General features: G+C 45.0%; 1 protein-coding gene across 1 annotated transcript; it reads left to right on the plus strand.

Annotated features, from left to right (window-relative positions):
• The first annotated feature begins 19,614 nt into the window (after positions 1–19,614).
• Positions 19,615–78,347, plus strand: LOC138488382 (TLC domain-containing protein 1-like). Its single transcript, XM_069615318.1, has 4 exons — positions 19,615–20,190; positions 22,235–22,317; positions 46,797–46,879; positions 77,649–78,347. The coding sequence occupies exons 1-4, from the start codon at positions 20,000–20,002 to the stop codon at positions 78,069–78,071; spliced, it is 780 nt and encodes a 259-aa protein (XP_069471419.1). The 5' UTR covers positions 19,615–19,999; the 3' UTR covers positions 78,072–78,347.
• Positions 78,348–144,179: the final 65,832 nt, after the last annotated feature.

Genomic DNA, 144,179 nt, shown 5'->3' on the forward strand with positions numbered 1-144,179 from the left:
TGCCGCCAGCATTATTAAAGGTGGCATTGGAGCAGCTTCACTACCCAGCACACACAGCAAGAGAGAGTCTTACTGCCTTGATCGCAGACAACTTGTTTGCACCAAATGTATTCAAACATGTGGCACAGTTTTTGTAAACTACATTGTATGCAAGAAGTTCACAGCAGGATACACTTTACGAGCAGTGAGAACAATCCCAAGGCCTGATGGTCCATTTCAGCATCTACATATAGATTTTGTGGATATGATGCAGGTATGCAATAGCTATAGGTACATGTAATGCAGGAGTTTTTCGCTTTTCCTGATTGATTGAGGCAGGTCCATCTGCGCACCCCAATGCCACATGCACTGCCAAGTTTCTCGTGGGTGAGGTATTTCCATGATGGAGTGTGTGCGAAGTCCTGCGGTTCGACAATGAACCGCATTTCGTAAATGAGTTATTCGAACAGATAATTCTCCTATTACGTATAAAACACACATTTTTGTCTGCTTATCATCCACAGGACAATGGTGTCTTTGAGAGATCAAACAGACTTCTCAAAGAAAGGATGGCAAAACTAAAGATGACTCTGAAGAAGGGGTGGCTACATTGTCTGCCCCATGCTTTTTTGCACTGAGAAATAAGTCTGGTTCAAATCACCACCTGACTCACCATGAGTAGGTGACTGAACATCGTATGAGAATACCCCTTGTTCTTCCCATTAGAACAGAAACTGATACCCATAGAGTAGCGAAGGCTTTAGGTGATGAGATGCATTATTACTTAATAGATATGACCACTGGTGTTTCTTTTATTTCTCAACTGATCAAACATCAGAGAGAAATGTTGAAGAAGATTGAAGACAGCCAAACCAACGATCCAAGTGAACTATTGAAAAAGCCTAGTTGGACGCAGGGTCCAGCTGCTAGCACAACGTTTTATGCACACCTGGAATAAGCCCTGCTTCAAAGGACCCTACCTAGGAGAGGAGGTCACACCCACAGCAGTAAAATTAAAAGGTAGAAGAGCATGTCTGCATCTGAATGACGTGAAGCTCTACAAAGGAGAGACCGATATCCGGCCAGCAGCCGATGACAGAGAAGCAAGAGAAGACGTTGCACACATGCAGACCAGATCGGCTACCAAGGCCAAGGATAAAGAATCCATGGATTTGAAATATTCTGGAACCAACTGACATTTCCTAGAGTTCAAAAGTAAGTGAATGGACTTGTTGCAGCTCCAGAGACTTTTTCAGCTGAACTAAAAACAAAATTACACATTAAAAAGAAGAGACAAAGATTGTGTAAATATATTGTCTTCTGCCTGAATCATTATAAGCTATTTGATAGTAAATATGCCAGAAACTGAACACTAATGTGTATATAAATATTACTTCATGAAACCCAAAATTGTAATGTTGTGCACATTTCTGACTGCTCTTTTTACTAATATTCTCCAGTCCTACCCAGCTTTAGTAAGACAAGACGTGGATGCTTTCATATTTTTTGGGGGATCCTAAAAAGGGTCCTATCATTCTTAGGATTTCTATTGCAATCATTCTGCAATATTTGTTGTAAAAAATTGAACATTTTATAAAAGCGATTTAAGCACATATTGAAAAAAGAGAAGAAAATGAGAATATATCAAACTACAGGAGGCACTATGCCTGTGAGAAGAAGATCGATATGTTCATTTGTGTTTATCATTGTATTATCATTCTGTACTATGATTTGTCTTTTCTTTCTTGTTATTGTGGCATTTAGGAGAATAATCGTAATAATGCTGATTAAATGATAGGTAATGATACTTCCAGGATAATTCCTAGAAGAGGTACAAATAATTGGTTCCCTAATATTTCTAAACAAACATTCGAGCAAAGAAAGATGCTGCAGAAAATAATGAGGATATAAACTCATATCTTGTTAATTCTGCCCAATTAAAGAATATCATGTGAGAAAGTTGGGGAAGAGAACGTCAGAGGAAAGCTGTTACGTGTGTTTTCTCATCCCTTATGCCTTATGCCATGAACGTAGCTAGAACATTTATTGCAAGAGAAATTTCTGCAGATGATGCAAAATTTCAGGGGGCGCTGTTGAGCAGCGCGAGCATGCACACCTAATCCTCGGTGCTCTGCAGGGGCCGATTCAAAATCCTGATAAAACATCCTGAAATCGGCTGATTCCGACCCAATAAAACATATGCTGGACAATCGGAAGATCTCCTCAACAGAATGTTCACTCCTGCGGTGAGAAAAGGCAATGGATTAAGGAAGGATTGAATACGGCGCACAGACCAAACAACGCCGAGTGCCATCTTGCAAGAAACGTAAAGTAGAACTAGAAGCACACCCTGGTGTAGGATTCATCTGCCGGAGACATTGGGGAACCATGATGATGAGTCTTGCTAACGAAGTGGCTGTAAACCCATGGAATCTTTGCACTCCAATGCAACACCGGATCCGGTTGAGAAAGTAACGTAGCAACGGCTGGCAACAGCAGACTCCCCCTTGCCGTACCATACTGTGGACCGAACTCGGGTGCTTTAACACACAGTATCGGACTGAGTATCCCACGGACAGACGAGCAAAGGATGACGTGGACCAGCACAAAGAAGTGGCGCCGGAACCGCATCACCACCAAGAACCAGAGAGTTGAATTATACTTTGGACCACAATAGGAACTGTTCTCCCCATATCTGATATAGACAGCTACTGTAACCGAGCCAGAGGAGCGCCCTAACCATAACTAAAGGTTGGTCCACTGCCCGCGCTCCCAAGCGTTCGATTTGCTGCCCCCGCTGCCGATGCCATAAAGCTACACCAAAAACTCGATCCGAACACTAGACCAGAGAGAGGATGGAACACTAGGCTCCAGAGAATGCAGTGCACACAGCGGGAGTATTTACTACGCGCAGGACAGATATAAGCGCATGACACATAGGGTCCTGTTGTCTTGTAACAAGGAGATCAACAAGAATCCACAACAGGACAACCTCAGGGAGGGAAAGTAACCAACCAACAGCTGTAAACGGCCAGGAAACTGAGATATAGGGAAGTGCTAACCTAGGATCCCTTGAGGTAATAACCTGCACCAGGTGGAACACTAACCTGAATATAAGACACCACAAAAGTTCCTCAGAACTACACAATAAGTGCATACCCTACCATTTGAGAAACTGCAGTGCACTTAGAGCACATCTCGCCGCAGAAAGGGGGAAGAGTAAACCAGCACTACTAATTAGGTGAAGCTACGCACAGTAGCCAAGGAGATACTTCAGCTACCCGGGACGAATCCATCAACTTTCAATGCATCTACAAAGTGAAGAAGCAGGGTGTGAATATAGAGTCCCAGAACAAAAAATGAACTAAAAGAAAACAAACAGAGTGGAGGTATCTGTTGTAACCACCGGCAGGACCACTCATAAAATTGTGAAAGGCCAACAGAAAATGGAGACTTATGTCAGAGCCAAATTCAAAACAGCTAAACAGGTCTCTGACCAGCCAGAAAATGACCCATGGGCACCGACAGCATCAAGGGGAGTAACACTAGAGAACCTTGTGGCAGCAATTCAGGACACACAGAAGGTGCTGGATACCAGGATCCAAGAAGTGGTGGTAGATGTCTCATTAGTGTGAGCAGACCTGGGGAAGGTGAATGAGAGAGTGGCAACAGCTGAACAATGAATAAGCTACCTGGAAAACATTGTGGAGACTATGCGTAACAAAATGCAGGGCCTCGTGGGGGCCACAAAGGCTCTCGAGAGTAGAGCAGAGGACGCCGAAGGACATTCTAGGTGGTGTAATATCCGATTGGTGGGGGCTCCGGAACGAATGGAGGGAGACAGCACAGAACTCTTTGTTGAGAAAATTATATTCGATACGCTACGACCCTGTGGCCTCTTCAAATTATTCACAGTGGAGAGAGCGCATAGGGTACCAGGTTGCCCACACCTCCAGGAGTGCCCCCACAGGCTATCATAGCCAAGCTCCTTAACTTTAGAGACTGTGATGTGATCCTGCAAGAAGCAGGGAAACATCCCAATGGAAGGAGTGCATATCCTGATATTCCCGGACTTCACTCAGGAGGTACAGAGACAAAGACGGGCCTTTGAATCAGTAAAAATTAAACTTCGGGAACATGGCTTGAAATACATGATGTTCTTTGCGGCCAAATTGAAAGTATTGGTAGATAACAAGTCGCATGTCTTCCACACACCGACTGACGCATGAGGCTGACTGGAATACAAATATGGCTAACCCACCAGCTCAAACGAATGGAACACAAAACGAGATAAGAAATGATAACGGAATGCAGAGCCAGACCATAATGGACATGCAGTATGACCAATACCCGATGGAACTGTGAAGGACAGAGAAAGGTAGCAGCAGAACGTACAGCCGACGTTGAGGCCAACCCCTGACTGCGTCCCCACCGATCTCGCCTACACAAGCGAGACCAAAGGACTAAGCAGTCCCACTTGTATTTTTTTTTCTTATAAATGTTTGTTGACGGAGTCCCGTCACAGTTCAAGGCAGGAGTCCACTCCTGCGCCTCAAAAGTTTGGGGGATGCAATCAGTTAAGGGGGAGGGGGAAGAGGGAGAAAGGGGGGATACAAAGAAAAAGAGCAGCAGACACAGCACAAACACAATACAGAAGGCAGACCACATTCAGAATGGTAACATACACCAGACTCAGTATGGGCAAAGGGGGGCGAGTAACCTAAATAAGGGGATAGCTACACTCAGTGACAAAACAACACAACCGGGAACACGGCCAGCTCTGACAGAGGAAACAGCTAGAAGGACCAATACGCAACCACAGAGTGAATGTCATGTAAGAAAGGAACTTGGAATGTAAGGGGCCTGGGCAGAATATCTAAACGCTCGCAAGTCAAACAGTTCTTACACAGACATAATATCCAAGTCACACTGTTACAGGAGACACATATGACCGAAAACCATCTCAAGGTACTGCGAAGGAATTGCGGAGGTACATTGGTAGGTACTTCATACTCATCATATTCCTGGGGGGGTTCTCATTTGGGTAGCGCCCTCGATACCATTACAGATACAACCCACAATGGGAGATGAGGAAGGACGTATGTTCCTGATAAGAGGCACAATAGAGGGACACACTATATGCATCAGGAACTCATACACGCCTAATTCAGACAACGAAGACTACTTCCAAAAAGTAGGAGAGCTATTAGAGGTAAACACAGACCAGACATTCTCATTTGGGGGGGGGCTTCAATTGTTTTTTGAACCCAGACATAGATCAAACAGGAACGGGAACCTATCACCGACCCCGGTCATCGCAATCCCTAAACAGAATAAAACAGATACTAGTCTTACAGGATTTATGGAGGGGGGTCACACGGAAATGATAGGGAGTACTCTTATTACTCGCCTGTGCAAGGGTCACACTCTCGTCTGGATTACCTCTTCACAGGCACTGAGGGCGCAGATAGATTCTGCCAGGCAGAATATTTGGGCAAAATAATTGCTGACCATGCCCCACTGGTTACGGTATCGCAGATGGGTCGATGCCAGCTGCCAATACCAACCTGGAGGCTAGGAACGGAACAACTCGAAGATAGAGCCTTTAACGAACCGATAAGGGAAGAAATAATCTCCTTCCTGGGCAATCAGTGGAGAAGGTAGGAGTTCTCTGGGAAGCCCTGAAGGTGACAATTCGAGGTGTGTGCATATCAAAAACAGTGGGGATAAGGAAGACTCTCTCCTGGAAGCTGAAGCAATCAGAAGGCAAGATTAGGAATCTGGAAATTGAGCTGGGAAGAGGGAAGAAGGTGGGGAAGGAATTAGCAGAGGGAATTACGACTCAGGCTTCGCATCAAGAAGCCCTACTCAACCTTTACAGGGACCGCTATACCAAACGAGTCCATGGGGAGGGGGACAAAATGGGTCGGCTGCTGGCGTGGCTGATTCGTAAGGTACATCCAAGAGGCACAATCACACAGATCACAGACACTGAGGGTACCAGGGTAAACACACAGCAGCAAATCAATTAGACCTTTTGAGAATACTACAGTGCACTGTACACTAGTGAGGGGACGTACTCGGAAGAGGACGCCTCAGACCTGCTAGAAATCTCACAAATCCCCCAACTGATGGCACTCCAAAGAGAAACACTAGAATCCCCCATAGAGGTTGAAGAAATTGAATGTGCACTAAAGACGATGCAGACAGGAAAGACCCCGGGTACAGATGGCCTACCGGTCGGATACTACCTGGACTACCTGCAATATGCCGAAATACTACTCCCGGTTCTGCAGAGGGTCTACAAGGAGGCTTTCTCCAAGGGGGGTCTCCCCAAATCCATGAGCGAAGCACTAATCACAGTTATCCTGAAACTCTGTAAAGAGTCGCTGCTTTGCAAGTCATACATACCTATATCATGCTTAAAACATAGACGCAAAACTACTAGGGAAGATAATAGCATTAAGACTGGAAAAGGTTGCTATTTTCATTGTACACCCAGACCACTGCGGTTTCATAGGAAGACGAAACACCTATATGAATATCAGGAGGTTACATTTTATAGTGGAACACACTCACCAATCAGAGGAGGAATTAGCATTGATAGCACTGTACACAACCAAGGTCTTCGTTTCAGTCGAGTGGAAGTGGTTATTTAAGGTTCTGGGAAGTATTGGAATGGGCCCAATAATGCAGCACTGGATCTGACTACTGTACATGGACCCTCAATCAAGAGTAAAAATGGGTGAGTGGCTCTCAGAGAAGTGGACACTAGAGAGGGGTACCCGACAGGAATGCCCGGCATCCTCGATACTATTTGCTCTGGCACTAGAACCCCAGCAGGATACTTCAAGCACTATATAAATGAGTCGGGATTAGAATCTGTGGCATAATGCACAACATATCACTATATGCGGATGACACACTGATATACATAAGCAGCCCCACGGCCAACATTCCAGTGATGTTAGAGGTACTGCATAATTTCAGTAAACTGTCGGGCTACAGTGTCATTGAGGAAAAATCCTTGCTGTTCCCCCTGGGTGCCATGAGTACACGATCATCAGACTCACTCCACCAAGGAGTTATCCATTGGGAACCACAGTCATTTCGTTACCTGGGAATCACTATCTTTCACAACCTCGAGGAGACATTCAAGTTCAATACAGGAAGCTCACTGGCGGGCATAGGGGAAATCAATATAATTCTGGAAAACTCTCCCGATCTAATTGATGGGGAGAATAGCCCTATGTAAAATGGTAGTACTACCTAGGTTATTGTATTACTTTATTAACATCCCATAATAAATTAAGAAGATATTTTTCAAGATGATCAATGCCTACATTGGGGAATTGCTCTGGGGATCCAATAGACCTCGGGTGGCACTGACAACCTGATGAAAACACTGGAGGGAGATTTACAACGCCTAATAAGGGATTTCCCCAGACACAGGGAAGGGATAGAACTATTGTGGGATCCATCAGTAATTAAAGAACAGAGCGCAATCTACACAGTACCAAGGGAGGTCTGGACACAAATATTGAGGACCTCTCGAGGCCCACAACCATATAGCCCGAATCCACCATTACGTTTTGACCCAGAATTCAGAAACATACTGGCTAATCTGGACAGGGCTAGACTAAGGAGCAGAAGGTGCACAAGGGTGGGCAACCTCTACGATTGGGGGTAAACTATTACCATTCCAGGAATGGTGCCAACGATACGGCATGCCTGAAGGAGCCTTTTTAAGTTATGCCCGATTAATCAAAAGATTGGCTGCCCTGCGGGAAGACACCCCGGATGAGCCGGAAAAGGCCCCTCTAATGCACCAAATGCTATATATCACCAATAGTCGAGGACTGATATCATGCCTTTATCAAAAGATAAAAGGTAGGAGAAAACTTCCAGAGTTAGCAGTGAAGGCAAAGTGGGAGCGGGACATAGGAAAAGAGATACCAGGCGAGCAATGGGTAACAATATGGGAACAGACCCGTAAGGTGTCAAGAAACGCCAGGTTCAGACTCATAACTTTATTCACAGGGTATACATAACTCCATCCAGACTTCACATGATAAATCCACAGCGATCACACAACATTCCTAGATGCAAGGGAGCCATGGCAGGGTTTTGGCATATGACCTGGGAATGTCCGGTATTCCAGGTATTTTGGGAGGAAGTTATGGATAAGACTAATACTTGGACTGGTAGTACATACCTAAGCACACCTGAATCTTGACTATGGGGCATACTACCAGGGAGGAAGCATACGAAACCCAGGAGAAAAAAGGTGGCCTTTCTTCTTATACCAAATGCAGAATTGTGATCTCTTGGAAACACCAAAAAGGCCCAGCGATACAACAATGAAAGATGTATACCGCTGGGGGAAAGCGGAGATGGAACTGCTTGGAGACCAAACTATGACAGACACTGGGGTGGACAATAGTATGGACTGGGGACAAATGTTGAATGATATGATGGCCTCCGCTAATCTGCGTCCTCCATGAAGGGAGAGGTACCAGGATAGAAATGATGAGACACAAACTGTTCTCTACTGAGACCCGTACTGAATGCAGAGGCGATTATCTGTGTCATGGGTATGAGGGTTAGTCAGGCGAGTACAAAGGCAGTGAATATGGCAAGGGAAATGTGCACTAAATCACACAGTGAATAGCCTTGAATTAAACTACGTGCACACAGGAACCAAGACTCATGTATGCTAAAACCCAGAAGTGCAAATAGAGTGTGACAACAAAACCAATATATGAAAAGGGATGTGGGGTACGCACCTGACCGCGAGGAAAGTCGGCAAGTGCCTTACCCCCAATTGCTGTTACAGGTACTGACAGCGCTAAACCCACGTAGAGGGCAAGCAATGACAGGATCTGTGAACTAACACTCTTTATGGTATTAAATAAGGGCACTAAAAATACAGTACTCACGAGGACGAGAAAAACCTCTTGAATGTCAGCAAGCCCACGAACCCTGTTGATCAGACTGGGACCCAGAAAGACTATAACAGCAATGGGAGGATAACTAAATACCTAAGTTGGAATAGTGATTACAGAATAGTGAGGAAAACAACAGGAGCTAGCTACAACAGCACACCACCCCTAATAATCAAATGGGAAATAAATGTAGAGTGTAATGGAAAACATGGAATGGATCCCAATAGAAAGTAAGGATCAGGAACAGGGAAAATGATATCACAAAAGGAAACCTTTCCCACCCATCCAAGGAGAAAAGGCAAGAAGCTAAATCTAAAAAAGGAAAGACTAATGCATCAAGTTTTTCAGTAGCAAAGGATAGCATCAAAGAAACAGAAAACACAGGCAAATTGGGCTGCATCAAAGGGTAAAGCACAGAGAAAGGCTGCCTGCAGACAGAGGAAGACAGAAATGGAAATCCAAAAAGTAGAAATCAATTAAGCACAGGAATTCGAAATCCAGGGCGGAGGAACAAGAAACAGGAACTAGGAACTAGGCACAAAAGCTAGGAACAAGGAACAAGGGACTAGTCACAACAGGAACACTGCAACGATGACCAGCGCTGGACTGAAGTAAACTGAGGCTTTTAAAGCTGCTTAACGAGCACACCCCTCAGGTGTGCCGCCTGCTGCACCTGCAGCCACAGGTGTTGCCTATCCTCCACCCAACTGTGTCCTGCAAGGGAGAAGGTGAAGCAGTGAGCCAGGCATTCTGGGAAGCATAGTCATTTGATCAAAGTAGCATGCTCGCTGCCAAAAACCTGGAATGGATCCGGAACGGAAGTAACTTGAAAAATAAGGTTTTAGCGCTCCCAATTCATCACAGCACTGTAGCATTAGGTTCGGAGGAAATGTCCAGTAGGGAATAAACCCCAAAACATGCCCCCAAGTGGCGGGAACGGGAGCGAAGGGAGCGAATCGTGACAGTATGCCCCCTCCCATGGCCATCTCCAGGCGACCGTCACCCGCACAAAACCTCTTCCTTCTATGATAGGAGCGCTTTGTCTTTGGAGGTGGCACTGATGGAAACGGTGGCTTCTGGTGAGGAAGAGACTCATGGTTCGAAGAAAGGCATGAAGGACTTGCAGGACCTGAAGCAGAGTTGGAAGGTACAGGAAGCTCAGTCACTGGGAGTGGACAATTATAAGTCTTTGAGGAGGGAGGCAGGCTGGTGCAACATGCCTTAGACAATGGTAGAAGCCCTGTTAGCCTTTCTGCCGAGAGTGGACATGCGGGAGGTGAGGAAATTGCTGGCTTCAGGAAATGTTTATGTTCAGCCATTAGAGAGGGTGGCGGCTGAGGTAGAGGTTCGGATTTTCTTCTGTCATCCATCTGGGAAAAGGCTTGTGGTTGAAAGTGACTAAGGTTTGACTGCACATGTTCTACGCCTTGGAGGCCTGGAAGTCCAATGGGTTGTACAAGGCTGGTACTCCTGGTGACAGTCATATAGCCACTTTGTTGCACGTGGGACACAACAGCAGGGACGTTTGGCATACTGATAGGAGTGATAGACGCAGTACTTGGTATTTCAGGCACACTCGCAGAAGGAGCAATAACAGACACATCTTGAACTGCAGCAGTCATTCCCTTCCTTTGGCTACTAGCACCCAACTGGTGCTTCTTGGCGAATTCTGTTGCACAAGCCTGTAGGTAATACGCCGGTCTGCACCACCCCCTGTGCACACCCAGGTGAGTGGTTCTGACCCGTCACTTGGTCCAGCTTGATGACACTGAAGCGGGAGTTGGCAAAAGTCTCAAACTCTGATGCTGCATATTTAGGAGGCTCTGATGCTAAAGTGAAGCAGTTGGGAGAATCGTCTTGTGTAAAAGGCAGGCATTCTGATGATCCCCCTGAAGCATAAGAAAGGCAGGCTAGACGTTCATCGGCAGTAAATGGTTGGGATTCAGGAGGAATCGCTGGAGCAGAAGAAAATACAGCAGGATCTGATGGTGTAGACAGGTATACCTCTGATATTGGCAGCGAGGCTAAGCAGGATACAGGCGTCTCATGAACTGAAGGCAAATAATCAGTATACTCCGGGACTGAAGACATGCACTTATGATGGACTACCGGAGGCTCTATGGCTGAAGGATGATCCGCAGGATGAGTCACTGTAGCTGAAGACAGGCAGGCCAGAGGAAACCTTGAGGCTGAAGGCATGCAAGCTGGAGCAATCTCAGTTGCTGGATACAAACATTTCCAGGTCTTTGGGACTGCTCTTGAGTAAATGGCAGACATGGCAGCGGTTCATTGGTTGAAGACACGTGTGCCAAAGATGACTGCAGGGCTGTGGATTGGATCATAGAAGAGTCAATGGTTGTAGGAGGACAGACAGAAGTCTCAGAAGTTGACAGACACATTGGTGGCTCAGGAATGGAGGGCACCTTTAGGGCAGTAGACTCCTTGGCACCAGTAACCAAAGACTGAGCTGTACCCTTGCAGTCCCTTTCTTTAGTGGGTGACACAGAGTCTCTTTCTTTGTAGAAGTCAAATTCAACCAGTGGAATCACCATAGTAAAGTCTCTGTTAATCAGGATTTCGTCAATTGTCCATTCCTCTGTCTTAGCTTCTGAAAGAGGCAGATTAGCAATCAACAGTTCAGGAATCGCCTGCCGGTTTTTTGGTTCTGTATACTGTGGAATGAGTCCATCAGAACATGAAATCTGTACTGTTTCTGACTGTTCGTATTGATCAGAATTGGCAGAAGGAAGAGTGAACCCAGAGGTAACATCGTTTTCCACATCAGCTTGAACATCTACTTCAGTCTCAGCAGCTGTATCAAGAGCAGGGCCTAAGCCTACGGTAGTGACTGAATCTGTGTATGCCACCATTGTGGATTGTGTTTGGAAATCAGAAGCTTGCATGTGTGCTAGCTCAGAATTATGACAAACTGTTACACAGGAAATTTTAGGTAAAGGAGTGGCTTGCAAATATTCAGCTAACTGCAATCCCTGACAAACAGCAGAACAATTGTTAGAAACTGTGCCCAGATTAAGCGCTGTGCTAGACGAAAGACCTTCACTCCCAATAGATCTAACATATTGACAAATATCATGGTTTACCAAAGTCTCTGCACTCAGGGGCTGAACAGTGTTCACTTCATCAACATCAACGGATAAAGTCTGAGGTGTATTCAGTAAAGAGTGCAAGGTCTTATTCCCCTCTGGTAAAGAAATGAATTCTTGACTTAACTCCTCAAGCTTAGCTCTTAGCATGCCCTGCATTAACTGTACATCACTATCAGTAGGCACAGGGGGAGGCATAGTGGCATCAGGGCTGGATCCTGCACTAGCAATCTGGATGTGCACCGATTGTACATTGTCCTCTACTGCTTGCAGGTTCTGTGATTTATACTTTCTCTTACCAACTTGGTCTGTGTTTCCCTTAAGCAAACTATTGACATTAGACCTCTTGGCATTAGGGACTACAGTATGTACCTGTGCAAAGGAGTATGCTTTAGACTGAGGGTAGAAAACAGAAGTTATGCAAGGAACCCCTCCATTCTTTATGTTTGTACCATGAAACTGTTCAATCTGAGGTGAAGCACAACTGGAATCATGGGGTTCAACAACAGAGGTACTCTTGTATAATAAGTCTAACAGTGTGTTGTTTTCTGCGGCTAATGCTTGCGCTGACATAGAATCTGGATCTAAATAAAAGACAGAACTAGGATCAGGCAATGTAGGATGTGCCATCCTGTGGGAAAAATACTTTGCACGTAAATGCCCATTCGTGACAAGGAGTTCATTTAAGTCAGGACTAGTGATTTGATTGTCACAGGTAAATGTAGGGGAAGCTTTCTGTACAAACTTGTTAGAGGCCTTGCTGCCTTTCTTTCTTAAACTTGCCATATTCAATGGGAATTTTTGGCTGGTCATTCTATCAGGGTTAGTCAGGCGAGTACAAAGGCAGCGAATATGGCAAGGGAAATGTGCACTAAATCACACAGTGAATAGCCTTGAATTAAACTACGTGCACACAGGAACCAAGACTCATGTATGCTAAAACCCAGAAGTGCAAATAGAGTGTGACAACAAAACCAATATATGAAAAGGGATGTGGGGTAAGCACCTGACCGCGAGGAAAGTCGGCAAGTGCCTTACCCCCAATTGCTGTTACAGGTACTGACAGCGCTAAACCCACATAGAGAGCAAGCAATGACAGGATTTGTTAACTAACACTCTTGATGGTATTAAATAAGGGAACTAAAAATACAGTACTCACGAGGACGAGAAAAACCTCTTGAATGTCAGCAAGCCCACGAACCCTGTTGATCAGACTGGGACCCAGAAAGGCTATAACAGCAATGGGAGGATAACTAAATACCTAAGTTGGAATAGTGATTACAGAATAGTGAGGAAAACAACAGGAGCTAGCTACAACAGCACACTACCCCTAATAATCAAATGGGAAATAAATGCAGAGTGTAATGGAAAACATGGAATGGATCCCAATAGAAAGTAAGGATCAGGAACAGGGAAAATGATATCACAAAAGGAAACCTTTCCCACCCATCCAAGGAGAAAAGGCAGGAAGCTAAATCTAAAAAAGGAAAGGCTAATGCATCAAGTTTTTCAGTAGCAAAGGATAGCATCAAAGAAACAGAAAACACAGGCAAATTGGGCTGCATCAAAGGGTACAGCACAGAGAAAGGCTGCCTGCAGACAGAGGAAGACAGAAATGGAAATCCAAAAAGCAGAAATCAATTAAGCACATGAATCCGAAATCCAGGGCGGAGGAACAAGAAACAGGAACTAGGAACTAGGCACAAAAGCTAGGAACAAGGAACAAGGGACTAGCCACAACAGGAACACTGCAACGATGACCAGCGCTGGAATGAAGTAAACTGAGGCTTTTAAAGCTGCTTAACGAGCACACCCCTCAGGTGTGCCGCCTGCTGCACCTGCAGCCACAGGTGTTGCCTATCCTCCACCCAACCGTGTCCTGCAAGGGAGAAGGTGAAGCAGTGAGCTAGGCATTCTGGGAAGCATAGTCATTTGATCAAAGTAGCATGCTGGCTGCCAAAAACCTGGAATGGATCCGGAACGGAAGTAACTTGAAAAATAAGGTTTTAGCGCTCCCAATTCATCACAGCACTGTAGCATTAGGTTCGGAGGAAATGTCCAGTAGGGAATAAACCCCAAAACATGCCCCCAAGTGGCGGGAACTGGAGCGAAGGGAGCGAATCGTGACAATAGGTGTCTTGAGGGAGGACCACACCTGTGCGGCACACAGGTGGTAGAACTACCGACCCTCCATTTCAAACAATCAAGGCTAGAACACCTGCATCACGCTTAATGCATGGTCTACCTGTAAAGTATATATTTGGTATTATCTGCTTGTTTCTTAACCTACACAAAAATTGTTGACATGTTGATACGAGAAAAGATCCTTGATGACACCTAGAAATAACAACAATGTATGAACACTACGAAAATGTGCAATATTAAAGGAAGTGTCCATTCATCAATGAATATTTAAATTTAAAAAGAATTATGCAAAATGTCTCAGTCATCTAGCAGTGTGCACCACCAGAGGACAATTTGAAGGAAATCGGCAACCCTACAATGCCGATCAAGGAGAGCCTTCCCGTATGAAGATGCTTATGTGAAAACACAAAAGATGGAAAAAGAAATAGGTTCGGCGAGCAAGAATCTTGTATATTCACCCTTGATTTGGGAACAACTAAAGGTTGTTGAAATGAGGAGAATGGAATGTTCACACATGTTTTGATTTTGAAAATGTCTTACGCGCACCAAGCAGACTTAACTGCATTTGGGCGCAGATGATAACTATCCACCAGAGATGGAATGTATAGGTCTTGCATGTGATCTAAGACTTGACTATTTTATTTAAATAGAAAGGTTTTTAGCATTATTCTAAAAGCTTCCATAGTCTGACATGCTCGGATTTCTAGAGGTAGCTGATTCCACAATTTTGTATCAAATAGCACAAACCTCCTGTCCCCCCTGGAGATCTGTTTAGTAGGCGGTATACACATCAGCAATTTTCCTCCTGAGCGCAAATCTCTTGTTGGAAGATAACTGCACACCATTGCAGTAAGGTATTCGGATGCAAGTCCGTCGATGCATCTATACATTGGACTGGCCACTTTAAACCTGATTCGATCTTCCACTTTTAATAAAGAAATAGAAATACAAAAATGGATGTTACTGAATCTGCATATGAAAATGATAGAAGAATCGGATGAAACGACGGGAGATTATTGGTTCTCGTCCCTGTTTTCATGGATTCTGACCTGGATGGAAAATGCTTTCAAGCTGATGGGAGCAATACTGGTGTTGGTCATGCTGGGATTCTGTGTTGTGAGAATCATCATTGGACAATGTCAGAAGACAGCAAAGAAAGTTGTTGGGATGAATATAATGATTGACATAAATGCTGAAACTGGTGAAAATAAAATACAAAATGAGAGCACGACCCATGAACATATAAAAAGAAGTCTCCCAGCACACCCATGAATGAAGTTCTACTATCTAAATGACCGTAAGACGTATGTAGGATGTTGCATATTCTGTCAACCATCTGGGCAGTGTTGCCACATGACTTGGAGTGTGGATGAGCATATCAAGAATGCATGTCACCTGAGGGGGGTGACAAAGATATCTATCCCAAATAAACCACGGTGTGAAATAAAAGTGAAGAAGAATGAGGAGGTGGTTGAAAACTCGACCAGAGGGGGGAATTTAGAGGAGCAGGTGATATCATCCCTAGTGTCTGCCCCCTCACCTCCGTCTTACTGGGCGAACACCAGTAGAAGAGATTTATGTGTGACACCATGCATTGTTCCAGTACTGCAAAGTGTATGAGAGATGTTATGCACTCAGTTTGCCATACCAAATGTACCCTCATACTGAAGTGGTGGAAGGATGTCGACATATACCACTGAACATAGAAGAGCTGTAAGTGCAAATGGACATTAGTAAAGTGACATCATAAAGGGAAGATACAATGATTCACAGAAACAATATTAGAATACTTAAAGAATGAAGGCGTAACCCAACTAATGAAGTAATCAAGTATAAAGAGATGATGAAATCATCTATGCTGAGAAGAGAAGTGAGATGAAGCCCAACAAATGTATATATGCAGAAAAGCAAGGTAGATGAGTTACATAGAAGCAACTGTAACATGAGTAAAGCAGCCATGATGGAAAGATGGATGTCAGAACATGTTGAAACTACCTGAGAGGCAAACCAGGACCAAAGATCAGAAAGGCTGCAGAAAACAGCTTCCTGTAAGAAAAAAAGAATATCTGTTTTGCTAAAACTGAGGATGACGGAGCAAGGCATAGTTGGAAAGTACAACTGGAGTAACCAGGATACACTATAAATGAAGAGCACGTTTATCTTAGATTAAACAGAAGTGAAAACATCGCTAGTGCCAACTATTGGACAATCAAGGATGAAAAAGCATATGTAAGATGGAATGACCAAGTCTCCGGGGTCAAGAAGAGTAATAGCACTCAGCAAAATGAAATCAAATAGCAGTAAATAGAAGGTTGAAATGGACAAATGTGTGGTCTACTTAGACCTGATCCAGAACTTAAAAACAAGTCCTATTCATTAAGCCTCAGACAAAGATAGTGGTGTACCCTGATTCCCTTAAAAGTTCCAGAGAAGAAAACAGTCAACAAAGTCAACTATAAAGGAGAAGCCTTGGCTTGTGGCCTAACTGATGAGAGATGGTAGGCTAATTTACCAAAGTGGGCAGTATTCTGACGTCGTTCTCTGCACCTGGATTTCGTTTTGTTCACGTGCTGCTGGTGAGCCGAATGTCCAGGTTTGGGAGAGTACGCCAAGAAATCATGAGTGGCTATGAAGCTGCATGCTATACAATGTTGTAGAAGCCAATCTGCTGTTAGTATTTTGCTATAATCAGTATTATAAGTATTTTAGAGGTAGTTTGAGGCGCACCCACCAGATAAGGCGTAGCCAATGGTGTTTTTAACACTTACACACACTGTCGGTATATATGTTCCTCTAACCAATCCCTCCCCTCAATAGGTTTTCTTGTTTGCCACGTGGGGATGACATCATTACTGAAGTACATCGAGGTATAAAGTCTTTTGTGTAATAAAAATGCTTTGAGAGTGTGTAAGGTGTGACTTGTTATGCTTGCCAGATATCCCTAATTCATACAAGCTGACAATAAAGTAGTACTTTGCCATATTCTTTGAGTCTGTTCGGTTATTTGGGTCTGAGGTCATTTATTATGATAATTCCATTCTGCGCATGAGATACGCTTCAAGGTGCTACTGCATAATTCTTTAACCAAAGTTGTACAATGTTGCACTGTAGAATATTTGTACACTCCTCTCTTCTCCTGAGAGTTCTCCTTGACAGCTCAAACCTAGCTATCAGGGTGAACCAAGGAAATCTCAAGGCAAGGCTCCAGAGATTTTGGACTATGACTCCCATGAGTCCTCACCATTGACAGTTCCAGCCATGGGTGATGGGAGTTGAAGTCTGAAATATCTGGGGAGCCATGCTTGCAGAACCCCGTCTTCAGGCAATTCCTTGCCTTAGACACAGGGCATGGAGAATCCCACTCATCATCCTACGACGAGGGTCTCATATCTGTCAAAATTCGTAAGCTTAGAAACAATATGGTTCCATGCATCCTAGATTATGTAAAACCTTGAGAAAATCATGGGAGGTCCCTTAAAGAACTGCATTAGAACAAATATAAACGTGTACATTATCCCCAAAAATGAACCCTCGAATTTACTCCTGTGGAGAGCCATTTTAGAATGAATCTTTGCCACTCTGCAGCAACTTTTACAAAGTACCAAACATAGATGAAGGACTGGAAAGCCTGACATGGCTGAGCTGAGGGTACATCACGTCTAAAAGCAAACACAAGGTCACATGGTTTCACTGCATTTCTCCAGTCATCAATCTACTTTTGTTACTTTGTCAAAGTTGCTGCAGAGCAAAATAGATCATTCTAAAACGGCTGTCCACAGGAACCCATTTGAATATGCGTGTTGGGCTTGAATTTTCATATTTGCATGTAGTCTAGACCCATTCCTGATGGTGCCAACAAATATGAATATGATGCATGATACCGCTCCTTTAACTATGAATGCAGCGCACTGCTTAAGTGCAGCGTGCCGCGGAACCGCCCTAGAATCCATCGCCTCCTATGAAGTTTATTGGCAGGTATCACTTATGATGGGGCACTGGAAGCGTAGGGGATGCTGGCAAGGCCTCAGGACGAGGAACTACAATTTCACCAAAGGAGAAAGATCTAGAAGCATTAAGTCTAGAGAGCTTAATAGCAAGTTATTGAAACTGCTGCAGGGTGGCGGCAGGGCTAGGCTTACCCTCAGGAAAGCCTTAAACAAGGTACTGCCTAGCACTGGGAAATGGGCGAATGCCTTTTCCTGAGTAGTGCTGCAAACTGGATGACCTCCCTGTCTTTGTCCCTCTGTTATGAGGTGGCTTAGTCCACAGAACACACAGAGCCTCACGTAGAAAATGAATCTTCTTTAATGGTTACAGCATAAATGGGATCAGTCCACAGGCAGGGTAGGACTCGGCCATAAAATTGTCCCATGCACCAGTGAAAAAGTGGCCCACAGTTGCAAATGGCTATTCATTCCTTCTGTGGCATAGTTTGAATAGTACCCAAAGGGGGAGTGTTTTTTTTTAATCAAATGTGATGCAAATTGTGCATTTTAAAGAATATTTATTCAGCAACACTGGTCAAAACTACTAGCCCCATCAAACTGGCCCACATTTTGTGTTTTTGGTTCGGCCATGGGCCTATTGCCCTATAGGTCAGTGCGAGCCTGCCCACAGGTTACAGGACACAGGTACATTGAGGTACAGACTCGGAGTGGCCATCCACTAGCCAGGCTCGGAGTGGCCTATAGGGCAGTGCAATGCCCGAACCAAAAACATAAAATTGCTCATGTGGGCCAGTTTGATAAGTTACTTCACCATGAGGCAAGTAGTTTTGACCAGTGTTTCTGAATAAATAGTATTTACAATGCACCATTTTCATCACATTTCATCAAAAACCTCCCCATTGGGTGCTACTCAGTCACAAAAGAAATGGATTGCCATTTGCAACTGTGGGCCACTGTTTCATTGGTGCCCGAGACAATTGTATGCCCCAGTCCGACCCTGCCACTAGTCACCCTCTCTCTGACCAGCCTAGTTCATGTTCCTACCTCCCCTGTGTCATCTCTGGTCTTACATCCACATCCCCTCACCCACTGTTAAGCACTCTGGGCCGCCACTCTGTAAACCAATGTTAAAAAGTTGCATACGCATTTTCGTTCCAAAAATGTATCGTCTACCCTGTAATTTTCATTAAATAAATAAATGAATAAAAAATAAATAAATAAACCTCCGGGCTCCTCCGGGATGGCATCTGTGGTGGGCCTGGTTGTTGAATGATTCAATGACATGGAAGGCCCAGCGAGCTAGCGTTTTACTTTACTGCTGAGGTAATTGGGGGCTTTTCCGTGAATCAACTGTGGTGGCTGGCAAGGTCCTGCCTGGCGCGGCCCTTTGCTCAGCTGGAGGAAGGAAGCGCTTTCTCGACATCTAACATATGATGAATACCAGAAGGGGGCGGGCCGAGAGCACGGAAATAGGAACTCAGGTTCGTGCCAAAAAAAGAAGAGAGCGGACGAGTAACTGAGCTGGGGACATGAGCCGGAGCTGCCCGTGAGCTCCCAAGCCGAGGCCGGATCGAGAGTCAGGCGAGGGTGTGGCTGAGGGCGCGACCCTAACGGCCCGGTGCAGGGAGGGCCCGACAAGGGACGGCTAGTGGGAGGGAGGCAGAGGGCCGGGTGAGGTGAGAGCAGCGCGGGGGTCCAGGCGCAGAGTAACGGGACCCTGAGAGAAAGGACAGGGGGGCCGGGGCTGCTGAGAACTGTCCACCCCCTGTGCATCCAAAAGCAGGATCGGGGGAGGGAGGGGCAGAACGCAAGGCGGAGAGGAGGCGGGAGCAGGGTGGGGGCCTGAGTGAGGGGCCTGGAGAAGCGTGGGCACGGCAGCATGGTGCTCTCCCCGTCCCCCACTCTGCTGGTGGTGGTCTTCGCAGTAGCTTTCCGGTTCCTCAGCAGGCTCCTGCATGCCCTGCCGGTGCCGAAGTTGGTGGTTAGAGACTGGACCAGGACCTGGCGATGGAGGAACCTCAGCGTGTCCATGGTGCACTCGCTGCTGACCGGCCCCGGGGCCGTGCTCTGGTAAGTGTCCCAGGGCGCGAGCGGCAGGGGTTCGGGTTTGTACTCTGGTCAGTACAGAGAGATCTTAGGTCTGGATGCTGCGGTGACCACCACATTTTTTAGAAAAGTGTCACTGGTGGTGACGGGTGAGCCGGGCGTTGAGCACTGGCTTGTGGCGTACGTTCACCTTGAGTTCACACGACGCTTTGGCAGTTGGACGGTGCTGATTGCACTGGGCAAAGCGGTGAAACACCTGGAGCGGTGCAGTGGGGATTGTACATGAAGTGTACGCTCTGAGGTGGGTACAGTAGGGCTGTGCTGTAGAAAGTATACTGCAGCCCACTAACATCTGTCACAGTGTGTGCTGCACACATTGAGCTGCGGTGAGTGTTTTTGAAGGTGTGGATGGGAGCTGTGCTGCAGAGAACCCCCGGCGCAGCGGTGACTGTTATATTGGTAGATTAGGAGCTTTCAGTGGAGAGTGCAATGGGCTGGGCTTGTGTAAACATAGAACAGTGTGTTCACTTTAATCCACTGAAGCTACGCCGTGGCGATTACACAGGGACGCCGGGACCTTCCTGGGGTAGGCACTACCTGGCACTTTGCAAACCGTGGTGAGTGCATTTGGAGCTGCACTGAGTGGACTGGGTGCTGGGTAGGGGGAGCGCACGCAGCTCCAGCAGCTGTAGTGTGGGGCTACACTGGTAGTTCGGGCGTTTGCTTAGTTGGCTACACTTGAGGGGTTGGGTGCTTAGCCGCAGAGAGTACACTTTACCATTGTACCCCACTGCAGCTCAGCCGGTGGAGGCCATCCTGTAGCGCCTTCACTGGCTGTTCAAAAGTAGCGCTGGTGCATACTTTTGAAGTTCTGATGGCTGTGCGGTAGTGACTTCCTGTGGAGGCGTGCTGTTGACAGTTACGTTTTGGTGGCTGTGTGGTGGTGTTTACCTGTTGCACCTGCTTGTTGACATTTAAGTTCTGGTGGCTGTATGGTGGTGATTAAACTGTGAGCCTTGCTGTTGACATTTTAGTTCTGTTGGTTGTGCGGTGGTGACTACATTGTGAGACTTGTGGACATTTAAGTGCTGGTCACTGTACAATGGTGATTACCCGTTGAGCCTTGCTGTTGGCATTTAGGTTTTGGTGGCTGTGCGATGGTGGTTACCCGTTGAGGCTTGGTGTTGACATTTAAGGTCTGGTGGCTGTGCAGTGGTCATTACCCATTGAGCCGTGCTTTTGACATTTACATTTTGGTGGTTGTGCGGTGGTAATGACACTGTGAGCTTTGCTGTTAACATTGTGCAGTGGTAATTACTGTGCGGTGGTGATTACCTGTTGCACCTTCTTGTTGACATTCAAGTTCTGGTGGCTGCGGGATGGTGGTTACCTGTATAGCCTTGCTTTTGACACTTGTAATCCGGTGGCTTGGCGGTGGTGGTAATGCGTAGAGACTTGCTTTTGACATTTGCGTTCCGGTGGCTGGGCGGTGGTGGTAATGCGCAGAGCCTTGCTTTTGACATTTGCGTTCCAGTGGCTGGGCGGTGGTGGTAATGCGTAGAGCCTTGCTTTTGACATTTGCGTTCCAGTGGCTGGGCGGTGGTGGTAATGCGCAGAGCCTTGCTTTTGACATTTGTGTTCCAGTGGCTGGGCGATGGTGGTAATGCGTAGATCCTTGCTTTTGACAATAGCGTTCCTGTGGCTGGGTGGGGGTGGTAATGCGTAGATCCTTGCTTTTGACATTTGCGTTCCGGTGGCTGGGCAGTGGTGGTAATGCGTAGAGCCTTGCTTTTGACATTTGCGTTCCGGTGGCTGGGTGGTGGTGGTAATGCGTGCGATGGTGGTAATGCGTAGTAGAGCCTTGCTTTTGACCTTTGCGTTCTGCGTTCTGGTGGTGGCTGTGCGGTGGTAATCACCCATTGATCCTTGCTGTTCACAACCAGGAGCATGCTGTGCTAAAAGAGTGAGGGGTGCATGGAATGTTCTAGAATGGCAAGATGCGAATGCGAGATTTTGCAGAAGTTTCCAATTAGTCACTTTGTGTCCTTGTTACCTTTTGCCCCTACAGCGTGCTGCAGGTGCCCGAGTTATTGACCAACATCTCAGAGGGCTACTCCACTCCGGCCCATCTACTGACCTGCATCTCTTCGGGTAAGGCTTTCTGCTGCCCCCGCAGGGGGCATAATAGAATCTGCCCAGCATTCTGCACATGGCCATCGTGTATTCCCCCCCCCCTGCCCGTTTTGGAAGTGAAGCTGCAGACTGTTAGGAATAGCTGCTGTCTAAAATAAGCTTTGACAGAGCCAACTGGTTAGACTTTGTTATGGTTAAAAGTTTCTCTGCGTTCACACATCAGAGACACGGTATGTAGAGGGGGAGGAGTGCAGGCAGAGGCAGGGAGGAGGGGGCTGCATGTGGGATGACTGAATGGGCATCTGAGCATGAATGGGTGGATGCGAGGGGGTGGGTGAATGAGAACATGGTGTTGGGAGAGATTACACATTTTAAGATGGATGAACAGGGTCTGAAATTGCTGGGAGCTATTCAGGTCCTGCTTGGAGCCTAGGGGAGCCTGGGTAGCTTGACCACTAAGAGCTACTTTGGAGCCTAGCAGAGCCTGGCTAGCTTGACTACCAAGAGCTACCTTATAGCCTAGGGGAGCCTGGGTAGCTTGACCACTAAGAGCTACTTTGGAGCCTAGGGGAGCCTGGCTAGCTTGACCACTAAGAACTACTTTTGAGCCTAGGAGAGCCTAGGTGGGTTGATCGCCAAGAGCTAATTTGGAGCCTAGGAGAACCTGCGTAGATTGACTGCCAAGAGCTACCCTATAGCCTAGGGGAGCCTGCTTAGCTTGACTACCAAGAGCTACCTTATAGCCTAGGGGAGCCTGGCTAGCTTGACCACTAAGAACTACTTTGGAGCCTAGGTTGGTTGATCGGCAAGAGCTACTTTGGAGCCTAGGAGAACCTGCGTAGCTTGACTGCCAAGAGCTACCTTATAGCCTTGGGGAGCCTGGCTAGCTTGACCACCAAGAGATACCTATTTGCCTAGGGGAACCTGGGTAGCTTGACTAGCGAGAGCTATTTTGGAGCCTAGGAGAGCCTGGCTAGCTTGACCACCAAGAGCTCCCTTGCATCCTAGGAGAGGCTGGCTAGCTTGACCACTAAAATCTAAGTTGGAACCTATGAGAGCCTAGGTAGCTTGACCACCAAGAGATACTTTGGAGCCTAGGGGAAACTGGGTAGCTTGAACACCAAGCCCAGGGATCATATCTCTCCAGAACTGGAATCTCTGCATTGGCTACCAGTGGCTGCAATTATTAAATTCAAGACCCTCTGCATTGTCCACAAGGCCTTCTGGGGTCTGGGCCCTCAATATACCTCCAACTCTCTCTTTGCAAATACCTTCCTACTCAAGCTCTTCGCTCCTCCACCTCCAACTTCCTCAGGGTCAGTCGCTTCTCCAAGCAACAAGTTGGTGGTGGATCTCTTTCTTCTGCTGGGGCCTCCCTCTGGAACAGCCTACCTGAAACTTGAGGAGAACCATCTCCGGTTCCGGAAGCACCTCAAGACCTTCCTCTTTGCTTCTGGCTTCTCTCTTACTCTCCCCAGCTGATTTCCTGTCTGATACTGCACTAGTCACCTGGCTACCCTCTGATTCGGGCCCAGGTCCCTGCCCGCCCAGTTGCACACCCGCACTGCCTCTCGGCAACCATTGCACTTGGGTCTGTATCTGTAACCCTACAGTCCCCCCTACCTGCACTTTTGGACACCTGCTGTCTGCACTTCCCTTGTACCTGCCACCTGCACTTCTTGTTATTGTTTTGATCCCATATACAGCACTGCCCACTCCCCTTTCCCCTGGCACTTTTCCCCTCCCACCTCCCCAGCACTTGCGCTATCTCAATGTCACTAGTAAGATCATTGTCTCTGTCCTCCCTCTGTTCCCCCTTCCTTGCCTCGTCGCGCCTTGAAACAGTTGTGTATAGCCGTGTTACAAATGCCATATCATATCATATGAAGAGCTACTTTGCATCCTAGGAGAGCCTGGCTAGCTTGACCACTAAAAGCTACTTTACAGCCTATGAGAGCATAGGTAGCTTGAACACCAAGAGCTATATTGGAACCTAGCAGAGCCTGGGTATCTTGGATGTATACGATCTGCCCGCAAACGTTTTATTTGCGGGCAGACGGAATATTACAAAAATGTCGCCCCGAAAATTGCCTTTGCACAGTAATAAAATGCTGACCCCTACTACACTGATTAATGGGAGCGGGGGTTGCGGGGTTGTCCCTGCTCCCCTTTGTTGCTGTAGTAGGGGTAGGAGGTTGCGGGAGACAATAAAGAAAAAAAAAGTAAAAAGAAAAAAGGATGCTACGACGCCAGCTCAGACATACGTTAGTGGGTGAGAACGGACACTGCAGGGTCAGAGGAGAGACGGCGGCACATGTCACGGTGTGCTGCCGTAAAGGTAAGTGGGTAGGGCAAAGGCGGTTGCGGGGATGCAGGGAATAGTGATCTATGTGATCACTGCGCCGCGCCATAATGAGTCGGCAATTTAATTGTCGACATTATGGGCGGCACAGTGATCACATAGATTCCTGGCAGACTGCCCGCAGTAAAACTGCCCAGGCCCCTGTTTTGACCGTTCATTGAAAACGGGGGCCAGAGCAATTTTTGTCCCCCGCCTCCACTGTTAAGGAAGCAGGGGATGCCCCCCAGCCCCCGAGGCCGCAGATACCTTAACATGAGGAGCAAGGGACACCCCTGCAATCCTTGTTCCTCATGGTCAGGTAAGTAGGTCAAAATGGAAAAAGGCAAAAAGGTACACCTATAGTTGGGTCCGAAAGACCTAACGGACAAAAGTAAACGATCAAATTGGGTAATTCTGGTAGCTTGACTATCAAGAGCTACATTATGTCCCCACTCCAACTAGTGCCATACACACATGTGTCATTAACTCGGTATGTTTAGGAATGTGTACTAAGGAGAATAAAGGACACATCTACAGGGTATTGAAAGCAGGACTGAACATGGAAAATGGACACAAATTTCGAGTTTGCATCTAATGCGCAAGTTAGATTTGTGGCGCACCGCATCCCCAGACCTAACTCTTTCCTTGCGGGAGATGCCTGGGGCTCAGGAGCTGTTTTATGCTCCAGCTCATCAAATTCTAGTTTTGATCTCTGTATGAAAAATTAAGTGAGTTAGGAGATGGTGAGGATGGGTTGAGGAATTGTTTAATGAGTGTGTTGGGATGGAGCTGAGTTGCGAGATAAATGAGTGTTTGGAAGGTCAGCTGAGTTATTGAGTGTGACGAGGGAGGAATGAATGGGAATGCGATGTGAGAGGAGGAATGGATAAACAGGAGTGTAGACGGATATGTGGACATATGCGAGTGAGTGTGAGGATGACTGAGAGCGGGAGGCAGAATGGGAGTGCAAGGAGGAATGGGATTTCCATACCGATAACACACCACCTAATGATGCCCCCCCCACACACCCACCCCTCAGCTCTCTCTAAGCTATAAAGGGCTGGATGAACGTCACTAGCCTCAGTCTCAACAGGAAACACTCTGAAATCCTCATCCCGGGACCCTCAAACTCCCTCTGCAGCTGTCTCAGGGCTATACAGGGCTGGATGAATTTCAAAAGCCTCACTCTCAACAGGGACCACTCTGAAATCCTCATCCCTGGACCCCAGGCCATTTGTCTCGCTCCTGACTTTCTGAATTAATGGCTTCTTCCTTCTGCTTCTAACTCCGTTCATAACTTAGATTTCTTCTGTGACATGAAAATCAATTCCAGAACCTGATACCTGGCATCACCAAATCCTACTTTCTCCAGATGACATTCGTTTGTGGCATCGCACTCCCTAAGAGCCTTCATCCTTGCCAGACACGACTATGCCAACTTCGTCTACTCAGGCCTTCCCTAAGTACTCTTAGAAATTTCCGACCAACCAGAACTTAGCCGTGAGCGATTGATGCCCATTTACTTCTCCCAAAATATAAAAATATATGCCTGAAACGCAAACTCCATTAAAACCAAAAAAAGATTTTGGATAGAAATCTGGGGGCAAAAAGAGGGGTGTGGCAGGGTAGGTATAGATGGGCTGAGAGGATAAAGTGATATAACAAAGGTAGTGTGGGGGGGGCATTATTGGAAGGTGCAGGTATTCCAAAAAGTGGATCCTCCCACGAGCCTGCGCCTTACAAAACTCCAAAATAAATATATTTTTAATTGTGTAGAAAAATGTGACCAGCATGCCTATGGCCGTAAAAGACATAAGGCCCCATCATGAGTTGGGTGGTAGCCCTTAAATGCGATGTTAACGCTATTACTGCTGCATTTAAGGGTTCGCCTAATGACAAGTCTGGCAGCATTTTAAATGCACTGAAAAAATGCTGATTTTCGGCAGGGTAATTGCGCCAGAAATTCCCCATCCGGTCCAATGGACCCAGTGGGGAATTACGTTTACTGCTGAACCCGTGATCTGGCGGTAATACCGCAGACGGCTGGGCGGTAACCCAAATACAGTTGGGTGGTATCCCAGTCAGGCTGTAGCCCTTAAATGCGGCAGTAACTGTATTACCGCTGCATTTGAGGGCTGGCCCTATCACGAGTTGGGCACTAAATGGGCTGTTTTACCGTCAGCTTCTTTCTGCAGGTGAAAATCCCATTTAGCATCCTGTATTACCGCCAGCTGTATTAGCACACAGTGTTAGTGCCCAAGATTCCCCATTGAGTCCAATGGACCCAATGGGGAATGGGGATTTACAGTTAATGCCCAACCCATGATCTGGCGGTAACACCGCCGTATGGGCGCTAACGCTATTAAAGTTGGGCGGTATTAAAGACGGGATACCACCCACCTCGTGATGAGGCACATCGTTCCAGCCAGCTATGAGGGATGGTCTACAATCTAAAGCCTCATGGCCACGCCTCACCACAGCTCGCTCCAACTTTGGTGGCTACCTGTTTCTTCCTATCCAATTCAGAATTCTCTGCCTCGTCCACAAGGCCGAGGTCTCCTCTTCCCAAAGACAACACACCAGGAACTTCCCACATCCAAGGCCCCTCATATCACCAGACTCTGCCTTCTCCCCTGTTGACTACTTCTCAAGACGGTGCATTGGCGGTCGGAGGTTTGTTTCCCAAGCTCCCACCCTCTGGAACTCTTTGACCTCTCAACCATCCCTCAGGAATCATTTGTTCTCCCTTGAATTTGTATCGTCTGACTTGAGGCACCTACCCGTGTCTGCCTCATTTTTACTCAACCCCTCCCCTCCCTGACCTACACCACATTGTGCACTCATGCTCTGAAGTGAGTACTAGCTTGCATCGGTGAGCTACAGACAATTAATTTGTTTGAGAGTGTGAGGATGGATGTCCACCAATGGACTGCTTATATTTTGTCCAGTATTTGAAAACTGAGCCAATTAGAAAGTAAACAAAATGTATGGAATTGAATAGAATGGCAAAAGACAAGGCTTTTATACATGTATGACATTCCCAGCTCTTCTTACAAGGGTCTGCAACCCGTGGCTCGACAAATGATTTGACTACAACTCCCAAGACCTCTCAACTGATTATGGTGGCTGGGGTTGATGGGAGTTGTAGTGCATCACATCTGGATAGCCAAGGGTTGCAGAGCCGTACACATGGACGTCATTTGGGCGTCACCAGGGTTCGCAGTTGTGACCCCTGAGGTCTGTCTCCCTTGCTACCCCTGTGGTCTCCCTTGCTACACCTAGAAAAATAAGATATTTATTTTTTAACTTTCTTTTTTTTTTACTTAGTTTTTAAAAACTTTTTTTGTTTTAAATGTATGCTCCTGGGCTGTGGCCAGTGTCATGTGGCTCTTTATTTTTGGAGTGTCTGACTTTCTTGTTCAGGCCTCTTAAAAAAAAAAAAAAGGGTTTCACAAGTGTATCACTTTGAGCAATGGGGCTAAATAAGAAAGAATAGGAATAACACATAATTTGTCTTTTTGGAATTCTATCCAATAATTGCTAGGACTCATAAAGGTTTATTTCCAGGCACACTTGAGGGGGTGGGTCACTGATTTAGCCTGTTCTTAAACTACTCAGCCTTTCACCCTTCTTAGGTCGATAAATGAGTACCAACACAGGTTGGGTGATATTGTTTGTATATTTGATATATATAAACCGCTTAAGCGTAAGTGCAATATAATAACAGATCATTATCAGTTGGCCTTGAACGTCTGCTTGCATTCACAGTAATTTTGTAATATGGTCCTATACACACTGATATTAACGATACATATGGTGATCCATTCTTGTATGAAATGTATATAACATTATAGTGATATCGAAACCATATTTTTCGTAGTGTACTTAGGAACAATGTGTGATGTCCCTTCCTGTTTTGTCAAGGGGGGAAGGTCGTGTTCCATCGCTTCCCGTGATGTCACTTTGAGGTGGGGGGGTCAAATGACTTCACTTCCTGTGATGCCATCAGAGGTTATGTGATGTCACTTCTGCTGCCCCTGGCATTTTGGTGAAATGACGTCCCTGGCCGTACACAATGCATACTGTACACAGTGCTATCCTGCCTTATACTGTATCTTTATACCTCATATCCGGGTAGAGGCGGAAGACCCTTAATATATGAAGCATACACGTCGGGTGATGTGCTGACTCACAGACTTAATATGTTCACGTGCACGTTGTAGGTAGGGCGATGGCTTAGTGGGGCCATCGATTGGCAGCAAGGACCAAACATGCTTGGCACACACGAGGTTCTGAGTCACAAGCCACTGCCAGTTTCTGGAGGGAAATTGTGGGAAGGGTAGACCCTGGCAGCGCAGGCAGGTTGAGGGCAATGGGGAGTGGCAGGGGTTGAAAGCGGACAGCACAGGCTGGGTGCGCATTCTCATAACAACGTTCGCACAACACAGCCTCTTTGTGAAGTTTTGTTTGGAACGTTGACGCTGGAATCACGCAAATGTGTGCCTACACGTGTGCATTCTTGCTGTGGAAATCCTACTTATAGGTCCCGTGATCGCTAAAGCCCAGGATATGTCACAATCGAAATCCTTGTGAGCCAAACACAGGCATTTCAGAATTATTCAAGAATTACAGGCAGCCATGTTTCTCCCCAGGTTATCAGGGTGATGCAGTCGGTGGGCGAACAACACAAGCCATCTCTCAAGCTACAAAGTAGGCATGCATGGGCAAGGTGTTGCTTCCCAACAGCTTGTTTATAGACGAGAGGCAACTGGTTAGCCCACCTCTGGCATCACACACATTTGTGGTTAGACAGCTTGATGCTTTAAATACTTTTAGTATTTAATCCAACATAGAGAAAAGTTTTTGATCCAAAAATACAAGTTTATTAATTATTCTTAAAAAGATTTTACATAAAACTCTTGTTTATTAACCATTATATAAGAACGCATTTGTACCATGCAACATTCAAGCAGGCATGAATGCTCTCAAATTGTAGTGCCTTGGGGTTAGTAAGATGTGTCTTAGTAGCATATGACACACCAAATGTCCAAATACAGTTATAATGCAGTTTTTTAAACTACTGCATTCAAATTCAGGAGATGGAAAACGCGATTCCTGAGTTCCTTATACACAAGGATGACACAGGAAAGAGCGGCTGGTGGTTCCAGCCGTGATGTTGTCGACACGTGTTCCGGCCCCTATCTCATGCTGCGTCTTTCCCAAATGTTCTAGAGCAGTTGTTTTTTGGGCCTTCTTCAGGACGTAATTTGTTTGAAGTATGAAAAACTCTATAACACCTGCAATTTTCAGGACGGACACACTTAGTCTTAATGGGAGCCATGATGGGCAGGACTTCAGATCAATTTCTTGTAACTCAAGGCTGTCAGGTGGGGGTTATGTCCTTTACCTCGTTCGGCTTATTCGTCCGGCACAATCTCACTCTGTGTGCGTTCACGTTGCGTTTTATGTCAAAACTTTTTAATAATAATGAATAAACTTATATTTTTGGATCAAAAAACTTTTCTACGTTGGATTAAATGCTAAAAGTATTTAAAGCATCAAACTGTGTAACCACAAATGTGTGTGATGACAAGGGTGGGCTAACCAGCTGCCTCCTATATATAAGCAATTATTGTACCTTCCCCTCTTGCAACTGGTCCCTCGAAAACAATACATTGGGAAGTACCCATTCTTGATACATTCCCAACAGCTTGTGCCAGCGTCTTGTTCTCAGGTGAAATAACACAATTGAGGGATGCAGCGAACTGTGTTCTGTGTGTCATAGACCAGACCACAGTGGATGTCGACAAAGATGAGACACCGAAGGGACTAACACAGCGTGAATGTTTAATTTAGTAATGCAATGCCTACTTTTCTTCTTCTGCATTGGCACCTGGTTAAGACATGTTTTATTAGACCAGGAGCTGCTTAGCAAACAAAGCTATTACCCTTTTTAGGGGGAGTTTTGGAGGAGAAACTAGACTCATAAAATCGATTGGCAGAGAGTGGAGGTTAACAAGCTTTGAACTTTCCCAGGGGGGCGTCCCGACCTCTGCCATTCAATATGAGTTGGGTTTAAAATCATTGCGAGCATTTACACATTGGAAGGTGCTGCTACTTTATGCAAAGGTGTTGCAGCTGCCTTCTAATCCTTTGTTTCTTAACCCCTTAACTGCCAGGCTATTGTGCAAGTCTATGCAAAAAGGACCAGCATATTCGTCTTAAACTGTCTGAACTAAAAAAACAAATGAGTCCTGTTCAGAGCTTAACACTTGGACGTCAAAGTGGGCCTTTGAGAACACGATCTGGCGGAATGCCCTTCGAACGCTAGAAAGCGACCCAATCAGACTCATGGCATGCGAACAAGATCTGTGGACATTCATTACACTTGCTTCCGTGTTACATGTCTGGGGGGAAAAGAACTGGGAAGTGTTCCTCTAGATTTCAGAAAACCTCCAGACAGGCGCTGGAGAATGAACTTCCCAAGACCCAGACTGAACTTGCTTCCTTCTCGTGAGGTGACTGGAATAAGAGCAGAGATGTCAGAACAACGCCAAGATTGAAACACTAGAACACCCTATGATGGGTTCTCCCCATTTACCATTTAAATGAGGAGTTTACTTTGCAAATTGTTTAGAGCTTTTTAACCCAATTGTTCCTGGAGGCGAATGGCGATATGGTATAACACCATGCGTGGTCAATCTCTGTTCTTGAGCATAGCAACAATTAATTTTATGTCTGATATTTTAGAGCTGAAATGGGAACTATATATGTAGTTTGATGACGAACAAAATGTATTTTTTCTTTTTTCTTTGTTTTTCACTCTTCGTTAATGTTTGCTTTAGTTTTTGTATACATTAAATTGTGAAAGGTTTGTATAAACCGTAACACTATTTAAAAAATAAATAAATAATTCAGCAATTACCTTGCCGAAGACTGCTTAAAAACGAGCATTCGCAATGCCAACAGTTTGGGCTTTTGTCTAGGCACGGGAAAGGCACTTGCCAGGTACTGCAGTAGTGGTATTAACTGGCCATTGATGGTAGCAGGTGGAAAATGGTGCGAGTAATTGGGCATCTAATAGCAGTGCCTGGCAAATGCGTAATACTAATACACAAGTTGAAACTGTTGGTTTTGCCAATGCTTGTTTTTAACAGGACTTTAGTGCAGGACACGCAACGTGCTTATAAATCGAATGGCTGTAGGCAGCCCTGCTTAAGACATTTTTATTACACCAGTAGCTTGCGTAAACCTCCAATACAGTAATTGGGCCTCATTCCGAGTGTGTCGGTCAGGAAACAAGGGTGCCAGTAAGTTTACTGACCCATTGACCATGCTAGTACTTCTGGCCGTTCCCAGCCACACAGTAAGTTTACTGGCACCCTTGTTTCCGGACCACCACGCTACGAGTCGGTTTGCAGGTGCCTTGGCTCCAGTAGGCAGAGTTGTCACAGAAGTACCAGCACCTCTGGGACTCCACGGGAATAGGGAGTTACCGAATCTGCAGCTTGACTTCCCGCTCCGCCAGGCCTTGTAATGTCCTGGTGGCACCGGGAAGTCAGGCAACGGATTTGGGGGTCGGTGGCAACCCACCGGTGGCATCGGCGGGTTGCCGCCGACCTCGTAATGAGGCCCATTGACTCTCAAAAGACTGCTTTGAAAAAGTGAAAAGTTTGATGATATGACTTTATTAAAGTGAGCTCAAAGAGTTCACATCAGAAGGGCAAGGAGGGGCAGGAACTGTTTGGGAATGGCCTTAGGGATTGCATGGGCATTCAATCAGTGGGCAAATAACTAAACAACACCTTTGTGTCCCTCATTATATGCCATTTTTCCCTAACTGTACTATAATGCAATCATTTTGGCTTATAGGTAGCGCAAGCACCACCCAATAGCTCAAACTAATAACATTTGCATCCCCTTAAAAGCAAAGAGCCAGCTCAAATAGATCTCATGGGTGAGCACTTTGGGAAGGGTGGTGCAGGTAGTGGCTGGGAACTGACAGAAGTACTAGCATGGTCAATGGGTGAGAAAAACTCAAATAACACCCACAGTCTGTGTCTCCTTCCACAAATCCCATCTTTCGCCTGTCTTCACTTCTCATGCCAATAGCTTCACCTAATAGGCAGTGCTTACAGCGCCACCTAAGAACCAAAACTAAAAATAATCCACAACTGGGTATAGATTTACAAAGGACCCCTCGCTACTGAAGCTCAGCCCTATCTTCTGCACACACATACACTTCCATAGCAATCTAAAAAAGCAGATTTTTTATTTACGAAGGCATCACAGTAGTAGAGTTTTTTTTAAATTATGTTTTGTTGTTTTTTTAAAATTTGTTTTATTTAATGTGCTATGGTTAATTAAAGCCTTATACACAAATATTAAAATACAATGAATTAAAAAACATACATAATTGATTTTCATACAGAGTAAAAGTTAGATCATCCATAGCATAATAAGAAGATTCATAATTATAAAAGAAAAAAAAAGAATAACAGTACAATATTTCATATCAAACAATCATGTGGCTACTCCATTTAAAATTCTTTTCCATATAAGGTGTGCAGCCCCAGTAATTACCAATGAGCCGGCAGCATCTATAGCAGCCCAAAATTGAGCAGGTAGAATCTTGGCAGGGAGGATAGCTAAGGGGCAACGCACTCGCCTTGGAAACAAGACGACGCGGAGCAACACGGGTTCGATTCCCCGGGTCTGCGCTTTGAAACCTCTGGGTATTAAGCGCGTTATAAATAACCTATCATATCATATCATTATGAGCCAAGTCCACGGAGCCCCTATAATAAAAACGCCTCAGCCGTGGTAATGTAGCGAGGGAATGTCTTGCTGTTTCTATACTGTGCTGGCAAAATAGTCATTTTCTACATTCATAGGGGACGGATTTCCATGCTCCAGTGTACTTGTTGCAGGGAAGTATGTTAAAACGAAGAAACATGATCAATATTTTGCTGTACATATTTTATTGTACATATAGAAAATATTAAGACATTTTGAATCCTCCTAAAACACAAGTAAGGAATACGGTTTAGTCCCCACAGCCACTGTTTCCCTTAACTTTTGTGAATGCATTGCCACCCGCCAGGATCATTTCTTTGGGAAAGGATAGGAAGGGCGGTTTGCCCATGCTGCCTGGCGCACAAGGAACATGTTTTCACCTGGGAAGGAAGTTGTGGGGATGGGGGAGTGAATGAGAAAGAGATATAATGATTTAAGGTTGGAAGCACAAGACATATTGTGCATATCCCATTGGCACGCACAGTATTGGAAAAAATTAGGGAGATTTCACCATCTCCCATGGATATGCATTCAGTAAGTAGCAATGGGGGTTTTCACCTTCTTCAATTGGCATGCACAGTATCTTGCAGAATGAGTGAGATTTTGCATTGCCAAAGTGACAAAAGGGGACATCTCATTGTCTCCCACAGACATGCACTGGATCTGGAGGTAAGTGGGAGATTTCCACCCTCCCATTGATATCCGTGGGATCTGCAGGACTGGTGGATAGTTGCCTATCACCCATTGGCACGCACAGTATCTGGAGGAATGGGGGAGATTGCACACTCTCCCACTGGCGTGCGGTGGGTCTGGAGGACTGGGGAAGATTTTGCCATCTCTCATTAGCAGTTTTTGGATATTGATGAATACAGTTTATTGGTTACAAGCATTACATTGCTTAGCATTCTGTGTTTCCAAAATAGCAACCCATTGTACAATAAAGTGTAGTACAGTAACAACATAGTGGCATTTTTTTATTTATTTCAAAACTAGCCACGTGTTTTGACTCATTTGATTATTCTATGTAGGTGTTGGTAAAATTGCCTATGTCCCTACCCGTGACAGTCTGGCAGGTGTAAAGTGACATTTTAGGGAGAGGACACAAGGACACACTGGAACGAAATGCAAATACTTAAGAATGAAGAAGTGACTAACAAAGTGAACATTTATGCAAATACAAAGAAATCACAAACGCTGAGAAGATAAGTGAGAAGAGATGCAGTAGATGTACATATTTATTTATTTGCATTTTTAAAGCGCTCGCACATCGAGGCACTGTTACAAGGATTGTTTGTTTTTTAGTTGCGTAATTGTTTTTTTTTTTTGTCTTAGTTGCATATTTATAACGCACTTAAACACCCAGAGATTTCTAAGCGCGGACCCAGGGATTGAACCTGTGTTGCTTCGTGTTGTCTTGCTTCCAAGTCGCGCACATTGCCGCTGAGCTATCCTCCCGGGACATATGCAAAAACGCAAGCTAGATGAGACATAAAGAAGCTTGCTACAGGAGAAAATATAATGCGGGTAGAGCAGCCATGCTGAGAAGATGGATGTCGGTTTTGCGTAATAGTAAACTAAACACCCCAAAGAAAGAGACCAAGGCTGTAGAGCTGACAGGCCAGGAAATACAGATTCATGTAAGAACAAAGAACATTTGTCTGGCTCAGGATCAAGGATGCCACAGCAAGAACTTTATATAAGAGCACAAAAACACCACTCGCTACCCAACTTCCCTACACACTGTCAGGGGTGGGTGTTTCTATAAGTGAATGTTAATTTCACTTAGCTGTATTGATCACATAAACATTGGTATCAGAAAAAATTAATATCCACATAATTAAAACGACCATCTGTAAGCCAGGTATGTCAATTGTCTGGCTAAAACACAAAAAGATATATCAGCATTATCCTGGGGTACATCAGAGTGTAAATCATGACATCGACATCGCATCCTTCACAAAAGCATAATAGTGACGGCTTTTCAACTTTTTGGATAGATAGATCTCTCATTATTTCTATTCCAACAATTGTGGTGTTAGTACCAAGGTGACATTCGGTAAGCATGACATCATAACTTTTATCATGACACGCAAGAAGCAATTGCAATGGACGAAAGGAGTCAGAGGATGAGCCATGTACGTAGGACATATTTCTCTTAGATTAAGTATAGGAATAAACATTTGCAAGTGCCAAGTATTGAACAATCAAAGATGTAGAAAGCACATGCAAGGCTTAGCAACCAAGTCTCCAGAGGCCAAGATGAGTAATGGCACCCAGTATAATTGAATACAAATAGCACTAAATAAAAGATCAGAATGGCCAAAATCGTGGTCACCTCACACGCAGTGCAAGACTAGAAAACATGGCCTATTCATTAAGCTCCAGACGAAGATAACAATGGGCCTTTACTCCCTCCAAAGTTCTGAGGAAGAGAACACTCAGCAAGGTAACTACAAAGAAGAAGCCTTGGCTTAGGGCCTACCTGATGACAGATGTGAGATAATTGGCCAAGTGGCAGTTGTCTGACGTTGTTCCCTGAACCTGGGTTTTGTTTTGCTTACATGCTGCTAACAAGCCCAATGTCCAAGATTGGGAGAGAATGCCAACCAATCATGAGGGCAATGCACTATACATTGTTGCAGAAGGCAATCCGCTGCTGTTATTCTGCTATTATCTGTATTACACGTAGTTAGAGGTAGTCCAAGGCGTGCCTACCAGATAAGGGGCAGCCAATAATGTTACTAACACCTATAGGTATATATGTTCCCTTAACCAATCCCTCCTTTCGATAGGGTTTTACTGTTTGCCATGTAGGATGACTTCATAGTATGTGAGCTGCAATCTGTTTGTTCACCAGGTTTCCCTACTTTATTGAGCTGATAATAACGTAGTGTTTTGCCATATTCTTTGAGTCTGTCCGATTATTTGGGTCTGAGATTGTTTATTGGTAATTCCATTTGGCACTTGGAACGCTCCAGGTGCTATTCCACACAGTCAAAGGCTTTCAAAGATCTGCAAAAACAGCATACAGTTTTGTTTTGTTTAAGACTGTGTACTTTTTCACCAAGAGGTCAACCTGTTGAAAGCCCACTTGAAGCCCACTTGAAGGTGATTGATTATTCCAGCTGAGTTCACCCAGTCCTGAAGACGACTGAGGATTACTTTTGCGTAGATCTTGCCAGCCACATCTAGCAATGAGATGGGGCGGTAGTTCCCTAGGCATTTTCTTCCCCGCGTTTTGTATGTGGGGATAATGACCACCTCCCGTCATTTGCTGGGAACCGAGCCTAGGTGAATGACTGCATTGAAGATGCGAGACAGGACCGACCCCCCCATACTAAAGCTTCTTCTTTAAAGAAGTCTATTGGGATGCCATCTGGGCCAGGTGCTTTCCCGCTCTCTAGGGCACTGGTATGCTAGGTTATTTATAACGCGCTTAATACCCAGAGGTTTCCAAGCGTGGACCCAGGGATCGAACCCGTGTTGCTCCACGTCGTCTTGCTTCCAAGGCGAGCATGTTGCCCCTGAGCTATTATCCCGAGTCAAGTTGGCCCTGAGCTATCCTCCCGAGGAGGTAGAGAGCATTCTCTATCTCCTTCACAGTGATGCTGAGGCAGGAATCACAATGGAATTATCTATCAGTTAGTGCAACGTGCACATGTGAGACCAACAAATCCCTATACAGGTTGGAGAAGTGGGCGCACCAGGTGTCGGGTGTTATGCTACATTGTAGGACGCATGGTGCATTGGGTGCCTTGCCCACCATGATTTTCCAAATGGTTCTCATATCGTCGTTTCTAGAAGCATCCAGTAGGGTTTCCCACCTAGAAAAAAAGAAGAGCTTATCTTTAATGTGGGAGCATTTAACTGCCTGCCTTAAGTTATGTACATGTTCTGTATATATATGTAATGCGCTGAAAAACCCGGAGGCATCAGCGTGCGGATGGACACAAAAACAAAACATAAACAACCAACCAGATACATCCAGGACGGGAGAAAAAGGCTCTAGCAAAAGAGTGGTCTTCAGTTCCTTCCTTAAAATGGTCAGGTTTTCCTCCAGACGCAGCCCCCTAGGAAGCGTGTTCCAGGCCAAGGCTGCGTTTAATGGGAAAGAGCGATCCAAGCCCCACCTGCGTTTGCTTTTTGGACTTGTTAGTACCATCGAATCCGTAGATCTAGTAACTTTATTCAAGCGCTGAATAACAATTCGATCTCTCAGTGTCTCGGGAGGATAGTTTAGGGGCAACCTGCTCACCTGGGAAGCAAGACGACACAGAGCAACACAGGTCCGATCCCTGGGTCCATGCTTAGAAACCTCTGGGTATTAAGCGTGTTATAAATAACCTATCATATCATATCAGATACTTAGGTGCCGGTCCATACAGACACTTGTGTGTCATTGTCTTGATTTTAAAATGTATTCTGGTTTCTATTGGAAGCCAGTCAACCAACTCTTTTCTATAGTCTGAAATGTGGTTGCATCTGGGAACATTTTTATAACACGAATAGCATCATTTTGCAGAATCTGCAATTTCCTGATACAAGCCTTACTGGCACCGCCCACCTGGGCATTACAATCCTCTATTCTTGGTCAAATTAAAGCTCTAACCGGTGTAGCACAGTTTTCTTCTGAGACATGAGGCTTAACTAAGAGGATAAGTCTCATATAATAGTGAGAGTTTTTAACTACACTCGCAGTTTGTAATTCAGCATTTAAGGATGCTTCAAAAATTACACCTAATGTTTTCACCTTTTCACCTTTTCAGCTACTTTTATGGTGTGTTGATTTATACAGAACTTTGCATATGATGCACTTACTTTGCCTCGTGATTGGGCCGGCCCAAATACCAGGAACTCTGTCTTATTACCATTGACTGAAGCACAACATTAGAAAATAAATCATTTTGTCCTGAAGGCGGCTATAACCACGCAAAAAGGCACTAGGGATAGTGCCTCATTAATGGTATCACAGCTGAAACATATGTCGACCATCCTGCAGGCCCAAAAGACTCTAGCCTAACGAACAGAGATCATACTTGTGTCATCTCTGCAATAATAAATATTGTGACTGTACAAACTACAGATTTGCATGACATCAACTGAAAATTAAAAATATTAATGTTGTTTTTTTCGCAATGTCTAGAACAGAAACTTACCTAGGTGAATCTAGCACATGATCACATACTAACCCCACCTTTTAGACAACATTAATGTATATGAATGTACATATTATTATTATGTGACATTGTATGATGTCTTTTATTTGTGTAATTGTGTTAATTGTTGAATAAAATATGCTTTATTTTTGGATGACACAGAGTAGTTGTGAGATGACCCGTCTACAAAATGTCTGAATAATCCAGTCAGTAGACGGTACATGAACCAACAGGGTGAATCAAGAGTGGGGTAACTGCATTTCATGTTCGCTTTCCTTACCTGTTTCTCACCCTACGAAAGGCTGTCCCCCCAAAAACAAAAAATAGGGTCTACCCATTCATGTCGAACTTATTACCATTAAGACATAAACCGTTTTCTGTCATCCAGGCCTGGATCACTTGATATGCAGACGAGATATATTGAGAGTCTTTATCATAATCTCTCCTCAGCTCAAAAATGAGCTGAGTATCGTTTGCATAATTAGTGAAATACAGCCCCAAGGAGTCCAGGAGATCACATAAAGGCCGACAAAAAACGTTGAAGAGAGTGGGGGACAAACAGGCCCCCCTGCGGCACTCCGCATACCACAGCTTCTGGTCTAGATACCACATTTCCCCATATGATCTTTGCCTTCCTGTCACTAGGAAAGCCCTAAACCAAGCCACCGTTCCCGTGGCACATGAACCAACTGTTATCAATCTACCTCTAAATATTTCATGTTCCACACGATTGAAGGCTGCTGAGAGATCCAAAAGCATCAGCAGCCCTGATTTGCTTTCGTCCATTATATTCAACATTTCCGTCTGCTGGTCAAGTAATGAAGGCTCCGTGCCGTTAATTGACCTGAAGCCGGATTGTCCGAGATGTACAATCTCTGCACTCTCAAGATGTTTTTGAAACTGAATAGTAGCAACTTTGTCCAAGACCTTCACCAGTAGAGGAACCTTCGTAATAGGTCTCAGGTTTCACTGAGTATTAGGGTCTAAATTATTATCAAGGGAGTAACCGTAACTCTCTTTATCAGATCCAGTACATTATTATCAAGGAAAGACGCATTTATAAATCGGGTAAAGAAAGGGACAAACGATTCTGGATGCTCTAAGACAATTTTTGATGCGATGATGTCTGTCTGGCACATTGTAATATGTATTCCTTTTAGGATTTTCAAAAGGAAGACCACAGAAATAGTTTCAAATGAGAAAAGTCTCTTTGAGTGGCCAGTTAGTTTGTCTTTCGTAGTCTGAGTGTCCGGTTTATTGTTTCCTTTTAGACTATTGGCAACACCAGACTGTGCCTTACAGATTTTATCGGCAAATGCTTTCTGCACTGCCTCGCATTCTTCATTAGTAGGGGTGTAAAGTTTTGCCTGCGCTTTTGGTTTTCCATTGCTCGAGCAATCTCAAATCGTTTTCTAATATTATTCTTTGAGAGACTAATTTGACTGTCAAAGAAATGTCTCTTTGCCATGCAAATTTCGGCACAGTAGTTAATCTCCAATGTCTTCCAATGCTCTTTACTATCCTCAGTTTGTGATTTTACCCATATCCGCTCAGCTTTCCTCTTTTCTTTTTTAGGAGATGTTGAGCTGTCGAATGTTTGATTTGTTTCTCTTTCTCTCACCTTCTTGGATTTAAGGGGTGCCACTTGACTGAGCATCTCAGTTACATGGTTTTCAAAAGAATAAGAGGAATCCGGTTCTGCCGTGGTGTCCATCAGTCTGCTGAGACATTGCTTAATCTTGCTAACATTTCTATTGATTACTTTTTTTAATTCGTTGGCCGTTTCATTAGCCTTGCTCGGGAGTGTAAATTCAAAAGCGACAGTATAATGGTCAGACCAAATACAAGATCTCGCATAAAGCAGTCTCGGATGTACATTCTGTGCCACCCCCCAGTCTAGAGTATTACCCGGCATGTGTGTTGGTTCGTTATTGCTCTAGCTCAATTGCCTGAGAGTCTTTTGGATTCCCAAGACATCTATTCAAGTCTCAGAGCAGAATGGTAGGGCTGCAGGGTGTATTGAGATGGGACACATTCTTAACCACCTCTTCCTGAAAAGTGGGGGTTTCATTAGGGGGGGCAATATATCAAAACTATATTCAACAATCATTAGGAGGAGGAGTGACTTTTACGAGCATAGCTTCACATCCTTCACATGTAATGGGAACCTGAAAGAAGTCTAACTCTTCACCCAGTAATAATGACCACCCCCTCTACTGTTCTGCGCATGATATTTATAGCTTTCTGGTGTAGCAAGATCAATGGTCGGTCCACTATAATCTTTGAGCCAAGTTTCAGTAATGTACATTATATCAATCTGCTCGTCCGGAATATACTCTAGAATATTACTGGCTTGAGATCTAGTATTTAGTAAGGCAACTTTTAAAGTCTGGCTGTCTTTACCCCCCATGTTTGCATCAGATAAGCAAGGAGAAACAATTGAGTTAACTCTTTTTACATTGAGTTGGTTGAGAAGATTTGGTAGCATATTTTTGTGGCCCATTATCCAGTAGTTGACCCTCATGTAGTGTATAACTGAGGATACGAGCTGATTGAGGCAAAGCCTGTTGGTTACTAAGTTCATTTCGTTTTTGAGTGTCATCCGACTGGCTTATAAAGTTGGTCACATTAATGGTGGCTGAGGAAATGTATTCCGGTTCAGCAGGGGGCTTCCAGTGTTTTTTGTTTATATCATATTCTGCATAGACATGTTTTGCTCCTGCAGAGACTCTTCAAGGCGTACCTCCATACTCGACTTGTAATAAGTCTGGGGCAACAAAACGAAACGTCGAAGTAGAAGTGCCACTTAATGTGACTTTACCTGTAGTAGGTTCCAGGAGATAAGAGCCGGTGGTGCTTTCCTGCGTGGACTCGCGCAGACTGGCACCTCGCTGACGCGCAGGCGCTGACGCGCTTGACCAATAACAAGTACCCTGAAAGAAACTACCAGTTTCCAGGGAGCTGTAGTTTCTTTGTCAACAGAGGTACGGAGACCAAGAGGCCGCTAAGCAGGCTAAGACAGTTGCGTAGGAATTCGAATCTGAAACAATAAAATGGTAATTTGGTTAGGGAAGCAAGTAATATCTGACAGCACTTAGAAAGCCCATAAGTTAAAATCGACGTTTTAAAAGTTGAAAATAAAACTGCAATTCGATTGGAAATGATTAGATAGCATCAAGTAAAAATGTTAAATTAAAGCAGCAGTTTAAAATGTACCGACTATCTTCCTGCAAATGCCTATTGCTACTGCTCTTGAATTCCCAACATGCTTGATTGAATCACTGAAAGATAAAAGGATGGAGCTCTTAATGGGTCTGTGATCACTCTCTCTCTCCGGTCTCGAACCTCAAATGAGTTTATGTGGTCCCAGTCCTTAGCACTAATCATGATCTAGTCGATTCTACTGGATCCCTTGTGACCATAAAACATACTTTGGGCTGGTTGGTCTTGTTTGCAGCATCCCTTACACACCCTGAGATAAGGTTCCCTGAGATAAGATTCGTGCTGCCTCTATAGCTTGATTGTGTGACTTTTTGGGGTAGTCGGGCACCAAAGGTGGAAACCAAGGAACATCTTGCTCGTCCCACCGGCTTTCCAAAGTTCTCAGCGGTTCGTATTGGAGATTCAAATCCCATAGTGCAAGAATTTACGGGGAGAGTGCTCTTAGATGCAGGGGAGTTGCTAGGTCTGGAAAAGACCCGGGGCTATGCTGATGTCGGAACTGTTGGGACTGGGGGCTAGCTAGTCTTTTGGCTGCGGCTCCTGAGATTCTATCTGGGGCTACAACCAAAAGATCAGGGGCTATAGCCCCCTTAGCCCCCCTAGCAACGCCCCTGCTTAGATGGCTTGCAGGAGGTTGCGCATCCTTGGCAGGCTATTCAGTTGTGCCTCCCCCAGTGGTTCTATTATAGATGTTAAATAACGACTCTGGTTCCCTGATTTGCTGTGACATTTAGGAATTGAAGGTCAGGGAAATGGACTCTTCAGTGGCACGGTTGAGTTTGGAGCTTACTCACGTCAAGAGTCCACCACTTGGGCTGCCTTGTGGGCCCTTGGTTGCTGGAGTCGCAAGGGTGGAATACCCCTGCAGGCAGTGGTCGAAGTGTGCGAAAAAAAGTAGTGGAGCTATGTTCCTTGCTGGCCTGCACCCACCCCTCACAAACTCCATCACTGTGCCCCCTCCGACACACAATATACCCCCCAAACGCTTGCACCTGCTGTTCAAGGAAATGTTCAGTACGGTGCACTGAAAGTGCAAGTTTTAACTTCTTCCTATACTATTTCGGAACGGTTTCTTTTTTAAATAAAAGTATAGGAGCTGTAAAAGGTAATTTAAAAAAGTAGAGGAGCACCGCTCCCGACCGCTCCCGCCCACTTCGACCACTGCCTGCAGGTCTTGTGATCCAATGGGCCACGTTTCTTGGAGGCACATGAGCTCATATTCCTGAACAAGGGTTCTCCAGTCAGGATCCACCATGCGCCTTTCTACACCGGCAATGTTCCATGATAGGATTCTGATTCATCGTGGGGCAAGTGTGTCGGGAAGGTTGGATGAAGTTGGCAATCTACTTCTTCCAAGCCAGACTCTATGAAGGAGGGGTGAGATAGTAGGAGCCGCTGCTCAGGTTTTTAGAAACCAGAGCTGGCTAGAACAGAATGGCGAGGATCTATCAGAACACTTACAAAGCGCGTTACAACAGCACAGGGAGCGCCCCACACAAACCAAACCCTGCCAGGCGTTGCCCTTTTGCCCACCCTGATGAAATTGGGAGGATTGGCGAGTGCCACACTCGGACAGATTTCTGAACTTCTGTTAACCTTCATACAACCGACTAACAAAAAAACTCAGCATTTCTGCAGACTTATCTCACTCAAAAATCTCACACAACCATCTCTCGCACAACAACCCGCATGCACTTCACAACACCACAACAACACATAAGCAACACCGACAGCACACGAGGACTGACACCGATCCAATACCCGCACCAAAGCTCAGCACCCGGTGTATACCGAGTTGAAGCTGCCAACAGAACACCACTCCTCTCACTATCCTACTCCCTCTTCACCCTACTAACCCATCCCACCTTCTCATTTGCAGATCCGCCAGAGCGCCTGTGCGTGGTACAAACATTTAACATTATTCAGAGTGAAGTGGTCCTGCCTTTTTGGGAAGTGCCTAATGATAGGATTGTTACAAAGCACGCTGTATTCCAGGTCCCTGTTTTTGCTCCTTTTTCCATAAATCTATATGATATGATATTTTATTTATAGCGCGCCTATTCACATGTGATTCAAGGCGCGACGAAGCACAGGTGGGGAACAAGGGAGGACAAGACAGCGGTCTAAAATGCTGACTACTGTGCAATGTTTACCATGCATAAAGTTCTGGGATGAAAGGGTTTTTAATAAATTTAGAGCTCTCATAATAATATCTATTTCTTATATAGCGCTACATATCTCAGAGCTCTGACACGCATGGCTAACAGTTGACAGTATTACCTTACAGGGTGGTACTCCCTTTGTCGACCTCGGGAAGGATGAAAGGCTGAGTTGCCGGGATTCCAAACTGTCACAGCAGGCTCACAGATATCAGGGGCGAGCCTTCTGACCGGCTGACCCTAAGCAAACATCACATGCATTGTTTCTGGTAAAGAAGCCAGTATTTAACGGACCATAAGTGGAGCGGGGCAAAAGCAGAGCAGCTCAAAGAAAACTAAGTGCCAAGCCTTATAGTGCTGAGTCCAGCCAAACCCACGCACATACCACGCAATAGCTGGCCCCTCAATTGGGGCCACGAGTCTTCACACGTGCTGAGCAGATTACAAGTGTTCGTGTACGTGGCCTCCCTTTGTCCGGTTAGCCTTCCCCATCCGCGTTGCTCTTTTCACTGTTACCCTGCATGCGCAGCTGGTAAGGTAGCTCGGCGAGTTAAGCGCTAGGCTCTGCAGTGTTCTCGCCTTCATCGGTTTGAATCCCAGCAGGTTCGTCTCAGCCCGCCCAAGGTCGATAGCTGGTGTACCATTGAGGCGGGGACATGAAACATATTGTCATCAGTGTAGTTTGTGCAAAGTGAATGGTCAATAGCATTCTTAATTCACGTCTACGCTTGTGTTGTCTGCCCCTCGCCCCGAATCCCCACAGCCTGACTGCGGGGTGAGATAACCCACGTGATGACAAGTCTTGCCATATTGTAATGGGTATTTCCTGAAATGGCACTCTGACCCGGGCCCTTCCAGGAGCTCTGCCCTCTCATCTTGAGAGGAACAGGGCAGTGGGGATAGGAAGCTGCCCTTGTGGGAAAGGGGGGTACCCATCTGGGGAGGCTCCTATGCTCCCTGACACCTGACATATCAGGCAAAGTGCCGAGGCTCTGGATGAACGAGGTTGGCGCTACATCTTGAGACATTCGGTGGTGAGGTCGGCGCTACTTCTTGAAACATTCACTGGTGAGGTCGGCGCTACATCTTGAAACATTCGTTGGTAAGGTCGGCGCTACATTTTGAAACATTCACTGGTGAGGTCGTCGCTACATCTTGAAACATTCTGTGGTGAGCTTGGCGCTACATCTTCAAACAATCAGTGGTGAGGTCGGCGCTACATCTTGAAACATTCCGTGGTGAGCTTGGCGCTACATCTTGAAACATTCAGTGGTGAGGTCGGCGCTACATCTTTAAACATTCAGTGGTGAGGTCGGCGCTACATCTTGAAACATTCATTGGTAAGGTCGGCGCTACATCCTGAAACATTCAGTGGTGAAGTCGGCGCTACCTCTTGAAACATTCAGTGGTGAAGTCGGCGCTACCTCTTGAAACATTTAGTGGTGAGGTCGGCTCTACATTTTGAAACATTCAGTAGTGAGCTTGGCGCTACATCTTGAAACATTCAGTACTGAGGTCGGCGCTACATCTTGAAACATTCAGTGGTGAGGTCGGCGCTACATCTTGAAACATTCGTTGGTAAGGTCGGCGCTACATCTTGAAACATTCAGTGGTGAGGTCGGCGCTATATCTTGAAACATTCAGTGCGGAGTTCTGCAAAGCGTTTTCTGCATTTTTCCATTGCTGGCAAGTTGTGTTTATCTTTTTCTTAACAACTTGCTTCATCTTATAATGGCCATTGCCCTGCAAGTTCAATATGAATGTCAGCCAACAAACCCTGCTGTTTTTTAGTTTCGGCTATAAGGTGGCACTTTTGCGGCACCTGTAAGTTGAAACGAACGTATTAGAGTACAGCTAGGGAGAGAGGGCATATGTGGAGGGACACACAGCTTGTAGGTGTTGTTTGGTTATTTACCCACCCATTGACTGCCCCTGACAATGCTAATTCCTATGCCCATCCCCACCCACTTACTGCCGCTTCTCTCCCAAAACACACCCTCCTGGGATTTCTTTGAGCTAACTTTATCAAGCCTTAAAATCAAACTTTGCAACATGACTGTCTGGTTTTTTTCAAAGCAGTCTTCTGAGAGCTAATGTTTAAATTGGAGCTGTAAACCTTCCACTGGTGTAATAAAAATGTTGGAACCAGGTCTGCCTTCAGCCACTCGATTTATAAGCAGAATAGGTGTCCTTCCCCGAAGTCCTGTTAAAAGAAGCATTGGCAAAGCCAACAGTTTCAGCTTGTGTATAGGTATTAGATAGGCATTTGCCAGGCACCATTTTCGAGCTGCTACCATTAATGGCCGGGTAGCACCATTGCGGCAGTGCCTGGCAAATTCCTTTCCCATATCCCTACACAATCAAAAACGTGTTGCCATTGTCAATGCTTGTTTTTAACAGTGTAGATATTAGATTGTATGAAGTATTTTTGTGCATTCCTGTCACTGTTAGGCCCCTGCTAATATATCCAACTTTGCTGAATTTTAACGGTTTTGAAACGTTCTTTATAGTAACACTCACTTCATCGAACACTTCACAATCCGTGAAACACTGAAACACATCTGCCTTGTCGTAGCACACTATTTGATGCAGTCAGTAGATTTTGACAACCTGAGACTTTGGGGTGACCGTTTGCGCAGGTTGTCTCTAACGATCACACACTCCTTAAAGGATGACGGTTCGAACTGTTCCCCACTAACAGCAGAGCGCACTCGTGTTAGTGGGGAAGAGTGCACGCTCAGGAGAGCAGAGCAGGCCAGACACACGCTCACAGAACGCAGGCACGTTCAGAGTGCACGTAACTGACGTCTGTTCTTCTTGCAGGGTATTTCATTGTGGATACAGCCGACATCATCCTGAATGGGCAGTCCAGAGCGTCATGGGAGTTCCTGCTCCACCACGTGCTGGTAAGTATCGGAACTACCTGAGCTACAATGGGACGAGGGGGGGGATAGAGAGGGGGAGAAAGAGCGAGCAAGAGGGAGAGGTAGCAAGATAGAGAAAGCAAGTAGGAGAAAAAGCAAGATAGGGAGAGAGACCTCAAGAGAGAGAGCAAGCAAGAGGGAGACAGACACCAAGAGAGAGAGAGAGAGAAAGCAAGCGAGAGCGAGCTAGTGGTAGAGAGAAAGTGAGAGAGAGACGTCGAGAGAGACATCAAGAGAGCGAGAGGAAGTGAGAGAAACAAAGTGAGGGTACAAATAGAGACGGCGAGAGGGAGAGGAAGCAAGAGGTCGAGGAAGCAAGGGAGAGAGAGAGAGAGCAAGAGAGAGAGAGAGAGCAAAAGAGAGGAAGCGAAAGCAAGAGAGAAAACGAGAGAGAGACATCAAGAGGGAGAGAGAGAAAGTGAGAGACATTAAGAGAGAGAGCAAGAGGGAGAGAGAAAGTGAGAGATATCAAGAGAGCAAGAGGGAGAGGGAGCAAGATAGAGAAAGCAAGCGACGGGAGAAAAAGCAAGATGGGGAGAGAGAGACATCAAGAGAGACAAAGCGAGCGAGAGGGAGGGCGAGGGAGAGGGAGGGCGAGGGAGAGAGAGCCATCAAGAGAAGGCAAGAGAGCAAAAGGGAGGGAAGTGAAAGCAAGAGAGAACAGGAAAGCGAGACCTGCTACAGCTCCACAGATTCCTGGTAGTCCTCTAATACGAGAGAGAGAGAGAGAGAGAGAGAGAGAGAGAGAGAGAGAGAGAGAGAGAGAGAGAGAGAGAGAGAGAGAGAGAGAGAGAGAGAGAGAGAGAGAGAGAGAGAGAGAGAGAGAGAGAGAGAGAGAGAGAGAGAGAGAGAGAGAGAGAGAGAGAGAGAGAGAGAGAGAGAGAGAGAGAGAGAGAGAGAGAGAGAGAGAGAGAGAGAGAGAGAGAGAGAGAGAGAGAGAGAGAGAGAGAGAGAGAGAGAGAGAGAGAGAGAGAGAGAGAGAGAGAGAGAGAAGAGAGAGAGAGAGAGAGAGAGAGAGAGAAGAGAGACCGAGAGACCGAGACCGACCGACCGACCCCCTCAGCAAGCGCTGCTTTAGTAGATCAGATAAAGGGCTCTCGATCTTGCGCCACCGGGTAGAAGCGGTGGTGGAGCTGAGGCAAGTGACCAGCATAAGGCAACATTATGCTTCCTCCTCCTCTGCTTCTGCCTTTCTCTCGCCCTCTCTCCCTCCCTCTCCTTTACCCACTGCCCTCAGCTAAAGAGTAGTGAAAAGCACCTCACAAGTAATCCACATAACATGGCCAAAGGATTAGATAGTGTATATCAGAGGCGTTGCTGGGGGGTGGGTCTTTTGGTTGAGCCCCAGATAGAACCTCAGGGGGCTACAACCGAAAGGCTAGCTAGCCCTGAGTCCTGACAGTCCCGACATTAGCATAGCCCCCGGATCTTTTCCAGACCTAGTAACACGTCTGTGCATAAGGCTTAATCGCGGGGATGAGCTGCCCGTTTTCTAGGCCATCTCTGGGGTCAAGGGGCGGCATCACCTGGGTGAGGAGAAGGCCATCTCTGGGGGTGAACGGGAAGCCATTTCCAGGGGCTGAATTGGAGGTCATCTCGGCGAGTTTGGGGGGCGCAGGGGCCTTCCACTGTCCTGTTGAAAGCGTGCATTATTGTCCTGCTGCTCAGTAATGTCTGCCTCGTTCATGTGGCCCTACGAGTGTGCCTCATGCCTCTTGTTTGCAGTTGTTGGACTGTCACAGGAGCTGTTTTAGATTGGGCAAAACTGGGGTACACAAAGCGGTGGATATCCCACACTGAAGTCCTTTCGCATCACACCAATTGCAACATGTACCTGTGAAAAGTAATCAAAGAATAGCCATGGCAACCTACATAGCAACGGAACTTTCAATACAGGAATAAGCTTTGTGGTTTGCTCGCTTGGCAGGAAGGGCAGGCACTTCCGGTTGTGTAATGGCCACCGTGAGCCACTGCAGCAGAGCAGTAGAGTCCGCCAGGAACTTGCCTTCCTGCGGCTAGGGCGGCTCCTGCTGCGACTCTTTCTTTGAAAGCCAGTCCTGGGTCAGAGTACTTGAAGCGGCTGACCTTGGCACATGTGTTTTTACGTCAGTTGTAAGTGTGCTTGACTGCCACTGGCATGGCTTCTTAGCGCTGTGGCTAGTACGGGTTTGCCGAGTTGCACAGGTCTAGGTTTTTTGAGGAGCCCAGTCCGACCACACATAATAAATGGCAAAACATACATAGCTGACTACTCAAACTACATCGTGAAAAAGATAGAATGCCCAAAATATTGGATGAAAAAGGTAGAATGGTCAAAATATTTAATGAAAATGCTGAATAGACAAAAAAGTGGAATTTTAAAATAATCTTTTAGCGGTGGGACGAGGGTGGAAGAGTGGTAAGGCAGCCAGGAACCCCGTTGCTGGTTACGGTTTAGGTGACCGTAAGAGAGCATGTGGGTTGGGGCGGGGGTGCTTTATTTTTAAGAAGAAAGTAAGTGGTGTTGGGGCTATTTGAACCATTATGTTCATTCATTCATTCATTTATTCATTTTGTCATTTGTTATAGCCCCTTTCACCATAATTATGGTCCCAACACGCTTTTGGTTGAACGCACTAGGAGGGAACGGAGTCCAAAAATATGGGAGTTTGGGAGGTGCTATTATGCGTGTGTGCATTTCAGTCATTAAAGTTATGCGAGGGTGGCCATGGACCCTGGCAGTCACCCATGTCTATATGACGTGTGTATGAGCGCAGCTGAGGTATACTATGGACTAGAGGGGGCGTGGTATTGTGTTTAAGGAGAGAGAGTGTTATGCGGGAAGCTACAGTTCCAATTTGTTTCGTTAAATGTAGCTTCATTCTTATGGCAGAGGTGATGTGCAATAGTGTTTGTGTTATATGTGAGTGCAGGGTGTGTGGAAGTGAGCCTGTGCCTTCCGCTAAGTTGCAAAGGTGCGGTGTGCGAGGGGAGAAATGGGTTAGCTGTACAAACAACAATGTCTATTTTCTGTGTTCCATCTACGTGAAAGGAACAGCGCTGCGTTACACAGGTGATCGAAGTGCTCGATGAATCCATAATGCACGATTACATGCGGCGGCCTGACCCATCATCCTTTGCTTTCCAGTTACCTGCCGTGCCAAGCAGGAGCGAGGGGCGCGAGGTGTGTGGTTGATCGCCTACGGGATGATCAGCGTGATTTTTCCCAAGGTGCATTTCAAGTGTGATGCATTGCTCCCTCCATGGCCATATGGATGCCATACCTGTGTTTAAAATACTAATATGTAAATGAAATGATATTTTATTTATATCGCGCTCGTACACAAGTGTTTCAGAGCGCGATCATTTTTTGGGGGTTTTTTAAATGAAATGATAGTTTTTTTAAAAAACAAGAAGGGGCTTCCAGTACTACCCATCACCTAGTCACAACTGGAATGTACAATTAATAAATCGCACACAAAGACCAGAAGGAAAGACTCTTCCATCTGATAAGGAGTTATGAGTCAACAGCAACTACAAAAAACATATATGTAAAAAGTGCACATTGATTGTATTTCATAGTTCATAAACAATACATAAGTAATTTACATGTTTACAGACGTGAATAGCATTGACGTGTTCTTGTAGAAGAGAAACCACCCTACGGACACATTTTTCTCATTTTTTTGCCATGTAAATGAATACACAGTGATCAACACACCTTGATTGTGCACAGTCGCCCTGGTTGGAACTCCACATATGGTGTGCAAATGATCCTACAACTAAACAGCCATTTGTACTATTAGACTTTGGTTTTTTAAAATACTAATGACATCACAGATTATTTTTCATTTTATTGGATTTAAAAGCTGTAGCAATTACATCCTTTGCTATTCAACTTTTTTCATTCAAGGTGTATGCATTCTGGCCTTTCACTTTATTATAATTTTTATTTTACAGAAGCCATGTATACATCACGGAAAGCCATACATTGCAATATTCATTACACTGCACAGAGAAACAGTTGTGATATAGTGTGCCACCGCACAACGATACCGGACAGCGTGATCATTTTACAGGCTGCAGCGTGGGTCACTGGTACTTGGTAGTGCTGGAGCACGCCTGGCCCCATAGTTCCATGACCCCGGATGGACCTGAGTTGAAAAGAGGAACGGCATGCCCCAGCCCATTCTATGGTAGACCGATATGGAGGCCCCGCCCACCGTGCTACTGTAAGCAGGCCCAGCTTTACGCACCATGGTACGTTTCTATCCTTCAGTAGCGTAGGGTACGCACCCTGACTGAGGAGACCCCGTAGCATTGGAGGTGTAATTACATTGCTCTGTTAAGTGGCAGACACAGGACAGGACTTTGGAAGTCCCATTCGTGGATCTGGTACAACTCCTAGGTGGCCAACTCATTGCAACCGCTTCCCTGTATTTTTCGTGGAATTGTTATGGGGGGCATGTCCCCCATGCCTCTCTTCTACTTCCCCAGTTCTTCCCCGACCCCTAACTACTCTTAAAATGTCGCTAATAAAATGTGACAGAACAGCCTTTGATGAGTTGGCCTATACAAGTTGGTCCAGCGCCCATTCGATATGCACGGCTTGTATCTTGAAGTTGTAATGGAATCAAAATGCAACTACCCTGTAGATGGGATGGAAGCGTTGTAGAATGACATGTATGAGCTTACGTAGAAGTGTATAAAATTACGTGCAGACATGGACTAGCAAGACAAGTGTCATTGAGTGCAGAGGTATATTTATGTAATTGTGAATGGGCCGCATGGCATATGCATTCCATTACATTTATATCGACTGGCATATCCCCTCCAGTGTCCCCCTCTCTGCTACCTCTGCCCATCTATAAGACCAATATTGGGTAATAATTGCAGTACGCCATATGAGCACATTGCAGCGTTAGTGGTTAAGCATTGCAAATTCCTTGAAGCATGACACACATAAGCACTACTGTTTGAAAGAGACACTTCATCAGCTCTAATATTGACATGGCATCCTCATGCTTCAATTTCCTTCCTTGTTTTAAAACAGAGCCTTTTTTATTTTGAGGAAACCAACGTGATCTGCAGGTCGCAGGTTCGAATCCCGGCAAGGCCAACTCAGCCTTTCATCCTTCCGAGGTCGATAAATGAGTACCAATTTTTGTTTGGTGATATTGTATATAAATATGTGCTCTGTAAAGCGCTTTGCATTAAGGCGCTATATAAATAACACACCATTATCATTATTCTATATCTATTCTACAGCGGGGCAAAGCCGTGTCTGCTGGCCGCATGGCGTGTGAATGTCTGCTGAGGTATGGGTGGGTCACTGTCTCAGAGCAGGGTCTGCTCAGGGTATGGATCTGTTGGTTTCCCAGAGAGCCAGTTCCCAGATGCCTAAAACTGGCCTCACCTCCTGCCAAAGCACCGCAAGTACTTGAATTGGATGAGATTAGCCCAAATCAAGATGTTATCATTGACAGGACACTGACTCTATGGATGGCCCATGCAGTGCTTTAAGGGGAGTGAGAAATCGAGAGGGGGTTACAGCGATAGGGTGTGGCCTAAATGATGGGTCTGGCTTAAATGATGGGTGTGGCCTGAAGTGTCCCGAGCACCCCACAATCAAAAAGAAAAGTTGCCGGGTTACTTTTTTTGTTTGTTTGATTGTCCCATGCTGGGGATTCACCCGAGCCCTGCTAGTGACAAGCCAGTGGGGAATTGCACTGTGCTATTTCTTAGGTGCTCGATTCATTTTGTTTCATTCAATAGACTGTGTCAAGCAATCTCCTGAAGGAAACCATTCCCGGCCCACTTAAAGCCCTGGGCCCATGCCAGAAGAACTCAACCCGCAGCCCTTGCCTGGCAAATGCCAACAGCCCATATGAACTACTGTACTGGTTTGCTTTTCAGGTGTTCCCCTGCATGCACCTCCTGCCAAAGTATCAGGCCACTTGCAGCATCTTACAAAGGTCTCGGAGCAGTGTCCCCTGAACAACTCTATGGATTAGAGCCTCTTAGAGCAGTGCATGCTGGGGGATGGAAGGGGCGTAAGTTTTAGTAATGATTAGATTCATGTCTAATCTGGGTACAGAGCGGTTAGCGACTTAGAGCAGTGGCTGCTACGAGTATAAATGGATCATGGTTTATTTGATTTGTATTATTAGAGTCTGATGGGGTAGGCAGGGGTGTTGCTAGGTCTGGAAAAGACCGGACTGGGGCCTAGCTAGCCTTTTGGTTGTAGCTCCTGAGATTCTTTAGGGGGTTACAACCAAAAGTCCAGGGGCTATAGCCTCCTTAGCCCCCCCCCCCAGCTCTGGGGGTAGGCATGATAAGGGTCTTTCCAGGAGTGTCTTTTGGATGCATTAATGGTGCAGGAGTTGTATTGAGCTGTAGATTCTGGGTGTCATCGATGGGTTGGGGTCTTAGCCCAATAATACTTTAGAAAACAATGCACTAAGATCTTTCAAGCAATGACTGCTAGGAGTACGGATAGGTTAGGGTCCTAGACCTGCTTCTGCTTGGGGTATGGGTGGCTTAGGGTTTCTCAAATAAAAAGCTACTGGTGTTATGGCTGCGGCAGAGTGTCTGAGAGCAGATACCCCTGGGTGTATTGGTGGTTAGGGCCCCAGAACAATGTCTGCTGGTTGCATGACTTGCGTCTTGGGTCAGTTGGGGCATTATCGTGCTAGGATCCTGAGGGCAGCTTCTGCTGAACTATGATTTGGGGTTTAAAACACTACCTTATGTGGATATGGATTGTGGATTTGCTGCAGTGTCTAGCTCTGTGTGGCTGTGATAGGAAGAAAGAGCAAAACAGCCCAAGTGGTGTTTGGCTTGCCAGCAAGGAGAATGCTGATGCCACCTAAGCATGTGAAGATCAAGTCTTGGTAGATACGTCTCTTTTTGGTAGGAAAGACACTACAAAGCATGAAAAGTTGATATCATGCAATCTGTTTTGGGCTATGGGAGTCTTGAAGATGGCATAGTTGAGTGTTATCCATGCGGGGATTAGTGGATGGTGAAGATGTGCGTTCTGGAGGCAATGTAGTGTTAGGTATTATTGCTCTTGGCAATGGAAAATCTGTTGGTGCTGGTGAATGTTTCAGTGGAGGTAGCTATGGTTGCATCGGGGAGGGGGTTGATCCATTTTCTGATGGCTTTGAAAGTGCATTAGTCTTGTTATTCACTTCCATGATCAGTGTTTGCTAGTGGGCTTCTTTGGCTGTGGTAGTGTGTTTCTTTTGAGTGGTAGAGACAGATTTGAGTGCGTCATAACCAATGACTCTTCTTTTACTTGCGGATGTCCCTTTTGCTTTCGTTGAACTCTTGGGTGTACTTGGGATCAGGAGGGTTTGGACAGGGCCTTATCGGTTTTGGGGTTTCGGTGATATATCTTTGTCTATGTTGCTCTTTAGTTGTGGTTGAGGGCAGTGAGTAGGTAGCCAATTTGGAGCAAGTCTGATATAAGGACTGCCAGGTCAGTGATGGTCAGTGTAGAGAGAGCCGAGGGAAAGTCCTTTATGGAGTGTGATAGTTGTTTGAGGAGTTTAAATTGATGGGAGGCGATGGGAGAGTTATGGTGAATGAAGAGTGAAACGGTAAAGTGGTCTGACTAGTCAGGAGGAAGACGGGTGTAGCTGCGAGTGATGGGAGTTAAGTGATTACTAGGTGAATGAGATTTCCCTTTGTGTGTGTGGGCTTGGTGGTCTATTGGTTGAGGTACGTTGTGTGCTGTTGCATCCTTGTTTTAGTAGATCTCCATCCTTGAAGGCAAAAGTCTCTGGGGGAGATGTCTGTATGGTTTATAGCATTTGGTGTGATGAGATCAGTGAAGTAATCGATGAAGGTTTAGTTTGTGCAGGCAGGTCTATACATAGCTTGTGTTAAGTTTTGACGCGGGAAATCGGCAGGTATGCTGTTGGGAGCATCTTTTGGGTGTGGCTTCTTGGATGTCATGGAGCCATGTTGCCTTGTGAAGGACTGCTAAACCACTGGCAGTGTTTTGTGTACCGTCAATGTGTATTTGGTGTCTCGTGAGGGTGTGTATTTGGTGTCTCGTCAGGGTGAAGACATCGAGGATGTGTGCAAGTGTTGGGATGAACCAGGCTTCCATGATGAAGAGTGTAGTGGATTTATGAGCAGGTATGGTGTTGGCAATATCAGCTGTGTGACATACAGTTGAATGGGCGCTGATAAGCATGTGGTCTGGGATGTTCTATTTTTAGGGCCTGTTTTTGTACTGAGTGGAATATGGATCTATTTGGCAGTTTGGCCATGGGGGTTGCTCAGGATTGTGTGAGGTTTATGGGCCCAGGTAAGGACGGAAATCTTACGCTGGGCGCTTGGTGTTTTGGTGTTGGGCACACTGTATGGTAGTCTACGTACCTGTGGTCAAAGGACATGGGGGTTTGGCACTTGGCTTATCGTGATTCCGGATCGAACCATACATGAGTTTCTGCAAATGCTGCACTTGCCTTATTTTGGGTTGGCCTTCTAATTCTCAGATGAGGATGCACTATGATTGCTGTGAAAAAAAATGCACGATCCGGAAGAGGCAAAGATGATATCATGTACCGCAGCCTCTCCTCTTTCTCTGCTAGTGCAGGTGTCTCACCCAGTCACTAACAAATCCTTACACTCAACAGACACTAATCTCTCTCTAAACTCCAACACACATTAATACCCACGTCACACACGTCCTTAAAACATCCTTATTCATGCACGCTCACAGCGGACACCCTTCTCTCGAAGATCCTGATCCATACAAACCTACATCAAACATTGATCAGATCTCAAACCCATCTGTAACCATAATACATTACTGCATGTTACGTTAACATGTTATGCTAGTGTAGCGATTGCTCCCCTGCCTCCAGCCTCTAAAGGACACAGCCCTCAGATGCATAACCCAACCATGCTCCAAACAGACACTGCTCTGACACCAGAACCCACTGCTACCACCAACAGACACCGCTCTGGGAGCGCAGCACCCAGACAGAACTCCAGAAAACGCTCTGCAGAGAGGCACTAACCAATCTTCACTCCCATTTGAAACTACACTAAGAGACCCTGACCCATTCATGCTCCCACAAGGCACCACTTTGAGAGCGGCTAACCCATCCTCACCCCCCAAGCCACTGCACTGTGAGACCCCAAACCAGCTATTCCTCCAGTAGACACTGGTCACAGACCATGCCCATGTATTATATGTGCAAATGACCTTGATCTGAGAAACCTATACCCCTCCCCGCCTCCAGTGGACACTGGTCTGGGAGTCCTTCACCCAGCCATGCACACCGCAGACAATACTCTGAAACCTGTGAATCCACGCTTACTCCCAGTAGACACTGCAACAAGACGATAACCCATGTATACAAGCAAGAAAAACACTGTTTAGAAACCCAACCAATTCAAACAAACAGAAGGCGCTGACATGAGGAGTACTACCCCATGCGTACTTCTCAACTAAGACTGGGCTCACCGACAAACCACATTAACATTCAGTGCGATTATTAGAATCACAAAAGAAGAGGACACAATCTCCATTGAAATTCACCATATGAACATTTCTCTTATGCGTATTTATAGTGGATATTCTGAAAATGTCACTGGCCTTTTGTATTCTGGTGGTTGGCAATACCTGCATTATCCCTGAAAACACTGCTCTAACACACCCATACACCAGGCAGACACTGCTTTGAGAGCTTACACCATCTATACTTTCAGTACGTGATGTACTAGGACTGTAACCCATTCTGTGCTCTAGCACCTTGAAGCATCTGTGTGCTAGATGGAATTACCAATAAAATATCTCAGACCCAATGATCAGACAGACTCAAAGGAGATGGTAAAATACTGCTTTAATCTCAAAGTAAAGCAGGTCGAATAAACACTCATCAAATTTATACTCAGTTTATATAAAGCTAGATACATCATCCATTGACGTCATCCTACGTGACAAACTGTAAAACCTATTGAGGGGTGGGATTGGATTAGGGTAACATGTCTACATACGGGTTGTACGCATGGTAATCCCTTATTTGTGGTCTCTTGTCTGTGAGACACACCCTGAGCTACTTCGATACATGTGGTGTAATATACTCGTCATAGCAGAGATTATGGCAGCGGAATAATAATTTGCAACATTGTATGTAAAAGTGCATGGCAGGCTTTTCTGATTGGTTGGCAACCCATATCTAACCTTGGACATTTGGCTCGCTAGCAGCACATACATAGAAACTAAACTCAGGTGCTTGGAAATACGTCAGCTCTCCCCTTGTCTTCCCAATTAGTCTACCCTGTCTCATTGGTAGGCCTTATGCTAGTGTCTTCTGTTTGAAGGCTGACCTTGTCAGTCTGCCCTGTCTTGGGACATTCAAAGCAGTGTAGGCACATTATTATCTTAGCCTCAGACTTAATGAATAGCCCTTGTTTGCGAGCTCTCCATCATGTGTTACAAGACCAGGAATTTGTCCATTTTCAACGGTGTATTAAACGCCATTTAATTCAATTATGCTGGGTGCAGTTGCTCCTCTTGGTGTTTAGAGACTTGCTCGCTCTATCCCATTAAAAACGTCATGCCCTTTTTAATTGTCCAATACTTGGAATTTCGTAAATGTTCTTGTTCCTCCTAATCTTTGGGAAATATGTCCTTGCACATGGTCTGTTAGTAGACTCCCTTTGTGCTTGTCCTCCATCTCTCGAAATAGCAACCTTTTTTCCAAGCCAGTATACTCCTCTATTTTGCGAGTGAAAACAACTTCTTCATCATCGTTTCACTTTAAGATGCTGGGCTCATATTTTGAGTTAGTGGGTTGATTGACAGAAACCGTTGTCCATTTTGTTTTGATGGTCGTCTTAAACGTTGAATATATACCTCTCACAAGCAAGCTTCTATGTATTCTTTCTACCTTGCGTTGCAGCGTATTTACAGTTGTTGACCAGTGAGTTAATTCATTCTTCTTTGTGTTCATTATTACTGTATCATAGGGTACATGTTTCTCTTAGTTCTTCAGTCACATCGTCATTCTTAAGTATTTTCATATTGTTTCAGCAAAGGTTCTTATATCTTTTTTATGACATTCCTTTGCTGCATCAGACTTTGGTTTAACGCTCATTCATTCTGTTCATGGCTCCATTTCGACAGCTTGGCCAAGTACATCCTTCTTGGTAACTTTCCTCTACTATGTCAGCTTGTGGGTATACTCTGAAGGATTGTCTGAGTGCATATTGTCTCTCATGTACTCGACGATGTGTAGGAATATTGCAAGGATTCAGGCATGGTTCCCCATCATGGCTCTTTGTCATCCCCGATATGATGGTGGCAAGGGGGCAGGAACTAAGCAGAAGACAGGTACCCCCCTCCTCTCCATTTCCCTTCTGGTGGAGTTCTCGACCAAACTCTTTGCTTCTTCTGCAGCTCCTGCTATGTCGTCTTCTTCTACCATTTCATCATATGTTCTTTTCTTTGGAACCCATACCTTCATCACCCCCCTTAGGTTATCAGCATTTTGTATATGTTCATCCAAACTCCAGGTCATAAATCGTCAATCTCCTGTTGGTGAACAGAATCTCCATCGTCCCACATACTACTTCCGATCCTTGGGATAGTGATACTTAGTTCCTGGAGGTGCAAAGGTACTTTTCTTTATGTGCTCTTGGGTGCTGGCTTCAGTTTGCTCAATTGTTCCAGCTTTAATATCAACCATTATCTTCATTCCAATAGCTTTCTTAGCTGTCTTCTTACATTGTCCCACAATGATCGCTTTTGAGACAGAATCCTAGCAATATGACCACTAGTATTGCTCCAAGCATCTTGAACGCATTTTCTAATGCCCAACTCGTAATGAGGCCCATAGTGTTTAACATCCCCATTCAGGCCAATTCAAAGTGCTGTTGGTGAAGAGGAGTAACGGAAGGCGGGGTGGGTGTATAAGAAAGGAAATAAGGAGGCAGATGCGATGGGGCAGCTGCAAGAGAAAACAGAGGGATAACTGACCAGAAAAAGCGTCTGACTTTGAGTTAGGGCTTATGCACCGCAGTAAGAAGGGGAATAGAAGAGGGTTTACAGGCATGCAGTTATCTCCCCCACACACACACTGGCTGCACGCATGCCCTTCCCGTTCCCTGGACCTCTCCCTGAAGAATACATTTACATTGGAGAGAAGCAATTGGGTGAATAAAAGTAGGGGGCGATGAGGGCACCTACAGGGACACACCCCTTTTATTTCCTTAGACAGACAGAATTTCTGAAAGGACACGGGCATGTGGGTTGACTCCCGGCCAAGTTCTAGGGACAGGCAGGCTGCAACACTATCCTAGCACAGGGTGGGGAGGCCTAAGATCCAGACCCCAGATTGCTTAGATCACTGTACTGTAGAAGCTGCATTAGAGGGAATGATGTTCCCAAAGAGGGATTTGGGGCTAGCTAGACTTTTTTTTTTGTTGCCTCTGAGCTTCTATCCAGGGCTACAACCAAAATACCCGGGGCTATAGCCCTCCCAACCCCTGCTATCGACACCTCGGGTTAGGGGTGCATTGAGGATACCGGGCACAGAACTCAGTTGATTTCACTCCAGTTGTCAATACCTTTTTTCCATGGAGTGGGTTAGAAAAGAGAGGGCGTTACTAAGGCTTGTAACTCAGGGCAGGATAACACAGTATGTACTGGGAGGTGAAGGGTGGTGTCTGGCTCTAACAGACATAGGGCCTTGTGTGAGAAACCAGAAGGTGTCTCACCCACTAGTCCCCGGCGATCTGTTATCCAGGTGGCCAGGGCAAAGCCATCCATTTTGGATTCAGTTCCTCGGGGTGGACCGGTGTGGAAGGATCACCTGGGTCAGGAGTCTTCGGGGAATGGAAGTGGGTTGGCAAGACGCAGTATCCCCGTCCCTGTAACACTTTTACCCCATCCTATCAGATAGGATACGTAGGAACTCTACACCCCTCTCTTTCCTACACAAACACTTTCACAAGGACAGCCAGCTCTGGGAGAAAACAGACTAACACCTGAGCAGTATACCTGACGTGTGCCAATGCAATGGTCAGGCGAGTTCAGGCAATTACTGACCATCACTCACACCTGACTTCCATTAAGCTTCCCCACATAGATAAAAGGTAGAGCACGAAAGCACACCCTGAGTGAGGCATAACATACGAGGAAGCGGCAGTTTTGAGACAGCTGAAAAAGAGAAGGACAGCAAAACATAAAGATATCGCAAGGGTCGAGGGAAGTTCCCTTGACCTTTTCATGAAAACAGAGTTGTAAACCAATCATAGTCTTCAATTTCATCTACTTCCTCCACCATCTTTGTGTGCAGATTCGTTAATGAAGTTATCGCTTCAGTTAAGGTTCCACTTTCTGCATCATGAGAAGGTATGTACGCACAGCAAAAAGGTCTGACCTTGGCGCACATGCCTCCTTCCATTGCTGTAATCAAATAAGAACATACCGATTCTCAGCCGAATGGCTCTCAATTCTTCTCCAATTGCATTGAATAATTTTATCATTGAGTTGATTGTCTGCAAGAGCTTCCATCTAGTAATCTGGAGCCATTTAGCATTTACTGAAGCTTGAGGTCCTGGCAAGAGTATAGATGTCATTATCATTGCTGTCTTGCTGAACAATTTATGCTCCTCAGATATTATCATAAGACCCTTTTGCTTTTGCTGAGAAATAATTTCTTCTCCTCAATCGGCGAAATTCAGGTGATCACCTCTTTCTTTAATTCATCACGATGGAGCATATTCCTCCCCAGTCCTTAGGCAACTGCATGTAGGCTCTGGATCCACAGGCCCAATATTGATCCATTAACACTGCAGTTCCTCAATCCATTCCTGGGACTTCAATTATATGTTTACATCCCTTATTCTTCCCAACCAGGATCAGACCATTGTCCCTGAAGCATGTTGTTGTATTCTCTAGCAGTATTATAGAAACTGGTCCTGCTTTGTTTTTGACCCATGTGAGTAACTTTGAGTACTCGGCCCATGATTCCAGACATTTGTCACTCACTATCTTCACTATACTGGCTGATTTTTATTTATTTTGACATTTATCTAGCGCACCGAACCCTGAGGCATCTAAGCGCTTTAAGCTTAAGAAAGTGGTTACAACAATTACAAAGTGCAGTAATGTCCATGTACATGAATTGGAAAGCCTGACCTCATGTTACATGGTGGCTACATCAGAGCATACAGTTACAAATGGTAAAGTCCAGGTACATGAATTGAAAAAGCCTTACCTCATGTTGCAAGGCGGCTACATCAAGGCATGCAGTTTTAAAAGGTCAAAGTACGGTACAAACAGTGTTCAAAGTAGTGTCTAGATAAACAAATTTGAGAGTCGAATCTCCTGTTCCGAGGCAGCTACATCAGAACATGTGGTGATAAATAAGCTGGGTACATTATTGTCCAGGTCTAGGGCACAGTTGGGGGCGCCAAACCTAATGATATAGGTAGGTAGGTCAGACATGCAATTGCAGGTGGGGCAAGGTGCAGGCTGCAGAGTGCGGGGAGTCCAATCCAAAAGATACACCTGGGTTGAACAGATGTGCAAAGCAGGCTGCAGAGGCACAGAGCTGAAGGTTACAATATATTGAATACATGTGCAGCGCAGGCTTTGATATGGCTAGGACCCATAGTCAGATGAAGTTTGAGTGCAAGAGCATCCGAGGCAGCAGGGTGACAATTCAGATAGTTACGACATGGGTTACGCATAAGTATCACGTGGGTTCGCGAAGGGACAAATACAATGGATACGGGTGTATTATGCGCAAGTACAACGTAGGCTGCAGTGATGTGTGAATCAAAGGCTGCAGTGGAAGGAGTCTCGGTTGCCGGGGGGATGATAAAGTGGAACGTGCTCTTGTGATAATATTGCTGAGGTAGAGGCCAGAGTATATAGTTAGAGACAGGCTTACCGGCTTAATGCAGGGAGCGAGACGACATTAGCAGCCGCGAGCAGCTTCAATAGATGTGCAGGGCAGGCCAATAGACCTTCTTCCCATCCAGTTCTAGTGAGAATACGTCCATATACCACATCTTGACTATCCTAGTTTTTAAATGGCGTCTGAGCAATTCAACTTATCCATCTGGATAACCCTTATTCATTCTCCTATCTGGGATAGATACATACATTTCTTGGTTGTCCATCCTAATCCATTTTCCATCTTTCTTGTCTTCACATATGTATCTTCATATGGGTATGCCGCCTTGGTTTGCCATCATAACATTGCCCATTTTCCTTCAAATGTTCCTCTGGTCGTGCATGCCGCTAGATGAATGAGGCATTTGGCATCATATGGTGTAATTTCTCTTGCAATAAAAGTTCTTGTCGCACTTATGGCATACAGGATCCAGGAACATACATAGCAGTTTTCATCTGATGTTCTCCTTCCCATTTATTTCATGCGCTGGTACCATAGGTTATTTTTTTAAATGTACTGCAATATCTAAATAAGAGTTTATAGTTTCATGATACTCTCAACTCTCTCTTTGATGTTGAAACAGGAGCATTGTTATATTATGAAATATGGCCGTTATATCTTCAGCAGAGACAATATATGTTTCTGTGTCATTCATTATGCTATCATCTTTTATAACATTTCTAAAGGCCATTGCATAAAGGAAGAAAACACAGATCATGATACCGATGAAGATTACTGTTAATATTACACGAAAGCCTATCGTTTTCTTAGAAGCCCATGGCTCTTTGTTGAAGCGTATCCATAGTATGAATATGCAAATGTATCACCTCCTTTTTAATCAGTTCTATATCAGAAAGTGAAGTATTGTCTCTATTATTACTTTCCAAGCAATCCAACTATTTTTGGGGTTCTCCAAAAATACGACAATGTTTACGTTTCTTCAGATCAAAGCTGAATATGTTTCAGAAATGTAAGACGAAAGAATAACTAAAAGTGTATACCAATATAATGATAGGTATCTTAGGTGAAGAATAGAACGTGGTTTTCTTTTCTTTTCTTTCAAAGCTTGAGCGTTTCTCACATTTTTCCTTTAAGCCTATTCTAGGGAAAATGTTCCACGATTACAGCAAAGGAATGAGTCCGTAGATCAACCCTAATCTAAAAATGTTTAGCTTTCTTTATCCAGGTTCTTGACCATTGATTGTGTGGTCCCCCGTTGACACTCTTCTCTTGCTTGACTGTGGGCTCTTGCTTCACTGGAGATACTTGCTTCACTGGGACTAGGTGCAGGAGAGGTCAATGCTTCACCTTTATAGGGCTTTATAGGGCTTGATATCGTGTAAATGTGATGTGCCTAAGCAAACCTACGCTTGATGCCTAAAAGTGAGACTATATTTTCAAAGAGTTCACCTACAAAATGCGGTCCATTATAGGATCACTAAACTTCGCACCTCCCCCCCCATCTTAGAAATACCTCATGGACTAAAATCTTTGCAGTGCATGCAGCAACAGGACGTGTGCATGGACCTGCTTCAATCCATCCGGAAAAAGGACAAACTACCACTAACAGGTATCGATAACCATTACATGTTTGCAACATATCCACATAGTCTATGTGCAAATGTTGGAAGGGGCCATTAGGTCTAGGGATTACACCTCTCACTGTTCGGACGGTGTCCCCTGTCCTACATTTCTGGCACACAATACAGTTTACAATGAACTGTGCCTCATGTTCACTGAGGTTCGGTACAAGCCAGTCTTCTGCTATTGTAGCAGCTAGACTCTCTCGAGTCACATCCGCGAGATAGTGGAACTTCTCCAACACTCCTCGCGACAATGCTAGAGGTATAACTGGCTTTCCTGTACTGTCCGGTCTCCAAATTGCCTCAGTGGGGGATAAAGAACACCTTCGCTTTTTCCATATCTCCTCTTCTTTTTGCGATGCTCGTCCTTGTATCTCATTTAACTGTGCAATGGACGTCATATTAAATCCTTTCCTTACCAACATGCTTTGCCCTGTCACTTGCATCAACTCTTTTAACTCATCTTCACACATGGTTGAATAATATGCGGCACGTTTAGCCTCTAGGTCTGCGGCTTCGTTCCCTCGAGAAATTAAATCTGTTATTTTTGAATGTGCTGCGTACTTCACAATGGAAACCTCAAGGCCTCCGTGAGCTTATCTAATAGCCCTACATGTTGCACTGGAGTGCTGTCTGCACAGAGGAAGTTCCTCCTCTTCCAACGTGACAGGCCAGCCTGCACGGTTGACGTCGCATAGGCAGAGTCATAATACACGTCACTTCCTCATCCTCAAAACTTCGTAGGGCATCAATAAGCGGGTCTACCTGGGCAGCCTGAGCTGAATAGGTTGATGGCATTCTTCTGCTTATCAATACTTCCAATGTGCCCTGTCGGATCTCCCTTACTACTGCCAAATGTCTCACTCCCATTTTTTGATTGATATTAGATGAACCATCAATGAAGAAGACTTCGCCTCTTTCTAGTGCATTCTCTCTAACATGGGAATATCATTATAACACTCGGTATATGTAACACAGTCATGCACATCATCATCTTCTCCCACTGGTTCAGCTATGAACGTTGCTGGATTCACAATGCTACACCTTACAATTTTGATCGCAGGGTTTGAGGAAATGACTTCATACATCGATGCTCTTTGAGTGGTCAACATACTTTTGGATTTCTCTAAAATTACAAATAATGCATGCTCTACAAATAGAGTTACGGTTACGGAACATCCCATAGTTATACTTGAAGCTTTTTCTATGGAAAAGGAAGCAGCTGCCAAAGATTGTTTCGCAAGGATAGTGTCCTTTCATAACTGGATCTAAAATCCTACTGCAGTAAGCTAATGGTTTATGACCATGTCCTCCTAATGTCGTTTTCTGTATAAGAACTGCTGTCATGACTTCTCCATTTGAATGGGAAAATAAGTAAAATTTGTCACTGTAATTTGGAATCCCTAATACAGGAGCTGTACTAATTGCGTTTTTTAATTCATTAAACCCTTCAGTCATGTCTTCTGTCCACACTAATTTAGTTTTCGCCACCTGTTTCTTTAACCGCTTTTAAAAGTGGTTGAATATAAGTACTGTAGTCAAAGACCCAGGCCCTGCAATAATTGCATAGACCTAACAATTGCTGCATTTGTCTCACTGCATTTGGCTGTACGGTTCCCATGTCTTCTGCTCTTTTAGGTGTAATTTTTCTTCCTTCATGCAATATTAACTGTCCTATTTATAATACTTTTTCCTGAGAATACTGTAATTTTTCTTTGTCTACTTTGTACCCTTTTTCTGCAAGTATCATCATAAGTTTGACAGTCTTCTCTACATTTCTCTTCTGTCTCACTGCACACTAAAATGTCATCCACGTATTGAATTATGGCGCTTTAGAGCACAACATTTCCCAAGTCCATCTGAAGGACTCTATTAAAAATAGAAGGGGACTCACAGTACCCCTCAGCAAACAAGTATGTTTCAGGTGAATCGTTCTAAATGAAAAGGAAGTCAAATTCTGTGAGTCTTCATGGAGGGGAATTGAGAAAAATGCATTTTTCAAATCGACAACAGGAACATACCTGGCTGTTGACAGGATATTGCACAGTATTGTTGCAGGGTTTGGAACTAAAGGAAATTCTGCTTTGACTATATGATTTAGAGGGTGAAGGTCCTGGATAAATCTCCACAACGCCCCCTTTTGATTGTTTTGACAGGGTACGCAGCTGTGTTGCATGGAGAATCTGATTGTATCCACCCTAATGAAACAAGGCATTTTAGTACCGTTTCAAATATCCCCTCATCCGCTTCTCTGGACATCAGGTACTGTTTTGCACGTGGCAAAACGGCTCCTGGTTTGAGCTTAATTGTCACTGCTCCTACTCCTTTCAATAGGCCCACGTCATATGGATTTGTAGTCCATAAGATACTTGGCACTTTTTCCATGTCTTCCTGGAAAAAATGGCGGCTTCATTTTTACCAACACCAGTCCCTGTGGTACCTCTATGCTCTCAACTTTAATCCAATAAGTGAGACTTATGAAGAATACTAATTCGTCATTTGAATAGACATCCCAAAATAGTTCCTCCTCTGTCAATTCTGTCAGTCTATATCCTTCATTCAGGGCTTTCACTGTTCTCCATTCCCTTCTCTAATCATGTGCCCCATGAAGCATCACCCTTTCTTCTCTTACCACTACTGCTTCTACTTCCAAAGGAATAACTTGCCATTCCTCATCATCCATGGGAATTTCTGTCCTGAACAAAAATGTATCATGCTTCCTTATTATTTTACCTGCCAATTTAGGTAATCATGATAATAACATGGTCACTCCATACAAGATCACTTCCTTGCATAGAAGGACTCCCCTTAAGGCTTTCTTTCCTGCAAAGGCTAATATGAATTCGCTGACATTTATATAATGTATCCCCGGGTTCAACACACTATGCCTTCGCCAATAAAAGATATCATCATGTTCATTTTTGTCATTAAATCAGGTCCTAGTCTGTTCACCGCTGTCTATTTAGAGTATAGCAATGGCATAGACATGTTGTGTCCCCCTATAGAAATGGGCAATTCATCTGTAAATGGATCTAAACTAATTGCCCCAGAAAATCCCTGAGCATTCATGGCAATGCCTGGCACTGGATATTTTCCCTCATGGACACAGGAATGAGTCGCTAAAGTGTCTACAAGAAATTAGAATGTCTTACCTCCTATCGTCACCTTGACCCTTGGTTCCTCTTCGGGGTCTGGGGTTACAGATAGTACTGAACACAACAGGTCATCCTTCCTGTGGGCTATCCTATTGTAGATATATATTCATCCCTGTGCCTGTAAAATGATACCCTCCCACCACAGTCACACTCCCTAATTTGAGCTTTACTGTTTGTGTAGCTCCCGTGTCTACCTGCCATTGTGATGCACCTGTTAGTTGCATTGGCATATATTGTATTTGTTGAGTGGGTGCCTGTTGCATTTGATAGATCATACAATCATTGTCTTGAAAGCGTTACTCAAGGAATTGGGATGCTTTGCGACAGAATATGACATGACTATTAATCTTAGTAAGACGAAAACAATGTTGATATCTTCTAGGCCTGTTAACCGCCCTGAAATCAAAACTAGTTGGGGAAATATTGAATATACCCACTGTTATAAATATCTTGGGGTGGAGATAGACAGTAAATTAGGCTACGCATCTTTAATTGAGAGGAAAACCCATCAAGCAAGGCATATCATCAATCTAGTTCGCAAGTTTGTCCAAAGCTATGCAGGGTATACCTTTTAAAGGAATGATGCTGATATATCCCCAATGGTTTATACCTGCACTTATATATGGCCTAGAAGCCCTCACTATTACCAATTTATCATGGCTCGACAAAATTGAGGGCCATTTTTGGCGTTCAATATTTAGCCTTTCAAGGTCTTCTCCTGTTCAATATATTCGGGTAGAATGTGGTCTAACATCTATAGAGGCTATGGTACAGTATCAAAGAGGTCTATTCGCTTTGAAATCCAGATGCCATCAGCCCAGCGATATGTTAAGGAGTAACGGAGAAGGAATCTTATGTTTGGAGCAAGACAGGAATGTGAAACGATATGACAAACTATGAGTGGAATTTTATTCCCCCATTGAATTGGGCAGTTAATCGCTCGAAATGTGGTCAATACGGCAAAGAAATATCAGATGAAAGATTGGACAAATAATTTTGAGCAGATGAGAAAACTGCATAATTATGTATTCTTGGAAGGGATAATTACAAATATTGTAGTCCACAACAATATTTGATAAGATGTCCGTCTCCTTTGGTACGCAGATTTAGACTGCTGATGCGTCTGAATCAGCTGCCAGTGAGAGCCACTTATGGCACACAATGGCAGTTGCCTATTGACCAAAGGACTTGTCGCTTGTGTAATATTGCTAATAACCTTGAAACTATTAGGCATATTTTAACTGAATGTCCTAAGTTATTATCACTATAGATGCCAATACAGCAGTTACATTCATAATTATGAATATATTTCCTCATTCCATTTTTGGCATATATGTTTGAATACATCGTCCGATAGAATGATTATGGCTATGTTCCATGTATGGAAGATAGCTATGATTGCCATTAATTCAGATGATGATTTTGTTTAGATTATTAATAGTATCTCTATTTATTATGTGATTTGTGCTTAATTAATGTGTGTTTAGATCTATTTTTAGAATGTTAGATGATCTTGTTGTATGGTGGCCAAACTCGCCGAGTTCTATGTGACATCGTGGGACAGGAGCTGTTTGTTTGTTCTCTGAGAACTATTCATGGTTTTGTGATGTATAGAAGAAATGAAATGAATGAAAGTATTTATATAGTAAATGTATCTTTATAGCATGGTTGTCTAATGTAAAGTATTGTTGCTATAGTTTGTATTTGTTCACATGTCAAATTATGGTTTGTTGTAAAAGTTTTTTTTTTTTAACTATAAACAACAATAAATAAAAAGCTGTTTTCTGTTGCCCCTGTAATGGCTGTGTCTGCATTGGTGCTTGTTGGAATTGCTGTGGTTGTGGCAATTGTGTCTGTATTGGCACTTGCTGAAATTGCTGTGGTTGTGGCGCATATGCCTGATTCTGTGTGTGATCTTGGGCAGAATATCCTTGCGAGTCTGTATTATATTGTAGAGCATATCCTGTCCCCCCTCTTGGAGATTGCCAATTCTATTGTTGCAAGCCTCCTCTACTTCTACATACTCTAGCCACATGTCCTCTTTTTCCACAATTCCAACGTGTCAAGGGCTGTCTACCATTAGATCTTCCCCTTCCTTGAGAATGTGTCAAGGGCTGTCTACCATTAGATCTTCCCCTTCCTTGAGAATTTTGAAATCCTCCTCGTCGAGGCCTATTCCCTCTGCCTCTTGTCATATAATTATACCCACTCTGATCTTGGGCATTGGCTATAGTATTTTGATGTGGGAACTGCATCACTTGCACTGTGCTTCCCTCATTACTTGTCAACACTGCTCCCTCTATGGCGAACTTTGATCATTCTTTCTGCACCAACTTCACCTCTTCTGCTTTCTACCCTCAACTTTCTTCTTGTCTTTCTCTTTTAGCATTCTGCAATAATGCACGATTGCCAATTTTATATCTTGCCATGGTTTTGCTTCCATTCCCACCTGTTTCTTTAACTGCCTCTCTACTGGTTCTGGCAGTCCCACACATAATATCTAGTAAAATAACACTACTATTTATTTCCCACGGTTCATGCTTCTCCTCACTCAATCTATCCTGAATATCCTGAAAGAAAGCAATGGGATCTTCATCCTCTCTCATCTTCCTAGTCATTATCGCCCGAATATCCAATGGAGCTGGATATTGTAGTGCTCGCCATATGTCTGCTCTACAATTATCGAATAACCCTCCGTCTTGCACTGTGTTTTGCGTAGTTACTTTTGTCTACCTGGCTCTCTTCTAAATGTCATCAGATCTGTCCCCTAAGATAGCTGATAATAGGCCTTTTATATCACCTACGACTAACGTCATTCCTGATGTCCTTTTCTCTAATTCCTTAATCCATTTTCCCCTAATGGACGTTAAACTCAGCAGTGTGCATTTTAAATTATTCTTATCCATCTGGGGCTATGGTATATATTGTGGTTGACCTCCTCCTTTCTCTAATAGTGGGAACTGTGAAAACCCTGATCCTTGGTCATACCTACCTACACTCCCTGTCTTCCAGGCCGCATTATCATCGCCTGCTTGTTTTCTCCCTAGCAATGGCCATCGTCTGCTCACATAGGGCGGGGGACACATCACCTGTACTGTGTGATTGTACTTGTGGTTGCTCAGTAAATGGTATTGGTTCTGGAGTTCTTTTTACAGGGTCCTCTAGATCTAACAATTGTACCCCTGTATCTAAACTTGATTCTCTTGAAAATCTGTATGCACCCTCTTCTCGCGTCTTCTTATTTTGTTTCCTTTCCATGTCTGACATTATTTTGCTCCAACACGTATGACTATTGTCCTCTTCTGCACCCTCAAGATCTAACCCACTTCTATGATAATCTACTCTGACGTCATCCAAGCTTCCTCCTGTTCCTCTAAAGGATGCTCCTTGTTCACCCTCTTGAGTTCTATACCCCTAATCTGTCTATATAGTTTCCCCATCCTAGTTCCTTTAGTCTCTGTATCTTCTTCTCTCCACGTCGGCATATCTAGTGGTCCTCACCACCCTCCACAGGATGGTTGTGACCTCTCCTTTTCGATTCGCTCTTGTGTTTCTGTGGGTGCCATGCATCTACGTCATAAATGTTCAATCTCATCATCTTTAAATCCCCTACTTCTGTTCATTTCTTTCTCCCTTCTCCTTATTTCCCTTAATTCCTCTTCCTCTCGCCTTCTTTGTAACCTATGTGCTTTCAATCTTTGGGCTTCTATTCTCGTTTCTCTTCTTCTAGCCTCTCCTCCCTTTTTGCCTCATATTTTCTTCATTCTTCCGTTTGCTTACATTAATTGTCTCTTTCTTGTTTGTACAGCCTCTCTTCTTCCTTCTTTCACTTTCTGATCTTGCTCCTCCCTTTTCTATCTTTTTCAAACTCCAGCAATACCATTATCATCTAGTTTAAGCAATATTTGTACTCCCATCCATTCGTTTGTTACTGTTGTCATACCCTTAGCTATATCTATTCTTCTTCTGTTTCTCTGCCGCTTCCTCTGTTCTTCTTGTTCTGTCCATCCATTTTCTCATCATGCTGCTTACTTTCATTGCGTGTTCATGTATATTCACATTCTCTAATTTTTCTCTCTTCCTCTGTCTCTTCACCAGTATAGGCAGGGGGTACGTATGGTGGATTAACATACCACGCTGCTGCTTTCAGTTTTGTTAGAAGGTAAAATCCGTTCCCTTTATTTTCTACATCTTGTTTCTTGGAAGGCGAAAGAGGAGCTGAAGGCGTTACATCTTCCCCTTTATGCTGACTTACAAAAACCAGTCTATAGGGAATGGATTCTTTCTCCATTCTGGTACATTTTCCAAAGTTCTAGTACTGTCAATCCTTTCTCTAGCTTCTTTCCCTTATGCGTCGCATGTACATTTGTTGTTAGGTAATGTAATATCGTATTTGACAACGAGCCTCCTGGAGGCCACGGCATAAGTATCTTATTGGTTGTGCCCTTATTCCATTAGGAATGGTACTCCATGATCTTGGTAGTATTCTACATAGGTATGTGAGAGGTGTTTCTTCCATTACGACAAGCCAATTCAGACTGTCAATACTTACTCCATTTTTTTCTCTTACTTACAAATGTATTAAATATATTGTTTTAATATATTTGAGTAGACACCATTGCCACTCGTATTCCAGGAGATCAACATATTTTCCCTACATTTGTTTATTATTTTTTTAAAACAAAATGTATTTGACACTTTTTTTAGCTCCTTCATATACACTTTCTCTTAATTATTTTTATATCGTTCTTGGTTTTTTAGTATCTTCAAACGATCTTTTATACTTCTATTTGAGCTTTGTCTAATTCTAACCTTTTGGTTCACGTCGATCCTTTGGCAAAAAAGTGTAAGGAAAAAATCATTTTTATTTATTTATGCTATTCTTGCTTTCTTTTTGTTGTTTGTTTTAAATACATTGTGCCTCATTACGACCCTGGCGGTCCAGATACAATGGCACCAGTAAGCTTGCCGGTGCCGTTGCATCCGGACCACCATACTACGAGTTGTAATTGCGGGCGCCCTTCTGCCTGCCAGGTCGGACCTGGTGGGCAGTGGGGCACCCGTGAGCACAACTCGTGGATGCACAGGCACTGTTATCAACGCTGCTGGCCCATCCGAGTTCCCCATTCCCATTCAGCCCTATGGGGCCGATTGGGGATGGGGAGACCCTTATTGCCAGCACCTGAGAATGGACAATTACCGGGTCCTCTGACCTTGGCATAACCCGGTAATTGCCCATTCGCGGGTGCTGGTAAAATCACAGGTCTGGCAGCAGCCTTGCCATTGTTACAGGCACAGCTACTGCCAGACCCGTAATGAGGCACATTATCTTTTATACAATCATATTATACCCTTTACATATGTGCACTTACATTATGTATATATACTCCCCTTTGCGTATGTCTTTCTCCACTGCCTTAGTGGATTTATTCTCCTCTCTTTTTTTACCCCCTCTGGGAGTTTGATACACGCTCTTCTAATAGGCGCTGCCTTTAGGAATCCGTAATGCTCTGATATGGAACTATAGCGTGTGCCCGTTCTGTCTCTCTTGCATTCGAGGTATTCTTATCTCTCTATAGCCCCAAAAATCCAGTTATTCTTTATATCTTTCACTTACAACATAACACAATTATATTCCCTCCCCCCTTATATTTTTACCAGCTGCGATGGTCTACTTACATCTGGCACTCAGCTCAAGTCCCCCGGCATCGACTCTCACAATCAACCAGTTTGCCTTTCATTCGCGGGGCACCTGCGGGGACCGTACAGGCATTTCCTCAAAGGGAGGACCTGGCGACCATATGTTGATCATGTGATACTCTTGTGCACAGCTCTATGTAGGAAACGCTGTGCTCATCTGGCTTGTGGCGGGAGCCGTCAGGCATCCGGGAATCTAGGTCTAAGTTTTAGGTCTGGGCTCTAGGTCAATTAGACCTGAACCATCCACACTGCTACCAAATGTACTCTAGCACCTTGAAGCATCTGTGTGCTAGATGGAGTTACCAATAATATATCTCAGACCAAATAACCGGACAGAATCAAAGAAGATGGTAAAATACTGCTTTAATCTCAAAGAAGTAAAGCAGGGCAAATACACACTCATCAAATCGATTTATGCAGGATCACAATATCTTCTTGATTATACTCCGTTTATATAATGCTTGATGCATCATCTATTGACGTCATCCTACGTGACAAACTGTAAAACCTATCGAGGGGTGGAATTGGATTAGGGAAACATGTCTACATATAGATAGTACACGTGTTAATCCCTCATTGGTGCTCTCCTGTCTGTGAGACACACCCTGAGCTACCTATGTACACGTGAGTTAATATACTCGTCATAGCAGAGAATATAGCAGAGAATATGGCAGCAGAATAATACTTTGCAACATTGTATGTAAAAGTGCATGTCAGGCTTTTCTGATTGGTTGGCAACCCAAACCTAACCTTGGACATTCGGCTCACTAGCAGCACGTACATAGAAACGAAACCAAGGTGCTTGGAAATACGTCAGCTCTCCCCTTGTTTTCCCAATTAGTCTACCCTCTCTCATAGGTATGTCTTATGCAAGTGTCTTCTGTTCGAAGGCTGACCTTGCCAGTCTGCACTGTCTCAGGACATTCGAGGGAGTGTAGGCACACCATTATCTTAGCTTCAGACTTAATGAATAGCCCTTGTTTGCAAGCTGTCCATCAAGTGTTAGAAGACCATGAATTTGTCAATTTCAACAGTCTATTAACCATTCAATTCAATTATCCTGTGTGTAGTTGCTACTCTTGGCCTTTAAAGACTTGCTCACTCTATCCCATACAAACGCCATGCCCTTTTAATTGTCCAATACTTGGCATTCATAAATGTTCTTGTTCCTCCTAATCTTTGAGAAATATATCCTTGCACGTGGTCTGCTCAATAGACTCCCTTTGTGCTTTTCCTCCATCTCTTGAAATAGCATCCTTGGTTCAAAGCCAGTGCAAGGGAAACAACATCTTCATCATCTTTTCACTGTAAGATCCCTGGCTCATATTTTGAGGTAGTTGGGGTGATTGACATAAGCCGTCATAATTTTCTTCTGATGGTCTTAAACGTTGACTATATACCTCTCGTAAGCAAGTTTCTATGTATTCTTTCTACCTTGCGTTACAGCGTATTTACAGTTATTGACCAGTGAGTCGCTTAATTCTTCTTTGTGTTCATAATTACTGTATCGTAGGATGCATGTTTCTCTTAGTGCTTCAGTTAATTCGTCATTCTGAAGTATTTTTATGTTGTTTCAGCATAGGTTCTTATATCTTCTTTATGACATTACTTTGCTGTCGTCGGACTTTGGTTTAACGCTCATCCATTCTGTTCATGGATGCATTTAGACAGCTTGGCAAAGTACATCCTTCTTGGTAACACAAGGACTACCTTATTTTTCATTTTATTTCGATGCTTGCTCCCATCTTAGATTTAGGTTAGGCATTTTTCCACCCTGCATTTACAGTTTAATAAACACAGTTGAACTGTGATAACTGTGTCTGTCTTTACTGTTGCCACCATGAGTTCCTTACAGTTTCCCATCATGGCTCTTTGTCTGTCATCCCAATATGATGGTGGCATAGGGCGGGGACTAAAGAGAAGACATGTACCTCCTCTACATTTCATACTCCCAACAGAGGCCGATCCCATACCCTAACCCTAACCCAACAACTCTATCCGCTGTTAATGCTCTCACTGCAAATGTTGCTCAGACACACTAACCCAACATGTCCAGCAAACACAGTACTTGGAGAACACAACCAATCCCTACCAAAGCAGAAACTCTTCAAGAACCCAACCCATTCACACCCTCAACACTCACTGCTCTTAGATATTCTAATCCAGACATACCATCAGCAGACTACTGCAAACACCAAAGCCATCCACATTCCATCCTGAAGTAGGCATTGTGCAGAGACGCTGAAACATGCATGCACCCAACACACTTCAAGACCTCAACCACATCAATACATCCAGTACATCAAGTAGACACACGCGTTCAGTTAGCTTACTTAGGTAAGGTAAGCTTAGGCTTGCACCTCATGCCAGGGGTGGACTGTCCTGCAGGCAACTCTGGAGATTTCCGAGTGGACCTCTACATCATGGGCCCCGGAAGGGGGCGTGGCCTGAGCCCATGGAGTAAGAAGTGCCCGGGAAGAGCTCCTGCCGTGATCCTGTCCTAGATCCTGTTTGCGGATGATATACTGTGATAGCAGCGACCCTGAACACATCTGCTAATGTAGGAAGCGGTTCCCCAGCTTTGACAAGCTGTACTAGCTGAAATCGGACCTCACCGACTGTGAAATTCAGCCTGAAGGAGAGACCCCTAGTCCAAGCAAGATGGTGGAGGCTAACGCGGCCCAGCGAGGAGAAGGAGTAAGGGGGAGGGGCTGCGATCAGCGAGGAGCACTGAGATCTGGCAGTGTCCATAGGAGACCTGGAAAGTCCCCTCCCTGGCGAGCCCTACTAAAGTGGTCCGAGCACAGTGCGACAGGAACTGCTCTCATCCAGGAACTCTATTGCCGAGGGGTGCGGCGACACATAGAGGAGGCACCGGACATGAGGGGCACAGAGTCGTCCTCCCTGCTGCGGGCTGTACGTGACCAGCGTGGCAATTGAATCACAGAGTGTAATCACACTGTGCTGGTCGCCCTGACTGCAGCAGCAGTGGTGTGGGGCTGTGTGCACACCAGACGACGCCTAGGCAGGTCATGGTGTGAGGTGCCTCTGAGGACGGTGTGGGTGGTGATTGTGAGTCTCTACCAGCACAAACACGGCCCATTGACTCCCAGAACCCCCTTTGTTTTGCATATTAAGTAACTTTGGGTTTCACCCAATCCAGACATGGACACCTTGCTCACCGTTCTCAGAGAGGCACAGCTCCACCTCACTGATGATGCCCAACAAGGCTGAAACACGTGTATGGGGTTGCTGTTGGTACTCTTGTTCAGAGGAGAATTGCCTAGCATTTCGGTGCTGGACTGCCCCTGGGCAGGACAAAGACTGATATGCAGGGATATTTCTTCTCTGTGAAAGGGACATTGAGCTAAAGACTTGGATGAGACTCTCCCAGGGGCCATCCACCCAAGAAGAAGTCAATGGGCTGTGTTTGTGCTGGTAGAGAGACTCCCAGAACCCCCTTTGTGTTCTGGTCCAGGTTACCACTGTCACTGATGGGAAGGGTAGCCATCACTACAATGATTGTGCTACCCAGATTCCTGTATCATTTTCACAATGTCCCCTACTATGTCAGGGCCTCCTTCTTCCGCACGCTCAAGGTGATACTATGAGAATTCTTGTGGGGGGCGGCTCGACATAAAATGTCACTCACCACACTATGTTTACCCTAAAAGGAGGGCAGAGTCCAACTGCCTGACCTCGAAAAATACTACCTTGCAGCACAGTTTAGCTTTGTGTCCAAATGGCTTTCAGACGAAGTAACATTGGAGTCAGAATTGCTCCAACAACTAGTAGCTGCATCTCGCTTGAAATAAATATTGTGGGTACCACTGAATTGTTTGGGAAACACCCCCATGATAGTGACATTGGGCGGAAAGGTGTGGTATAGAGCTAGGTCGCTGATGAATCTCAGACACCCTAACTCCCCAGAGACCCCAATGGCCGCGGATGTCTGCAAGGTTCGAGCTGATATGCCAGTGGTGAGGCACTGGGAAAGGTGGGGAATCGACAAGTAGGGGAATATGTTTCAAGAGGGCATCTTTCGGGAACTTGAATCTCTGCAGGAAAAGGAAGAGTTGCCTAAAGGGCAATTTTTGTGGTACCAGAGCACTCGGAGGATGGGCAAAGGTAAATGGGGCAAAATGGCCTGAAGAACCAACAGTGAACACTTATGTGCAACCTGGGTAATGGCTGCAGGCCGGTATCCAGACTGTATGGGATGCTGGTGGATAGACCCAACCCCAAAAGTTCAACACTGAAAGACAAGTGGGAGGAGGATCTGGGAGTAGAATTAACCAAAATAGATTTGGAGAAGATACAAGCATACCCCCGAGAAGTGTCAAGAAATGCCAGGTTTCGGCTGGTACAATTGAATCTCCTGTACTGCATTTACATGACCCCACACAGGGTGGCTAAATTTAAAAGCGACGCAAGCCGGTTATGTCCATTGTGCAAAGTTGGGGAAGCAGGGCTAATGCAAATGTTTTGGGGATGCGAGAAAGTTCAACAGTTCTGGGTACAAATTTTACAAGCCTGCAAGGAAGCAGGAATTTTGAGGTATCAATGGACCCCGAAAGAATGTTTGCTAGGCGCCTACCTGAGGTACAGCAAAATAAAACATGTGGTTAAGTTTATGGATATGGCTTGCATACTGGCCAAAAGAACCATTGCAATGACCTGGAAGTCAGCAGGGGGCCCGCAATATCTATGCTGGTCCAAAGAATTTGAGCGTTGGGCGGAGACCAGGATGTGGGGTCCAGAGCCAACAGGGACTGCACCTGGCACTAGTGTGTCGCTTACGAAGCCTGGAGAACGCTGGTCTGGGACATGTTCCATCCGTCTGATGATAAACCCCTATGAACACGCACCAGACATCCATGGCAGTGTGCACCTGATGCCCTCCAGTAGATCACCCTTAGCTGGCACTAAACACTTCCCTCAAGGTTTGGAACACAACCTTGTGACAGACAAACACTATAGATAAATGCGATACCCCTCACAAGTGCAGACGTTATTTAGTTGTTTTAAATGTTATTTTGTTTTCTTGTTATTGTGTTATAACGTTGTTGGCACCATGCGTCTTGCATCTAAAGCGGAAAGATCGAAGGGAAATGTAAGTTGTGAGATGTTTGTTTAAATGCCAATAAAAACATTTTAAAATCAACCACATCATGGGCGTATTTCCTATTTTATTTCCAAATGTTCTTCTGTGAAAGGGGTTGGGCTTGCTCAAAATGTGTAATATTGGGCCATTTAAAAAACTATTTCCAGGGCATCTTCTGGTTACCAGTCCACCCCTGCCTGTAGCTATCTCCCAGGGATTCCTTAGTCCTGGACTTGTGTGTGGAGGAGCATGAAAATGGCAGCAATGATCTAACTGACCATGTTTACTTTCCCTTAGGTGACGCCACCGTTTGTCTTTGCGGCCTTCACCCGGCACTACGTAGCAGGCGGAGTGGTCTCGCTCTTTGTCGAGGTGAACAGTATCTTCCTGCATACCCGCCTCCTGCTGAAGCTGAGCAACGCTCAGGGTTCAACTCTCTACCAGGTCAACAAGTATCTGAATCTTCTCACCTTTGTGACCTTCCGCCTTGGCGCTCAAATCTACCTCACCTGGTACCTTCTCAGCAAGATGGTTGCACAGCACGGGGCGTCCTTCTTGGTTGCCAGCTCCGTGACTGACACCCTGATCCTCATCTCCCTTTCCACAGTGGATTGCATGATCTTCGTCTATCTGTACAGGCTGATGCGGACAGACTTTTTCCCTCGGCGCAAGACTCATTTGGTGCTCCAAGAAAACCACACCAAGTTTCTGAACGATTGATCTAAAATGCTAGAGTGATCTGAAGATATATTTAAAGCTTGGACATGAAAGAAGGCCTCTAATCTTCCTCCCACCATCTTGATGACTGATCACTCGAAGAGACCAGTGGTGAAGTGTGCCACAGTGCTTCTAGGCGGTGCACTGTACAAAGTAAGCCACCTCAGAGCTCTGCCTTGAACCTCTGGATGGACTAGCATTTCTGGACTCTGAGAAACTGAGCTAACTCTTGGTGTAATACAAAGCTTAGACAATAAAACAAACCATGTTTTTTACTTATGGCGCTTCCCTGTGCTTGGTCCAATTATCATTTTTGTGTAGTGCAACTTACATCACCCGAAGGCTCACAAATATACAATCTAGTGAAGGATTTCAAGCATTCCCAGAGGAGTATTATTATTATTATGGTATTTATTGAGCGCCGACCTTCGAGAAGCAACAGAGCGCTTTACAGAGCTATACAACTTTACAGATGCATAACGGAGCGCTTTTCAGAGGTAACAGAACAGATCTACAACGGGGGTTGGGATACAGAGGGGCACAGAGGAGGGCTACAGCTCTGGCAGGTGGAGTGGGACGGGCGGCGTCCAGCAAGTCAGGTGGCACGAGGGGCGATGTGATGGCCTAGATGGTGAGGTGGAGAGATACCTTGAAGAGGTGGGTCTTGAGTTCTTTTCTGAGTTGTAGGAGCGTGGAGGCGAGTCTGATGGTGATGGGGAGAATGGGCAAAAGGCCCAATTTCGCTGCAAGCTCGTCAGCCTTGCGGGTGGAGGCTGCTTGAAACGTGTCATCAACTGTTGGAGGCATAGTTGAAAAAACATGAATTTGTGTCTGATGTTTTTGCTCCTTTGGCTTTGCTATCGATTTCTAGTTGGATGGTGTTGAAAACCAGAAATGGGCATTAAAAGCAGTAGCGCTTGATTCACTTAATATCAAAGGAATCACCTGGGAACTTGTTTCAACCTTAATTTAAACTCAACCCTCATGTTTTCCCTTCCGTTTTACCTTTCTCGCTTGGCCACATTCTAATAAACCAGGGCTCCTGTGAATTCAGAGGGGCACAGCACATTAATCAAAAACACACCTGCCCCAGAATCCACAAATTTGCTGATTTCTGTAAAAAAAAAGTCTAGCTCAAAAAGTTCTTACGTAGACTAATTTTATTGTTTAAATACCCCATGAACAAAAAGAAGAAAAGAAGCCTTCAAACGCCGCTCCTCGATTAATTCCTGGCTCTTCCACTGGCTTCCTTCCTTGGTGCGCATCTGGGCTATCTGTTCCTTTTAGGTATAGGTTGTGTTTGTCATGTTTCTATGTTTGTGCCCTTTCTAGTGCAGCGCCTCTACGCCTTCGGCCCCATCAGCATTTTATCATTACATGAAATAAAAAACTTGACTGTAGAATGTTCTATGGTGTACACCAGATAACACCTTTCTACTTAAAAGTACATATATGCATGCAATATATCTCATATATAGGGCCTCATCACGAGGTGGCCGATATCCCGACTGGGATACCACCCACCTTTATTTGCGTTAGCACCCACCTGTCTGGCAGTATTACCGCCGGATCACAGGTTGGGCACTAACCGTTACTCCCCATTCCCCATTGGACACAATGGTGAATTTTTGGCACAATTACCGCGCAATAATACTGCAGCCAGTAACTGCGCCGGGGTGTTTACCCCCAGTTCTGAGCTGGGGGTAAACATGTCAGACACGAGATTGGGTGGAGCGGTAAATGCAGCGGTAACACTGCATTAACACCCCCATTCAGGCCAGTTCAAAGTACTGTTGGGGAAGAGGAGTAATGGAAGGCAGGTTGGGCGTATAAGAAAGGAAATAAGGAAGTAGATGAGATGGGGCGGCTGCAAGAGAAACGGGGGGGATCACTGCCAAGAACCAGCGTCTGACTTTGAGTCAGGGCTTACTTAGGCACCCCAGTAAGAAGGGGAATAGAAGAGGGTTTACAGGCATGCAGTTATCTCCCCCACATACACACTGGCTGCGCGCATGCCCTTCCCGTTCCCTGGACCTTTCCCTGAAGGATACATTTACATTGGAGGGAAGCAATTGGGTGAATAGAAATAGGGGGCGATGAGGACACCTACAGGGACACACCCTTTTTATGTCCTTAGGCAGACAGGGCTTCTGAAAGAACACGGGCATGTGGGTTGACTTTCGCCCGAGTTCTAGGGACAGGCTGCGACTCCATCTAGCTCACGGTGGGGAGGCCTGAGATCCAGACCCCAGGTTGCTTAGATCACTGCACTGTAGAAGCTGCATTAGAGAGAATGATGTTCCCAAAGAGGGCTATGGCTGCGTTCATCAGTGTTAGTGGCAGGGGTGTTGCTAGGTCTGGAATAATTCTGGACTATGCTAAATTCTGGACTGTCGGGATTCAGGGCTAGCTAGCCTTTTGTTTGTTGTCTCTGGGCTTCTATCCAGGGCTACAACCAAAAGACCTGGGGCTGTAGCTCCCCCAATGCCTGCTAGCGATGCCTCTGATTAGGGGTGCATTGAGGATACGGGGCGCAGAACTCGGTTCATTTCACTCCAGATGTCAGTGCCTTTTTCCAGGGGGTAGGCTAGAAAAGAGACGGAGTTACTAAGGCTAGTACTTGTAACTCAGAGCAGGATAACACAGTATGTACTGGGAGGTGAAGGGTGGTGTCTGGCTTTAACAGACATAGGGCCTTGTTATGAGTTTGGCAGTATTCTGCCGGAATACAATCTAACGGAATTACCGTTAGTGCCACTTGGTCCTGCAGATTTACCATGTGATTACAAGTGGTGATAGGCGGCATAAACCCCCATTTTTGGGGGTCCATAGGACTCCATGGGGATTTCAGTGGAAATACGGGCCAGCGGCAATGCTGCTGATTTTACAGAATCTTTGGTGGTAAGGTGCCAGCTTTCCCTCCAGCTTTTTGCTGGAGGAAAATCCTCTGGTGTACTTCCAAATTAGTAGAACGGCGGTTCAGTAATGCGGCAATAATGGAATTACTGCCACATTACTGCCCTTTTCTATCGCACCGCCATACTCGTAATGAGGCCGATAGAACAAACTGAAATAAATAGTTGCACAAAGGTCGCAAGTGCCCTTCAGTTGGAGGATTCAGACAACACATTGTTCATCTAAAAATGACCATTTCTCTGCTGTGACCTTTCAGGTTTCCAGATTCAACATTAGCACCTGGGGCAGGTGCCAAAGCCAATCAGCTTGCTCAAATTGCAGGCTGAATCCTACAATTAAAGCCCAAGTTCCAAGGAAGCTGTGACCACCCTCCTTGCCACCTTCCCCCACCATCTCCCCTTTCATGTGGTCTCCGCTCCTTCCCCTCACCCCCCTTAACCTAATTCCTCTGGCGATGGCACCACCGCTACTGATGCTCCCTCCTCCCGGGCCACCACGGAAATGGAAGGGGGGCTCCCCATGGAGCGCCGCCTTCCGTTACCATGGTGACCATCTTAGCTGAGTATTTGTTTGAATGAACGGGATGCCACAAGCGTGCACCCCATTCATTCATACAAGTAGATTGCTATATGCACCCCAGGATTTTAATCTGGTGTACTAACAGCAATAACACCGTAGCCTGTGGACTGGATCGGGTTCAGAGACGTCTTTATGAGAGGGCAAAAGGGGCTTGTGCCCCAGAACCCACATTGGGGGAGGGCGGGGGCCCATATGGCTGCGTGATTCAAAGAAGTCCATCCCCATTATTCACAAAACATGCCAGGATGTTTTATATTGATCTGCCAAAGGTCTAATGCTGCCTGAATGTTGTTCACAACCACATTCTGTTCTGATCAATTAATCCTGTAAAGAAGTCTGTGTTCACTGTATGACACACAGTGGAACTGATTCTTAAACCCTTTTTGGCGCAGGTGATGAAGTGTGGTCATGTAGCTTACATTCTCACATTCCATTGCCATTTTTCACTCCCTTTGCTCATTTACGCAAGTAAGGGAGCATGTTTTTAACATTTCAATGCGCAGCCTGCATTAACAAATAGGATGCGCTTCTCAATATGAAAAAAAAATATCGATCTTCAGTTGAATTGGGTGCAGAGGATGGCCCAATGCACAATAGGTTAATTTCTGAACCTTTCATGCCTTTTCTTTGAAGTGGGAGAGCAATGGTGTTAACCGCTGCTCTCTCACTTGCATTTCTATCCTTCAAACAAGGATAGAAATGCATTTTATCTTTTACCTGATTTCACAGAGACAGGAGAGCCTGTCGCTCTGAAATACACTCCAAGCGGCAACTAGATGCTTTGAGTCTGTATTAGTGTTGGAGTGTGTATTTAAGGCTGATGTGCAGTGCATCTTTGCACCGCTGTCCAGCCACCCCAGGAATGTGCAAGTCACCTTTAAGACTAAGTTGACCTGCGTATTTCTAAAATGAGCGCAAATGAAAAAAGCGCATCCTCTGCACGTAATCTTTGGGAATCTGCCCCAGCTTGTCTGTTCACTGTAGCACAATTGCTGTAGCATCCTCACCCCTCCGTGGGGAATACATTGATCACGTGCAATCCTGAAAGTTGAACTGCATAGTGATACATTTGAATGCCACAGATGTTGAGAAGATAGCTTAGTGTGTTACACACTCATTACAGCGGGTTGCGTTCAAATGCCACATCACAGTACTGAATTCCAGCAAGGAAGACTCAGCCTTTCCAGTGTGCCAGGTTGATAAACTTGTGTGTTTGCATGTGTATTTTTTTTGTGATACGAACACATGCTGTTTTACAAAACAATGCTCCTCATTGGACAGCGCTAGCTATAAAAAGTAACATAGCATCATTATGAAACATGTCTAGAGATTGATTCCACGAAAAAAGGGTGGTAAAAACTCATAGCAGCCTCCACTGAAGAGCCCAAAGAGTGTTGGGTTTATTTAAAGCTTTAAAATACAAATGAAACCGCCAGATAAAATCTTTTAAGCTCACACAATTGATATTCTGGTACGTGAATACTTACCTTGATGATGGATAACATGAAACTGGAATCGTTATCGTTCTGCATAACATCCTTCTATAAAGTTTAAAAAAAATATTTTCAAGGTTATGTGATTTGTGCTCTTTCCAAGTCAGTGATACAAAACCTGTCACTTTTTTAGTTCAGAATAATTGTACTTTGCTCTATGATAAGAACTTGGAAACAATGTGTTGAGTGCAGAAATTGCAGATTGGCCCAAATCACAGCTTCACCTCATGAGCAGTGTGTGTGCTCCTGGTCAATTCATTTAATTGTGTGGGGCCAAACCAGTCACAGTTGCCATTCCCTAAACATTTCAAGTTGTCAGCCCCTAAAAGTGATTTAGTTCTCAGGATATGCTCTTCCAAAAAAAAGTCTCACTTACGGTTTAACTAGATGTAGCGTTGCTTCATGTTTAGTAATAGTGGCCTTGAAATATTGCACACCACAAAGTCATTTGTTTCTTCTCGGTCTAATATCAATACAGCTTGAAAACCATAGTCCTCTTCTAATCTCAATCTATGTTAGCATGCATGCACCCTTCTGCTAGCATGTAATTTATATCCACTATCTCTTCTATGCAATGGTGTATGCACCTTTCCCATTGCTTCCAGTCGGTCTGCATGCTTGAGCACTTTCACATTCTGTTAATATGAATCCCATGTCTAGGCTGGGGTCGCTGTCGTCATCTAAAACTGCACCCTCCTTGTGGCTGTATTTTTAGTTTTGGTTATTAGGTGGCGATACAGAACCACCTATAAGTCAAAACTATTGCACTGGAGTACAGCAAGAAGGGTGATAGGATGTGAGGCGGGATACACCCATACTCACCCATTTACTGCCCTTGGCAGTGCTAATCTCAATGGCCATTCCCACCCACTACCAGCCCCTCTGCAACCAAAAAAACACATCCTCCTAAAATCTTTTTTAGCTAGCTTTATGAAGCTGTAACTTCAAGCTTTGGTCTGCCCGCGTTCCTTATAAACAGTCTTCTGAGAATGAATGGCTTCATTGCATTTTTAAATATGTTACTGTTGCAATAAACCTGTCTTACCAAGTGTGCCTTCAGCCACTTGATTTATAAGCAGTACTCACGTCCTTGCACTGAAGGTCTGTTAAAAACAAGCATTGGCAAAGCCAAATGTTTTAACTTGTTTATAGTTATTAGGAAGGCATTTTTCAGGCACTGCTTTCATATGCCCAGGGGCTCACACCATTTTCCAGCTGTTGCCATCTCATGGCTAGGTGGTATCATTATGGCAGCGCGTGGCACATGCCTTTCCCGTTCCTACACAAAACTGTTGACTTTGCCATTGGTTGTTAAAATGCGTCACATGTGTACTGTACCCTTGTCATGGACTGCTAATGCTGCCTTTGAAATGCCACTTGTTTATTATTCTCATTCCAGCAAGTCTGAAGAGGGTAAGTAGGCTGGAAGGGAGTATGCATACACATTTTGATTGCGGCAAGGCACCATTTCAAGCTATGGGGAAGCAAATAGAGACTTTGTATCCCTTCATTTTTTTGGTTCTTGTGGGGGGAGGGGGGACCAAATGTGTCTGTGCCCCGGTCCCCAAAATTCCTTAAGATGGCCCCTCTGGGATGGCAACATCACTGGGGCCTGCAAGGGCCTATAACTTGGGCCCCTGGCTGTTACCGCCCGATCTAGACTGTCACCACAGCTGTTATTTCTAGAGTAACACTGACTTACACAGTAATGCCCGAGTTATCATCAGAAATGGGCACGCTCGGTGGAATGAACAGAAGATTTTAATGGGCACAGATTGTTATAATGTGGACCTTTACTGGATGAACTAAACTTGCTATGATAGCATGACAGACTCAGTCTCAGTACACACAAAGGCACTCGGAAGAACCCATGTTTGCTGGGGATTGCCATACAACAGACATTTCAAATCTTTCAGGATCGAAGTTTAGACATTTCCTGCATCACACCTCAAGAACGACAAACCCATTATTTCAGCATACACTGTGCTGGAGGACGGGTTCCAATAACTTTTTGTCATTACCTGCATGGAATGATGCACTCATTTGGGAATAAAAGAGGGAATTATTTCAGTTATTCATTTAAAACAGATAAGGTTACAAAGGAGGATCGCACAGGGGCAACGTGCTCGTTTTGGAAGCAAGACCAGCAGAGAAACAGAGGTTCGAATCCCGGATCTGTGCTTAGAAACCCGGTATTAAGCGCGTTATAAAAACACAATATGACAAAAATAAGCCTTTGAAAGATCAAATTGACAGCATTTGAAAATATCAATGCTAAGCTATCAGCACAACTAATCACTTTTCAAATACAACGTATCACAAGGAACTACAGCCAGCTGCAAAGGACACCTTAAATGCCCTCTAAAACTAGAAGTCTATAAACTACAAAACAGCAGCATACACATCAATGTCCTACTCTTCGAAGTGCAATCACATCTTTAGCTTTACACACACACACACACACACACACACACATCTACTTACCACCATACATTTGCATTCCCTAATATATCTCCACAACTGCAAAATTGTACAATGTTACAAATTAACAGCAAAATCCTGAAACGTTACAAAAACATATGTTATATAAATAGTTACAATACAACACCCACACAGAGACGTAGAGCCATTTAACGACGTGATGGCCAGGCTCTTAAGAACAAATGCTGGACAATCCTTTGACAAAAAAATCAAACACGTCTACCTGTTATCCCTTCATGTACTCCCCAGGTCATCTCAACCTAGTACATTTAACAAATAGGTACTAAGTCACCACAAAACACCATAACTGCAAAAAACATATATCAATCACAATTTTATTTCATATAAATCACAATTCATCGTATTACTAGGAATTTTTTCAAAATAGAAAAAATTCCTAAAAGCCTTTTACAATAATTCTCATAAAAAACAATTACCATACATAAAACAACCTGTGTTGTGCTCAACCCTGTGACATCCTGCCTATACAAAACTAAATCATGTACAGTACAATAAAGGACATCATCCTACCTCAAGAAACAAAATGGTCAGTAGCTCACGGGTTCCCTTTAACTAAGGGATACCATATGTAAAGTATACCATCTACTCAGTAAATAGTTACAGCACACGCACTAAGAGGACACAGTTACATTGCAGCAAGCAATATCTCTCTCCCAACATATTAATTGCAGCTTTTAAATACAAGACACTCATTGCTCACACAGTGTAACTCATATTGTTAGGCTAAAGAAAAGCATATAAGAATCAACATGTGAAAACACATTATTCCCTTAAAAACGATATCGTACAAAACATGCACAACACTTTAAACATGTGTATGCATTACAAATACCCAAACAAGCATGGCTATAAAAGTAAGTACAATGTTTTACAGTATGTGAGACATTAGTTTAGGAGTACACAATGTCACTGGATTTGTATTTACACACAATAAACATATGCAAATCCAAATAATAAACATAAAAGATAGCACATGATTTTGAAAGGGGGATTTAGGGGTTACTTTTTCCAGCTAGATGTAATTTGCTTTGCTACACCATTTGGAAAGAGGCTGTTTGCGTTGGTAACTTAACGTTGGCATTTCCAAACTTTGTAGTGGTTTGTAACATTAACTGTTTTGAAATTTAAAAAGAACTGAACATTTTGGTGTAGGTGCAATGCAAAAGCTTAAAACCACTGAATTCACCAGTTGAAATTAGCAATGCAACCATAACACGCCCCCAACATGCACAGCTCATGATACCACACATGGCATTACAGATCACATTCAGTATTTTTGTATTTGTATTTATTTCAAGAGCACGGTTGTCATTTCTGATCAGAAATGACTTACTTAAGCACATTTGCAGATGTGGAAGACCTGGAAGGGTGCCTGTACAATAGCACAAAGAGGAGACCAAGTGAAGAGCCAGTTTATGATGAGGACATGTACCAGGGACAAAATAAACAGAAACAGAATATATTTAAGAAAACAGGGGACTTACAAAGGTAACATCTAAGGGGGCAAGTGCTTCAAACTGTAGAGAGGTACTCATTTAATATACAAAATGACATTATTAAATGTCACTGGAGGCAGTGGTGGGGTCAGGCAGGGAGGATGGGGGAAAGGAGAGTGGGAGCTCCCTCTTTAGTAAGCATGTGAAGTTTAAGCCAAGCTTTAAAGAGATCCACACTTGGGCTGGTTTCATTGTTATTGGCAATAGGCCCAGTGGAGCGGGAAAGTAGACAGAAAGAGCAGAAGCAAGAGGAGGCACAGGGAGTGTATGGGTTGGTGAGGTTGAGTGCAGAGGAGTATTGGAGGGAAAGAGATAGTGAGCAAATGGTGATACAATCAGACAGGTACTGGGAAGCAAAACTGTTGATAGCTTTGTAGACTAGGAACTTGAAAGGAGAGTGGTTGTCCATGGAGAGCCAACCAGCATGATGTTAGCAGGCAGAAGTGAGGGAGGATCAGGGTAGTTTGTTGAGAAACTTGGTAGGCTGTTGAGAGTGCAAATAGCTAAATTGAGGACTTTGTCAAGAGGGAGGAAGGAGTAGAGGGCAAGGCAATAGTCCAGTATGTGGAGCACAAAGAGTGGAGATTATAGGATTATAGTTTTTGTAGAGTTGTTAGTAAGAAAAGGATATATTTTCAGAGTGCTGAGATTAACACGAGCAGCAGAGGCAGTGGTAGTGATGAACTGTTGCAGCTGTAGGTCTCTATCAAAGAAGACCCCAATTTTGCGGGTGCTGGGAGAGGGAGCAAGGAGAAGATCGGGAAGGAGATAGGAGAGGGGAGGGGCGGGGAGGGATGGCATTGGAAGCTAGGAGTAAGATTACTTCTGCTTTTGAAAAGTTCAGCATGAGGCTGCTGAGAGCCATCCAGTGTCGAATTGCAGCGAGGCTCTATGTAATCGGTTCCGAGATTGCTGCGGTGAAGGAGGGACAGGAGAAAAATAGTTGTCATCAGCAGAAAAGTGATAGTGGAAGCCAAACGATGAGATGGTTCTTCCTAGGGCAGAAGTAGAGAGAGGAAGAGCAGATGTCCAAGGACTGATCTTTGGGGGTCACCAACAGGGAGCGGGTCAGAGGTTTGTGAGTACAAATAGATTTTAAAGGATTGACCTTCCAGGTAGGAGGTGATCCAGGCAAGAGCAGATTTGCAAAGCCTAAGGTCCAAGAGAGTGAGGAGGAGAGAGGAGTGGTCGACAGTGGCAAAAGTGCCAGCAAGGCTCAAAAGGATGAGTATGGAAGAGAGTTTGTAGTAGTGAGCATTGAGAGAAAGTTGGAGACATGCACGAGTGCAGTCTTGGTGGAGTGTTTACTACGGAAGCCAGATTGAAGTGAATCTCCAATGCCATTATCCTCAAGGTTCTAAGTGATCCGGTGAAATGATAAAGTTCCCTCACCTGAAGGATTTTCACAGAATTTAAAAGTTTTTCAGATGGAAGGTTCCCACTAACTTTATTAGCAAAGTTGCTTTTGGTAAATCTTTGTTTATAAAAAATAATATACTACCAATATGTGTCCATACCTATTGGTCACTGTGTCCAAGGCACTGACCTTCACTGCACTGACTGGAGGCCATGCCCCCAAAGCACAGTGACTCTCCCTGCATTGGCTGGAGGCCATGCATCAAGGCACAGCGATACTCCCTGCATTTCCAACTGGCCATAACCATTGCCATGCTTTGGGCACACTGGGGCTCATTACAAGTTTGGCGGTGCAAGAAAAAAGTGGGGGTAATTGCATTACCCCCACTTTTTGGGTGGTTACCACATTACTGCCATTTTTCCTGCACTGCCAAAATATAACTTTGGAGGTGAAGTGGAGGATTTACCTCCAACAAAAAGATGGCTGTGAATCGGTCAATTTTCCGCCCAAAACTGTCGGATTCACAGTGCGGTAATTACGTCATGGGTAAATGCGCCAAAAAGCTCAATTGAGTCAGCTGGTCTCCAAAAATGGAGAATGACCACGACTCCACAGGAGCAAGTGGATCTAACGATAATCGAATTTGGCAGTATTTGTCCAGATTCTCTTCCAAATTACCACCAAACTCGTTATGAGGCGACCCTCCCAGCACTGCCCTGAGTGGTCATTGTGTACAGGGAATGTTCTTCTGCCATTGCCAAGCACAGTGCTCCCACTAGTTGTCCTCTCCTTCTAGTTTGATGTCCATATGCTCAGAGATTTTACTTATTATTTTCAAGAGTTCCATATGGGAATTTCAACCTCATGAAGAAGATCATCTAATATCCTATGTGGCACCAAAGTGAGGTAGTGCTGTAGAGTTGGTTAAGTGTTAATTGCTGGTAGTGTGATGGATGTTTAGACTGAGTGCTTGCAGTAATATTAACATTGGTATTCGCAAATTTGGTGGTAATTTGGCTATAAATTCACAGAATTACCATCAAACTCAATTACTGTTACCACTAATTGGTCCCGTGGAATTGCGACAAGTGTAACAGAGGTGGTAGGGTGGTGTAATTCACCATTTTGGGTGTCCAAAGGACTCTAGAGATTTTTGTCAGATTTATTGTTGGCAGAATTACTGCATTATAAATCTGACGATTTATTTTTGAGGTAACGTGGAGGATTACCTCCGGCAACAGGCTGAAGGTGAATCCACTACTTTTCCTCCTAAAATCAGCAGATTTACAATGCAGTAATTCCATTGGCAGTAAACCTGCCAAAAAATTATAATTTGGTAGTGCGGGGAAAATGGCTGTAATTCTGTTAACGCCAAAAAGGTGGGGTAGTGCAAATACTACAACTTTTTTCCCACACCGCCAAACTTGTAATGAGGCCAATTATCTTTTTGAGTAGTAACCTTAACACAAACAATGTCCCAGATAATGAAAACCAAACCAATGCGTCTGTCCAAGTCCGCATTCGTGGTGAGGCCTCCTTAGCCTTTCACTTTACAGAGTCTTTCCCGGAGTTCCAGGCTTTTCAAGTTCTGATATGGCGGGATGGGAATGGCTCTTTTGCCATTCATGATCTTAATTCAAGGCCATATCTCCTTGGATCTATCAAAGAGCATATTGTGCTCCGCTGTTTTTGTGTTCTCTATCCTCATACCTTTTAGCGCTGCTTTATGAAAAATGAATTGGGAGGTGTGCAGAAGAAGTACCGCATTGGCCGGTTGCTTATTTGTCAGTCCTTTGTATCAAATATGACTTGGCCATAAATAAATAATAGTCCAGGTGATAAATGACAAGGTGTAAGAGGAAGTGCTCATTACAAGTTAGATTTGCTATACATAAAGACCACTTTAGAGTCCTAATATCCAATTAGCATATTACCACCACAAGTTCCGCATAATACCACCCTCACTCTTCAAGCGTTTCCCCTTTAAGTGTTCACTGATGAGCTTGCTCTCCCCCTCTACTCGCTGGACCCTCCAACCACCTCTGTCATTCCAGCCCCTCCTTCCTCCATTATTCTCTCCTTGCCAAATACCTCCAGAATTCTCTTTTCCTCAACACCAGCTCCTCCGACAACTCTAACTGGCTGAGGTCCCTTGGGTTTGTAATGTTGTGCCTCTTTCCCTGTGCTGCACTTCCTGCGGGTACATTCACCTGTGTGAGATAACTGTAATGGGCACTGATTGGTTGCTGCACTTGGGCTCACCTGCACTTTGTCTGGTTTGAGGTGTTGGCTATGGCTTTGGCGCCATCTTGGAATCCCCTGCCTCCTTGCACCTATCCATGTCTGTGCAGAGTTCAGTGTTCCTGTGGTTGCAGCTTGTGAATCCGGAGCTGAAAAATGTTCTGTTTCTTCTCGAAAAACTTCAAATCCTTTTTAAACTTATCTTTCCTTTTTCGGGTTGGCTTTTACACAGATAACACTGGCACAATTTCCTATTGAAAGTGAATTAAAATCCACTGCTGAAGGTCTTCTAAACAGAGCAGGTAAAGCATCCCTTGTGTGAAATGACTTCCCCTGATGAGAGGGAGGTTTAAAAGAAGACCACCTCCATGAAATTCTTTCTTCCCATCTTTAACCCTGAGTATTCTTGCACTGCAAGCTGTCACATTTCAAAAGCAACATGGTTTTGACCGAGCTCCCCTCCTGACTATAAAGCTGTTTGCTAGTGAGGGGATGTGCAGTCTTCTTTACTGCAGGGAGCTGTGAGTGACCGCTGGGCCTTCCTGCTTGGGTTTTATTCCATAGACACGCTGCATGTAACTGTCCTTTGCCTTCAAAACAGGGAAGGGAACCCATATGTTCTCCTTGGGATGAAGGGTCGGTGTTAAAGGGAAAACAAAGGGGCGTAGTACAAACCTCCAAGCCGGCTCACTCTGTTCTTTCTAGTGTTCAGTCTTTTAATGGGTCCTCTATTCTGTGGTGCTCATTCCCCTTTCCTTGGGCTTAAGGAAAAAGCTTGGGAGAACTTTCTCAAAAGTGATGCACTGGCTCCACCAAATCTCCGAGAGAGATTCAGGTAGAGTTATGGGACCCTGCAGATTCTTCCAGCCTGAATCGGGCCAATTCACCTTTATGAGCCGGAAATCTTCAGAGGAGCTCAGGCAGATTTGTGGAGAAGAAAACCTAAACAAAATCACTTCAAAGGCTTCAGAAAAGAAAGAAAAGATTCCAGGAAAGGGAGGGGTTGGTTGAGGCTAGGTAGCAGGTTTGCAAGAGGAACTGGAGTCCTCTGCATCTGTGAACTTTATCCAAGTAGGACAGCGTGTCAAACTCTGTAGTAAGAGATTTAATGCTCCTAATGCAGTGCTATTGGTCTGACTTGCAGGTCCGAGGTTTGAACCTGGCAAAGAAGTATTCATCTATCAGCTGTCGGAAGTTGATAAAGTTAGTAAAGTTAAAATGGGGAATTGTAAGATTGCACGTCAGTCCGGCAGAGTCAGTCACATGTCAGGGATGCCTGGATTTACCTTTCTCATCATTCAGAGATCGACACATTATTTTATTATTGAAGTTTATAATATTACAATATAGGGAATTCATAACAGAGATGCACCTGCAAAAGGCAATTGGTATATGGACGAGTCATTCATGCATTAGGGCTGCATGAAGTTTCATCCTGCTGAGTTTGCTTATCGACCTTCTAGTTTTCTCTGTCCTTCCTCCAGGATGCTAATGGTTCTCTCATTCTCCAACCTCCTAGACAGCCCCCTTCCAAAGAGGTAACAATGCTCTTTCCAATCTCCTTAATACTCTGCCTCCAACCAGCAAAGAAACTCATTCTCCATGTGGCAACATTCCCCTTTCCATCCTTCTACACAATTCTCCCTTCAGTCTCCTTATACTGTCTCCAGAAGGTAACAATTCTCCCTTCAACCTCCCCAGTAACCTCCTTTTCTGATGGTAGCTTTCTTCCTCTAGTCTCCCGATTATAACTTTCTCCAGATGGTTACTCTCTAACACCGATCAGCAAACGGAAAAGAAAAGACCATGAATCGAGAGTCGAGTGTCACAAGAACAATTCAACAATAAAAAGTACCTTTATTATAATGGCTAGATCAATAGTTCTCAAAATGAGGGGAAAAAGCATATATGGAATTGTAAAGAAAATGTGCATCATCACAAAATCAATTGATCAGAGTTACATAAATGGTACGACAACGTTAGAATTATAATTGTGATCCATCAGAAACTCAACCACCAATTCATTTACGACAAGACCAACATACATACAAAGATAGGCACAATATGGAGAAAATACAAATCCAAAAATGGAAAGCTGTTAATTCAATTCATCATGACCAATGAATTCCACCATGTGGTAATATGCATGATGGTATCGACAGAAACTCCACATTCAATGTATGCATTCTGTAAAACACCCTAAATGTTTCTGTCCCTACTACTATGAATGCTGGACATTCGCAACCAATCAATCTCCCTCGCGTGGTCGCAAGAAAAGATAATGCTACAGTACGTAAGAGTAAGCCCCTTATCTTTTTTGCCAAACGTTACAAACTCATAAAGATCATATTCTTATTCCTGCTTCAGTTTTTAAGAGATGTCCTGTGGTGCGCAATAGCCCTGTATGTCATTTAGCAATGCTGCACCCTGGATTAGTCTAAACAGTAACTTCCAGGCGACAGATTTCTATAATTTATGATGGTTTGTACTGGAATTATTGAATTGTTTCTTAAATAGGAGCTGGGTAGCCCTTCGTGTCGTTTTTAAAACCATACACAGTGACATGCCATGAATGGTGAATGGTCACTATTCACTGGTTCAGAGGTTCTTAAGTCATTATATTCATAGCTTGGCTTAACGCTAGGAGTAAATCCATCCAACGCGGCGCTTCCAGAATTATTCTGTGTTAGCGATTCCACTTACACAAAACTCTTCCATATAACTGTCCTCCTCCACCGCAACTTCCTCCTTCCAACAATCAACTCCCAGCTCTCCCGTTAGCAGACCTCTTGCTTGCTAATCTCCTCCAAACACCTTCCTCCTAATCCTTTGCAAAAAACCACATACTTTGTGACTGTCAGGTCCCAGCGTACGATCCCACGGAAGTTGAAGATGAACCCCACTAAACCCTAAGGAATCGAAGTGAGTTACTGTTGCAGTAGCGGCTACCCCGGGGGAGAAGGGGAAATGGATACAATTAAAAGTAATCAGATCTCAGCTTGTTGCCCTCTGCATTCTCTGGTCTTCGCTATGTGCTTGAAGGCTCTTTAGAAAACTTTCTTCTATGTTACTTTCACAGTTGTGATTTCTCGACTAGTTCTTCCTGTATTACATATCTCCTACACTGTGCAGAGATCATATTTGCAAGGAGAGTTCCTTAAATGGGTTCAAGTCCTTAACGTTCTGTTAAGAACTTCCTCAAGTGCACATTGTCTAGCTCTTGTGTAAATTATAAGTGTTCCCTTTTTCATTTGTCTGACTGTATCTGCTCCTGAGTTCTATTGCTGATTCACCATGCTGCCCACGCTATTCAGCATATTGACTCTGTTTTGATCAATAAACCTTTGACTATGCTCCCGTGCATCCTTTAGCTCAGTTCCTCCCACTCCCCAATTGTTACTGTGCTCCCATGCTCGCTGAGAAACTCGGTTCTCAATTTCAAGCTCACTGTGCACACCGCGGGGTGCTTTTTTTTCTTACATGTCCCCCGCTTTCTGAAATAGTAAGCGGGGGGGCCCCACAACCCCGACCTCCGTTACTGCGCCCAGGTAGAGCACGGGACACGCCCACAAACCCTGCTCTGCTTGGTTGCAGTAAATTTCACCCTCATTTTGTGCGCCTCCAAAGTCACAGTGACTGCGCTGGTGCACAAATGAGGGCGACATTTTTGTACAATGCCCTGTCAACTCCTCCTTCCGTACTTGCACTGTCCCCACCAATCTGAAAAACTCATGGGTACTCCCACTTCTTAAAAAAACCTCTCTAGACACGAGTACTCCTGCTAACTATAGACCTATCACAACTGTCCCCTTCCTGTTAAAGATCATCGATAAAGCATCCTATACCCATATAAAATCATACTTGGAGACCAACAATCTACTAGGACTCCAACAATCTGGCTTCAGACCCCCAACATGGCACAGAAACAGCCCCGATTGACCTGAAGATTCAGATCGATGACCTGAAAGACAAAGGTAAATCTGCCCTCCTGCTTCTGCTAGATTTGTCAGCCACTTTTGACCTGGTCGATCATAAGGTGCTTTGCAAACATCTATCATCAGCGGCCCATTTCGAAGCAGAAGCAACGGCTTGGATCCAATTTTTTCTTAAACAACAGCTCGATGAGAGTTTTCTCACCATCATCAGCAGCTGATCCTATCCCCATAACCTGCAGAGTCCCGCAAGGGTCATGTGTATCGCCCACCATGTATAATGGGTTCACCAAACCATTGTTTGATGACCTAGACCATCTTGGTGTCACCTACACTAACTATGCAGATGACACCCAGATCCTCATATCTCTAACAGGCGATTATGAGAAAGATCTAACCCTGGTTAACCAAATTTATCTCATCATTCAGGCCTGGATGGCCACACATGGTCTGTGCCTGAATGATGAGAAGACTGAACTGCTACTCTTAGCTACTCCCTCCAACCAGAAGAAACTGAGTGATCAATATTTCTCCTTCAACATTGATGGCAATGACATCAAGGTGGCTAAAGAGATAACACCTTGGGTTTTTATTTGGACACCTCCATGAGCTTGCATAAAGAAGTTAGTGCAACGGCCTCAGCATCAGCTTACACTTGTAAATTGATCCACGCCTGCAAACCCTTTTTTTCCACAGAAAGCCGAATCACGTTGGCCAGAGCACTAATTCTAATATTGATTACTGTAATGCACTATACCTAGGTGCCAGCGTATATATCATCAATAAACTCCAGATTCTCCAGAACAACGCACTTAGAATAGCCCTAGGCATCTGCAGAAGACAACACATCTCTATGTTAAGACGGGACAGCAACTGGTTACCCATCATGGACAGAATTCACCTCAAAACAGCCTCCCTGACCTACAAATGTTTCAACAACGCAGCCCCTTAATACCTTGCTGAAAAACTCACCAAGAATAAGTCCTCACGACCTACAAGGACTACCAATTCCAACTGCCTAAGAGTCCCCAGGTTCAAACTGAATAGAGCAGGGGGCAGTAGCTTTCCTGTCTTGGCAGCCCAACTTTGGAACTCTCTAACCACCACCTTGAGAGCCGACCAATCCTACTACAAATTCAGGAAAAATACCAAACTTTGGCTCACCTCCAAAGACCTCTCACCCTGCTAGAAGTACTCTACAAGGATCTAGATAACAAGGGTAACGCCATTCCTGTACCTCGGTAACAGTTAAACTACTTTTACTAACATTTAAACAGTACTTGCTGGCTAATGACCTGTCTAAACCATATACAACTAAATCTTAACTAGAAGACTATACACTGTATTCACTTAGCTTCTATTTCCTCTGGGCTGTCGCTTGATTCTCTGGGTCACTGGTTAACTTCCTCTTCTGCAGTTGTTCTCGTAGTCAGGAGCCTTGCTTAGCTGTGACCATCTTGGTCCAAGTACTGGATAAAAGGCAGTTTAGAATCTTTCTGAAGATTCTACTCTGCCTAACAATGAACCTCCCACCCATCAGTCTTGTGGTAAATTCCCACCATCTTGAGATGGGATCTCCCCCAGCTTCCTGATGGAATGTGAGTTAAGGAAAAGGGTAGTGCTCTGGTGCTTCACATTCACTCATCTTTTCACAAACTCCAACCAAACCTCTTGCATACCAAACACCTTCCTACTCCGTGTACGTTTGTCACTCACCCTTTGGAGTACTTTACCTGCTGAATCCTGACAGTGATGGAGCAAGATGACTTCTCGCTCTCTCTCTCCTCCGCTTGGGTGGTACCCCAGTATGTGGATTGCTCTTGTGTAGTGTAGGTTGGTCTCTTGTTTTTTTTTTAAACTTTTTTTATTAATATAGTTTCATAACCTGAAGCAAACAGGCATAGAATGTACTTTAGGCAATCACCTTGTATAGCATTGACACCTGTATACTGTTGTCCATCCTCCCCCTCTGCAAAGGTCGCCCGCCCGCACCTAATCCCTTGGTGAAACTCTGCAACAGTCCTAAACAGGTATACACCATTATCTACTTGTGCTGTAGGTTCCAGGGCCTGCAAGTACGCCAGAGACACGATAATGTGGGTTCAAGTCTCCTACCTCCACCCACACCTATGTCCCCTTGAATTACCGTTGTACCTCCCTCCTTCCTTCCTCCCTTCTGATACCTCCCCTTTCCCCCAACCCTCGCTTTTTCACCCTCATGGGGGCTTTAAGTCTGGTGAAGAACACAGCTCATTTAACAGTTGGCTCCAATCCACCTGAAGACCTTGCACCAGCATTTGTCGCTGACTGGAGAAGTGCTTGAACCTGCAACCCCTGGGCATCGGGGACCAGAGCTGAAGGAGGGAAATGCAACCTCAGACCCTCTTCAGGAGACCTGCCAAGTCCTAGGAAGAATCGGAATGCGGGGGGTGAGTTGTAACAGTACTTATCTGAACCCCTTTTAAGAGTTTGGTAACTTTTAGAAACTTTTACAACTGTTTGCCTTTGTGATTGCTTGCTCGCACACACATTCTGAAAGTTGGGAGCACTTTTATTAGCTAGAATAACATGTCCTCTACCCTTTGGAACTCTTCATTGAACCCCGGAAGCCCTACACTAATTCTTTCCCATCTCACAAAACTGTGTGGAACTTTGGTGAACTTTTGGGAACAAGGCCCCATATATCTTGGGGATGGACTTCTAAAGTTAGTGTTGTATCTCTGTGGACCTGTAGTGCTGCATACTAATACTTACATTCCTTTACAGGGGGTTGTTATATATTTTGCCCTACTTCAGTGATTGAATATATGTATCTTTTATTTAGTGTTGTGTGATAAAAAGCTGCAGATCAAGAAAGACTAGAGATACAAAAACAAGCAGCGTAAAAAAAGTAAGGAGCCCTTGCTCGCCCCTGCCAGCGGACCTAGACTCAGGACTGGGAACAACCAACTAGCTGAATAACCTCTCCCAGACTGAGAATAGCTCCACACACATAGGCCTATTATAAAGTTTCTCTTCCCTGCAGGACTTCAAATTACCTGTGACAAGAAAATAACAGAGGGCATTATCGCCTGCATTGATACTGCAATTCACAAGAACACTTCTGGCGATAATCTATGGAAACTGGAAAATAGTTTGTATTGTGTTCAATTGAACAACTGAGGTAAATATACCATTTCTGTCCACGGCCCTACTACCTAATCCAGCATGAGCCCCTTGGACTAAGGATGCTTACCTTTGTCTTCACAGACACCTATCCCAGCAATCCACCTTAACAAAGGGAGTCAAGAGATAAATAATTTACTTGCATAACCACCAGCTACTTGTCAATTCTCAAATGCAAAACAGGTAACCCAACCCCATCATTTATAGTAAATCACGGTCAGTGACCCACTGCAAGCTAGCACAGAACCGTGACCCCAGTCACATCTCTAACAAACAGATGAATTAACCTGTCCAGTCCCTCACATCATGGGCACCACTGCTCAACCCCGCCTAAACTCAACACTCAGGAACCACGCACAAGCTCATATTGGAAGCCCCACTGTACACTAATCACAGACACTTTGGAAACATGCACAACAAACCGAGGCACAATGATGGTAACCACCAATATTTCATAATGTAACCAATAGAGGTTACCCACGTGAACCTAAATCAAACCTGAACTCACACATACAACGCTCATTTCTTTCCCCACTCTCTTCAGTAGTTGGAAACAGTTTGAATGATGTATAAATGATGTACTAATGATTCCTCACCATGAATGTTTGATACCAGTATGGTGAATATGTTGTACTCATTAAGAAAAGGTTGAAGTACGAGTATGATAACAAATGAGAACTAAGACAGCAATATTCAAATAAGAATATTGCTTTAATTATCAGAAACCTAGAAACACAAGCCTAGAGAAAGCCATTGGATTGGTGAAACACAAATGCATGTGTGCCAAAGGTTAATGTTGGCTATTGCACACTAAATCTATGTAACTCATAAAGAATGTCAGATGAGTCACATACTTGAAGGCTATTGCACCCTAATTGTATGTAACTTATAAAAAATGTCACGTCACATAATTGAATTACTTTTTTACACAGGATATGATGCAATATTCCTTACCATGAATAAATATAAAAGACGTTGACAACACACAATCCAAAGTGTAACTAACCCTTGCAGACAAATCCAGGCGATGAGCGCACAATTGTGGGGAGACTAAGTTTATTGTTTTATGAAGAGGTGGGTCTCGAGTTCTTTTCTGAATTGTAGTAGTGTGGGGGCGAATCTGATGCCAACATGAGGAGGTTCCATAGTCTTGGGGCATAGGAAGAGAAGGCTTGTTTTCTGGTCCTTTCCTTTTTGCAGCGGTGGATTTCCAGTCTGCATGTGTCCTGGCTTCTGTTGGTGAGCTGTCGCCAAAGATGCTGAGTTTCTCTGTGAGGTAGCTGGGTGACTTGAGGGCGACTGGCTTATAGATGATGCAGCAAGACTTGAAGGTGATTTGTGCGTGCAGTGGGAGGCAGTGAAGGTTGATGAGGGCCGGGGTGATGTGGTCGTATCGGCGTAGACCTTTGATGAGGCGTGCAGCCGCGTGTAGACCACTTCTCAGGTGCATAAGGAAGGTGATGGGAGGCCTTCGAGGAGTGCATCATGCCCATCCAGGGGATTGATCGTAAATGGTACTTTGGTAGTGTTCTGTGTGCTGGGTAATTTGTAAACACTGTTATATTGTTCCTCACACATAAGAGCAGTTCCACCTTGTCAGATGATGTTATAACAGTCATTATTCTGGTTTAGTCACTGTAATGTATCCCTTTCATCTTTAGTGAGGTTTTGTCTGAAATAGTAGGGAGGAATCGCTATCTTTTGAACCCCTTTCATAGCTAAGTTTTAAAAAGTACGCTGTGCAGCAAGGGTGGTTTGTGTGGGAGTAAATGTGGAACAAAGTGAAAATCCTGTTGCATCTGCTTCTGTTGTATACAGGTTGTTGGGAACAAATATATTAAGATACATTTTCCTGAACACTAGTCCTGAGCTTAATTTCTACTTCACTTGTCAATAGGGTCCAAATACAGACTAGGCACAGGCAAATAAGTCAGAGAATATAACCCACCTCTTCTGCCGGTATTGAAAACCTAAGCAAAATGAAAGGTTGATCGCTGGAAGGTTTTGGATCAGTCATAACCATGGGTACAGCTTTGGGCAACCCTCCAGACCGTTGTCTTTCAGCCTGACAAGCCATTAGAGAAGGGGGAAGACCACAAACAAATAAGGCTTGGTCCCACCCCAAAAGGGGCAATCCAGCCTGAACTGCTAGGTCAATTCTCTTCTGCATGAGGCCACACGCATCCTCAGACATGTTTCACCCTAATGTTGCTGGTGGCCTCATGCAGAAGGGATGCGATCTAGCAGTTTGGGCTGCACTGCCCTTTAAGGCGTGGGTCCAAGGCTTATTTGCATATGGTCCCCCTTTCGGTAATGGTTTGCAGGTAATGAACAATGGTCGGGAGGGTTGCCCAGAGCAATTGCCAAAGGTTTTTGAATAATTCTGAACCCTCCAGCCATCAGCTCTTTGTTTTGTGAGTGAGGTGGTGGAGGGGAAGAAACTAAATTTAGATAATGGTGGTTGCTTGCCTAATCCTGGGGCTTGTTACCGTCCAAACATTGTCTGAGTATTTATCCCCTCTCTCCCAACCCTCCAGGATATATCAATGGCATCTGCTGATCACGGTTTTCCCTAATGGAGGACTGTGGAAAGTTCCCCTAGGGCTTAAGCCCACTAGCAGCTCTGTTTGCCGATTGCCTGTCCCTTCCCAGTCAGAAGTGCAAGAGCTGCTCAATGTTACTCATTGTGTTTGTATTTTTTACTGCCATTACAATCTAAAAGAACACAAATGGTATAAACATAGATTGAAGATCTGGGATGCAAATCACAAGGCAGAAGACAGGGATAGAAGATAGGACTTTAAGCGGTACAAATAAAACAGTAGGTAGAGGAGGATCGAATTGAAAGAGGGCGAGAATTCCAATGGAGTAGAGCAAGAGGGGAAAAGGAACAAAAATGAGATGATGCACAAGGAGGTATAGGGTCAACCAAACGATAAGTGGATTGGGAGAGAAGAGCTGGAGCAGGTCAATAGAAAGAAACAAGAGAAACAGGATAAGGAAGAAAAAGACCATGGAGACATTTACATACAATAGAGAGAAAATGAAACATCAGTCTGGACTCAAAGAATGGAATAGCAGCCGTAGGACGAGCAGGTGAAATAGAAGATTGAGGAGATAGTCCAAAAAGAAGGCGGATGGCAGAGTTATAGATAGAACAAAGATGGGCATGAACGGTAGCCGGTAGTCCAAACAGAAGAAAAGAACAGTAAGAATGAAGGATAGCACAGGGATAACGCACTGGTCTTGGAATCAAGACCATGCAGAGCAACAGAGGTTGGAATCCCGGATCTGCACTTAAAAACCAAAGTCAGGTATGGTATTAGAAGTTTTATTTAAAAAAATGAAATAAATGAAATAACAAATGCGAGAAAGAAATGAAAGCAATGATAAGGAGTTTGGTAGCATGAAAGGAAAGGACGAGCGTTACAAAGATTGAAGAGGAGAAAGCAACAGTTGTGGGCAATAAGGGAAATATAAGAAACAGAGGAGTCAAAAAGAACCCCTAAGTTATGGGCAGAAGAGGAGAAGGGAAACTGAGAAGGGAGAAAATAAGTGAGGGGGAGATGGATGCAGGAAAGAAAATAACTGGGTTTTTGATGGATTTAAAAGAAGAAAGTGAGAAGCCATCCAAGCTTTGATGGAGGAAAGACAAGCATAGACTTTTAGAGTGAAGGCATTCTGCAAATTCAGAAAAGTTGAAGATTTGCGAGTCATTGGCATAGAACGTTTGAAATAAGAGAAGATGGAGGAATAGTGTATAGCAAAAATAGAAGAGGGACAAAGACAGAACCGTGGGGAACCCCATAGAGAAGCGTATGGGGAGGAGAGAGAGAATAGGAGCGACCAGACAGCTAAGATTGGAACCATGCAAGAAAAGAACCAGGAATACCAAAAGGAGGAACGAGTACATATCAGGGTGTGCTGATCGACAGTTTCAAAAGCTGTGGAACGATCAAGTAAAATAAGTGTAGAAGTAAGTTTGTTGTGTCGAGCAGTGAGAAGAAAGTCTGACATGTGCAGGAGGGCAGTTTCAGTGGAGTGAGCAGGCACTTAAGCCAAATTGAAGCGGGGGAAGAACAGAAAAAAGATGAAGGTAAAATGAGATTTGAGAATAAAAAATCCTTTCTAAGTGTTTACAGAGGAAAGGAAGCAGTGACATAGGTCTAAAGTTAACCGGGAAGGACCCAGTGATGGTTTTTTAGAATAGGAATAAGAGTAGCGTGTTGAAAGGAGTCAGGAAAAACCGAGTAGTAGAGAGAAAGATTAATATTAACAGTAGTGTATGAGAGAATCTGAAGATAGACTAGAGGAAATAATGCAGTGGAATAGGGTTAGAAGGAACAGCAGCATGGTGAGCATGAGTAAGGAAATGGGCAGTGCCAGACCGTGTGAGAAGAGAAAAAACAGAAAAGAAGGACAAGGTGAAGAGGGAGGCAAAAGTGGAACAGAAGGAGGAGGGGGCAGTGGAAAAGAAGCACAAAGATTGGAGACTTTAGTGGTGAAATAATCAGCAAGATCAGAAGCAGAGAGAGAGAGAGAGGAGTGAGAAGGGTCTGATGAGTAAGGATAGAGAATAGTATTAAGAAGCTGGTATAGACGACGAGGATGTTGAGAGAGTGATAAAGTCAGAGAGGAGGAGTATTGCTTTTTACTCGCCAGAAGAAGAGTCGTATCAGGAGTGAGGAGTAGACCGTAGTTTCTGAGGGAGGAACGAAGAACATGAAGAGAAGGTTTAGCACACGGACGTGCAGGTTCATGTGAAGTGACGTGTCAGAGAGAGCCAAAGTAAATTTGAGAGCAGTTTGAAGAGAATGAAGAGCAGAATCTACAGTTAGAGTAGAAAATGAGCGGGAAGAAGGGAGGGGAGGGAGGAAGTCAAAGAGGATATAAAGGACAATGAGTCGGATCACGATGTAGAAAGGATTCAGTAGGAGGGCATAGAGAAAGTGGTAGAAATACGAATACAAAATGACAGAAGAAAATGATCAGAAGAATATATAGGATAATAGGAGACTAAAGCATTATAAGGAATGGAAGAAAATATGAGATCAAGAGAGAGTCTTGAGGAAAGAGAAGGAGGACAGTCAAGAACAATGATATGAATCCAAGAGTGGAATAAAAGCAGAAGAAGAGTGTATAGAATCAAGATGTAAGTTAAAATCAGCAAGTAGAAAAAGAGGAGAAGAAGAAGGGAGAACAGTAGGGCGTAAAGCATCAAGATCACAGATGAACGAGAGGTGATCCAGGAGGACAGTAAATAATTAAAAAAGAGATTGGGAAAGGTTCGACAAATGAAGAGAGGTGGTACTCGAAAGAAGGGAAGGTAGAATTTTGGCGTAACCAACCTGGGTGAGAGAGAATACCTACCACTCCGCCGCAGGCAGACAGACAAGGGGGATGGAAGAAATTAGTAGTAGAAGAAAAGAAAGAGGCAGGAGTGGTTGTATTAGAGGGGGAGATACAGGTTTCAGTAAAACAGAGAAAATTAAGATTCAGTCACTGGCACAAATCAAGAGTAGCATGGGATTTATTGCATAAGGATGTGGCGTTACAGATGCCAGTGGAAATCGGGGAAGGAGGCTGAACCGACACACTAGGGTAGATAAGATTAGAAGTAGAACAAGAACAAAAATAATGATGAACAGAGGGATGGCAGGGAGTGTGGACAGGAATAGTCTATGCCAAAATGGAAAGAGCAACAATGCGAAACCCACGGCATGATGGGCAACATGATGTCAGCTGGGGTGGACTGAGCTATTGGCCGTTCGGCCCTGGGTAGAATGACATGGAGGCCCTGAGGACAGTTTCATAGCCACCCTGGGGCAGGTTTTTAGGTTTACAATATTTGTTGGAGTACACAGTAGCTTACGTTACTTTAAGTAATTTAAGTTGCGTTCCTTGCCTGTGGGCTGCGGCCCTCCAGCAGCCGCCTCGCACAGTGGATGCATTCATCAAAGAAATTTAATACCTAAGTGTTACCTTTGCTTTGATGAATGCATCACAATAGCTAGGCGGTGCTGGCAGTGCCCCAGCCATCCGCCGGCATGGTGCCAGTCAGGAGGCCAAGGCTGCCGCTTCCAGTAAATTGTTGTGATTTAACACATTTACATTAATTACATTTGCAAAATATTGTTCTGGGGTGGGTGGGCTGATCGTGTGAGCTGACGAGAGAGAGGCTGAGCTCATGCCTCTCTTTCTCAGCTTGTGTTGTTCAGATCGTTTGCTTTGGGGAGGGAAGATCTGAGGGATGGCTGGGCTGGCACGAGGCTGCATGGTGTGTGCTGTTGGGCAAGCCTGGGTGCGGCCACTAGACACACCCCAACACGAGGCAGGACTCAATTCAGGAGCAGATTGTGGATGGGACCGAGTCTTTCTCTGGCTGACCAAAGGAAAAGCATGTGCCCTGCAATCAGGGAGGGGAAGCTGCCTGCTGCTGCAGTGCCAGTTCAGCCTGCCTGGCCCAGGCGCAGCCAGGGACAGGACTAGTCGATACGGGCCAGCATGCTCAGTGAAATCACAGTAAGTAAAATAACAAAATAATAAAACAATGGGCCGCGCATGGTCATCTCAGGGCGCACTTCCCCCTCAATGCAATGCAAAAGGGTGCCTTTTACTTTTTTAAAGAGTCACTACTAGTCCCCTTTCATTTTCCCATGGCGGCAGTTGGGCTAAGCTAATCCATCTTGGGGAGGCTGAGGAATATATGTCACGTGGTGCGTAAAGGGGCTGCTTGAGAGAGGTGCTAATGGTAATGGAACGCAACGACCAACGGCCGGTGAGCCGAGTGGGATGTGAGGATCTCGAAGTCATCTCTAAGGAGGAGGCAGCAGGGGAAGACCGAGAGAACCGCATGCTTCTTGTGATTCTGACACTCCCAAGCAGTGGGGCAGAAGTGCTGCCAATCCGAAAGAGAACCAGAACTGTGTGCTTTATGATTTGGCTCGCACACTCCAGAAATCGGGCAAAGGAGGTTCCAAGCCGCAAGAGAGCCAGAACTGTGTGCTTGATGAGGTGGTTCTCTCCCACTCAGCAACCGTTGCGCAGAAACATTGAGGAGACAAAAGAGAACCAAGGAGAACCGGGCAGTATGCTGGGTGCTTTGCAACGGTAGCATTGGTGAACAGATAAGAATAAAGAGAGCCGATGCGAGCAAAAAAAAAAATAAATAAAAAAAAATAAAGAGAGCCGGCATTGACGGAACTTGACAAGGAGAGGTGAAGGGGCCTCTATCCAGCTACAATTTAACTAGCTAATGTGTGGTTGAGGTTACTAAAGTGGGTACTCTGTAGTGTGCTTGTGCTGAGTAAGGGGCAGCAGGAGACGAATGCCCTGCATGGGTGGCAGAAAATAGGCCTCATGGGAGGCTGGAGTTTGTCAGGCCCAAATCTGCTCACATTGGGTTGAAGGAGGTCACCCAGATGGAAAATGCACCACTTATCACTCATGTTCCCCAAATTCCCTTCAAAGAGAACCCTAAAACTCACTTTTAAGTGGTCTTTACTAACTCCAACCAGATGTCGACCAATGCTACCCAGTACAAGTAGTGTAGTGACATTGAAAATGCACTATCCATACCCTCTTTTTCCAGCATGGGGAGGAGCAAGTCAGTCGAAAAACACGCTCAAGTTTTGACAAATGGAAAGATGCATCATTCCCAAAAAATATCCTTTCCCCAAATCCCTTGCCCGAATATAAAATGTGTTACTGTTGCAGCGCTTATTTGTTTCTCGTTTGCAAGCCCTCCCGGACCATTTTCCCACACCAGAAAAATGTGGCTAAGCCCCAGAGTAGAGGCATCTATGGATGGCTGAGTGTGGTGGTGGACAGGACATACCATGTTGGTTGCACCCTCATGCACTCATTGCTTACTGCTCCTGATGGCCTCTTGCATTACTACATTTCCAATGGCCGGGCAACGGACGCTGCCCTTGTGTACTCTTTCTCCCTCTCCTTCCACATTGCCCTCGCCTAATGCATCACTCTATCTCACAGCCAATGCTTACAATTCCCCTCACTCAGCAGGCAGCGGACAGACAAGGCAGATGCACAGACTGCCATCATACTTCAGCATGGCGAGCCAGAGAGGTGTGCTGCATCATAGTCAAGGCCTCTGATGCAGAGAGCAGCCGTCACGGGTGCCGTGCAATGTCTGATCCCCCTTAGAAGGCTGTCCATGCAGGTTTTTATTGATTTTTGGTTCGGCACTCTTTACCCCAGTGTTTGCTGGCAGGCTCGGACTGACCTGTAGGGCAACAGGACATTGCCCGAACCAAAAACACAAAATGCTAGCGTTGGCCGGATTTTTTGGTCAAAGTGGGCCACTTTCTTGGCCAATGTGTGCCGGTTCGATTAGTTGCTTTACTATGCGTCTAGCAGTTCTGATCATTGTTGCTGAATAAACATTCTTTAAATTGCACAATTTGCATCACAATCTATCCCAAAACTCCCCCTTGGGTACTATTCAAACAGTCTGTCACTAAAGAGTGAATTGTCTTTTGCAACTGTGGGCCACTTTTTCATTGGTGTCCGAGTCAATTGTATGCCCAGTTCGAGCCTGGTGGCAGGCCCGCTTCCTTACTGCATATAGTATTCATCACTGGCCGCTGGCCAAGGACAGGAGGCACTGTTTCTGTTTCTCATGTGGTTGGACAGCTGTGCTAATATGCGATGGACATAAGGTTGCTAAATCGTCCCCTTTTTCGGAATGGAGACTATGATGATCCTCTGTTGCTTATTCGTAAGTCGCTTTGTTTAAGTAATTCATATGACAAATGTGGCTAGTGAGTTGGGGCTAGCTATGGCTGACCTGACCCTGGGAAACCACTTTTGTGCCCATGGTTGAAGGAGTGCAGAGCCCTGCCAATGGTGTTTGGTTGGTTGAGGATGCTGAGGAATTGGTGGAATTAAGTACTCACCTGCTGTTGTCGCTCACGGTGGAGCCAGCCTGCACTTCACAAGTTCGAATCCTGCATGAGACCATTTGGCCGTTCATCTTTCTGAGGTGGTTCATACACTGACCACTATTCATTGGAATAATAACACCAGCTATAACCCTCCATAAGTTGCATTTTTTATAAAGTCCTGAATTGACGTGATTCAGGAATGAGGGTTTGAGGGCTACTTCTTTTTGAAGTGAGGGGTGGGCCTATTTCTTGTCCCAGTCCAGACCTGGATGGCAGACAATAGCAGCTGCATCGGTAAATAAGAAAACAAATGAGCGGAAGTGGACCAGGCGTGAACAGGGGGGGAAAAGGATGTGACAGCTCCCTTAGATGAGGCACCCTTTGATGTGGGCGCCCACGGGCGAGGCACCCTGGTAAGATGGAAAAGATAAGATGACGTAAGGCATGTGGTCTGTCATGTTACCCCAGTGTCCCCAGGCAAAGGCCGGAATATGGAGGTGGGTGGCACAGGTCAGGCAAGTCAGGCAGGGCAGCGGGTGGCAGGAAAAGACTCCAGGTGCCGGCCATAGGCGCAGTGGTGAGCGTAGTCATGTCCACCAGCTTCCTGCAGATGTGACATAACGCGGGCACAACAGAAGATGGTAAGTGTTTTGCAAGCACTGGCGAGCAATTCGGACATAGAATTAAGGATGTTTAAAGGTCCAGCCTGAGACAGATAGAATGGTTTGCCGCTGCATCCAGGATACAAACTTGTTACTTGCTGCTTGCACAAAGATTGCTGCAGCATGTGCATCAATCCACTGAGGTACTGTTATGAATGGTTTTCCTTGATCTGTTTATCACCCTGCTTTATCATTCCCTCTGATCGCTATGAGGTCATGAATGGAATGCCAGGAGCGTGACTGACTGGAATGTTGAGTGTATGAGATTCCACCGAAGGCAGTTGGTAATGATGGAGCCTGGGTGGTGGCCAGTGGGCTTCCCTATGACTATACTTCCTATCTCCTTGTGATGTAACCTGATTAAAGTAATGTGAAGACTAGAGCTGACTACTGGAGTATCCTTTATCTGCCCCGATTTATGGACACAAATGGTACCTTATGTCATATTCAAATCTTCTTGAGGATAAGTGAAAAGTAAAGGCTGATATTGAGGCACTTTAATTCTGGGCTTGGGGAGGTAAAGGTAATGTAACTGGGCTTTGTAGTAATTATTATAATTATAATTGTATAATGCACTTAATACCAGTGAGTGCTTTCTAAGCGCAGGATCAGGATTTGAACCGTTGTTGCGTTGCATTGTTTTGCTTCCAAGACAAACACGTTGCCCCTGAGCTATACTTCCTCCAATAGAGCTGGGCTACTGAAGATCAAAGCAAGTGTTTTTATTTAACACAAATGGGTTACGCATAAAACTGGACACCTCCAAACCCCCAAAAAGTTTCATTCACAACTTTACTTGCTGCAAATGGCAAGACTTTCAAACGTCAACTCTCAATTTTTTAGTTTGGGCTATTAGATGGCGCTACCTTAAAAGCCAATACTATTGTCATTGACATTTCAGCTTCTCTGAAAGTGGGTCTGTAATGCTTTTCCAATGGCGATTGCCCCTGAGCTATCCTTCCTCCACTGGTAGTGCAACCTCTTCCATTTGGGCGGCCACTTTGCTCTATAAAAGTGATAGATGAAAGGCTTTGAATTAATCATGACCACAATCATCGTCCTGGACAACCTTCCATGTCATCATTATTTAACTTATTTGCCCCTTTATAGAAAGGGACTAGTCAGGTGCAAACCGGTCTTAGCTCTGCCACCAGTGTGTGGTGGGAAGGGTTGCCCAGAGCAATGCTTCTACCATAACTTTTGTTTGTTTTGTTTTGGTGAAAAGCAGGTTGCTATTTAAAAAACAAAGCCTAACCAGTGCGTCACCCGCAGGCACTTGAATGTGATGTCACTTCCTTTCATGCCACTCCATTTGATGTAATTTCCTATGACAACACAAGGGTACAAGGTTGCACAGTAACGTTCAGCACCGCACCCTCCACCCCATGTACATTAAAAAGTTGGCACCCTTGATGTACTGTATACTCCCTTAACCGGTTTGTTTTGTGGATTCTCAGCTAAATGTGTGCTCCGCCTTTGTTGCATGGAATTCAAAGCCCTGTTCTGTCGTTGCAACCACCTCATTGTCATATAACAATGAAGCACCAAATTTATATTGTGAACGCCCCGCTTAATCTTGTCACAACACACCTTGGAGAAGCCTGGAGTTCTCTCACACACTGCTCTTAGTGTCTGCTAAGCTCCGAGCCTATTATTAGCAAACCACAGAATCCTTTCCAGAGCAGCTCGCTTACTCATTTCCTCCTGCCCATGGCTCTGTCTTAACGTGCAATGCGTTTTTCCAGGTTGAACAACATATCCTTTTCCGGATCAGCACCTCTCTCAAGTTAAAACATTTTCATAATTTGACAGGAATCCAATCTCGATGTTAACCCTTGATCGCGACTCGCGAGGGTCCCATAACGAGGGCGGTTGCATGGTGCTGGGACATGCAGCAAAGGTAAATTAAAAAAACACTTTTACCACCATGTAGGAAACTACACAGGTGCGAAAAGGTGAGGGGGAACTTGGAGCGAGGAAGGAAGGGAAGGGGTGCTGGCTACCCAGGCTGCTCCGAACACGAGCTTGTACCATACAAAACTAGAAGTCCCAGCATGCAAAGTTAAAAGCCAGGAGTGGCTCGCAGTGTCACGCATGACCTGGGGCCACTTAACAGCTAAGCAAGGCTGGGAGGCAGTGGGGATAGAACTATGCATTGAGTGAGAAGGCAATGCCTAGACAAACAATGGGCTCTCTTGGTTCCTTAAATGAGAACAGGGCAGCTCCTTGCCCACATGGGGGTTAACAGCGATGGCTGAAGATGTGTCAGTGCTTGTGGGGGTCCATTTCAGCGTGATGTTTGGGGGCAGACTTCTCTAGAGCTGAGAAAAACAGTCCGAGGCAGCCACGGGGTGCTTACATTGCAATGGAGACAAATGCAGTAAGGGTGTAAATAGCTGCAGAGTATCAAGGGGTAGGGCAGCCAGCGAGGAGCTGAAGGACGAAGTGTCCACTGAAAAACTATGTATCACTCTCCGTCAGCAAGTGGCTCATGCAGGTGAAATCGCTGTAAAAAGGTAGCGAGAGGATAACAAGGCTGCTGGATGCTTCAAGAGGCCAGAGGGAGGTGACGGCATAAGGGCGCCAAGGAAGGCAGCCTGTAAAGTGTGCACTGGAAAGCAAACATGTAATGACCTGAATTAAAGGTGTATGTTGTAGTCATAAAACTGTCAACATGGGGGCAGCTGCTGCGGGCCCTCCTGACGCTCCTGCCCATTTCAACTGAAAAGATTGAACGGCCCTGATGCTGTCCCTTGGTGTGTAGGTGATCAAGATCCTGCTGTTGAGTCAGGCATACCTCTCAACCTTTTCAGTCACCAGGGCAAGTGCAATTAGAAGATTGTTTTTGTTGGCTGTGAGCCCATAGAAGTCTGCAGACATGTCTGGAGCTTGCTCTGTATGAAGTGATGCCACAGGGGGTGACATCATTGATGTCATATGATTGAGGAGTGGGCATTTGTTCCTCCCCTCCCCTTAACATCTAAAGATGACCCATAGATAGGCAGTGGGAACTCTTCTGTTGTAGTTGGTGTTGTAGTTGGTGGGAACTAGGATGGCACTGATCAAAAGGCCCCTGTCCCAGAGATGTAGAGATTTGTAACTCAACTAGGTTCGGACTGGGTCATAACATTGGTGCAGGCACTGATGAAAATGTGGCCACCAATTCCAAAAAGCTATTTGTAAAATGGTATCCTAATATGTTGAGTACTATGTAAGGGGTCATTTTGGTCCAGCATCTTGCAAACAGTACATTTTAAAACCTTTTGGTCAGAAACATTAGTCAAAATTACAAGCTGCTCAGTGAAGTAACTCATCGCATTTTGGCCCGAAATCTGGACCACAATATTATGTTAGGCAGGACCTTAAGGAATTGCCCTATTGCTGTAGAAGCCCCAGACCTATAACACATTCAGTTTCCTGCCATGCATATCCCAGACATAGATAAGAGAGCCAATCCCTTTCACGCAATCACATATAGTTATTACTAATAGTTATCACAGAATAATATACAGATGGTGGTGTACAGAAGATAGATAGATTTTAGGTTACACCAAGGTGGTTTAAGGAGAGCCAAGTCTTCAGTTCTTTCCTAACTGAAGCAGACTTGCAACAGTCTGGATTGCCACCAGGATGGAGTTACAGAGGGCCAGCATGAGAAGGATTGTTTCGTAGTTTGCTCCTTTTGACCCAATCTAGGTTCCAGTGCGGTGGTGGTCTTACTGCGAAATGACCGTGTGACGCCTGCATCTGCCCTAAGTTCACTTACGGTTCAAATAATCTATGCCATGTAAAGTAATAATTCCCTGTGCATGGTAGTCTTCTCAAATGAACACTGTACAGCCTGTGCCAACATGGAATGACCACAAAAATCACATGTACCCTTTCTCTTGCTCCCGTGCAGGTGATGCCAGTTATCCCCTGATGGCATGGCTCATGACCCCCATCAGGAAACTCCGCAACAGACACGAAGAGGCCTACAACCGTGCACATGTACGTACTCGCTGAACCATCGAGCAAACGTTCAGCCTGTTGAAGGCCAGGTTCCGCTGCCTCCGGAGATCTGGGGGAGCCCTCATTTAAGGGCCAGAGAAGGTGGGCAAAATTGTGCGGTTATGTGACATTCTGCACAACATGTGCATCCGGCGCAATGTCCTCCTGCTTCCTGACATGGACATGCTGCCACCAGAGGCTGAGGACGAGGATGAAGAAGATGGGGTTAATGCACTGCACCACGATGGCAATGATGGACGTGCCACATGGCAAGAATTAATTCAACACTAAGTTTGATGAACTGTTACAGACACAGCACTGGACATGGATCACAATGGGCACTGGACATGGATCACAATGGGCACTGGATATGGATCACAATGGGCACTGGACACTACATTATTAAATGCACTCACACTGAATAAGCAATGTCCAGTCATCTTTTTTTGAAACACCAGGTGTATTGCAACATGAATAACTATGTACAAATGTGAATGTCATTGCCTACCCCAACAATCCTGTACTACTGATCCCACACCCTCTCCCCAACTACCCCCACATCCCCTCCCCAACTACCCCCACAACTCCTCCCCAACTATCCCCACACCCCCTCTCCAACCATCCCCAAACCCACTCCCCAACTGCTCCCTCCCCACACGCACAAGACCCTTGACCTATTTATGCCCCCTTTTAGTAGGAGGGGGTTGCCCCTCTGCCAGGCGATTGAGCTGCTGGGAACAACGCACAGTGCTGCTGTGCATTGAACTCGTGGGTGTTGCGCTCGAGGATGGGGCCAGTGGCGTGGTGATGTGGCATTGTTCGGCAATTGCCTGGACCAACACGTTGATTGACTTGATTGACTCCACCAGGGAAGAGATGGTACAATTGCCTTCCCTCACACGTCTCGCCAGGTGGTACACCCCCTCCATGGCTCTGCCCAGCATTCAGCAGTGTTCTGTGAGGTGTCCTGCATCATGTGGCACGTGAGTTGTGCCTCAGCAAGGTATTACTGCACCAATCGGTGCATTACCTGCTGCCGCCTTTACTCCATCCTGTTGAGGTGACCCTCAATGTCACGTATATTCCATATTACAGGTTGCGGTATGGGTGGTGGGCTCCAAGGGTCCATGGGACTGAACACTGCATCATCCCCATAGCTACAGTCACTGTCTGTCATGCACACTGCCCTCGACAATGGTGTCGGCTCCAGATGCTTGTGGTAGTGGTGCAGGTTCATCCTACTGGCTGGGGGCCGGGGAAAAAGGTTCATCCTGCTAGAGGGGTTGCTTGGCAGCAGGTGTCTCCGGCTGGCAGGGCTGCTTGCCAGCAGGTGTCTCCTGCTGTTGGGGCTGCTTGGCAGCAGGTGTCTCCGGCTGGCAGGGCTGCTTGGCAGCAGGTGTCTCCTGCTGGCGGGGCTGCTTGGCAGCAGGTGTCTCCGGCTGGTGGGTCTGCTTGGCAGCAGGTGTCTCCTGCTGGCGGGGCTGCTTAGCAGCAGGTGTCTCCTGCTGGCGGGGCTGCTTGGCAGCAGGTGTCTCCTGCTGGCGGGGCTGCTTGGCAGAAGGTGTTTCCGGCTTGTGGGCTGCTTGACAGCAGGTGTCTCCTGCTGGCGGGGCTGCCTGGCAGCAGGTGTCTCCTGCTGCGGGGCTGCTTGGCAGCAGGTGTCTGCGGCTGGCTGGGCTGCTTGGCAGTAGGTGTCTCCTGCTGGTGGGGGCTGGGCCAAAGCTGTTGCACGCTCCGGTCTGGTGGTGGATGTGCTGGGATCCTGGCTCGAGGTGCTAGTTTCCCTGCGGCGGGGCTGTGCCCTGGTGCCCCTGGATGTGGTTGCCTCTTCTCCGTCATTATCAGATGGTGTGCCTGTGGGGGACAGTGAGGCAGGGCATCAGTGATGGGCGTGGATCCATCAGACAGACATCAATGCTTGTACTTTCTGATTCATGTGCATTACATGAACATGGTGGAGGGCATGGAATGGTGCACACATGCATGTGTGGGGGATGCAGTGTGGGGGCATATTTGGTGTGCGGCCCTGGTGTCTGCAGTGTCTGTTGAGTCGGGTAGTGGTATTTACCAGTTTGTGTGTTATGGCCATGCCACACGAGCTGTGTTTGATTGTGAAACGGATGTTGATGGTGATTCAGCCTGATGGAACGTGGTGGGTGTGACAAGTGTGCCAAATATGTCATTGAAGTGTGCATCTTGTCATGACCTGGCTTTGGGCATGTTGTATTGTGGCAGTGACGACAGCAGTTGGGCATTGTTGGGGGGTGGTGTGTGTGTGTGTGTGTTTGTGTCGCCATTAGAGGGGACATGTGGGATGTGTCAGTGGTGTTTGTTTTCGGGTTGCAGGCAAGTACATTGTGCATGTGTGCAACGAGGTTGATGGTGTCTAGAATGGCAGCCTGGATAAGATTCCACAAACTTGACATATTGCCCTAGCCATTTGCATTGGGCCTACAAGCTGTGTGATGTGACTTTGGACTTACGGGGACTCACTGGCATCATCAGATGTCACATCTCCCACCTCCGCCTCTCCAACTCCCTCTATCGCCTCCATGTGCAGGATGGTACTGCACGTTTCCTCCCATGCCTGCCATTTGATAGGGGATGGCGGTGCCCCTCCTATGGCCATGCCCTGGCTGCACTGTGCAGCAAAGAGGTTGCGGACACGAAGATGTAGGTCGTCCCTCTTCTTCTTGCAGTCTCGCACAGTCTGGGTGTTGTCCCCACCGCTGAAACTTTACGGGCAACCTTCTCCCATATTGCCTTCTTACGAATTTTCGTTTGGCACCGCAGATCATTGCAAAACACTGCATCTGAGTGCTCAACCAGGGTACCGGCAAGCATGTTGGGTTCGGGTTCACTGAACCTTGGCTTGCAGCAACAGACTGCAGGTTGCGTTGCAGAATTGTCTCTGGGTGTTGGTAGCTGCTCAGATTTTGACTTACACTCCTGTGCACTGAGGATTACAATGGATTGTGTTTTGGTAATGGCCGCCGGTACATTTACTGTTCCGACGTGATGATGTTATTTCCAGTGCTGGTAATAACGGTCTTCTCACAGTTGGAGTCAGCGAGGATGCTGGTATAGACTGTTTTAGGGTCGTTACAGGCATGCCCATGCTAACATTCCGGCATCCCGGGAATGGACGTGCACGCTAACCCGGAGTCTACCGTAGATTCCAGCAGCAGTGCTACATGGACACGGTAGCACCGGCATGCCAGTATTTTTGTTTTTTTACCAGCAAATTCGTAATGAGGCCCAATGACTTTATATAAGAGCAATTTTTATAGTTATTTCAAACAAGACTGTATAATTCTGGAATTTAGATCATACCCCGTGCCGCAGGCAATACTTGATTAACACAATTAATTATTATGCAGAACTAAATAACTAAAAATAAATCCCCCGAAAACCACGGTGAGGAGATTCACGTCTAACTACAGAAGATCATATGGCTATACATGGACGGTAAATAAGATTCCGATAGCATCTTCAACATTGATAACCTACATGGGTTTCAAAGTTGATGCGAGTAGATCTATCAAACTATTTTGTCATTTTTATAAGTGCAAAGTGATCCCAGCATTGCTGTATGGTCAGGAAATGTTTAATATTACGAACAATATCAATTGATATGTATTCGAGTCGATTGTCTGGAAGGTGGTGTTAAATCTTCTCCACTCAGTACCTCTGGTTGCAGTAAGATTTTAATTGGGCCTGACATCCACAAAAGAATGGCTAGAGTGGAACATTTTGGCTTTCTATAGGAATATTGTGGTGCCAACTAACAAGTGCATATTTATAGATTTGAAAGCAGGAATGTTAACTGAAGCAATACTGTCCTTTAGTACTTTTCAAAGAAGAGTGGATTTGATTCTGAGTAGAATCAAGCAAACAAGGAGGTGCTGTGTGATAATCCTGACCTCATTAAAAATACATTGTTTAGAAAAGACTTGGCTGACACCTTTTCCTCAAATGGAAACTTAAAGTACACGCTATTCTATGAAACTTAGATAAACCCTTGGGTACTCACCCTCGCTACTTGCCAAAATTACCCAACTCTTATTAGAGAGCATTATTTCTCGGGTTTGGCTTAAATATTTTTACCTATGGGTCAGATTTGTCGCATAAGAGACCAAATAAATTCTGTTCCAAAATTCAGTACTTTATGTACTGATAATTTAATCCAAACTTTGGAGCATCTATACATTGAACATACAGCATTGCAGCCCATAAGGGAATATTTATTTGGAAAATATGTGTATGATCTTAGTGGGTTACTACTATGGATTATTGGTTAGGAATTTCAAACAGTAACGAAAATGCATTGTCTACTACTGTTTTAAATTCCTTAGGGTCTATTAGTCTTATTAAGCTAGAATTATGAGATCTATTATGAATTAATACTTTATTACATTTTTTACTGTTTTTTTACTGTTTTTAAGGAAGGTTCTATTCTTATATCATTATATATTAGCTTTTTTAAAACTTTTTCTCGATTTGTGATATGAATGTATACTGTTGAATGAATAACTTTTGTAATTCTTAATTGTGTAATGTAACTACTATAAGCAATTCACAAAAATATATTTTTTAAGGAAATCTGCAACTGTGTAGAAAATATTGTGGGTTTATTCAATTCAAGCCCAAGGTGTTTTCGCAGCAATGTCCCTTCATCAGGAGCAAAATGTTCAACTAATGAGATAAATAGAAATAATGGGCCTCATTCCGAGTACGGCGCTAACCAATGGCGCTATTAACGCCTTGGTTGACGCCGTACCCGGACCGGCAGCGCCTTGGTGGATGGCGGAATTACCGCCCCATTCCAAGGGTGGCGGGGCGGTAATTCCCCAATCCCCATTTACCCTTCCCCATTCCCATTTTTGCCCCATAGGGCATAATGGGAGTGGGGAAGGCGTTAATTACGCCACCGTAAATTACGGTGGCGTAATTAGCACCAAGGTCCCTTAGCGCCATGGTTTTTAACACCTGCTAAAAGCAGGTATTAAAACCTCCATGGCGCAAAGGGAACTCGGAGTATGGCGGTAAGGGATTACCGCCACCGCTCTCGTTAGCGGTGGCCGCTATCCCTTACCACCATACTCGGAATGAGGCCCAATCTGTTTTAAAATGCGGTCTGCATCTCATCTATCACTTACCCTAATAGATCTTACATCTCATTATACAATCAACAGATTAAAGTAAGGTATTTAGAAAAGTTGAACTAAAAAAAGTACAGTAAGTATTACTAATGAGTTAGAAGTCAGGTAACAAATTTCATGATTACCAATCAATTAATTAGGGGAAATGTCAAATAAGAAGTACCTGAATCAGTATCTCAATTAAATGAAATCTGCAGCAGAGGGGCAAGTAATTAACACATTAGATGATGAAGAAATATATTCATCCAAAAGTATCAAATCAATCCAGAATGTAAAACATAGTACCTTAAATAAGGTTTGGGGAGAATGCCCTGTGAGTCATGAATCTAATTAAAGCAGTGTCTGAACTGATCTCTAGAAAAGGTAACAGGAAAAAGAAGGAAAAGTAAGAGTAGGCTAAGCCCAACCTGGTGGGTATGAGCAGGTGTGTGTGGGTGCTGTGGCTTGGGACTAGATCGTGTCCTGATACAGAGAAATACAGACAGCTACAGATTAGGGCACTCATAGGCTACCCCCCTGCCTATTGATAGACTAAGAAAAATGACTGTGTGCCGATTTCCATCCGCTTGTCTACAATATGTCTATCATGACAAGTTAGAAGTCACAATTGAATGGCAAATGTTCCATTTATTGTTGTGAATTGTGGGTGAAGTGTAGAATCAGTTCTACCCTCTTGCCAACACGTGTTTTGACCACTAGAGTCTTTTTCAAGGCACCAATTCAGAAATGACAGCCCTCTTGGGGAGCTGGGTTGCTGATTAGCAATGTGGTAGCTGTGATCCTCTTCGAGTCGGCTGCCTATTAAGTATCCATGATAGGCATGCCTTTCCAGTAGGGTGCTTTGCTAGAATAGCCAGTCCCCTGTCTTAATGGTCTAGTTCACCATGCCCAGATGCCCATTATTCTTGTTAGGTAAATAGTTTGATATCCTAATGTCCGTATATATGTCCAGAGTCATGTTGGGTTCCTACCGGTAGAGGACCCTGCCTCAGTCTGGCATCCAGGTGCATTCGCATTATTTGTTTGCATTGCATTGGATAAAGCAAGATCAATTCAATTTCACATTCATTCCTTTGGCTGTCAAAGTGTCTAATCAGTTTATCCAAAACGACTCGCACTGAGAGAGTTTTCTAACTACATTTCCTCTGTGTGGCTTTTGAATCGCTTCAAGTACAATTAATTTCATCTGAGAAATGTTGTGTCTTCTCTAGATATTGTCTAGTCAATGGAGATCTCATGTTGCATGTTCGGATGTTGGATTTATGTTCAACCCATCTTTCTCTTGCCTTGCAAGTTGTTTGACCAATGTGCAGTAAGCCACAAGAGCATTTAATCTCATAAATAATATTCTGAGTGTTGCATGTGGCATAATGCCTAAATTTAAACTTACGTCCTGAGTGTGGGTGTTGTATTTTGTTGCCTCTCTGTACTTTATTGGAATTGCTACAGTTAAGACAGGGACATGTTCCTGCTTTTGGTTTTACAAATGTTCTCTGAGTAGTTGTCATAGGTTTCTCAGCCCCAACTAAGGAGTCCCGTCAATGATGTCCCCTCTTACAAGTCATTAATGGCAATTTGGAAAATGTTGACTAGCTAAGGTATCATGCTATAGAATCTGCCAATGTTTCTAGATGATTCTAGCAATCAGGTAGCTCGGGTTAGAGAAAATGTTGGCATAGACCAAAGGAGAGTCAATTGCATGTTTCACATGATTTAAGAGCTGTTGTCCTATCAGGAACTTGTTCCCTATTCCAGGTTTTATCCGCAATTTCTCTCGGCTAACCCCTAGTTAGGAATCGTTCTGTTAAATCATAACACTCCTTCCCATACAATTAATGGGCACTGCTAATACGTTTAAATCTCAGAAATGTACTGTAAGGTACATTTCTAAGCAAAGGCTTATGGTGGAAATTATTAAAATCCAGAGTGTTATTAACATCCGTACTCTTATGGCACATTGATGTATGAAATTTCCCATTTGCAAAATCTATTTCCATATCAAGAAAATCTCATTTAGAGTTGTCAATTTCCATAGTGAAATTTATTCTGGAAGGAATCGTGTTAAAATGTCCTAGGAACAATAAAAGTTCCCCTTCAGTACTGCTCCAGAAACCTAAATATGTCATAAATATTACGTTTCCGGATGACAATATTTGTATTCCAGTTAGGATTGTTCATTACATATTGTACTTCAAAATGATTCATAAAATATTGTCATATGCTGGGGTCATCGCTGACCCCATATATGTTCTAGAAACTTGTGAAGTTAATATTTTCCATCATATCTAAAGAAATTGCAAAATAGAATGATGTGAATCAATTCCAAAACAAAATGTTTGGTAGCTGGAAAACAATCTTCTTTAAGTAAAATCCATTCTAACACTTCCAACCCTTTGTTGTGTGGTATCTAAGTGTATAGGCTCTGGACATCCATGCTAAAAAGAATAATATGTGTAGATAAAATGTGTAGATTTTCTAGACAATTCAAAAAATGAGTAGTATCTCTAAGGTGCTTGTTTTTGTATTATAGGTTGAATGAGATGATCCATATAAACAGTTAAGGGATTACAAATGATGTTTGTTCCTGCTACAATGGGTTTGAATGGTAGAAGAGTTTTGTGTTTATGAATCTTTGGAAGAGCATAAAACACTGTGATTGGAAAAGAGTTGGGAAGGAAAGACTTTGATGAACCTTGAGATATTGAAGTTACAAGGGAGCTATCCTATTAATTTGTGTTGAAAATAAAAAATGTTTATAATCACTTTTGTGTCTGTACTCTTTGCGGATCTTGCATTCTCATAGCATTGGGATTAGCATGGCCATTGACAGTCCATGGCTATGCTAATCCCTATGGCAATTATTACCCACTACACGCCCCATCCCACCCAAAACACGCCTTTATGGGATCTCTCTGAGCTTACTCTATTGCTCAATAACATCAAACTATGGGCTTCTATAAGGCACCTTATGTTATTCTAAGGAGTCGTCTGAAAGGTAATGTTTTATTTTATAGCTGTAAATCAGCTCCTGGTGTAATACATGTCTTAACCAAGAATACCTTAAGTAATTTGATTTATAAGAAATATTTATGTTTTTATATATTTAATTATAACACAGTCAATTAAGACATTTTATACACTCATATTAATAAACCAATCATTCATCATTCAATTCCAAACATATATTCCACCCATTTTCAATGTTGACAGTCAGTCAGGATTTCATGAATATTGATCCATAATTTGGTAAGATGGTAAATGAGATTAACATCAATACCCTGTATGTAGTATTTCCAAAGAGCTTCCTAGACTTACTAGAATCACATTATCATAGGCAAGCCAACTGTTTCTTCAAAGTTTAATTTGACACTCACAAGCTAACAACATGTGCTTAATGGTTTCCACCTCCTTCCCTCCACGTGGTAATCTTGTCAGTTGTCCATGGTACTCGAGACACATATGAGGAACTATTGACCTTTGTTGCCAGGTCGACTAAACTTTGTTCTCTCTGCAGCTCACTGAAAAATAGTTTAACGTGTCTTTTGTACCTGTTCATTGATAGTTCATTGTTATCCAAATTAAGATACGGTGTCCATCTATTACCTGGATAACACTCCCTCTCAACTGCAGAGAATACATATTTTGTTTTTTTCTCACAATGGACAGCAATGATTGTTCATTAGCATGTACAACCCTCAAATGATAATTGAAAGTGCGAGTAATCAAAGAGGTACTTATTTTACCTAGGTTAAACTCTGCATACCAGTATTCGATCGGCAAGTTACAAGGTGAGTTGCATAGTTTCTTAAGGCACTTACTTTCTAGTGCAGCCAGCCTGCTCCCATAATTTTGTCCCCAGATAACTGTGTCGTACAGCATAACAGGGACAATAAAAGCTGTATACAAGCTCAAGATTGTTCTCAATGAATAACCCCTGTGCTTGACAGCAAAAGCCTTGCGTGCCCACATTCGCTGATGAACCCTGAGGCTAACTTTGTTCAACTGTGGTAGCCAGTTCAACCTTGGTCAATATTAACACACAAGTAAAGAAACTCTGAAACCTCTTCCACCTTGATTCTGTTCAGTATCCATGTGTGACTCTTTCTCTTGCTCAGTTTACCAGTTGAAAACACATGGGGCCTCATTACAAGGTTGCCGGTAAAAAATGAAATTACCTGCATGCCGGTGTTATCATTTCCGTGTAGCATTGCTGCCGGAATCTATGGTATATTCTGACTCAGCGTGCACACGCATTCTGGCATGCCGGAAACAGCAGCACCAACATGCCGGTAATGGCCCCCAAAAACCTGATACCGGCCTCCTCGATGCTGCAGACACCGACTACGCTGTAATTACTGGTACGGGTAATACCGGCACCAGAAACAACATCATTGCATCGGAACAGGAAATGCACCAAAGGCCATCATTAAAATGCAATCCATTGCAATCCCCAGTCTACAGGAGTCCAACAGGAAAACCGCATAGACACCAACAAAGCAGACCATCATGTCAGCTAGGCAAGGCAGTGTCCATCGTCGAAGACCACACTTCAGCAAGCAGGAGCTCAACATGTTGGCGGACACACTTCTGAAACATGCAGACGTGGTTTTCTGCAGTGACCTGCGGCAGCCAGCACAACCCAGGAAAAAGGCCATATGGGAGGAAGTGGCCCGCAAAGTCTTGGTAGTGGGGACAACACCCCGAACAGTCTGAGATTGCCGTAAGAGATGGGACGATCTACGGCTCCGGGTCCGCAACCTCCTCGTGGCCGAGTACAGCCAGGGACTGGCCACAGGAGGTGGCGTGCCATCCACCATCAAACTTACATCGTGGGAGGAGACCTGCAGCACCGTACTCCACATGGAGAGCATTGAGGGAGTAGGAGATGCAGAGACGGGAGCAGCAATATCTGATGATGACGGTGAGTGACCATTACCGTAATCCCAAAGTCACACCACACATCTTCATCCCCAATGAAAATGGTGAAGTCAAAATGTCATGTAATTGGCACCCGATCCCTGCTCCATTTGCACCCACGAAAGCCTCCTCCCACATAAGTACAATGTTCCTGCCACGAAGACAATCTACAAACCCCACTGACACACCACACATCTCCCCTGTATTGCCAACACAAGTACCATCTGCATGTGCACACACACACATCACCGTCCAACTGCTGCCGTCACCACTGTGCCACCACATGTCAAGATGCACACATCACCAGCACCAGTTACACACCTGTCTCACCCACCATGCCCATACATACATCAATGCATCATTTTATTATTATTTTTATTTGTTTAGTTGTTGAACACAACTTTTCAAATGATTTTGCCGCAAAACAAAAGAATATATGGTGCACAATCCATACAAGTTTTCATAAATATTCACAATATTCACATAAATATTCACAATAAAAAAAAGAACTGACTCTACAGATGACACACTATTCCATTAAAACAAATTGAAATAACCAAAACAAATGCCACATTAGTCTCCTAAGATATTAGAATACACAACTGAAAGCAGGCAATTAGAGATATGCAATTTCAAATCTTCTCTCACCCCTTTGGCAGCAGTTATTGTCATCAATGATATCATTGCTTTTCAGATCTTAAATCTGGCATTATTGCTTCGAGAAAGTGGACTATTGCCACCTTTACCGCCAATCTTGGGCAAGAAAAAAGTAGCTGCCAAATTTCATCATGGTTTAACTGAGATTTCATGATAAATACATGCTGGAATTATTTTTTACGGATTGAAAGTAGACCAGTACATACTACCACAAGATGTTGCAAGGATTCAGACTCTTGCTCATCCGAGCAATAACGACAGTTCCTTTGGTTTTTAGGAATTAATTTTCTCCTGAATAGTGTGTCTCGAGTGGGCCACAGGTTAAACGTGAAGCGCATATATTGGCTTCTGATATGTGGTGATGGACATTTATTAAGATATTCTGCCGTTGTCCTGTATCTATTTTTCCCCAAAGAGAGCTACATCAAAGTCTTTGTAACGTTCACAAGTTGTTCGATTATCTATCCAATCAAATAAGAGTTTAATTTTAGCTCGTCCGGGGTTATTGATTAGCAGCTACAAATCTATGGAAGCCTCCGCCATGGCCCTAAACACAGTTTTACACCAATTGCTGGAAAATGTGCCAGTATTTACCAAAAGCTGATGGGCTACTATGCTCAAGATATTAGACATTTGTACTCCCAATATACATTTACGAAGTAATGAGCACCTCTTCCACAAAACTTGGGAATATAGTGACAATGATCCCAACTCATAGTGTATCAAGGCTAGCGGGGTACATTTGGGTAAGTGCAAGACTTGTTTACAAAATTTGACCTCTAGTTTATCCCATTCCTCTCGCTTCTCGGGAGAGAAAGCTTCCATGCCATAGATCAATATTGGTGTATATGTTTGAATGAGTATTTACAAAATCTATATGCCAGTAGATTTGCTTGCGAAATTAAGGCATGTAGCTTACATTGCAGTTCCCGCTTATGAGCCTCTACGTTGTTGGAATTTGAAAGTCAATGCATCAACAGATTGAATGTGGAACTGATGTGTTCCCAATCTAACTCCACATGGCACACAGACCCTGTGGCATGGCCACAACAACCAAGCCACTAGACACTGGTACCCCAACCAACAGACACTATGCACCACATGGCCGCACCACAATGATGCTCCCGCACTGCATCCCCCACACATTCTTGTGTGCACCATGCCAGGCCCTCCAACACGTCCATGACAATGCACATGACTCTGAATGTACTAGCATCGATGTATGTCGGAGGGATGCACACCCATTACTAATGCCCTGCCTCACTGTCCCCCACAGCACAGCAACTGACAGCGAGGGTGAGCTTGCCACCACACCCCAGTCATCCGCTGCACGTCGCCGCTGCCACGAAGACCCCGCCTCTAGCCAGGAGCTATCCACCTCCACTGCAAGACCTGAGCGTGCCACAGCATCTACAGCACAGCCCATGCCACCAGGAAACACAGGATCACCAGGAAACACAGGATCCCCAGCAGCCTTAGCACCCACCAACAACTGCCAGCAAGCCCCCCGGGCCACCAGTACACCTGCCAGCAAGGATCCCCAGGCCACCACTACACTTGCCAGCAAGGCCCCCTGGGTCACCAGTACACCTGCCAACAAGGACCCCCGGGCCACCAGTACACCTGCCAGCAAGGACCCACGTGCCACAAGTACACCTGCCAGCAAAGACCCCGGCTGTCCACTACACCTGCCAGTAAGGCTCCCCTGGACTCTACAACATCTGCGGCCCAGCAGGCACATCAGCTCGAGGAGCCAGAGTCACCAGTGTGCAGCCAGCAGGAGGAGGCACAATCATGTTGCACATCCAGCAGGATGAGCCAGTCACCAGTATACAGCCAGCAGGAGGAGGCACAATCCTGTTGCTCATCCAGGAGGATGAGCCAGAGTCACCAGTATACAGCCAGCAGGGAGAGGCACAATCCCTGTTGCACATCCACATCCAGCAGGATGAGCCAGAGTCACCAGTATACAGCCAGCAGGAGGAGGCAGACTCCCCAGTGTACAGCCAGCATGAGGAGGCAGATTCCACACCACCCAGGCCTTGGTGACCCAGTACATCACAGAGGCACAACTCACATGGCACACAATGCAGGACCCATGCGCAACATGCGTAGAATGCTTGGCAGAGCCACGGAGGGTGTCTACCACCTGGCTAGGCACGTGCGAGAGGGTAACGGGGTCATGTCAAATATGGCAGAGTCAATTGACAGGTTGGTGACTGTTATCGCTGCACAACGGAACATCACCACAACACACAGCCCACCCTCCAGCACAACACCCAGCAGCTCAATCCACAGTAGCCCTCTGCCTCAATCGCAGTGACTGAATCACCCGCAAGAGCCTCAGCCCCATTCCCCAAAAAGGGGGCGTAAATAGGACAAGTGACTACTGCATTTGTGGAGGGAGTAGTTAAGAGGGGGTAGTGGGGGAGAGGGTAGTGGGGGAGTGGGGGAGGGGGTAGTGGGGGAGCGGGTGTTGGGGTATTGGGTGTGGGGGTACTGAGGGAAGGGGTGTTGGGGTACTGGGTGTGGGGGTACTGGAGGAGGGGCATTGGAGTATTGGGTGTAGGGATAGTGGGGGAGGGGATGTTGGGGACAGGTCAAGGGGATAGTAGTGTTAGATAAAGAATGCAAATATGTACATCGTTTTTCCTTATTCGATACATTTGGTGTAACATAAAGAAACGACTTGCCATTGCTTCTTGAGTGTGTGTCACTTTAATCATGTACAGTGTCCAGTGTGACCCATGCCCAGTCCGTGTATCTTGCAGTCCATCAAAAGTAGCGGTCAATTAAATCTTGCAGTGTTGCACGTCCATCATTGACTTTGTGGCGCTGAGGAATTGCAGCATCTTCCTCATCCTCAGGTGGATCATGTCCATGTCAGGAGGCGGGGGACATTGCGCCGGATGCACATGTTGTGCAGCATGGCACATACTAGCACAATTTTTCCCACCTACTCAGGTCTGTAAATCAGGGCACCCCCCGACCTGCTGAGGCAGCGGAACCGGGCCTTCAACTGTCCAAAAGTCTGCTCGATGGTGACACGAGTGCGTGCATGTGCACGGTTGTACGCCTCTTCGTGCCTGTTGTGTGGTTACCTGATGGGGGTCATGAGCCAACCCATCAGGGTATACCTGGCATCACCTGCATTGGAGAAAGAGAAAGGAATTATTTGATCATTCCATGTTAGCACTGGCTGTTCATTGTTCATATGAAAATGCAAAACTGTACATGGCACGTGTCATTCTGTATGAGCCCGGTAAGTGAATTTACAGCTGATCCATGGGTGGGTGGTGGGTGCAGTTGCTGTCACATGGCCCGTTGAATGTGGACCTGCACTCTCACAATTCAAGTACAACAGGTGCTGAAGCACACACAGCCTACCTAAAGAAAAACTGTCAGTACCACCAAAAACTTTTGAGAAAAATCAGACCATTGCTAGATCAAAAAAACAGCACGATCATCGCTAGAGCCACTATATTGTCCAGATTGGATTATGGAAATTCCCTATTATTAGGAGCTAACAACAAATGTGTAAAAAGATGCCAAGTAATCCAAAATAATGCCATCAGAACGATCACAGGAAAAACTTGGAGAGAACACATCACCGGAGAAACGAAGGCTCTCCATTGGTTGGCCATGAAAGAGAGAATTTCCTTCAAGTCTTTCACCATGGTTCATCGCTGCCTATATGGCAAAGCCCCGGTCTACCTCAAGAAACAATTCAAGTGGTACAAGCCAACTAGACGACTTAGATCCTCCAACACGGGTAAATTGCAAATCACTAAAACGAAAAAGCAGCACGGCCTTGGCAAGGCCTTCCCGACCTTAAGTATTGACAAATGGAATGAACTTCCCACCTCATTGAAGCTCGAACCCAATTACATTCTCTTCAGGAAAAAATTGAAAACACTATTTTTCAAATGAATCCTAGAAGTAGCTCTAACCGAGTATGATGTAACACTGGTCACTTCACACCTTGTCCCGTCTTAATTTTCTGTTGTCCTGTCTCCACGTAAGCGCTCTGATGCCCACGGGCTTTAGCGCTATACAAATAAATAAAATAAATAAATAAATAAAACAGACCACAATGGTATCAGATTTAATTGATGTGTTACCATTGCAAATGGACTGTGCATATACAGAGCCTACTCACACATATATCTATTTTGATTAATGTAATACAGTGGTATCCCCAGTATGCACTCTACATATACAGCTCTCCATGTACACATCCATCAACACCTTCCCCCATTTGACTAGCTCAGATATCCATTGGTGGTAAGTTTCACGGTGAAGGGTTGCGTTAATGTGTTATGGCTGGGTGAGTGTCAGAATGGTGGAAGGAGCTACATTGGATGAGTACTGCACCTCTTGATCATGTCTTGAATTTTTCAATGTTCATACTTGACCCATTGTACTTGGAGGTGTCCCTTAAGATGACTTGACAGGTATACTGATCTGCGGTGTACCTGTGTTTTGAGTGCAGCGACTGATTTTGTCTGTGTGGCAGATGGTTTACCCTCCTTGGAGGGACAGCATGACACCCGAATGGCATTGCTGAGATCATGTATTTCATGCATTCTCACTGCAGAGTGGTGCACTGTGGTACATGTGGTTCCTGTTTAGTGATGTTCCGAATACATGTGCTGGTGTGTGCAATCTGTCTGATGATTGCATGTAGACACGGCTGTGAAGGCCTTACACATCTGCATGCATCAGTTGTGTTGCACATTCTGTTTCATTTACAATGGTCACAGTTGAAGGCACCCCATACGCTGTGGGTGGTGTAGTTCCGTTGCATTTGTGTGGTTTCATGTTGTGCTGGTTGGGAATGATGTGGTTGCTTGGTCTAATTCCTCATCTGACTTAGCCTTCTATTGCCCCAACCAGTCTCTCTGCACTTCAATGCATACCTGGTAATGTTTACGGGTTTTCCCAGGAGTTATGATGGAGTTATGCATGCAGTGTGCACTTGTGCTCATCATTAATGCAATCCTATGCTATGTTCCGACAACCCTCATGACCCTGTGGTCAGACTCACCCATCAGACAGGTTGCCTATGCTGTTAACAGCCCCCCAATCAACACCCCGCATGGCCCACCCAGCGGACAGGTTGCCTATGCTGTTAACAGACACCCCATCAACACCCCTCATGCCCCTGTGGTTAGACTCACCCAACAGCCAGGCACGAGGTACAGCATGTCATGCCATGTAGCGGGGCAGCGTGGAGTTCCGCAGCACCATGGAGTCATGTGTGGAGCCAGGGAATCTTGCACAGCAATGGGTGATTATTTTGCGTGCATCGGGAATGGTGCAGCTTCCTGTTGTGGTACACTACCTCCACAGTATGCCCGACAACCAGCTCAACATGTGTACAGTGGAGCGCACCGATGACGTTGGGCATGCATGCAAGTGCATAGAATGCTACTTTGGTGGCATTCACCTCCTCTGCAGTCTGTGGCAGGCTTATGTGGTCGCGTACATGGGACAGGAGTGCATCTAGCACCTGCGTTAGCACATGGGAGAAACAGGGTTGGGAAATCCCATGCAGCTGCCCCACTGTGTGCTGATAGGTGCCTGTGGCAAGGAAGTGTAGCACACACACTACCTTCAGCAAGGGGGGAAGGCTGTCCGGACGTTGATTAGGCTCATCAGGTCATCATGTATGAGGTCCACTACTGTGGAGATGGTGTCTCTGTCAAGCCGGTACAGGGTGTGGATCTGGGCAGGGGTTAGATTGAATGGGCTGGCCCTTAGGCGAGGGATTGGTGGCTGCTTGCAGGGTACAACTGCCTGCACATTGGGTATGTGCTGGCCCATTGGGTATGTGCTGGCCCATTCTCGCCCTCCTTCTCCTCCTGCGCATCTGCTGCATTCTCTGGCTCACTGCCTCCTCCAAGAGTAGCTGTGCAGGCATGTCCTCCAGCTCCAGTACTGCTAGTGCTAATGGTAGCATTGTGGATTTGGGAGGGGTGTGGTGTGTGGGAGTGCTCCTTTTGTACTGTGCCAGACTCCATTGCCTCCACCTGTGCTGATTGTGCGCACCTGTGACAGGTTTCTGCACACCAGATTCCTATTAACACCTGCACCACGACACTGGTGTTAACAGCATCATTGTATCCATTATTACCAGCATATCATGCCGGTATGTGCAGGTCCGTGCACCTCTTAATGTGCACTTAACTGCGGCATGCCGGTGTCACTGGCACGGCTGCCGTGTGTCAACGCTGATACCGGCATGGGTGAGGCCTGCCGATGCCAGTGACACCAGCATCGTGGCTCGTAATACTCCGGTCCGGTAAACAATGCTGGTACGGTAATACCGGCATCGGTTTTACCAGACCAGCAACCTTGTAATGAGGCCCATGATCTTGGTGTTACTGGTATTTATTTTTAAGCCGTTGTTAGTACAGTAACAGCTCAGAAGATTGAGGTGCTGCTGCAGTACCTGCATTGTACAGTCCAGCAGAATCAAGTCACCAGCATTGGCGAACCATTGTATGTGACTGTTTCCCAATTTAGGCAGGTGAGATGTATATGAATTAAGGCCAGTCGGGAGATCCACCAGGTACAAATTAAAAAGAGTTGGTGCACGAGTGCAGCCTTGTTTTAGAGCAACAGAAGTCGGGATCCACTTGGTTCCAGTGCCTGGAATAATACATATACAGCAAGCCAGTGGGGATGTTCCAAAGCTCCAACTTATTCCAAAGCTTCTCTCCCTGTACTGTGTCGAAAGCCGAGCTAAAATCTACAAATGTTGCATAGGTTGGCTGTTTACGAATGGCCCAAGCAGTCTGGACACTAGTTACTATGGCTAGAATAGTATCTGCCGTGACGTGCACATCTTTGCAGGGGCATCCAACATGGCCAAAATGCGACAGTTCGCCAGGTCATCACATCTACCCTTTTTATAAACCGGTACAATAGTATCTTTGTCCAGGTCTTTGGTAATTGACCAGAAATGCTTATAATCCTAAAAGCCTACGCAAAATACAGTAGCCCACCAGTCATTTTTGAGGAATAAATTACAAAGACCATCAGTGCCTGCAGCTCGAGATTGTTTAATGCTCTTGATGATGGCTCCTATTTGGTGTCTCTGTAAGTTACAAGGCCACCTATTAGTATAGGTCTGTATGTTCTCCCTTTCCCCCTGGCTCTTTCCAATGATGTTTATGATGTGTAAGGTCCAAGCCTCAATCGAGGCTCCATTTGCTAGGGATGCCTTAGGTTTTGTGTCATTTACAACTTGTCAGAAGGCCTAGCCATTTTGTAAGTTGGACGAACGCCTGCCAGTGATCTCTTCTAAGATTCCAGTTGTGTCGCCGAAGCCACTGTCGGTACAAGGATTTTCTAGTGCTCACTAAGTACGCTGTATGGCATGGGAGAAGATGCTCCATAGATTGGAGCGTAAATCTCTCCTAAGGGATTTTTTTTGCATTAAGTATCTTCATCTCACATTTTTTGAAGGTGTGTAGGTTTGTTATTGGTGAGAAGCATATTCCTATGCTGTGGCGGCTCTTCAATTAACAATCTTTCAAGGTCCCCAATTAAATTCACAGTTAATAATTTGTGCCATCATCATCTCACCCTCTTTCTCCTCTGCTCTATCTAGTAGGGTTTTTTTTAATATCATCTACCAATATTGTTGGCAAAAGGATAGATGTCTTCTCTATTTTAGTGGTATTCCATCTAATTCTATTCATACCCATTTGTATATCTATGCTCGTTGGTAAATTCGTTTTTTAAAAAATTTTATTTGAATTCAGCTGAGTAAACTCAACTTTTTAAAAAACAATTTTAAATTACATACTTAAAATCTGCAAGTTTACAAATTTACAAATGACAGGATCAAGGAACATATGAAAGTTTGTGAGAGGAAAAAAGAAAAAAATAATAGTTAAGAAATCGAATGGTTAAATACCACAAAACAAACAATAAAAGCTTAAAAACAATACAATAAATTATAGAGCAACAGAAAAACCACACCAAAATTACATTAACGTAAAAACATTTAAATAAATGAACTTAATAAACCAAGACCTGTGTTACCATTCGACTGATAGAGGTGTAAAGATCGAATTTAGCCAAAAAGGGAAACAACCACTCCTTCTGCTTAAAATCGATAATATTCAGCAATAACAATCCTCTGAATCATTATTCAAACTCTGAATCATTGATCCTGTCCAGATTCAATACATTTAAGAAATTAAAAGTTGCAATTCGAATACTCATTACTTTGGTTTCCAAAATTATTGGCCATCGATTTACAGGAGACATAAGCCCAAAGTAAGCCAAATGCTGATTGAAGGAAGTTCTTCGCAAGTCTGTATGAGCAGGGCAGTCTACAATCATGTGTTTCAGCGTTTCTTTTACATTTACATCACCACAAAATCTGCAATAGTTCTCTTTAGAATGAATGAGTCTTCTTCTAGCCAGAATGTCCTGTGTTGAACATAGATTAAATCGAAGCCTCAGAATCACAGTTCTAAGTTGCGGAGACGGTGCTCGGCACAGATACGCTTCCACTACATTAAGACTTTTCAGATGAAAACCATGGGACTTAAAATCCTTGTATGTGAGACATTTAGTTCGAGTTTCAATCCAATCCCACTTGTAAACTTTATCTTTTGCTCTACCCGGATTATTCACCAAGGTGTCAATTGTCACATCGGCCTTAGCCAGCACTTCAAGAACACTCGCAGTCCATGTTCGTACAAAAACATGGGAAGAGGAAAGCATATATTTCGAGAGACATGCTAGAATGGTATCATTTTCAATATTCACTATACATTTCTGATATTAGGCACATAGGCGCCATTGATACACAGAGAGCAGAGAAGTAAGACCCAGCTCATGACGCAGCCACGGGCCAGGAACACATTGTGGAATACGGAGGACACTCCTCCAAAATTTCACCTCCAATTTGTTCAGAAAGGATGCCGGTATAATATTTTTGGTCTCTAAACCATATAGTATGGTAGGCATAACTTTCTGCCGCCAATATGTTACCGCAGGGCAGACGTAAAATTTGCCAAATTTAAATAAAATGAGCTGTGTTTGCGATATGGCTGTGTCAAGCTTGTGTGCAATGATTTTCGACTGAGAGTCAATATTAGGTTGGATATCAAAAACAAGACCTAAATATAAATAGCTTGGAACAATCTCAACCGTCACATTTTTAACTTTCCAGTCCATTTTTGATCTACGGGTAAGCCTGGGCGCGTAAATCACAATTTGTGTTTTTTTTAAATTAATGACTAGTTCATTCTCGTCCAAATAGGCACTTAAAACTGAAAGTAAAGTTTGAAGACCTATGGGGGTTTTTGAAACCAGAACAAGATCGTCAGCATACCACAGCGCTCTGACAACCAAACCATTTAATTTTGGTGAGTCGGAGCAGGCCATTGAGAAGGCAAGCATCAAATCGTGAATAAAAAAATTAAAGAGGGTGGAAGCAAGGATACATCCCTGCTTCAGCCCTCTGAACGCTGTGATAGCCGCCAACAACAAGCCTGCCAATGTAAGTCTAATCTTTATAATTTGTATTTACTAAAGGTAAAGTGGCATCCAGAAAAGTGAGTAAGGGATAATGGTCGCTCTCTTTCCTGAGAATCGCTTTCTTTTCTACCACCTCAATCAACATGAAAAGATGTACAAACGTATAGTCAATTGTAGATGTGCTAGTCGCTGAAATCCTAGTGTACTGCGTGGGGCTGTCACTAGGACTCAATCTGGTCAGCATCACTAAACCATGCTGGTATAGTAAGCGTGCCTAGCTAAGACCTGTTTCTGTTTTTGGTAAATGTTGTGTTATCAATAGGACAAGAGGTTCCACTTATTCCATCGTCATTATCAATTATAAGCAATACGCGTGTCCATACATCTTTCTGTTAGAAACAGGGACTGGCAAGACAAACAGCTTTGGCTCTTTTATAGGCATATACTACCATCATATGCCCTGGTACTCACACTATTTGCCAGCTGTTGCCATTTTATGGCCAGGTAGTACCATTCATGGTGGAGCTTGGCAAATGCTATAGGCTAAGATCCTGAGAAGATGACCACTCCACTTTTCTTCCTTTTGGTTTTCCCCTCATGCCAACACACAGTTTTGAAACTGTGCTCTTATTTAAAGCTATTCCGATTCCCGGCGAACAATGCGAGGAGGGGTTCTTGTGTGATGTTTTGTTACCTGGACAACTGTAAAGCGTCAAGAAGCCTCTGGAGTGCATCATTGCCCAGGACTGGGATTCCAACCAACTATATTCTGGCAGAGCATGCAATATAACAATTCAGTAGTCAAGGAGGCATGGGTTCTGGTGTGCATTAGCATTATGTCTAAGGCAGATGTACTGTGTGCTATGCTCATTCAGGAGCAAGTGTTAAACCAATCCCAGAAAAATGCACAGATCTAAAACCTAGGGAACGAACATAGCAATCTATTCCTGAAGGAGATTTCGAACACCCTACAGTCCCCTACCAGCACTTATGTCTGCACTTACCTTGCACTTTCCACTAGCTGGCCAGATTATTTTATTCATCTTATTTATTCTATTATCCCATGTACTGCACTTTCCCCTCCCCCACGCACTTTTCCCCTTCCCCCTTCCCATGAACTTGCGTGATCTGAATGACACCTGGCCTAGTAAGATTGCTGTCTATCTTCCCTCTGTTCCCCCTCCCTTGCCTCATCGCGCCGTAAAACACTTGTGTATAGGCGCGTTATGAATGCCATATCATATCATCATATCATATCCTTCCTTCTAGAAAACTGCATTGCAGGGTGCTTCCTTCTTCCTGTTGGCGTTGCGCTGGAGGATGTTTCACCTAATCTGCAGGAGGTTCGGCTTGCCATTGCTGCACTTTTTGGGATCTCCTCAGGATGCTAAGCTTTTCCGCTTCTGCTACAGGTTTCTGAGTCTGTGGGGTGTGGGGTGTGGACGCAATGGCAGCGCCTTGGCCATAATGGTTTCTCTTTGCTTTTCCCACCTCTGTCTCTCCTTCAAGGTGTGCTGGTCAAGATCAGGGGCACAGGTCAGAGTTGATTATGATGGCTCCAGTGTGGTTGAGGCGATCCTGGTAAGATCTGCTGACTGACCTGGAAGTGGCTCCGGTGTGGTTCCTGCCATCTCACCAGTGTTCTCTCCGTGAGGTTCCGAGGGCTGAAGCCTCCAACGTTCCATGTTGAGGGTTTGGACATTGAGAGGCAGAGGTTGACCCCTCCAGCTGGTGGTGGCTCCTAAAAAGACCAGGAGGCTTTTCACACTCAAGGTCTATGATAGAAATGAGAAGAATTTGGCACTGTGGAGTGACAAGAGACTTGTGCAAGCTGTGCATTGCTCCATTCTCATGGCTCTATTCATTATTGCACGAAGGTTGGGAGATGCGTTTCGCTGTGTCATCTTTTTACAGTCCCAGTTCTTGGCCTTTCGGGCTTATCGTGATCCACAAGTTAGAAGCTCAGGTTGTGAACAAATGGTGGCCCGGCCGATGAAAGGTTTCTTGCTTACCTAGCCCATGGTGTATGTGGAGATTCCGCTTGCCATCTTCCCTTGGTGTTGAGGTTGTTACTGGACTTGCCGCTTGAGCCAGTGGAATTTATTGACCCGATATTCTTGATTTGGACATTTTCCTGGCAGCCGTAACATCTGCCGACAGGCCGGGTAAGTTTGGGGCGCTGCTGTGGAAGGCTCCATTACATCGAGGGTAGCCTGATTATTTTCTTCTCCGGTGTGATACGTAAGTCATTTCACCCGGGGCAGATATTGTACTGCCTCCTTTTTCCTGAACCCAGCTTCTTCTTCAGCGAAGGAGAGGTGGCACAGTTTGGATGCGAAAAGGGCAGTATTGACGTATTTGGATAGGACTGCTTCGTCAGAATGTTAGAGACCCGATTTGTTACCTTTGGGTGTCGAAGTCTAGCAAGCAGGCATTATGCCCCCCTATTAGCAGGTGGGTTCAGTAAGCAATTGCTATGGCCTATTCTGTGACACAGGTTCCCTTGCCTAATTTGGTGCAGGGTCGCTCGACTAGAGGCATGGCGGCATCCTTTTTGATTGCGTGCGGTGTTCCTATTCAAGGCATACGCAGGAAGGCGGCCTGTGCCGACGCAATTACTTTCACCAGGCACTACCATCTCAATTAGCAGAAGAAGGTTTAGACCTCCTTTGGGTCAGGGTTGTTGTGCTCTGGCATAAACTTTCAGAATTGATTTGTTGATACTTCAGGGAAAGTAAATCATGATTGGCGGTATCTGGTCATTGCATCTAATGTCATTCCATCGAAATGTTTCTATCTAAAATAATTCCATCAAATGCATATTTTTTGGGGCGTAAATGGTACATTTTTGTTCAGGTGCATTTTAAAGGGTAAAACCAGAGGTTTCAAGGGGGACCCCCCCCCAAAAAAAGAAAAGAAAAACAAAAATGCATTTGATGGACATTTTTTAAATTGAAAAATGTCCATGCAAATGCATGTCGATGCAAGGAATTCGATGCAATGACCATAAACCATGATTGGCTGTTTGAGCAGCATCCTGGGTGGTCTGTTTTCTTCATAAACTATTTCACCACCATATTTGGTATTCCTCACAAGCAAGTACTGTGATGAGGAAGAGGGGCAGGGAGGTAATGAGCTGATTGCTTACCGGCAATCTTTGTTACTCTTAGTCCTACCCTTCATACTCACCGTGCAAACATCCTGCCTCTGCCTCAATGGAGCAGAGTGAAAAGGGCCATGATGTGTTTGGTAACATTGAACGAGCACATTGTGTAGCCTTGTGTTATGCTCTTCGTAGAGACGAGCGGGTCATCTGGACTTTACTGAAAAGATTAATGGGTTTCTATTGTGGAGTTTGGGACCTAACAAGAAACTAGTGGTAATAAATATTTCCTGCAAGTTATCGGCTCATAGACCAGACGCCACTGTACAACTCAAATCCTGATGCCCTAAACGAGTCACCAGTTTTCATCTTAAACCAAAGGACAATGGAGGGCCTTACTGTTTGTTAAACAGCCTCTCATTTAGGTACCAATGTATTAGGATTTAACTCTCTCTTCTAAGGCAATAACCGCCCAGACAAAGAAGCAATATCATGTTGAAAGTAAACGGGAAATGTGCAAGGTCTAACAAGAGTCCCCATTTTAATCTGAAGATCCCTCTCCTGCCCCTTAAGACTACAAACAAAAAAAAAGAAAGTATTTGTCCTGTTAAGACCACACATTTTCTTTCTTGCCTCCTTTCCGGTGGGTTAGTAATGCATATATTTCGTTTTTATTCTCTCGCCTTCCTCCCCATTTTTTCACTTCCAGAGACCCAGGTCCAGGGTCGGACTGGCGCAAGAAATAGGCCCGGACATCCAAAAAAAAGTGGCCCACCCCTCGCCTCAAAAAAGTGGCCCACCCCTCACGACCCTTGACCTCTGACATCTCCGGAAGTGATGTCATTTTACCCCACCCCAAAGTGGCATCCCGGGAAGCGATGAAACATGACCTTTCACCCCTTGACAAAACAGGAAGTGGCATCAAATAGCATTGTTCCTAAGTACACTACGAAAAATATGGTTATGATTTCACGAATGTGATATACATGTCATACTAGAATGGATCACCATATGTATCATTAATATCTGTGTGGATAGATCCATATTGTCAAGTTACTGTGAATGCAAGCAGAGGTCCAAGGCCAAATGATAATGTTATTGTATAGCACTTATACTTAAGCTCTTTTTTTAATAAAAACAAATATGCATACAATATCACCCAGCCTGTGTTGGTACTCATTTATCGACCTAAGAAGGATGAAAGGCTGAGATGGCCTTGCTGGGATTCGAACCTGCATATCCACACACATCACAGCAGCGAGCGCGCAACCCACTGAGCTATCATATCTGCTTTAGTAAAATTAGCAATTATTCTGTAGTGGATACCATTAAACTGGTAACTGAGATTTAACAGCAGACCAGTTAAGTTCATCTGCAGGTCTGGTGCAAAGTTCGCCGCATGTCAAGCCTGCATGCATCTACTTTCAGGATTCAGAGGTTGGCAAAATAGGGAAAGCAGCGCACTCACAGGACATCCCATAATCTGAGCACTCGTTACCTCATACATGCAAACAAACATCCTGAATACCATGCCGGTGAGATGGGAGCGATAGACACATTACAACAAAGCATTCATTGTGGCACAATGAAGTCAATGGCCACTTGATGTGCTATGGTCAAATATTTCTACACTATACAGAAGCTTTTAGGCACAAGGATTTTGTCAAGTGACCGCAGACACTGAGATGGAATGTCTGCTGATGATCGTAACAGAGGCAACAGCAGAAAAAAAACATTCTATTACTGCAACGTGCAAAAGGCAAAATACATAGTCCGAGGTGGATGCTTATTCTACTCTAAAATTGGTCGTTTATCACTAATACATATTTATCACTAATACAAGAGCACAGCCACTCCAGGGGGGCACCGTGCCCCCTGGAGTGGCGGCCCGGTCCCCTCACCTTTGCATGCTGCAGCAGCATGTGAATGATGCATGCATCATAATTTATGATGCACACATCATGCATGTAAATAAATCATAAAAGCAAGGTAACATGTGTTACCTTGCTTTGATGAATTATGCCATTGCAGGTGTTATTTTTTTTTCCAAAATTATTTTGGCCCGGCAATGGGCTGAAAGGCCGAGGGTCCAATCCGATCCTGCCCAGGTCTGCTTACTCGTGGCGAGAGAACAGTTTCAGACATGCTGGGGGACCACTATGATGGTAATGGATGCATTATAAATGATCATTTACATCTAATTGCTTTTCCGGAAAATGGACATGGCCTAACATGTGTTTAAATTGGGGTGACCAGATTTTCAAGACAAAAAAAGATTGGACGGCCAACAACACAAAAGAAGGACTCTTCCCCCTGTAACTGGAACTCCCCCCATTCCCACAGTATATGCATCCAAATTGTACGGCTATGAGTGTTGATAAAAGCACGTACATACCAAGCACGATACTGAGTGATTTATGTTATGTTATGATATGTTATGTTAAAGGTACTTATATAGCGCACCGTCACCAACGGAATTGGTCCCCAGGCGCTTATGTATTTTAATGTTATATTTGTACAATGAACTTGACTGTTATTGGTATTTAGTGTCTCGGGAGGATAGCTCAGCGGCAACGTGCTCGCCTTAGAAGAAAGACGCACAGAGCAAAACAGGTTCGATCCCTGGGTCCGCGCTTAGCGTTATAAATAACTTGTCATATCAAAATTTTGAGCATCTCAACTATAACACATTAGAAAAAAATGCAAACATTAATCACAAAGGTGCTTTTGCTCTCTTTGACATTACATATCTTGCGATGTGCTTCCCTTTGAGCCTGTCCCTGTGGTGTACTTCCCTCTCAGCCTGTCGCTGTGGTACTTCCCTCTCAGCCTGTCCCTGTGGTACTTTTCTCTCAGCCCAGCCTGCCCCTGTGGTGTACTTCCCTCTCAGCCTGTCGCTGTGGTACTTCCCTCTCAGCCTGTCACTGTGCTACTGTTCTCTCAGCCCAGCCTGTCCCTGTGGTACTTCCCTCTCAGCCTGTCACTGTGGTACTTCCCTCTCAGCCTGTCCCTGTGGTACTTTTCTCTCAGCCCAGCCTGCCCCTGTGGTACTTCCCTCTCAGCCTGTCGCTGTGGTACTTCCCTCTCAGCCTGTCCCTGTGGTACTTCCCTCTCAGCCTGTCGCTGTGGTACTTCCCTCTCAGCCTGTCGCTGTGGTACTTCCCTCTCAGCCTGTCGCTGTGGTACTTCCCTCTCAGCCTGTCGCTGTGGTACTTCCCTCTCAGCCTGTCCCTGTGGTACTTCCCTCTCAGCCTGTCGCTGTGGGGCAAGCAGTTAATTCACAAGGCTTGTAGTTGTACCTGCAACGATAACCATCCTCAGATGACAGCCTTCTTAGCATCTAATACTGTTTATATAGTGGATTATTGTTTGTGATTTAAAAGAAAAAACAGGACTTTGTCCCCCATCCAAAATCGGAACAGGGTTTTTAAAACATAAAAACTCTCGTGACAGCGGTGACAGGGGACAGAGGTCTGGGCAAAACCGGGACGTCCGGTCAACCTAGGGTGAGGTAGGGTTTGAAATAGTGCATAAACCTAGTGAGGAGGTGACAGAGCTGATTCTGGGGGAAAGAAATGACGACACATTGTTAAGAGACTGTAGAAGCAAAATAATTTGTTATTTCTGAGAGGAAAAAGAAAGCATATTCCAGCCTCGGCTGTAATTTCTAAGCATGCTACTAATTGAATTTCCTGGCACTGGACAGTAAATTCCAGAACATCCAAGAAAAAGAAGAGGAAACGCGCCTCTCTTTGCCCAGATCCGCATTGTGGTGTTGGTGATTCATATGAATACGTGGAAAATGGCAGTATTGCTTTTTCCATTTCAGGCACCGTCCGTGTGCACTAAAGCCTTACGAGAAGGCCTCTGTGCAGGAGGAGCTGGCATAGCACAATTCATGTAATGTAGCGTTCTATCATATATTCTGGCGCGAGATGCTGTGCTGCTTTTTTCCAGGTCGGCTAAGCCACATGCTGGCTCTTCCCCCATTCTATGTCAAGACGGAGGCAAGCATTATGCTTCATCTTCTCTTTATTCCACTCTCCAGCAGTTTCAACAAATAACATACATTTCAAATTTTTCTTTTTGAAATCAACACATTATTTTTTTATTTTTATTTTCAAAACTCCATGTCTCATCAGTCCCAGGTCCTTGTAGTCCCAGTGTCCTGACCTTGTGACCTAGTCCTTCCTCTTCCTGTGTTCCTCCTCTTCTTTTCCTGCTCTCCAGAGATAAGTACTACATTACCTTAGCTGCGCAATATTGCAAGTTATATAGTGTAGACACAGGTTATATTGACTAGATTACAGCTTAATTGATCATATTTAGGATGATTAACTAGTTTTATGCCAGTGCAACGTATCAGCGTTAGATCTAAACGGAGCACTACCCGGCACATCAGGGGCTCGCCGGCTGCCTCATACGCGGCCCGCACACAGCGTAAGCAACGCGGTGAAGAGCAGGCAGCCCCCACCCTTGTGGGGGAGGAGTAAGCAACACGAGCAGGAAGAATTTCCCCCCCCGGAGCCGGGAGAATGGCCTTAGGATGGGGAAGCGCCTGCATGGGTCCGCCCGCGCTTTCGATAATTTAGAAGAAGAATGGCCCCCACACTCGCGGGGGCATGGCTCCAGTGCAGGCAAGGTGCAGCCTCATACAAGAAACATTTGAGTCAGTGGACGTGCCACTACACCTGGAAAGGTATTGTTAAGGCACCTAATAGCACTGAAGTATGGCAAATTTTGAGTGGAGTGAAGAGGAACAGGAGGCAGTCTGTCCAGAAGAACTAGCCTATAGTTTCAAGGAAGTGCTGGGGGATTCACTCACGGAGGCAGTGGCTCAAGGGGTCAAACCCCTACAAAACAGACTAGAGACAATCAAGTTGTTTTTGAGCCAGAAAGATAAAAGCACCATATCAAAGGAAAGCACTCCCACAAGGGTCACGCCAATGGACCCCAAGGGGTGTAATAAGGCCTGGAAGAACAAGAACTCTTATGGGGCAGGTGCAACAGCCCAGAGGCTACCAATGCTTTCAATAGATTGCAGGAAGCTTTCATGAAGGAGTCGCAGGTGCCGAGCCTCGAGACCTCCTACCCAGGGGAGGACAATATGGGAGATACAGAAGGTTTCCCAGAAGAGGGACCAGTAGACTCCCCGACGTCTGCAAAGGAGGAAGCCGATAATGAAGGGGATGAAGGAAGTCTGCCTACGCCAAAGAAAAAGCTGAGAAAGCTCAATAATTTAGAAGAGGAGGAGACTTCAGACATGTTTCATCCAGAGGATATCCGGAACCCAACATTTACGGAATGGGTACCAAAACCGAGGGTCGCAAAATACATGACCCAAAGACTACAGAAGGCACTGGAGAAAGAAGTCAGGCAGAGAATGAGGGCGGAGTGCCCAAGACCGGAACTGCCGGTCAAAGTAGCTGAAGCCCCAGAGCTAGATCTGAAGATGTTGGCATTTGTTTCCAAATCCAAGAGAGACCCCAGGAAGGGGATAGATCGCTCATGGTGAAGTTGTCAGGAAAAGGTCCTAGATCTAGCCGGGCCCCTGGCAAAAATCATGGACTTAGCCGAGCGAGCTAAAGACACAGGGGAGGAAGTAGACCCAGGAGTACTGGCGAACTGGGTGCAAAGAGCAGTATGCCTGCTAGGAAACGCCAACTGTGCAATATCGTCCGAACGCAGGAGAGGGCTTCCGCTCAAAATAGACCCCAAACTAGGGGACTTATAATCGTACAAGGTAGGCAAAGCAGCTCAAGGACAGTTGTTAGGAGAGACCTTTGGCAAAGAAATGGGGAGATTTGTGGGAACCTACACCTCACTAGAGAAGGCGCAGGCCTCCATAAAGAAAATCTTCCCTTGAAGAGTTTTTGGCGGGACCGGTCGGTACAGAGGCCGAGCGACCGGTCGCTACCAGACATCCAGAAGGCCTCAAGCCAGTAGAGCCCAATACTGGGAAAACAGGCAGCCAGACACCACCTTCCCACGAGAGGCTGTTTCCCTAGAGGAAGGCGAAGCAGAGGGCAGGGAAGAGGACAGAACTTCCACACAGGTGAGAGTTTTTACATATCCACCAGTAGGGGGGAGGACAGCGGAATTCTGGGGGAATTGGTGCGCGCTTTCCAGCGATGCTTGGGTTTTGCAGACAGCCAAAGGCATGCGCATAGAGTTTACAGAGTCCCCTATTCAATACCAAGCCCCCCACCCACTAATCTAAGCACAGACAAAGACTTATTACACGCAGAGCTGCAGAGCATAGCCGAAAAACAAGCAAACCGTGCAGAGCGCAACCGAGGTTCGTAAGCAATATGTTCCTGGTTCACCAGAAAGGCAAAGTGAGACCGGTGATAAATTTAAAGGACATGAACCACTGGGTGGTCTACAATCATTTCAAAATGGAGGGTACCCACCAGTTCAGGGACACGCTCAGACAGGACGACTGGCTAGCGAGGATAGATCTGAAAGATGCCTATCTTACAATACCAGTACAGGAAGATATCCGTCCCTTTCTAGCATTCGACTGGGACAGGCAATTATGGCAATTTGCAATAATGCCGTTTGGGCTGGCATCGGCGCGATGGGCGTTTACAAAACTCATGAAGCCAGTAGCAGCAGCGATCAGGGAGAAAGGGATCCGAATGATTATCTACCTAGACGATATCCTGCTGATGGCAAACAGCAGAGATACACTCCTCTATCAGACCAATTGGGTGGTGAACTCCTTGACTTCCCTCGGGTTCCTAGTGAATCGAGAGAAGTCAGTGATGAGACCAGCGAGGAGGATAGAGTTCCTAGGGTTCGTCATAGACACCAGAAACTTTAGAGCTCCCGAGCAGAAAGAGAAGAGCCATAAAAAGAGAAATAAGAATATGTCTCATCAAAACAGTTATCTCGCTGCGCACAATAGCGCGAGTAGTAGGCCTACTCGCAGCGTCGATACAAGCAATATTCCCAGGGCCACTACACTACCGAGCCCTCCAACGGCAGGAGATAAGAAACCTTCAGCAAGGCTTACGCTACCACCAACTTGTATCCCTAGACCAGGAGTCCAGAACAGAGCTGGAGCGGTGGTTACAAAACACGGAAGCACGGAACGGGAGAGCCATTTTAGGCGACCGGCCCGACATAATAATAGAATCGGACGCCAGCGGAGCGGGCTGGGGAGCTTCGTGCGGAGAGCTCCAAACAGGAGGAGGGTGAAGTACAGACGAACTCCGACTGCACATCAACTGTCTGGAACTGTTAGCCGGATCATTTGCGATCAAGGCTTTTACGAAAGGCAAAGTGAACTCATGTATTCTGTTGAAAATGGACAACATTTCAGCAGTCAGGTACATCAATCACTTAGGAGAGACGAAGTCCAAATTATTAGCGGAAATAGCCAAGGATTTCTGGCACTCCTGCCTAGAATCAGGTACTTCAGTAGTGGCGGAATATCTACCAGGCTCGTTGAATGTAATAGCAGACTGGAACTCCAAGCACATAGCAGACTGGAACTCCAGGCACATAGCAGACTCCAGCGACTGGATGCTGGACAGATAGAAGAGCGCTGGGGCCCAGTTCACACAGATCTGTTTGCGTCCAGACTGAACGCACAGAAGGAAAGATTTTTCAGCTGGAGTCTGGACCCAGCAGCAGCGGGAGTAGATGCCTTTTTGCAAGATTGGAGAGGACAGATACTCTACGCCTTCCCACCTTTCATGATGATGAGCAGGGTACTATCAAAAGTACGCAGAGAAGCAGCAAATCTGATCATAGTAGCTCCAATGTGGAAATCTCAAGTATGGTTTCCAGCGCTCATGGAGCTAGTAGCGGACTACCCAAGAGTTCTACCCCGAGGAGAGAACCTTCTTGCGGACCCAGTTGGGTAATTTCACCCCCTGAGAGTGAAGGGGACACTGCCGCTGAAGGCATGCAAGATAGCAGGAGACGTTGGAACCTCCCAGGAATTTCGGCGCAGGCTGCAGGCCTCATTGCGAGTCATGGGCACCTTCAACTAGAAGGAACTATGGTGCAGCTTGGAACAGATGGTTGAGATGGTGCAAAAGGAGAAGTCTTCATCCCATTTCTGCCCCTTTAGTCGAGATAATGAATTTTTTTAGCGGAACTCTAACAAGATGGGAAAGCCTATAGAACAATAAGAGTGCACAGATCCGCAATATCAGCAGGTCACTCGCCCGTAGAGGGAGTGTCAGTAGGAAAGAACATAGCAGTGATCCGCCTTCTAAAAGGAATAAGGTTTAGGAAACCACCACAGGTGAGGTACGAGTCCTTATGGGACGTAGCAGTAGTGCTAAAATTACTAGCTGAGTGGCCCAGTAATAGATATCTATCGCTAGAAAGACTATCTGGAAAACTAGCAATGCTGTTATGTATGGTGTCATGTAGGAGAGTAGCAGACATCAAGGCGCTAGAAGTGAATAGGAAAGTATATGGTCCAGACGGAGTAAAATTCAATCTGGCCAGGAGAACGAAGACAGACTCCTCCACGATAACTTCCCCCTATATGCAAGAGCATCCAAAGTGGTGTGTAGCCGCATGCATAAAAGAATACGAGAGAAGAACAGCAGAGCTAAGACCAGCGGGGACAACCCAGTTGTTAATAGCGCGCAGGAAGCCACATAAAGGTGTAGCAACTGCCACGATAGCAAGATGGGTCAGAGAGATCATGAGCCTAGCAGGCATAGACATGAACTCAGGTTTTACTCTGACATGAGGCAGGGTTTCAACCCAAGACTAGTGCGATAATGGCAATTGCAGAAATGCCTGAACCAAAGAAAAAGATGGAGGTGGCATTGTTACTTGGTCTAGTCAAATACTATGCCAAGTTTGTGCCAGGGCTGGCTAGTTGTACTTACAGCCTTCTGAGGCTCACGAGGAAAGGGGCAAGTTTGAGTGGGACTCGGGATGTGCAGAAGAGTTTCAGACTGTCAAGAGACATCCTCTGGAGTCTCCATTGCTGAGTGGTTTTAAGACTGATAGCAGGACTATTATTTATTCAGACGCTAGTGATTTGGGATTTGGAGCCGTTTTTGCAGGAGGATGGCAAGGGAAAGGAGTGGACGGTTACTTTTTTTGCGTGTAGGATACTCAAGGACATTGAGAGGAAATACTCTGTTATAGAGCAGGAAGCATTGGCAGTGTTGTGGGCTGTGATGAAATGCAAGGTCTACCTGTTTGACAGTTCCTTTACTATAAGAACAGATCACAAGCCTTTGGTCAATATTTTCAATAGAGGCGTTCTTGATGGGGTTTCCAGACGCATTGTGAGAGGGGTGACTAGAGGGCAAGGATTGAATTTTGTAGTTGAGCACATTGAAGGCAAGAGAAATGTGGTGGCAGATGGTTTGTCCCGCAATGCGGTCGTGGAGGATGAGGATTCTGTGGATGTTGAGGAGTTTGAGGGAGGCATCATAGATGTCTTTCAAGTTGAAGGGTGCTTAGATTAGAGTACATGGAATGAAGATTTTACCAAGGAACAACTGTATCAGTTGGAGAAGCGGTTCAACTGTAAGAAGTGCTGTTG

Source organism: Ambystoma mexicanum, chromosome 9, assembly GCF_040938575.1.
Source record: "Ambystoma mexicanum isolate Mex_15411 chromosome 9, UKY_AmexF1_1, whole genome shotgun sequence".
Lineage (NCBI taxonomy): Eukaryota > Metazoa > Chordata > Amphibia > Caudata > Ambystomatidae > Ambystoma > Ambystoma mexicanum.

Bases quoted from the DNA above. Each gene is read 5' to 3' on its own strand.
- LOC138488382 (XM_069615318.1), top strand. From the start codon at position 20,000: ATGGTGCTCTCCCCGTCCCCCACTCTGCTGGTGGTGGTCTTCGCAGTA. The intron at 20,191-22,234 runs GTAAGTGTCCCA...TTGCCCCTACAG, and splicing joins GGCCCCGGGGCCGTGCTCTG to CGTGCTGCAGGTGCCCGAGT. The intron at 22,318-46,796 runs GTAAGGCTTTCT...TTCTTCTTGCAG, and splicing joins ACTGACCTGCATCTCTTCGG to GGTATTTCATTGTGGATACA.